Source organism: Epinephelus fuscoguttatus, linkage group LG18 (assembly GCF_011397635.1).
Source record: "Epinephelus fuscoguttatus linkage group LG18, E.fuscoguttatus.final_Chr_v1".
NCBI classification, from domain to species: Eukaryota; Metazoa; Chordata; class Actinopteri; order Perciformes; family Serranidae; genus Epinephelus; species Epinephelus fuscoguttatus.
In genome coordinates this window covers 34,272,360-34,416,538 of record NC_064769.1, presented here as the reverse complement: position 1 = coordinate 34,416,538, position 144,179 = coordinate 34,272,360, and the positions used below count along the sequence as shown (strand labels likewise).

The following is a 144,179-nucleotide window of genomic DNA, read 5'->3' as shown; positions in this document are numbered from 1 at the left end:
GTTAAAAAGACAAAGATAGTTAGAAGCTAAAGCCGAACTATAGGCTACAGATCACAGTGTAAACGTGAACCACCACATCACTGCTGATCGCCACACAACACAATGAATGTAAAGGAGTTGCAGCTGTCTGATCGATTTCTAGGGAGACCTGTGAAGGCCCCATTACTGGAGTCAATTCTACTAAAGATAAATGTATGGACAAGTTTTTCCCGGCTCATTAAGTCTAAATTAGCCTATCAACCTTATTAATGTGTCTAAATGACCATTCATTAATGTTTTACCCATGATGAATATGTTTTACCACAAGGTGGCTACTCTGCAGTGGGCTCTTTATGAATATTAGCTTCTTTAACTTTGCTGTATCTGCAGTGAAAGCAAACAAATCTGTCAACACGCTATTAAATTCTCCTTTTTTGGAATCCATAGCTCATGTAGCTTTGGACACTCAAGACCAGCCACTGCTATTGAGGTTCAGCAACATTTAGAGGAAAAAGCACCAGGCCGCAGATGTATGAAGAACATTTTAGTTGACGAAATGTTAAAAAAAAAATTTAATTAGTATATAGGCTACACATATGATAAAATGCTCGACATATTATTCCTAAAATGTCTGAAAAATTATTAATAAAATGCCCAACTAATAATGATAAAATGTCCGACAAAATGTTGATAAAATGTCCGAAAAATGATTAATAAAATGTCAGAAAAATGATTAATAAAATGTCAGACTAATAATGATAAAATGTCCGAAAATGATTAATAAAATGTCAGAAAAAAATTAATAAAATGTCCAAAATATTATTAATAAAATGTCTGACAAAATGTTGATAAAATGTCTGAAAAATTATTGATAAAATGTCCGAAAAATGATTAATAAAATGTCCGACTAATAATGATAAAATGTCAGAAAAAATATTAATAAAATGTCCAAAATATTATTAATAAAATGTCCGACAAAATGTTGATAAAATGTCTAAAAAATTATTGATAAAATGTCTGAAATAATATTAATAAAATGTCCAACTAATAATGATAAGATGTCCGAAAAATGATTAATAAAATGTCTGACTAAAAATGATAAAATGTCAGAAAAATATTAATAAAATGTCCGACTAATAATGATAAAATGTCCAAAAAAAGATTAATAAAATGTCCGAAATATTATTAATAAAAGTTCTGACAAATATAAATACAATGTCCGAAAAAATATGGAAATGTCCGAAAAATTATTCATAAAATGTCTGAAAATTATTCATAAAATGTCCAACTAATAATGATAAAATGTCCGACAAAATGTTGATAAATTGTCCAAAAAGTGATTAATAAAAACTCTGAAATATTATTAATAAAATGTCCGACTAATAATGATAAAAATGTCCAAAAAATGATTAATAAAATGTCCGAAATATTATTAATAAAAGTTCTGACAAATATAAATACAATGTCCGAAAAAATATGGAAACGTCAGAAATATTATTAATAAAATATCCAAAAAATGTTAATAAAATGTCCGACAAATATTTAGAAAATGTCCAAAAAATCATGATGAATGACGTTATGTCCTCAACGTGCAGTTATGTAATTAATGTAAAGTTATGGAGGTTAGGTTTAGACAAGTAAAGTTACTAAAGCCAAGTGATGAAGTTTTGGTTTCAGCAAGTCAAGTTACGAAGGTTGGATTTAGAAAAGAAACATGGTTGGGAGTCATCACATTATGTTCTACGGAAAGTTACATATTCAAGGGAACACTACGTACTTAACAGAAAGTTATGTAGATTAGGTTTAGGAGAGGAAACGTGGTTGGGAGTCATCACATTACGTACTCACACAGTTGCCATTTTTGCATCAGAATTTGGAGATAAAAGGTGTTTTTACTCACTCTATTAAATAATTTGAAACAGGAACGGCCAAAACCTTTTTTATTGACTTGTTGATCTTTGAAAATGCCTCAGCGACACTCCTCTTTATAGTCACTGTCTCAAAGGCCCCATATTCGATAAACAATTGTGATTTATCCCAAGTTGCTTGAAATCTTTCCAAGGCGGAGGGGATCAGATGCATCTGCCAGAGCAAATAAGACATGAGCTGGTAGATTTGTCTCGTTCCCAGGCACTGTCTCTTCTGGTTGATTTTCACACTGTGGTGAAATGAACAGAAACCAATGGCTGCCTGAGAGATACCAGGGAAATCAATGCTTTGGAAAAAGGATGGCAAATATGTAAATTACATAAACAAAACATGCAAACTCACCTGAACGTAACAGAATATCTCCCCACGTCTTCAGATACATGGCGATCATCCACCCCCTGCAGCAGAGGCTGACGTCTACAGAGACCCGCGTGGTGATCACTGTGATCTGGGTGCTGGCTCTGCTTCTGGCCTTCCCTCAGTACTACTTCTCATCCACCGCGCTGCTGCCTGGACGCACAGTCTGCTACATTGACTGGCCTGAGTACACCTCTGTGGACTTCAAGAAGATGTGAGTACCTGAGGGGGACAAAGCAGAACACAGAGCCTCTGTAAACCTGAACCGACAGCAGACGAAGGTGTTGTTTCCTCTCAAGCTTTAAACCAGTGGCTCCCAGCTGGTCAGCCACAGGGTCCAGATTTCTCCTTAGTCATCAGTTAGAGGTCCATACAGTTATATATATATTCAGTGTCATATTTGAGTTTGGTCATGTCGTCCAGCTAGCTTGCTGTCTGTCAAGTAGCTGTCTGTTAGTCACTTCAAAATAAAAGCTTTGTGCCAGAAATTCACTGTACTTCAAAATAAGTGTGTCCTTTACAAATTTGGCATGTTTGCAAGTCACTTGCGGTCCATTCAGAACGGACCCAAGACCCACCAGTTGGGAACCACTGCTTTAAAGGTGTAGTTCAACATTTTCAAGTTTCCTGCAAGAGTCAGAGGTTCATGTCATTATTTGATTTTTTAGGTCACTTTAGGGAGCAAAGCATAGTAAAATTCAAACGAACACAGTAGTGCATTGAACACTCTGTTGTGTAACGCAAGTGCACTGTCTGAAGCCCCTTTTACACTGCCAGATTTTCCGCGAACGTTGGGCCGTTTTGCCGGCAAGCTGCGAGCGTTTGGACACACAGAGCCGGATTGGCGAGTTGATCCGAGGTGCCCAATTTTCCGCCTCGTAGGGTAGACATATTGGCGGAACCATTTTGGTTTAAAAAGACCGAGGCAGCACCGAAAAAGGTGCATTCTGTATAAACAAAAGTAGGTAGGCGGCATTTTGCTGCACTCCCCGATTTTGTTTTTATACTGCCAATGCTGAAAAAAGACTGATTGGGCTTTCCTGCAAATTTGCACAATTCCTGTTTAAAAAGAGCTTTTGAGTACGGTGGGGTTAACAGGCCAGGAGCCAGTTCTAGCCGTCATGATGTTTTCTGCTACTTTTTTTATTATTATTTCCTGTTAGCCTGTACCTTGGGCCATCACAAGTTGATAATGAGTACCCCCAGCTTGAGGTCGTTTGGTCTCGGGGCCCAAAACCCCTTTTTTGGGACATGTTTCTGGGGAAATGATGTAAATGCAAATATTAGGGCACTACCATGTCACAAATAGTCATACAAGTATGAAATTTGGCAGAGTATCCTGATACAAATGGGAAAGTAGCAAAATAAGATTCAGGGGCTTGTTGCCGTTGTATTCCAAAATATCTTGCACATCATGCTATGTGTTTAATATCACTCCTTCCCTTGTAAATAGCAATTAAAAGGGGCTTTATCAGCCCGGAAAATGTGTTCACATTGCCAAAGCAAGCTTGAAATGTAAACAAAAAATGTAGATAAGTAAAGATCTACTGGACATTTATTTATATACAAGCCAGTGCTGATTAGGCAAGACCTCTGACTCACACACCAAAACAGAGAAAACAGACCTCGGAGCTTGTTTCACATCGTTTCAAAGAATGTCTTTCAAACTGTAAACCATAGTAAGGGTCCATTTTGAACCTGCTCCATCAGTATTCAGAATAATAACTCACACTAAAGTAAACAAACTATTCTGCTCTGAGGGTTCAGTTCTTCCTCTGTTTTTGCCGCTGTTCTGTCAAGTATTTGATGACATTATTCCATGCTTATTACATATATCCTGTGGCTGCAGCACACATTAATAAGGTTTGATCTCGTCATCTCACACTGGACAGGATACCTGCTGCTGCAGGGATGCTGCAGCCTGGATGAATCAGTGCAATAATCACTCTGTGAGGGATTAATTTAATATATGAAAAAATAGACCCTGCAGCTGAAATGACTCCTGTTCAGGTGATGAATCTGTCTGCGAGGATCGTCCTCAGTTTCTTCTGGAAATAATCTGTGGAGCTAAAACAGGAAAAGGGCCATTTGACGAATTTGCCTCCAAAATGAGTCTTATTATGAGCGCCTCCCCAACACACCTTCTCGACCTTTCTGCAAATTAAAGCATCTTTTATTTAGTGGTCTGGATTTCTTTAGCACGCCTCTTTGCAGAAAAGGAGATGAGAAATCACTTCCATGTTGGTGTGTGTATTCGAGTGTGTGTGTGTGTGTGTGTGTGTGTTAATGAATGTATGCATGAAGTCCATGATCTAAGATCTCAGTTTGCTGTGATTGTAAAGTGTCCACACAGTAGAACACACACAGACAACAGGTCTAAGATGACAGCGGGGCTTTGAGCTAAATGCTAATGTCAGCATGCGCTTACATGATGTTTACAATGTTCACCATCTTACTTTGGCATGTTAGCACGCTAACTTAGCTGATTGGCAGTAAACACAAAGTACAGTAGGAACTGCCCATTCTTGACGGTTCATTATTCCAAACCTATTTGTTTGAAAAATGGCCCATTAGACATCGTAAGCGCTATATCATAGGCAACTGGGCTTGCTTGAGTTTCTTGAAGACGTTTCGCCTTTCATCCAAGAGGTTTCTTCAGTTCTGCCTCTTGGAAGAGAGGCGGAACGTCTTCAAGAAACTCAAGTCCAGTTACCTACGATGTAGCACTTAAGATTACTGAGAACCTTCACCAACACGTCCCATTGGACATAAAGCCTATTTGTCCAACAACCCATGGTTCCAAACACAAGCGCCCATCACTGCAAAAATACACACTCTCCCACACAGATCATCGGATCTTCCTCGGAGCCAGTTTACCTGCCCTACCCTGCCTCGGATTGACTAGTACTAGTTGCCCTTGTTAGTTGGTTAATTAGGTTTAGGCAAGAGAGGTGAACTTGGTTTGGGTGATAAAATCAGGGTAAGCTAATCAGAGGCAGAGCAGGATGGCTTCACTATAGAGGGTAAAAAAGAAAAGATTGATTACAGCAGTCCAGAAGCAATTTTTCGTAGTGGCCAAACAATAGCTTTGCAATACCCGGGGTCTGTCACATAATTCCCTGTGGCCCAGAAATACTTTTTACCCATAGATTTACATTGTGAAAGGCATTTGTAAATCAGTGGATAATTTTTCCTGAGCGTCAAAACCCACCATCAACATTTGATCCATTCAGTCCAATGACATTTGGAAAGTCTCGGAGAGCCTCAAGATTCAATCATTGTATCATTCTATTCAAGTTAGCAGCATGCTAAACCAGAAGTTAGCGGTTCGGCCGGCGGAAGTGAGACACTCGCCCGCACTTGGTCGCACTCAGCCGCTGTAAATCTCTAGTGCGCCTGATCTATGGGCAACACAGTGCGGAAGTAGCACCGATCATCTGGGTAATTTTATACACGGTAGTTCATGCACAACTTTCATGGGGCTCAAATGCTGTATCTAGTTCTAGTGAAGGGCTTTCAGAGGAATGATTGTTTGTTTTTGGGATAAACGGGCTGTCGTAAAAGTGGCCTTTCAGTCCAGAGGGTCATTTTTCAGACAGCTATTGTTTGCAATAATCAGAGCCATCGGAATACAGCATAAAAAATATTTGTTCTGCAGGTGTTAGCGTTGTGACGTTTGTAAACGTTTCATTCAAAATAACATCTTTTGGGTAAACAAATGGAACTGAATCGTGTCCTAAAATGATCTGTTCATTTCTCAGTTCATTTCAGATGGGGGGTTTGGGGTCCTTCCTCAGGAAATTTTGGGCATCAAACACATGAAGGTTCAGTGTGTAAGATTTAGGGGGATTTAGTGGTGTTTAATAGTGAGAATTGCAGATTGCAACCAACTAGACTTGTAGAAAGACTCCCGCACACTTTCTTCTCACTTGAAACATTTATTTTGCCAACGTTTCGGCCACAGACCTTTGTCAAGGCACCTTGAGAAATGTTGGCAAAATAAATGTTTCAAGTGAGAAGAAAGTGTGCGGGAGTCTTTCTACAAGTCTGGTTGCTGTTCTCCTCCTCCAACGCACCTTTCTGAAAACCGGTGTGCAAAAGTTTTCCATTGGAGATTGCAACCAACTAAAAGTTTTCCAGAAGAATCCTTCAGTGTTGATTGCTCAGGAGGTTTTTACTTGGAGCTAAATTATCTGCAGAGGTCTCTTCCTCTCCAAAACAAACAGACATGGTGATTTAAACTGGTAAAAACACTTTACACGTTACAAATCTGTGTTTTACAGTGGCTGACAAGATAACACAAATGTCCCTATCTAGAGTAAGTGTTTGGTTTGTCTATTCTACACAAAAAATGTCATTTCACTTTACAAAAATGGAAAGAACAGTCCTGGTCTGGACCTCGAAGGAGACGTAACACAGTGTCCTCGATGGCATTATCAAGCCATGGTTATAATTATTACTATTAATACCACTGTCAGACAGAGTGAGCTCAAGCCTGTGATCAGTTTGCCGGTTTGTTAAATATTTAATCCCGCGCAGCCTGAAGACACATTCAGCTAAATAACATTACACACTGTGCAGCATGCATAATTACTGGCAGTACTTCGAGTGCAAGTCACAACACATTATTAATATCTTATTCCTCCGTCTCTCATTTCCCAGATACTACGTGTGTGTGACACTGCTGATCTACTTCTTGCCCCTCTGCATTATGGGATGTGCGTACACGATCGTGGGTGTCACCCTCTGGGCGAGTGAGATTCCCGGAGACTCTTCGGAGCACTACAAAGAGCAGCTGACTGCCAAACGCAAGGTGATGCAAACACACACACACACACACACACACACACACACACACACAAGTTGTGGCCATACTAAACACTATCATTTAATTTAATGGTTTTTTAATCCCCACGTGAAAAAAACAAAACACTGAGAGATTATTTTAAACCCAGCGTGCACTCTGTCTGTGTTTCCCTGTGGCAGGTGGTGAAGATGATGATCGTGGTTGTGTGTACGTTCGCTGTCTGCTGGCTGCCCTATCACATCTACTTCCTACTGCACCAGTTCTTCCCCGATTTATTCGAAGAGCGCTACATCCAGCAGGTGTACCTGGCCATCATGTGGCTGGCCATGAGCTCCACCATGTACAACCCGATCATCTACTACTGCCTCAACAGCAGGTAGGAGAGCCTGGTTGTAAAAATGACTAGTTGCCTGTCTGTGTGGATGTTGATCTGTTTCTCTGTCTGCTCGTGTGTAATCTGTGTTTGTGTCTGTAATCCTGCCTGTTTAATCCATCCTGTTACGACATATTTGTCTTCCGTCCGGCAGGTTCAGAGCAGGTTTCCAGCAGGTGTTTTGTTGCTGTGCTCCAACCGTCGGCAAGGAGGAGCTGGAGCTCAAGTCACCGCGTTACCTGCAAACACAGGTGAGTTCAAGAGAAACAGATCAAGAGGATGACGGGTCTGTTGATCAGTGGAATAGAATGAAAACAACAATGTGCATCATTTTACCCTCATGCCAGGCCATTCTTATTCCTGGGGTGTCGAATACCAACTTTTCGTCGAGCCTGGTCTCACTCTGAAGTCATCAAAGTATGGCACTTGGGCAGTGACTTGCAGTGTCAGAAACCTACAAAAAAAGGCGTCCTTTAACATCAGCATGATATGTGGCCAGTTGCTGTTATAGTTGATGGCACCCGGCAGCGTCAGGGAGAAACGCAGCGGAAAAAGGACAAAAGTTAAGGCAGCGAAAGTCCGAGAGGGGCTAGCATGACGGGTGGTGGATGGGTCCAACAAACACTGACTTTGATCCTAGAGAGCGGTGTTCGCGTAACATTATAAAACCAAACCCTCTCCTTTTTTCCTAAAGCATGTGGTTTTGTTGCCAAAACCTAACCATGTCCTTTTGTTGCCTAACCCTAACCACATGTTTTTGTTGCCTAAACCTAACCATGTCCTTTTGTTGCCTAACCCTAACCACATGTTTTTGTTGCCTAAACCTAACCATGTCCTTTTGTTGCCTAAACCTAACCACATGCTTTTGTTGCCTAAACCTAACCACATATTTTTGTTGCCTAAACCTAACCCCTTCCTTTTGTTGCCTAAACCTAAACATGTCCTTTTGTTGCCTAAACCTAACCCCTTCCTTTTGTTGCCTAAACCTAACCACATGCTATTGTTGCCTAAACCTAACCACATGTTTTTGTTGCCCAAACCTAACCACATGCTATTGTTGCCTAACCCTAACCACATGTTTTTGTTGCCTAAACCTAACCACATGCTTTTGTTGCCTAAACCTAACCCCTTCCTTTTGTTGCCTAAACCTAAACATGTCCTTTTGTTGCCTAAACCTAACCCCTTCCTTTTGTTGCCTAAACCTAACCACATGCTATTGTTGCCTAAACCTAACCACTTCCTTATGTTGCCTAACCCTAACCACATGCTTTTGTTGCCTAAACCTAACCCCTTCCTTTTGTTGCCTAAACCTAATCACATGTTTTTGTTGCCTAAACCTAGCCACTTCCTTTTGTTGCCTAAACCTAACCACGTCCTTTTTTTGCAGAAACCTAACCACATGTTTTTGTTGCCTAAACCTAACCACTTCCTTTTGTTGCCTAATCCTAACCATGTCCTTTTGTTGCCTAAGCCTAACCATGCGCTTTTGTTGCCGAAACCTAACCACACACTTTTGTTGCCTAAACCTAACCACGTGCTTTTGTCGCCTAAACCTAACCACATGTTTTTGTTGCCTAAACCTAACCACGTTTTTGTTGCCTAAACCTAACCATTTCCTTTTGTTGCCTAAACCTAACCACATGTTTTTGTTGCCTAAACCTAACCACGTCCTTTTGTTGCCAAAACCTAACCACATGTTTTTGTTGCCGAAACCTAACCACACACTTTTGTTGCTGAAACCTAACCACTTCCTTTTGTTGCCAAAACCTAACCACATGCTTTTGTTGCCTAAACCTAACCATGTCCTTTTGTTGCCAAAACCTAACCACATGTTTTTCTTGCCTAAACCTAACCACTTCCTTTTGTTGCCTAAACCTAACCATGTCCTTTTGTTGCCTAAACCTAACCATGTCCTTTTGTTGCCTAAACCTAATCACGTTTTTGTTGCCTAAACCTAACCACTTCCTTTTGTTGCCAAATCCTAATCACATGTTTTTGTTGCCTAAACCTAACCGTGTCCTTGTGTTGCAGAAACCTAACCACACGCTTTTGTTGCCGAAACCTAACCACGTGCTTTTTTTGCCTAAACCTAACCATGTCCTTTTGTGTTGTTGTTGTGGTTCATTTGAAAACGACAGTGTATTTTGAAAGAAGAGAACTTGACATGGTGTCTCAGAACATCAACAGCCAAAGCACCCAGGGTACCTTGCACATGATATGTGGACGTGGAAAGTCCAAGCAGAGAGCTGGTGAGTCAGTGGCGTCTGCTGGATGCACACAAACAGCAAACAGTTCAAATGTGTGCAACGGTACTGTGAGGGTGTAGGCAGAAGGCAATGTCTGACGAGCAGGGAGTCCTGAACCAAGAGTACGCACAGGAGAAGCCAACACACCTGAGCAGAGCCGACTGTAGGCAGTGAGGGTCTTGACAGCGGCGATGATGAGTGGAGTCCATGGTGCATACACAAAGGTGGAATGTGCAGCCACACTGCGAAGCAATCCACAGCACAGAGGTCTGTAGATAGTTGAACCAGTAAACTCACTTGGGAGTGTTGGGTGACAATCTCTCCAAACAGCCACAGGAAACAGGAAGCAGGAAGGCGGCAGCAGAGCTCTCGGGACAGAAAGCAGAGTGGCTTACCGGGGAGCAGACGAAACAGGGAAGTCAGAGACAGGCGAGGTCAGCTACAAGGAAGCAGTCCGCAATAAACATTGGAAAGTCTTACATGAGTATGACAAGGAACAATCTCTCTCGGGGTAAAGTCGGTGTTTGTTGCACCCATGCAGCATCCCTCCTTCCCCACTTGGACGTTTGCTGCCTTAACTTTCGTCCTTGTCCTGCAGCGTGTTCCTCTGACTCCACTGGGCGCCGTTAAACTATAAAGGCAACTGGCCGTGTGTCATGCCAACGTTAAAGAATGCCTTTTTTTGTTGGTTTCTGACGCCGCAAGTCACTGCCCAAGCGCTGGATTTCAACGACATCAGAGTGAGACCGTGCTCGGAAGTTGCTAGTGAGTCAACCGTGTAGTCAACCCTCTGTTGACATACCGTTGCATTAGTTACCTAGCTAACGCCAATGTCGGGATATGGGCTGTACCCAAATATTCGGATATTCGAATATTCGTTTCTATGGGTAGGTATTCATTATGAAAATTTGGTATTCGATATTCATTTTTTAATTTACTTTTTTTTAATATTTTTTTTATTTATTTATTTTTTTTTTTTTTTACATTTTTTTTTGGTGCTAAATGTAGTCTTTTTGTAGTTGGTAAATGTAGGTTATCAGTAAAAATCAAAACTTTTAAATTGCATTGTTAAAAATGTGAAAATATAGTATCGCCTACCAACTCAGCTTGTGCGCACGGCACGCTTGAGCGCATCCGTCTGAGGCTGTGGATCAATGCCAAGTTTTACCACTTTATCACTATTCCCTCTAACTTGTAGCTGTTTTTTCATTATCTTTTGAATTTAACATGAATTATGGAACCGTTTTTGTCAACGTTTGTTTCCCCCGTTTTGTACAATAAATTATTGTTTAAAGTTTCAACAAGTTTCTTTTGGAGTGCGTGACACAAGTGTGTTTTGAAAACGGCCGCGGACTGTCACCTGCTCAACGCATCAGGACCTTCGGATGCCATGACAGTAAGAGCCAATAATGTCAAAATATCATTTACAGACCGATTCAACAGACGATCACTGCTGCCCGACCCGCAGGTCCATTTGTGGGTCCAGCGGGTTACAGGTCGACCCGCGCATCACTACACAGCTCAGTCTATAAGGCTGTACACAACAGTAAGGCTATAGACATTATATTCTATTCAGGCCGGCAGAACCAGCAGCGCATCGGCTCTACAGTGCACGGCACTGCTGATTAACCATTTTATTGCAGCACAGAGTGTCTGCCAGCAACCAATTACTTGCAGAGGCTTCCTACAACTTGTTTCAACGGTTCCAATTTAATCAGAAGACAAATTAAACAGGATGACTAGCCAATGTGAAAATCAAAAGAAAGCATAGAATAAGTACTGAAGGAGACTGTTGTGCCATCACATTTTTTGTGGTTTGAGAGCAAAGATCCGGTCGCCGCTGTGCAAAACTCCGCAATACAATTAGGTCCGAAAAACCCCCAGAGGAGTGTTATAAATTTATAAGTTATAAATTCTGCCGAAGGTCCGAATGTTAACAAATGGTATTCGGGACAGCCCTAGTCGCGATATGTGTATTTTAAAAAACAAGCACTGGAAGTCGCTTTCCTATGAGGCGTATAGTGAAGATGATGACCTTACTTAAACTGTTGTTGTTATCCTTCAGCTAAATGATGGTGTTAATTCAGGCCACATTAAGTTTCGTGAGGAGAAGCAATTGTTCTCTGAGATTGTTGTCCGAATAACAGGAAATCAGTGCTTAAGGGACAGGAAACATCTCTTAATCTGTCAGCTGATACTGCTTGTTTGTCAGACAAAGAATGATGTACTAATTCTTTGGCTTTCTCTCGAGTAAACCCTCAAATGTGCAGCTCCATGTCTGAGCCTCTCTTAGTTTAAGTCTTGTAAATGCTACAACAGGTGCTCAGATAGGCGTCTTTTGTCAGCTCAAATCCTAATTATTGTTTCTAAACGCCAAATTCACTTGAAATCAAATGGTTCTAAGGATTTAAGGGGATATTTAGGCAGAAATCAAATATAATATGTTTTCTTTAATGTATAATCACCTGAAAATAAGAATTGTTGTGTTTTTGTTACCTTAGAATGAGATATCTACATAGGGAGCAGATCCTCGTCATGTTTCTACAGTAGCCCAGAATGGACAAACCAAACACTGGCTCCAGATGACAGTAGTTAGAGGCCACTCTCTGATGAGCAGATGAGGGGCACTGATTTTTTGTCAAACTTTCAAACTGCTTTGTTCAGTGTTTTTACCAGCTTAAATCACCTGGGGTCTCATTTATAAAACAGTGTGTAGGATTCATACAAAAATGTATGTACAGACAAAAGTCAAATATTTCTACAATCAAGCTTCCACCTCACCATCTGTATCACCAATTTCCCGTCTCCAAAATATTTGTAAGCATGGGTCAAAGTTTCTCCCATCAAATCTGTTTTTATAGATCACAGCTTTCCCCGTGGAAGATGGCGTACGCCTCTGTCAGGCCTTGTTTTGTGTGTAAGCGATCTTTATAAATGAGACCCGTGGTCCGTTTGTTAGAGGGAGGAAGAGACCTTTGCAGATAATTCAGCTCCCAGCAAAAACCTGAACAATGAACCCTGAAGGAATTCTAACCAGAGGAAGTTTCAGCTGGCTGCAGTCTGCAATCCTCCCTGCTAGACGCCACTAAATCTCCTTAAATCTTACACACAGGACCTTCACAGAAAACATCAGAACAAATCAGGAATGAGTAGGTAGTAACTATGATTCTGTTTATCCATGAATGAATTTATCTATAACTCAACCATCTGTATTTTCAGGTGAGCATATATCGAGCCAGTCGCAATGAGACGGTTGTGTCCACCACCGTCAACCCTGCAGCAACGGAGCAAAAGACAGCAGAGCTGCCGTCCGGCCCCCCTCACAGCCCGCCTCACGCAGAGGTCACATCTAACGGCTCGGGCTCAGAGACATTTACCAAGAGCCCCAACAGCCCCTCCCAGTAGAGGAAACACCATCAGATGGTGTGGGAACAAAGTGTGGATGTGTTCAGCTGTCACTGTTCTGAGGAGGCAGTCGAGTTCGGACACCGCCGTACTAGTCAGGTGCATTATTTAGCTCTGGTGTTTTGTTCTAACCAGTGAGACAAGTGCATTAATACCACACAGAGGCCTACAGCTGATCATCAGTGGGTGGGAACTCATCAGAGTGAAAACAAGTGTTAGTGTGTCATAAAATACAATACAAAAAAGAAACCAGTGTCAACTTGGGGCTCAATGTCACATGTCAGTGGAGGTCAAATTATACAATATTTCACACACAAAAACAGTCCAAACAAGTTACACATATTTTGTCACCAGAGAGGTGTCTTCACATTCCTCTACTAAAGGGAGAGATGTCTGTGCACTTCCCTAAAATCGGCGTACGCCAGGCAGCTAAATTAGATATGTCACTAATGCAAAAGCCAATCGCTGTCTAATCCAGGGCACACACATCGACAGGGGAACAGACTTCGACCAAACACTTTCAAAGAAACCCGAAACCTTCAGCACGAAGCAGATTGTCACTACAGAGAGCAGTTAACATTAGCACAGTGAGTGTATGGAGGTAAATGGACCGATGTGAACACACTGTCACACTGTAGCAGACATTATGGTGTGTTTCACAGCCACTAACATTGTGTCAGCCACTGCTAATTACAAGCTAACAAACAACATGAATAAAAGACGCTCACTACACCAACCATTCTGATACGTCTGCTAGTCTGGGTCTGACTGAGGCTCAGACATGTATGGCCGAATCTCTGTACAGTTTCCCCTAATGCTAACCATCTTAATGCGCACTGATTTGTCACTCTTTCATCGGTCAACGTAGCGTGAGTAACGCTGGAGAAACAGGAAAGCAAAACCCACCTCAAGCATTGGTGGTGGACAGGTGAGAGGCCAGATCTAGAATTTCTCAGAGAGAAAGGAAGGCTAGATCTGCTTCTAAACTCTTTTCAGAGGTTTTTTTACTGTTATGACGGAAAACAGTGTTAAACAAAGTGCTATACTTTAGAATATGTCTGGTGAGGGGCTATGAGTACACTTGCATCTATTTACATTGTACAGTTGCCAGCAGCTTATTCGCTTAGCCCCTCCTTGCCAAGAATTCGGTCGCTCCGTGAGACAAGAATTTGCTACCTAATATCAGCCACCCCGCTGTCCCTATGCCTTCCTCCCTACTGAGCTGCTTCCCTGGACAGAGAGTGACCACAAACTTCAAAGTCCCACCTTTGGTCGTTGGCTATAGCAGCTTGAATAGAGTGCCCCACTTAAGAGTCCTAAAACCTGGAAATGAGTTAGCACTCCCGGTTCCCTTGTCTCAAAGTCAAAAGGTTGGTTTACACAAGCTTAAGAGACTCACGTTTTGCTCTACAACATAAAATACATCAGTAAATACCCCACTCTTGAACTTTGAGGCTTCTACATGACTTACAAAAAAGCGGGTTCTAACGAATTGTTAAATGAGACTACAGAACGTCATCGCGCAGAAAACGGCTTCACAGTCTTGTTATGGCGGTGACGTTAATCATAAACATCTGTTTGCCACGGAGCTTATTTTCTGCAGCATTCCCAAAATCCGATGGGCTTTTTGACGAGGGAACCAGTGCGATGCTAACTTACGTGTCAGCACAGAAAAATGTCATCCCTGGGGCACGTCATTTGACCTGCACAAACCCTCCAACGCTGGGTGTCACAGCAGTGCTGGGTCTAACTTGTGTAACAGCAGCAACAGAAAGTTTGCTGATCCAGCGAACAGTCTGGACTGTCCAGTCCACCAGAGCTGGGGTTTGTGCTGGCTAGATTCCGGTTGCTTCGGCCACTAACTAGGGGTCTGTCTCCGGAGCTGCTGCCCACTCACCTCCCAGTGAGGTGGTCTGTAGTGGCGGGGGGTGAGGCGGAGGACACACTGTGATTCGAGGCGCTCGCTAACATTAGCTACATAAACGTTTATCTCCATCTCTGAAACACATTGCTGATATTCAGACTCTATTTTAGATTTTTATTTTGATGAGTCCGTCTTGCGTTTTTGGGTTGCTTTGCAGTGTAGACAGTTGTTGCCAACGCTGGAGTCGTAACTCTCTCAGTGGGATTCTCCACCATTGAGTCAGGCTGTCACTGACGGGACGTGCACACACATCTGCCTTTGTAGAACAGCCAATAGGAACACACTCTCTCTGAAATGACCTGTGATTGACTGAAGTCTCCCACCACAGGATAGATTTTCTAAAGCCTGAAAACAGAGCCAAGAGGAGGTGCAGAAGTCTAGTTTTCACTCAGGCCACTATAACTACAATATGCTCAAAGTTTATTTTGGGATATTTGTGCAGTAATGCCAAAATGAAACTTCCTACCCCGGCTTTAAGCAAAGGTTTTGAGTTCTTCTTCCACCACTGGTGACAACACACAGCTGTGCACAAACTGTTGGACACCACGGACATGATATACTGATAGCAACACATCAGTCTACTTCACACTGGTCCATTTCATCATTCAGCATGTGTCCTGCTCTGACACTTGACCCCCAGCATTCTCGGGCTGGTTTTGGAAAGCGTGACCCTCTGCTTCCCCTTGGCAACAGTGTCACGACAAGTTGGTGACGCAGTGTTTGTGTTGTGTGGAAACAGGGGGACAGATTCTCTTGTGTGTGAGTGTGTCTCTAGCACCTGTTGGGCAGGATTAGCCCCTTGTTTTGACAATGCGTTGAGCAGAGTTCAGTCTGCAGCAGCCAGGTCACAGGCCAGCCAAATATAGAAGATGGGACAGGGAGGCGCATGTACTGTAGAGGAGCCGATGAAGTCCTAGAGGAAAGAAAAGAAGGTTCACCACCCTCATGCATCTGTTTACAAGCTTCGGACTGGGTGAACTGGGACGTCACTGGTGAGGAATGATGCTATTTCAGCCTCGCAGACAACAGCTGCACAAATATAATGTACACATACTGCTCTGGTTTACCTGTGTAACCGCTCTGTTAACTGTGATGTGAGTGCTTGATGTTGAGCATACAGAATGCATTAGGACCAAATATTTTCATGTCTTGACATGCTGTCATTCACTGGTTCAGTATAATTACAGGAGGTGCCCTTGGTGTTACCGACCCACCTGCTGTATGTGCTGTATGTGCCCATGCTATGGCCTTTATGTATTTCAGCAACAAGAACAGGCTGTTATTTGGCTGAAATAACCCTCTGACAGTGTCTTTAATGGGTTAGTTCAGATATTTGAAGTGAGGTTGTCTGAGGTACTGATCCATAAACAGTTTAGTACCTACAGTAGATATCAGTTGACACGCCCCCACTTTGCAGAAGCAGGCTGGAATCCGACATGGAAGCTAAGCAATCTACTGCTAAATGTATTTTAACCACGAAAAAGAGAACAGTGTTTAAAGTGTAAGCTTCATTAAAATAATTTTATTGCTTTCTCTTAATGTCAGACAGTGATTTCCAACAGGAAAAGGAAGCTGTTACATCGCTTTCTTCAAAGCCAGACTCCACTGAGGAAATCAGTGATTTAAGATTGCTTAAAACAGGAGCTGCTGGTCTACTGCTGCCTTCTTTAGTTAGTTTGTTTGTGTGATTGTGTGATTTTGGCATTTAAAAGAGTTGGTTCAGATTCACCAAAGTCGCACAATGACACAAACTAACTAACTGATCGGGGCAGTGATAGATCAGCAGCTCCTGTGTTCAGCAATGTTAAAACACTGATTTTCTCAATGGAGTTTGGTGGCTTTGATTACTCAATCAATCAAACTTGATTTATAAAGCATTTTTCATAGAAACAGAATACACACACACACACACACACACACACACACACACACACACACACAAAGTAAAGACTAATGGTAAAGACTAAAATTATAACAGCACTCATAAAAAAATGGGAACTAAGGAAACACCTGAGGCAGGATAAAAACTCAAAATAGAAAACAATTTTAAATGAGTCAATAAATAAGTAACAAAACAGATGACTATACCAGCTATAAAAACAAATTAATAATAGATAAAATAAATAAAAAAGGCATAAAGTTCAAATACAAGCCAGGCTTTGCTGTTCATCAACACTCTATGCGGCCCTCAGGTCTTCAGACAGATGTGAACCATACTTATGAAATCACTGTGGGTTTTTGCTCTAACTTTGGGGATGATTCAAAGGCCACTGCCAGAAGGCTTGACGGCTCATACCATAAAAGCAAATCTGATGAATAGGTAGTACAAAGACCATTAAGAGCTTTATAAACCAATGAAAGGATCTTAAAATGATTAAAACGGGCGGCCTGACGGAAAGGTAAAGCAATAAAACACTCTCAATATAAGAACAACCTCCAGCTCACCTGGTAGAGTGTGCACCCCATATAGGCTGAGTCCTTTGCAGCGAGCCGGGCTTGATTTGATTGTTGATCTGTTTTGTACACACAACATCCACATTGCACGTCTGTAAAATTTAAATTGAAAATTGAAATCCAACTTATGGCCCTTTGCTGCATATCATCCTCCCTGTCTTTCCCCCTTCCTGTCACTCTGCAACTGCACTAATAAGTGCAATAAAAGCCCCCAAATTAATCTATAAAAGGAAATACTCTCAATATACACTGAAACTAGTGAAGGTTTTTGTAGATGGGACTTTTTTTAAGGTGGCTAATATATGTTTTGTTGCAGATTCCCATCTACAGCAGTACATTGCTTAGCTTCCATGTTGGACTCCAGCCTGCTTCTCTAAAGTGGGGGCATGCGGACTAACATGTACTGTATGTAATGCACTGTCTACGAATCAGTACCTCACACAGCTCCACTTCAAACAAATCCAAACTATCCCTTTGATAAAGTGTTTAAGAAGCACAAGAAGTCATAAAATATTCAATCATCCAATGTCCATGTATTTATGTACACAAACAAATGACTATATCAGTGTTGCTGTGTTGTTATGACTCTTTATATACTGTAACTTGAAGATGTATTCTGTGAGTGTGACATTACTGTGTGTAAATTAAAACTATGAGTGCTGAGTTTGTGATAAAAATCAGCATCAGCTGATGGTTAAGAACAGTGATATGTAGAGAGGAGAAACAGTGCCCTAATAACACTGAGAGAAACATAAATGACCATAAAGAAAGAAAGAAAATACACTCCTTCGTTTTAACTCACCAGTGGATAAAAGGTTGAATATTCAGTTTTCAACACAAGAAAGGAAATTTTGTTTTCTGTAAAAGTAAAGAAACCAGAGGGCTTACTGAATAAAACAACACAATGATGTAAATAAATGCCCCGAAAGAGTGTGATATTTTCTTAAATACCGGTATGCTCAGTTAATCAATTGCAATGTCCATCATATTGATTAATTATTACTGTTATTGTTTTTTACAAAAGCTGAATATTACCATGTAATACAGGGTGTTCTTTTGTCAGTATAATAAATGTAATGATATTCCATTGCAGTGGTGGCTGGCTATTATTTATTTCAGTGAAGCTTCTGCTTACACACGAACACATACTAGCTTTGACTCCAGCTACAGAAGACTGTCAGAGGCAAACACACTCCGACAGCTCAGCCTGGTTACTTACTTAATCTAAATGACTCACGATGAACACTTTCAAAAGACAAGTCTCAAAACTGATGCAGCAGAACAAGAGATATCTTCTTCCTCTGTGTCAAAAACCTGATGCCTACATTACCCACAATGCAACTCAACCTGCTGATAGTGGGTTGGCAGATTGGGGTGTGTTATGCTAGTGGCAACTGATGTATCCTGGAGCCTCTAGCCTGCAGCAGAGATGAGCAGGGGGCCACAGAAGTCTGATGAGCTCACTTGTTTCTAACTACACACCTTCAAATGTTTTTTCTTTCAGACTTGTAGTCTTCAACAGGTGCTGACTCAAGTGACATCACTCAAGGACATTATCAGACTTCACACAGCTCACAGTCTTGGTGCCACTGAACACAACAAAAGTGGCTCAGTGCTGCTGCACGACACGCATCTCCACAGCTCCATCTAGCTTTTCAACCCCAGATTGCAAACTGGTTATATGAACAATGAGCACACTGTCATACAGACAAGCATACAAATATCCCAAAGGTAAGAACTCCCTGACACAATCCTTCACTTATCTCCTCCATCTTTCTTCCAACTGATAAAAGATCTTTGAAAGCAACACTTGAAACAGTCCTACATTCCTTTTTCACATCAAACGACAAAAACAAGGTTTTTCTAAAGAATCCTAAACAACGCTCAAAGACACCTAAAGAGATGCTGAACATACAGATAGATCTGACAATACAATAAACGTGGGTGTTTTTTTAAGTCAGTGGTTCCCAACTGGTCCAGCGGGGTCCAGATTTCTCCTTCGTCATTAGTTCAAGGTCCACACAGTTTAATATATTCAGCATCATACTTGCATTTGGCCATGTCGTCAAGCTAGTTTGCTGTCTCTGTCATGCCACAGCACTTCAAAATAAAAGCACTGTGGCAAAAAATGAATTGTACTTAAAAATAAAGTGTGTTTTTTACAAACTTGACATGTTTGCAAGTCACTTGCAGAATGGACCTGAGACCCACCAGTTGGGAACCACTGCTTTAAGTGACCTGTCACTGCATTTCCAGCAGCTTTTATGCCACCAACAGTGTGTTTTTGGTTTTTTTTTTACTGACCCATTGCTACGTTTCCAGCGGCTTTTGTGCCACCAAATGTATTTGTCTTTTTTAGCAACCCAGTGCTGTGTTTCCAGCTGTGATTGTGCCACCAAATGTGGTGTAGAAAGTTGTAGAAAACTTTTCCTCACTTTAACCCATTTCCTTTTGTGCCGAAACATTTCGTCTATGCACCAGATCAGGAGGTTGTGTTCTCTTTACAGCAGGTGTTTGCTTTCACTCTGTTACATTTATTTGATTTATTTAACCTTTATTTAACCAGAAAAACCTCTAGAGATTAAAACTCTCTTTTTCAAGAGTGTCCTGGCCAAGACAGGCAGCAGTGTAAGTTAGAGACAACATTGAACAAAAATATAGAATAAAAACATAAAGCTCTAAGTTAATATATACTAGAGGTCAACCATAAAAATAAAAAAGGGGCAACTACACATGAAGACAAAAACCAGCTAAGACACACCGTGACATTGGCATATAGAAGAGTGTGTACATAATTCTTGCAGCAGTGCTTTGAAATAGCCGAGAGGAACCAAAGGGTGCAACTTTGGGTGCAAGTCCCTCTGCAGAATATTCCACATGTAAGGAGCTGCTTGCATAAATACTCGCTTACCATACAACAAACAATTATTTCCATTATTGATTTATCGATCGATTACTTGTGAAATGCATTAATTTATCTTTTGATTAATGGGTTGACAAACGCCAGTAAATATGGAGAAAATGCCTTCTTCAAATCTTCAAATTGCTTTTGTTCAGCCAACAATTCACATAATACTGCTTCACCTATGAACAGTTTCATGTGTAAGTTCCAACTTGAATTGTATGACTCTTTTTTAACTGGTAGTCAGTAAAGTTGTAGAAAAAAAAGTTGAGTCAAGATGAGTACAAGGAGGTAACTTCAACACAACCCTTGTTCACCTATTTCAGGCAGTCTGCAGTTTATTTTTAATGCACTGCAGTGTACTATTAAACCAGGAGGTGGCAGCACAGTCAAAGTGGCATTAAACTAATGCTCCTGCAAACATCTTCAGTGTTGATCTATCCAGCAACCCTAATGCTCCTCAAAAATTGAATCTTTTTGCAGATGTTGGTGAGGGCTTTCAGAGCCATGGCCTCCCCTGATAGATGTTTATCAGACATATGTACATCCTAAATAGTTCACTGTGTCCTCAGCTTCAATAACAGTCTCTTCTGCATCACTGGGGTCTTTCCTAGTTCAATTCTTGATACAAAAAAGGTGGGCTCTCTTGTCCCCAGATGATTGTTTTCAGACAGCCCAGTCCCCACAGCAAGCCCCCTTAAACATTTAATCAGTACGGCTGATGAGTCAAAACTGATATACAGATCATTTTCTTTAATTCAGATTAATTAATTGGATATCAGTAATACCCTTTTCACTTAGGACAATAACAGATATCTACAACCGAATTTCCACATGTTGAAAAAGGATTAAGACTAATGGAAATGTAATTTCCTGTTTTAGATAACAGCGATTGCATTTTAACAATGTTTGACCTATCAACAAACAGGTTGTTCTTCTGCACTGTTAGTACATATACAGAATTTGTGTGTAACCCACATAATCTGCAATTAGGTGACCAATGAGTTAAAAAGGAATTATAAATTGTGAAAGTATGCATAAAGGTGTGTTCACACAGAGCACGAAAAGTGCATTTCACGAGGCGAGATTATATACAAGGTCGATGCAAAGACCTGAAGAGACGCAAATTTGTGCCAGGTGGTGCTACTGATACGCAATTGCCGCAAAGATGCAAACAGTCATTTGTGCCAGTTGAAATTTTTTAACTTGAGCAAGAAACTTACATGACACTGTATCACAAAAGCCTATCAGCATTGAGTTTCTCCTGAACGTAACTGGCGCCAGCGACGTTGTTGAATCAAAGATGGAGGACAAGATTATTGTGGTGGTCTGTGGGCACCCGCAGCTCTATGATTTTATCTCAGTGCTGTACAGACACAGAAGCAGAAAAGAAGCTGGCTGGAGAAAAGTCAGCCAGGTAGCTTGGACTATCTGGTGAGTGCTTAAAATTTGTGAAAGGAAGTAATCTTTGAGTTATTTTAAGGTATGTCCTCACCATGTTTCTTTTCCTAAACTTGACCTACGTAACTACGTTAAGCACATAACTTAATGTTAAGTACATAATGTGACAAATCCCAAACATGTTTCTTTTCCTAAACCTGTTAAGTGTTTAAACGTCTAATCGCAAAAAGTGCTTCTGAGACGTTTGTCCAGCTCTCCAAGACCCTGTAACTCCTTCCAGAGGGCAGGAGATTGACGAGGCCATGGCCTGGGTGGGATGGTTCGGACAGGATCTTCCTGGCCCTGTTTAGCCCCTGAGGCCAGGAAGATCCTGTCCAACCCATCCCACAAAGCAAGTGAAGTTACGTAGGTTGGGTTTAGGCAAGGAATAACTGTGACAACGTTTTTTAAAATAACTCCAAGTTTACTTGGTTTCACACGGTATTCGAACACCACTCTTTCAACTTCAACTTTCAACTTTATTGTCCCCAAAGGGAAATTTGCTTTGCAGGTAGGTAAAAACAAACACATAAAAACATAGAAAGCACATTCACACAAGTTTTGACACAGCACTGAAGGGTAAGTACACAAATACCCTGGGGGGCGACTGAGAGTAGAGTTTAAAGTGCATCATAACTGTTCATTTTTTAAAATTTAAATTAAGTTGGGTAATGGCTTGTGTTATGAAGGAATTTTTCAATCTGTTTGATTTAGCCTTTGGCAATCTGAATCTCTTGCCAGAGGGTAGGAGTTCAAACTCGGCATGGAGAGGATGATCAGGACACTGTATGATGTCCTGAGCCTTAGATTTTACCCTCCTGCTAAATATTGTAGGCAGATCAGGTAATGCAACACCAATGATTTTGCTCTCCAAATGGAAAGTCGTGAGTTTGTTTACCTGCCTCATTACACAGATTTATACTACCTCCTTCTTTACTCCCGGTAGCACCTTCGTCACATGATCACACCCTTTCCATTTACATGGGTTCGACACAAATTGCTGGCTCATGATTACGTGGGTTATAAGTGAATTCCGGTGCATTACTTTTTGTAGGTATACATGAAAGCAGTGCATGAGAACAGCTGGAATATTTATGAGACACGAGACAAGCTGAATAATATGCAGAAAAAGGTCAGATGAACAAACATCCTTTAAAGCAACACTTAGCTTTCTGGAAATTTTACACTTTTCTTTGTTTAGGTGAAAATGCTATTCATAAGCTGATGGCACATTAAAATGTAAGTGAATTCCACCAAAGATGAAAACTCATAATTATACCATTCTCATATGGTTCCAAGAAAACTCCGACCAGAATGCAATGATTGGCCGAGCATCCTGTCTGTCTTCCCCACGTGGAGGCCTCCGATTGACGTAACCGCTCACTAGCCTCTGAAACATTAACGTTATCTTCCTTGTGCGTTTCCACTTACTAGTAACTTTAACGCTACTATCTAATGTTACCACTGTCACCTTATTCTAAACTCATCAGTCATCACTGACTCCAGGGTTGCATTTGACTGTCTTGGTTGTAATGTTACACTCGCTCTCTTCTTCCGTGTATCTAATGTTACCTTGCCAACACCTACGTCTATCATAGACGTAATGGAGGAGGGGGGAGTAGGCCTTTGGAGGGAGGTGGAGTTGCAGGAGGAGGGGGATGGGACTTTGGAGGGAAGCGGGAGTGCTGTGTGAAATGCAAGAAAGGTAAGAGTAGCTTTAAGTTAGTATTACATAACTAAAAACGAGTGGCCCCAGGACAGTCCCTTAAGGGACCCCACATAACGTATAGCTTAAGCTCTGTTAAAAAAAACTGACTTTCACTATCTGTGTCTTCCAGTGAGGTAAGAATTCAGCCACTGACAGGTCAGCATACCCAACCCCATGGCTTTCAGCTTTAACAGCGTGACACCATGATCTATAGTCTCAAGTGCCTTTTGAAGGTCAAACACAACCATTCCACAGAATTTGCCCGCATCCACCTCCTTCCTGATGCGGTCGGTTTCAGTGGAGTGGGATTTCTTCAGCGTTGTGGGGTTTGGGTCTGAGTAATTTATAGTGAGGAATGAAGACCCCATGGATTTCCATATAGATTTTTTTTTCAGAGCAGCAATTAAGTTGTAAATTACCCACCAACATAAGGTTTGGGGCATGATGGCCAACACAGATGGGATGGGAACCTAAAACCAGAGCTGTTTTTCTTTCAGCAAAGAAAGTGCAGTGTGTTTATGGTAAATAAAGAAGTTAAACTTCTAAAAAAAGAAAAAGTGTGCATCCTTCAGCGTTTAAAACTGAGGTTTTGCTTTTGTCAAGTCACAGAGTTCCAAGTATAACGTCCTGTGTGTCTGCAGGAGCTACATCAAGCCTGTAAAAAGGACCCTGATCATGTCCTTAGAGGTTTTCACTCAATTTGGTTTTGGGGACCTGTGAAAAGTGGTGGTCACACTACAGTTTATATTTGTATTTGGAGAATGTGTACAAATATCAGCTACAATATTCAACAAGCTTATGTTTAGTAACAAGCCAACCGGAAAGATTTTTGCCAGACTTTGACTTACAACCCTGCCGCGTGTTTCTGAGAAGACAGAAGATAAAGGCTTTAGTGCAGATAAAGAGGTCAAATTCCTCTGCATTCAAATCAGAGGATTACCTCAATCTGTGTGCTCGTACACAACACCTCCAACACATGAGGCAGACAGGTGAGACGTGAAAAAAAAGGGGAGCTCTGTGTGGTCGACATATGGTAACCTTTAACACTATAAGAACATACTTGATCTGGAAATCGGAGGGAATAAAGACAGTTTTGATGCGTCTTTTTCAAACCACCAGCATTTTAAAGAGCTCGCGGTGACATTGGGTTTCAGTCTAAAATGCAGAGCTCGAAGAATTTTATCGTCCCTCCCAAAGCTCCCACTCTTTAATGCAATCTGTACAATGAGCTCAGTGTGAAAGCAGACCTTATATACATTGATGTAATCAGACGTGTACGGCCAGCGGGAGGGCGAACACATGGAATGAGTTAATCTGTCATAATGTGGACCGAGTGTGGTAACATCCACAATGTATGACTTCACAGTATAGCTGCAGAATCTCCGTGACAACTCAAAGTGCTGATACCACACAGTAAAAAATACTCAGGTAAACTAGCACAGTCCTGCATTCAAAACCCTACTTTAGTAAAAGTGTGTAAGCATTACCCGCAAAATACACTACGAAGAAAAGGAAAAGTATTGATTGAGCAGTTAAATGTTTCCTGTCAGTGTTGTACCATTACATAAGAGTTTTTAGAGAGAGACCTAGACGAGATGCCTGCCAAGCCACAGACCACTGTTCAAGACGAACACACAAAACTGGTTGTGTTTCAGCGATTCATCTCTGTTTCCAGCAGAGAAACTGCCACAAAAAGCAGTTATTTCTTAACCAAGACATCACCACATTTTTAACTGGGATAGTACATGAAGAGCAGCTGTTCTTTTACCCAGTCATCACTGTGTTTCCTGCTGGGATACTGGCATGGAAAGTGATGGTTTTTACAAAGACATTGCTGCATATCCTGCCAGGACAGTTTCATGACAAGCAATTGTTTTTTTACCGACACGTTCCTGTTTTTCCTGCAAAACTATTGCCATGAAAAATGGTTGTTTTTACCAAGATATCGCTACGTTATCTGCCAGGATAGTGTCATGAAAAGCGATTGTTTTATAGTGAGAAATTGCAGAGGTTCCTGCCGGGACGGGGTCACGCTTTTTTCATTTGGTTTTTTTTTTGTTTTTGTTTTTTTTAAAACCACAAAATTGCTGAATTGCTTGCAGGGATAGTGCCACAAAAAGGTTTTTTTCCTGTTTTCCTGCCAGAATAGTGCCATGACAAATGGTTGTGGTGGTTTACCAAGATATTGCTATGTTATCTGCAAGGATAGTGTCACAAAAAGCGGATGTCTTTTACAGAGACAAGCCTTGCTGGAATGTAGAGAAACGTAAAGTTTCAACAAATCTGCTACATAACAATAAGGCACCAGTGTATGGAGATTGGGTTGTGCATTTTATTGCTGTAGATGTAAAAGGTTGTGCTGAGTTTTACTCCTTTATATACTGTTGGTCAGTTTAATCTGCAGCGATGCATCATATTCTATAAGATCAACATATGTTTGTAGCATGGCTGTCCTGTGAGAACGGCGAATCTCTTAAGTCAACTTTTCACGGTATCAGAAAAACAGCCCTGTTTTCAGCTTTGTGACGATGCATTTTCCAGCTGATACAAGAGAGTTTTTAAAGAGATTCTTTAGCTTAAGAAGGAGGAGACCTTTCTCGACACATAAAACTCTCAAATTTATACTTCAGACAGTACTTGAGTAAATGTACTTGGACCCCTGATTGTATATTGCTTGCATATTTCTCATTTACCAAGAGCAGAGCAGGAGGAAAAACCATGTGCTGCTGTATCCGATCATCTTCACTCCTCGCCTGCATTATATAAGTCTTCAGACCATTGGAACAATATAAACACAACCCTGTAATGCAAACCATCAGGAGCCCCTGCAAGTGGTTTTCACTGGGCCCCTTTGTGCCAGGGGACCACGCAAGACTGAATTAGACTAAAGGCCACTCCACATAGGAGCTGTTTCTTTAAGCATTACCCCCAGACGCCCCCTCACCTTCCTCTGGAAACTTTAGTGGAGCATAATCTCCAGAGACAGCTGGTTATGTCACGCAGACTTCCCAGTGAACTTGATCGAGGCTCTCTGTGTCACTGTGAGCTTTAAGGTTTCATTGTTTTTTTCCTGTATAATCTGAGTAAGAGTCAACAGCCATATTAGCAGTTCTGCTAGCATCAGCATGCTAACATGCTCATGACAAAATGAAATGTTCCACTTTATTAATAAGCTTGTTTCCTGAAAACAGCTGCTGACACCCTTGATGAGAACACTGAGACTAAACCAAAACAACACAGGTGTGGCTTGTAAAGTCAAAACATTGAGCTGAAAGAGGCTAAGACGGTTACTAGAACTGTAAAGCTGATAATAAATCTCTAGGTTTGTCACTACGAGTGACCACTGTTCACATTACACAGTGATTTGATCTATTGTTAATATAACAATGAAACATCAGAGCAGAAGAACAGCAGAATTTGAAAATACACCCTCCTCCTGCAGCTCTCCCCTCTCTGTCCTAAGGTTCAGGTTCAGGTTACTTTATTTATACCCGTAGGTAGATTTGTTTTGCAGCAAGATGGTGACATCCACTCAACAGACAAATGACAAAACAAAAGAAAACAAAAGCCCCTCCCACCAGACAACCACGGGTATATGCACAAGCTTCATACAGTAACCCAGTTTTAAGTAGATTGATTTATTTCATCTAATTTCATTGCTGGGTGTCACAGCACACTGGGGCCAGTGGCAGCAAAGGGTCTAACCTGCGTAACAACAGCAACATAAAGTTTGCTGATCCGGCTGTGAATTTGGGCTGTGAGTCCCTCGGAGCTGGGATTCGGATTGTTGCAGCCACTGGCTAGGAGTCCGTCTCAAGAGCTGCTGCCCGCTTTCCTCCCGGCGAGGTGGTCTGTAGCAGCGGGGAGTGAGGCGGACGACACACTGTGATTCGAGCCTTTAGAGAGGGTTAAATGTGAACTTGAAACCGCAACTGTGAGCCTTTAGCTTTCGTTAGCAGAAGGCTAAACTATTAGCAACATTTTTCTCTCCGTCTCTGAAACACTTCTGATACTGACACGTTTTATTTAATACACTGTCAAACTTTATTTTAGACTCTGTTCTTGATCAGTCCGTCTTCCTGATTCAGGTTGCTTTGCAGTGTAGGCAACTGAAACCACTGAATCAGGCTTTCACCACCTGAAGAGACGTACATGCACATCTGCATTTGTACAACAGCCAATGGGAACGCCTTCTCTCTGAAATGTCCCATCATACTGTAGTATTATTTTCTATTTTAGTGCCACGAAATCTTAAAAATAAAAAACAAAACTTGCACGTTTTGATTTTAAATACCTCGCTTTAATCTTCAGGAACACCGTGACTAACAGTGTAATAACTATAATAGATGCCTGCTGGTGGTTTCCCTACCTGTGGGCCCACATGAGTCGGCTGGCAATGTTTTCTTATTATCATTACTATTATTATTAATTAATCATTTCTTGACACCTGTGGGCAGATGGCACTTTGAAATACTCTCATTAATTTCATACTGTACCTGGAGTGACTACTTTCTAATCTTTCACCACTCCAACCATCTCGATTTGTGCCATTTTTATATGTCAAAACCACTTTTTTAATTTTATTTGCAGATGGAACAGTTGAGACACTCACAGGAAAGAGAAATCACACGTTCATAAACAGTATTTTAAACAATGGAACATTTATTACCTCCAAGTTAATCTTCATTCATTCACTTATTTATAATAAAGGAGGCATTTGACACCAAACTGCATCAAAAAATACATTCACACCTTTACAGAAGACAGTAGTATATAAACAGGAATGCGTCCGCTCTGCTCGACTCACTATATGACAGAGGAGTGTTTGATTCTCCAGTTTCAACTCCTACAGTGCACATGAAATACAAGGACCCAGAGGTAAGTTGGATAAAGAGGTTTCCCCCTTGAGGAAGACACATTGGTAGTAAAATACAGTACACCTTACAGTCAGCTTTTCTGCCCATTAAGTTCCCTTGTTGTTGATGCAGAAACATTTCTTTAAAATCACAGTAAAAAAAAAAAAAAACAAAACAAAAAGCCACCACAGTAACTGTCTACTGCCCTTTATGAAGTGATAAAACTATAAAATGTTTCAGATCAACGCTGATGATCAACGAACACTGAGCAGAGCAAAATTAACACGCTGGAAATGTCTTTTTTTTGGTAGAAAAAGAAGTGTTTTAAATGACAGAGCATCTTCACATGTCCCGCCTTAAAGAGACAAAACAGTCTCAACCCAAACAGCCTCAATGCAAACAAACTTAAAGAAGTGGGAGAGAGTCTTTGAGTCTGAGAGTGTCATCAACTTTACAGAATACTAAAATATGGCATCACTTCACTTGTGTGCAAGTCTCTTTGAAATATACCGAGCAGAGCACCATGTGTCAGTGTTCCAGTTCAAGATAGTGGAAAAAAGTTGGCAAATCAGTGAGTGCACAATGCCAGCTCTGTGTGTGTTTGTGTGTGCGTGTGTGTGTGTGTGTGCGTTTGACAGTCCATGTCATGTCATAGTAGAGGTTCTCTCTCTTCGGTTGAAGTGCTCTTGTTTCCATCTGTTGAGGTGCCACCTTCACATTTACCTCTCTGTGTCAGGACCAGAACAAAGAAGGAGAGCGTTAGGAAGTGTTCAGACGATAAGAGGCACTTTCTGGTAAAGATCATTCAAAACAAAGCAGCTGAACACTCGTGGGCAAATTCACAACAAATGGATTGTTGCCACTGATAGCAACGTGAATTGCGACTCACTTACAACCACTATCTGCCTCGTCTCAAGGTCCATTTCACAAAAGACATGCACCGATCTCTATCACCTGAAATCTGCATATGTGTGCAGAATGTGTTGCCGATAGGACAAAATTTTGGTATCAGTTCTCATTTTTGTTTGTAGTCCAAGTAATACTGACCAAAATATTGGCTCTCGCCCCCGGAGGCTGTATCGTCCTCAGATGACAGTCACTGGAGTCCGAGGCTGATAATGCACCATTGATAGTACAGTGCAAACACACCTGATAGAAGTTTTGCAAGTGCAATTTACCATTATGTCGGTGAAGATTCTCAGTCATCCAGGTCATGGTAATCATAAGTGCTATGTCATAGGCAACTGGACTTGCTCGAGTTTCTTGAAGAAAAAGTTCTAACGAACTGTAAACAACCACTCCACAAGTGCATGGCACAGCACAGGAGAGCCAGGTCCTCAGGTCAAGACTCGGCTCTTCATTTACATCTAAAGAAAAAGGGATATTCTTTCGAGGACAGCAATGTTCACATCTTGACCAGGGAAGACAGATGGTTTGCAAGACGCGTGAAAGAAGCCATCTATATCAAACCGGAATGACCATTGTTAAACAGAGGAAATGGCCTACAACACCACTTATCACCCATCTAGAATGCCGTCTTGGGATCCCTCCGTCCAACACCCATTCACAGCTGGACCATCTAACCCTTACGAAACACATAACGGCTGGGTGGGTCAACGACTCACATGTGACCCCAATGACTCTGTAAGGGTTCACACTAACAGAGTTTAAAGCCTGCGACTCTACCCTGGAAATCCAGAGTTCTCACGAGAGCACACTTTGAATTTGCTCAGCGAGTCACTCTGGCAATCAGTAACGATGCTCATAACCCATGCCGTTGGAGCCGAGCTGCACCAATCACGTTGGTGTATCTGATATAGGCGGCCAGAGGCGAGCTAAACAGATGACGACGGGACTGCGACGACGAAGTCTGGAATCAGTCGGTAAACATTGCAAGATGGCTACGGATGAACACCAGTTGTTTGAAACGGCTTTGGCCGCTACAATGAACGAGTTAGACTTGGCTTTTTCTCTAAAAGAGGAACAGAAGACGGCGCTCGAGTCTTTCCTTTGCAAGAAGGATGTTTTTGCTGTTTTACCGACCGGATACCGCAAGAGTCTAATCTACCAGTTAGCTCCCCTGGTAGCTAAGCTCTGGATACGTCACCCCGTGTATTGTTCTGATTGGTCGTAGTGTTATCCAATTGCGCGCAGTGATATTTTCAAATGCATGCTTGGTGCCGCCCCTCGAGTTGGGCCATTTGCATAACTCATAGCCAGACCCTAAATCTTTCTAGATTTGGGTCTGGATTTCCAGGCTACTGCGACTCAGCACCAGTCCGTTAAAACTGGGAAAGACTCTTGGATGAGACGTGGCACATCTTCAAGAAACTCAAGCAAGTCCAGTTGCCTACGACATAGCACTTAAAATTTCCTGTTTTGCGTCAGATTGAGTATAAATGCACCAAAAACGCAGAACAATGGCAGAGAGAGAAAAAGAAAATGAAAAATTTCAGACCACAAGCTACGGGTCCTGATTGACGAGGTGCAGAGGCATTCCTGAAAATGGAAAGGAATTTAAAGGCCCTAACACACTAAGCCGAGAGTTGGCCATTGGTCAGTGTCAGGCTGTTCATGAGCATCTGTCACCATACTTTTTGCATTATGCCCCCCAACGTTGGGGGACCTGTCAGCTTTTTCTGGCAGGATCAGCATGCTGAATCAGAGTCGGGAATGACGGAGCCTGTTAGTGAGAGAAATTACTCTGTTTGGAGGTTCAACTCATAGGACAAGAAGAGAAATCGAAGTGAGGAAAGCAAACAAACAACTAAAATCAAGAGGGCGTGAGATCGACACAAATTTGTTGTATTAGGTAAGATTATTTTTCCGGCCCTTGAGCTCTTAAACAGAAACAATTCGTTCCTGTTTGTGTTATTGTTCACTGGTGCACAGTAAATATCCTTTGTTCTTTCAACATCAGGTTGAGTTGTTTATGTACTAACTGGCTAATTAGCGCCTTGAATCCATCCTGTCTGTCTTTCTGTATCCGTTTTTCAATGATGAACACAGACTACCATGCCATGCTAGTATGGAGAGTTATATTTTCTCACACATGTGCCCAACATAAATGCCAGATGACTGTTGGCTGTAGTCTTTGTAGTGTGTTCAGGGCTACTTCTTGGCGGACACACAGGAAATGTGAGACAATGCCACAGTCGTCCTTGGTTGCCACTAGTTCTCTGATGTTGGTTTGGTGTGTCCTGGCCTTAGATGTGACAGAGAGAAACCGTGGCTGTTTTCTTAGAAGTTCCACTTCCCCTCATGCACTTACCCTCTGCCTCTGGTGTTACACAGCGGCATATGTGGCACAGAGAAAGCGGGCAGAAGAGGCTTGACATGGAATGTACCTGCCCTTTTGTACACTTTCAGCCTACACTATCATGAATCGACGGCCAGTTCTAGGCTTTTTACAAATCATCAGAAACAGCTGCAGAGTCATTCCAGTGAGGTGACAGTGTCTTCTGCAGATGACTGCAACATATTACATTTAACTGATTGAACTCCATGAGATGATGAACCTCTTACACACCATCCACTTACACTGAATGTCAGTCAATAATCCCCTTCTCACACTCTCACTGATCTCTGGTCTGAGCTTGATGGACTTGTATTAGTCTATCTAGCACTAGCACTTTTGCTGCTGATGTATAGTTTTATCTATGTTTAATTCAGAGTCAATGTTGTGTGGATTTGAATGACAATTAAGTCTATCTATCCATCTATCCACCCATCTATCTACCTATCTAACCATCTATTCAACTACCTAACCATCTCTATCTCTCTATGTATCTACCTAACTACCTAACCATCTCTCTCTATCTCTCTATCAACCTGTCTATCGACCTACCTAACCTATCAACCTTTCTACCTATCAACCTTTCTACCTACATTTCTACCTTTCCACCTATCAACCTTTCTACCCATCTACTTATCAACCTTTCTACCTATCTACATTTCTACCTTTCTAGCTATCTACCTTTCTACATTTCTACCTTTCTACCTTTCCACCTATCAACCTTTGTACGTTTCTACCTACCAACCTTTCTACCTTTCTACCTATCTACCTTTCTACCCATCTATCTATCAACCTTTCTACCTATCAACCTTTCTACCTATCAACTATCTACCTATCTACCTACCTTTCTACCTATCTACCTTTCTACCCATCTACCTTTCTACCCATCTACCTATCAACCTATCTACCCATCTACCTTTCTACCTATCTACATTTCTACCTTTCTAGCTATCTACCTTTCTACCTATCTACCCATCTACCTTTCTACCTATCTACATTTCTACCTTTCTACCTATCTACCCATCTACATTTCTACCTATCTACCTATCTACCTACCTTTCTACCTATCTACCTTTCTACCATCTACCTATCAACCTTTCTACCCATCTACCTTTCTACCTATCTACATTTCTACCTATCTACCTATCAACCTTTCTACCCATCTACCTATCTACCTACCTTTCTACCTATCTACCTATCTATCAACCTTTCTACCTATCTACCTTTCTACCCATCTACCTATCTACCTTTCTACCCATCTACCTATCAACCTTTCTACCATCTACCTTTCTACCTATGTACATTTCTACCTATCTACCTATCTACCTACCTTTCTACCTATCTACCTGTCTACCTTTCTACCCATCTACCTTTCTACCTATCTACCTTTCTACCCATCTACCCATCTACCTATCAACCTTTCTACCCATCTACCTTTCTACCTATCTACCTATCTACCTTTCTACCCATCTACCTATCAACCTTTCTACCCATCTACCTTTCTACCTATCAACCTTTCTACCTATCAACTATCTACCTATCTACCTTTCTACCTATCAACCTTTCTACCGTCTACATTTCTACCTATCTGCCTTTCTACCTATCAACTATCTACCTACCTTTCTACCTTCCTACCTATCAACCTTTCTTCCTTTCTACCTATCTATCTTTCCAACTACCTCTCTCTCTGCCCCTCTCTCTCCATCTACCTACCTTTCTACCTACCTATCTAGCCATCTCTATCTACCTACCTACCTACCTACCTACCTACGCAGCCCAGATTTAACATTTAATAACCTAATCTGTTAGTACACTTCAGTTACCACCAACTTTTTAAAGACACTAATTATTGCAGTGTAACTGCATGTGGCTGTTAGCGCTGATCTTTGTGAAGTGGACTTTTTTTTTTTTTTTGCAAAGAGGCTCATTTGCATAGAAAGGGGCTGATTTTGCACCGTATGTATACACACTACCTATTTGCTTGGCAGCACAGTTAGGCTTGCATTTCTTTCTTTGCAGGTACATTTGAGAGTTACATGGTTCCTTTTTGTCTCATTTGTGCAGTTTCAGCGGACATAAAAGCAGCTCAATCCTGTTGTGAATTTGCTCATAAGACTTTCAACCTTTTTCAATCAAACATCAGGCAGGAGGCTGTTTGTACCCTGACATAAAACATTTCTGTCATATTCTTACCTGTGTTTTCATTTCCCATCGCTGCAATGACTGTCCTATTGACACTGTTCTCTTCCATACATATCCAGACAATTAATCAGATCTATCTGAGACTGCTGTGAGTGAACCCTGTTACTCATCATGACACAGGGTCTGTTTGGAGAAAACACAACTTGGTGTTTTTCCGGTTTTAGCATCACTCTGTGGGTGGACTGATATATTCTCACACATTTTCCCTGCAAATAATCCCATGGTGAGTCAAGAGGCAGAAGCCAGGTGGGGTGCGTGCGTAACAGCAGGTTGCAAACCTGATATTATGCCTGTGAGAACACGGTAAATTCAATTAAATATGGAGCACACCGCAGCTTTATTGGTTTGTGACCTAACTGCAATTATACAAATGTCTTTTAAAGTCTTACTGTCAAAAGATCTGGACATAATTATTCATTCAATAAACATCAGTGCACAAAACACTGTTAAGTTTTTGGTATGATACACATGAGTCATGTGAGGTCACAAACAGTAATTAAATTAATGTGAGTAAGTGAAAACTGAGGTGTGAATGTGAAACCACAAACATGAAAGCTGCTAATGATGCAACATCCACATTTTCATGCCTCGACCTGTAGGCCATGAAAGTGTGGACATAATCAAACAGTTTCAACAGCTTGCAATGTCTTATCAGTGTGTTTGGGGCTGCTAAACATACAAGCTCATGCTGTTAAAGAGAAAATCAATTTTCCTGTTTTCAGCTCTGCAGCTTAAACACAACTACACAAAATACATGAATACATTTACATACATGTGTTTGCCTTTGTGTGTGCACCCACCTGAGTTATTTGATACATTTCTCCTTTGTTTCATGGTAATGTGCGCCTTTTACTCGTTCTTTAGCAGAGGCCTAAAAGACGACCAAATTGTCTCACACATCAGCCAATCAGAAAATACAGCTGATCACACATAGCTGGCGGCTTGATTGAAGCAGGTGCGCAGGTTAAAATAAGCAGCACCAGGTTTTATTTTAGATTGTGGATGTGCAGAGACATTAGAGTTCATGCAAGGAGCCATTTCTGGTGGAAACTGATTCGGCCATGCGGTTTATTGAGACAACGTGCGATTGGTTAGTTCACTGTCTTTTTTCACATAATCATACACAATTAAATGTGAAGGCATTCAGTTTGTTTGCCTCCGCAGCTTTTTAAGCGACTCATCATCATGCAACGGAAATTAATAAGATGTAGAAGGATAAGAGAAGCTGAAATTTAAAATCTTTAGTACAGAAAAAAGTGCCTGAAATGACAGACTTATGATATGGATCAACAAATGCTACATCATGAAGGTAAATTCTCCTTTCTATTCCACAAAACACAGGGCTAGACCACCTTTAATCAGCCATTATAATACAGAGGAGTATTAAGGCCAGGCATAAGGGGAAAATGAGATGAAATGACCTTTGACCACCAAAGTGGGTGCCAAATTTGAAGAAATTCACTCGAGGTGTCCTTGAGATATCACGTCCATGAGAATGGGGCGGATAATCTAAAACCGTTTCTAAAAACGCTTCTTTTTTATGCTGTGGCCAAAATCAGGAAGTAAAAATGAACGGTAACTCCTTCAATTTACAAAAATGAAATGATCTTAATGCACTGATTAGACTTGAAGAAAAAAAAAATCCAAAATCAAAATTTTTGAACCACAGTTCAAAAAAAAAAAATCAAATCAAAATTTGGAGTACTTTGCATTCGGATGATTGAAACCAGATTGTGTAGGTAAGGAGGATGCAATAATAGGTATCAATAAATAAATGAATAAATACATAAATAAATAGAGGAATAAATATATAAACATTAAAACTGATAAATAAAGGAATAAATAAATGCTGAAATAAATATGGAAATAAGTAATAAATGCATAAATAAAGAGATTAAGACATCATCAATTTATAGACACATAAAAAATAAATAAATAAATAAATGTACTTGCGCAAAAATGTAGATTAATTAATTAATTTAAAATTTATTAATGCATGTCCTGTTTGATAATCAACTTTTACTTATTTATTCATGTATTTATCTATTTTCTATATTTCCATATGTATTTAAACATTCATTTCTTCTTGCATTTATTTATTCATGTGTGTATTTCAGCATTAATTAATCTTTTATTTATTCATTTATCCCTGTATGCTTTCATACATTTATTCATTTCAGAATTTATTTACTGATACTTAAGTCATTTTTCATCCTCCATACACAGGAGCTTTAAAAAGCTTTACAAACCCCAGGGTTCTCCACTCCTGTGGAAATCATTTCCACATTTGTACGAGACCTCTGCAAACATAAAACATTGAAACCCACTTTTACTCATGATGTTAAAAATCTGCCACTGTTTATATCTAGACAACTTCCATTGAATTCTAAACGTCTTACCAAACAGTTAACCTAACTGCCGCAGATATATCATACCCACCATATAAACAGCAGTGTTGTGATAGTGAGATGTCAACACTGGCTGAAAATACACATGCAGGCTACTCATTAACTCAAGTTATTGGCTGGTTTATGGACTTATACAACATCAAGTGTAATGTGTTTCATAACACATCACATAACACAAATTAACTTATGATGTTGACTTGACGGACATGCCAGTACTTGACGTTCATTCCAAGTAATAGTTTGACATTCTGAGAAATATGCTTATTAGGTCTCTTGACAAAAGTTAGATGAGAGGATTGATAACACTGTGTCTGTAAGCTCAATGTGAAGCTAGAAGCACAGGGTAGCCTGGCCTTGCTTATAAAGACTGGAAACAGGGGAAGCAGCATGCTGGCTCTGTCCAAAGGTAACAAAACTCACCTAACAGCATTTCTAAAGCTCACTAACTAACACTTTACATTTGTTTAATAAGTACAAGGGTTAAAGCTCTGCTAGCCTTGCATCAAGCCTTAATGCTTAGCTAAGCTAACTGGCTGCACCTTTATATTTAGCACACAGACACAAGAGTGGTATCTGTCTTATCATCCAACTCTCAGAAATGACCGATTGATACCACTCTCATGTCTGTGCGCTACATATGAAGGTTTAGCCAGGAAGCATTTAGCTTAGCTTAGCATAAAGACTGGAAACAGGAGGAAACAGCTGGCCTGGCTCCATCCATCAATTTTCATGTGATTATCCATGGCCGGGTCAGGGGGGCAGCAGGCTGAGCTAAAGTCCTCCAGACGTCCCTCTCTTTAGAGACGCTTTCCAGCTCCTCCTAGAAGACCTTGAGGTGTTCCCAGACCAGATGAGATGTATAATAAAGGGCCTCCTACCAGTTGAAAATACAGAAAACCCAGAAAACCTCCAACATGAGACACCCAGGAGGATCCTGATCAGACGCCCGCACCACCTCAATTGGGCCCTTTCAATGTGAAGGAGCAGCAGCTCTACTACAAGCTCCTTACCCTATCTCTAAGGCTGACATCAGCCACCCTACACAAGAAACTCATTTCAGCCACTTGCGTCCATGATCTCATTCTTTAGGTCACTACCCAGAGCTCATGACCACAGGTGAGGATTGGCCAAACTGCCTATCCATCTCACACTGCATTTTACCCTCACTTGTGAACAAGACCCAGAGATACTTGAACTCGGCTGGGGGCAGCAACGTTCCTCCTAACCAGAGGGACAATCCACCATCTTGCAGCAGAGAACCATTGTCTCATAATTGGTGGTACTGCATCCTGACTGCTTCCCACTTGGCTGCAAACTGCCCCAGTGCATGCTGGGGGTCATGGTGTGATGAAGCCAACAGAACCACATCTGCAAAAAGCAAACATCTAACTTTGAGGTCCCCAAACCGTACCCCTTCCTCCCACCGGCTGGACCTTGAGATCCTGTCCATGAGTAACATAAACAAAGGACAAAGGGCAACGCTGGTGGAGGCCAACACCCACTGCATACGTGTTTGACTTTGTGCCAAATAGCCTATATGGACACCGCTCTCACTTTGGCTATTTAAGGACCGGATGGCTTGTAGCAACAACCCCAGTACCCCCTATTCCTGCAGTACCCCCAACAAGACTCCCTGTGGGACGTGGTCGTAAGTGTTTCCCACATCCACAAAACATATGTTGACTGCATGGACAAACTCCTACAACCCCTACAGCAGCCCTGCAATGGTGAAGAGCTGGTCCGCTGGTCCGCTGTACAGGCTTTATGCTAAGATAAGCTAACCATCTCCTGGCAGTAGGTTCATATTTAGCACATGAACATGAGTGGTATCGTTTAATTCTTGCTGAGAGCTCGATACCACTCTCACATCTGAGCACTAAACATGAAGCTAGAACAAGAAGGCAGTTAGCTTAGCTTAGCATAAAGACTTTATCTAATGGAAAACAGTTAGCCTAGCTCTAACCCTTACCTTTGCACTAATTAAGCAAACAGGGTTTAATGTATCAAGTTTCAGAGGCAGAATTTTGCATATTCAAAAAGAGCTAGGATAGCTGTTTCCCTGTTTTCAGTCTTTACGCTAAGCTAAGCTAACAATCTCCTGGCTGTAGCTTCATATTTAGCATACAAACATGAGAGAGAAAAGAAGCTCGTGACCACTCTCATGTCTGAACGCTAAATATCAAGCTAGACCAGGAAGGCAGTTAGCTTATCTTAGCATTTAGACTTGATGTAATGGAAAACAGTTAGCCTAGCTCTAACCCTAACCCTTGTACTGATTAAGCAAACAAGGTTTGATGTATCTATTAAACGAGCTAGGCTAGCTTTTCCCTCCATTTCCAGTCTTTTTGCTAAGCTAACCTTCTCCTGGATGTAGCTTCATCTTCAGCATACAGACATGAGATTGGTGTTGATCTTTTCATTTTACTCTCAGCAAAATGTGCACTTCCCAAAATGTCAAACTATTCCTTTAAAATACTTTTGACGTCAGATGACATGTTTTATGAAAATATTAAATTCTTTCCTATTTACCAAAGAGACATTAAGATGTCATCTTATCTTTGAAGTGTGTTAAAGAGCGTTCTCAGAGTTTGTTTGTATGCATTTGACAGCACAATAAAAACATACTCTAAAGGCTGAATCTGTACCTAAGAGTCATGATGTTGACTTATTAACAAACTTTTCCTGCCTTACATAAAACAACCATAACGTCCCTAAACCAGTGCAAATATGTACTTCATGATGACACAACACTAGACCTGTTACCTTAGCCTTATTACTGTGTATTGTGCTACGGCCAAATATGCCATGGCTGATAATATTTCAGTGTGAAGGTAAACGGGAGGGAAGATCTCCAAGGAGCAGCTGGAGGAGCTACACCTGACAGATAATAACTTTTACTCTCTGTATCCAGTCAGTCAGCAGCAGGTGAGAGTTTAGAGAGATAAAGTTTGTTGTTGGAGTGCTATATAAATAAAATGTCAGCAGAGGAGCAGGAGTGACTGTGTGAAGGTGCTCAAGGTTTTAAAACCACAAATAATCTACAAGTTGTTTGACTGTGAATCTTAAAGGATATCCCCTAACACGTAGCTTATTGTGCGTGTATCAGAGCCTGATAGATTTTCTTCCTCTGAGCCATAGAGCTCAGTTGTTGTAAGTGCATTAAAGTATGTTTACATGACATCAGAGAAAATTGATTTATTGTGTTAGTCCGATTAAAACCAGACTTTTAAGATACATGTAAACATGTTAGTCGGACTGAAATCAGACTAAATTGGACTAACACACCCAGATAATGTGACTGGGAGTCGAAAGACTCCTGGATGGCCATGGCATTCAGCGCATGCTCCACAGTGTCAACCCTGAGCCTTGACCCGGAAGTTGAAAGCATTAAATGCGTAACAGAAGAAGAAGCCGGTCTCAACATGGCGGAATCTACAACCGGAGTGGTACATTTTTGGATGGACAAAATGTACAGAGCTGTTAAGTTGTCCACCACGGTACCAGTTTGCTACTACCTAACTGTAGCTAACCAGTTGGTCAGTCGTTTGGTCTGTGATGCAATGGGTCCAATACTAACAAGCTAAAAGGGGCACAACCAACCATCATAGCACAGTCAGACATACTTTGGTCAGTTAATCGATTCCCCTCCCGTGCTTGTATACCGGGACAAGGACAGAAGTCCAATCAAATGGCCTGGTCGAGCTGTAACCGTAGCTCAACTTCACTGTGCATGTAGACGTTATGAATGAGCCATGCTGTTGCACTGGGTGTTCATCCAGCAGAGCCTGATTTTAAAAAAATGAAACTATATGTGTTAGAGATTTATGTCTTCAGTAGGACCCAACAGGCTTGGGGCTGAGAGTCAGACAGTATTAAGAGATGGACTAGCGATAATGATTATAAAAATCTAGACTGTCTTCCCACCACTACATGTCACATTCAACCATTAGCACACTGGTGGCTCAGGCTACCATATAAGGTGCCACCTGCTACTCAGTAAGCATCCGCACGCTCTAACACACAAATGGACCAGACATCAAGAGCAATTTGGGGTTCAGTATCTTGCCCGAGGATACTTCAACACACAGACTGGAGAAGCCGAGGATCAAACTGCTGATCTTCCTATTAGTGGACGACCTGCTCTACCTCTGAGCCACAGCTGCCCGCATTTGACCTCAGGTATGCTCAGAGCACGTGTAGGTAGAGGTGTTTAAATCCGAATGTTTAGTGAAAATGCATGTGTTTGGGAAGTTGTCTGAGAGTTTGTTAACGGATACTGTGATGAAGTTTTACGGTTGTTAAATGTTGTTAAATGTTTTTATATTTTGATTCTTTTAATTTTTCTGTTTTTTATATTTTTTAATTTTTATTTATTTAATTCTTTATTTTTTAATCTTATCTTTTATTAAAGAATATTCACCTTCTGGGGGGATTTTTTGTTCACTGTGGACCCATGTGAGAACATTTTTTTTCACAAATCCAATGTAACATGTTTTTGTTGTTACACCTCTCTGTATCTGAGTGCTTAAATGACACTAAGAGATGATGCACAAATATACTGCCTGATCTTAACAAGGTGTTTGATTCTAAAACTAAAAATAATTAAATCAGTCGATAATGAAAAATAATTTGCTCATCCCGCTGCATGTGACGCCCAGCACACTCATAATGACTGCAGGGCTGGAGTCGGGTTGTCTGATCTGGTTGTTTTTCTGCTTTTAATGCCAGTCTGTGAGAGGACTGACTAATATATTCTCACCTTTTCTTCCTGCAAACAGTCTCAGGAGTAGTCAAAAGAAAGAAGCCAGATGCTGTGCCTTCATAATAGCAGGTTGCCAACCTCTTATGCCTGTGTGAGCATGATACATTAAATGTAATCTGGAGCGTACTGCAACTTGTTGCACTGTGTGACATGATCCTTCATCACCATGAACACACACACAGTAGTTTGTTTTGGCTCACTCCTACATACACCGTCCTGCTGCCACAAACACTCACTGGAGCTGTAAATGTGTATTAATCCGCCGCTGAAAATGTTTGAGCACCAGCTATTAAAATGAGGTACGGAAATTAATTTAATACTGAACCAAGGTAAACATTAACCAATAATTATCAGAGCACCCTCTGCAAAGTCTCTCCTGCTCCTTTCCCCACATGTCTGTGGGAGAACATGCGTAGCAACATGCTACATGCAGTTAAAAAAGCGTAACACAGAGCACGCGCCTGCATGCTGTGTGTCAGCTTTACCTTCAGTCTGTGATGCATCAGGGCGGCGATTACTATCGTGGCCAGGCCGAGGGCGATGAAGCCGTACTGCATGTACTCCATCACAGCAGGTAGGACTACCAGGTTTGTGTGGAACGTGGTGAGGATGGGGCCGTCTATGTAGCCGCTCTGAGGAGGAAGTAAAGGCAAACAATAAGACTGCAGTGTGGTTTGAAACAGGATTATGAACAGAAGGCAACACTTGGTTTTTCCAGTTCTGAAGAAAAGTCAGTTCCTGTGCACACTTATCGCCTCTGAGTTATTTATAAATAGCTGCTGTTTCAGTCACAAGGACCTTTGTCTTGTCTATATCTATGCCGTGTGGCCAATTTTTAAAAGAAATAAATCAATGCAGAGATTATAAAGTGAGCGTGGGAATTGACTTCTTGTTTTGGTGTTACAGGATTACAGTATCTTTGCTTCAGTTTTCACAACATAGGTCATGGAAAGAGACAAATATATGTGTTTATCTTGTTATCTTTAAACCACAAGATGCTGACCTTGTAGTAACAGTACATGTTTCAAGGCTTTCTACCAAACAAACAGCATTTCTCTTTGTTTTACTTACATCACCAGGTGAGCAGCATTAGAACATACCTTTAGCTACTGCTACATGTCTCAGAGATGACAGCAGCAGAATCTCCATTTTAAACAGCATGTACACATTATATATCAGTGTTTCCAGTGTATATTATACTACTACAGCCTTCACTACTAAAACAACTGTTGATACTTTTAGGATTCTGAATGTTGAATACATATTGTAACATACTATAAAAACATAAAATATTATACACACATACTGCTCAGTACCTGTGGTATGCAGCACTTGTAGTACATACAGTAAATGTAACCATGTACTAATACATTTAATACAACTACGTCTCCCGTACATCTTGTCAATGTCAAAACATTCAGCTCTTTCAGGACATTCATACGTTACTTTAATCACTTTTTATGCTTTTTAAAGTATGAACTACTCCAACTGCTACTTCTCCTGTACATTTTTTGATTACTTACTACTTCTACGTACCTTCAGCTACAGATACCATTCAAATATCAAAACAATTACAATTTTTGTCTGGTCATTTTATCAGTTTTTATTGTATATTACGTAATTGATTGATTCTATGATTGATGGATACATTGCTGCTTGTTTTTTCTTTTTACCTCTGTCTTGTTTTTATTTATTTATTTATTTATTCATTTAACCCAAATTTAGTCCTGTTGAGATCAACAATCTCTTTTACAAGGGAGACATGGCCAAGACAGCAACATTAGGTATCCTTGAGTGCTTTGAAAGGTGCCTATAAATAAAATGCATAATTATTATTAATATTATTATTATTATCCGAGTACCACCACTAATTACCTTTTCGCCGGCGTTGGTCTGTTTGTCTGCAAAATAACTCAAAAAGTTCTGAATGTATTTTGATTAAATTTTCAGGAAAGGTCGATAATGGGACAAGAACAGATGAAAACATTTTGGTGGTGAGTGGTTGAAGCGAAGTGGATAAAATAATAAAATGGCGGGAAATCCGAGCAGCTTGGCGGAGGTCTGCGCTCTCCGAGTGCTCTAGTTTTATTTATTAGATCTTATTTTTTCCAGATCCTCTTATTTTTATTTTTTATGATTTAACTCAATCAATAGTTTGTGTTATACAGATGTAGATTTACTGTGAAGTCTGACTCGACACATCATTATCTTTATTTAAATTTAAGTCTTCCAAAGTCAATTTATTCTACGTTGTTTCAAATGCTGAATTATGAATGTAAATAACTTTTTTTCCTGGTTGCTGTTTGTAGAATATCGAGAAAACAACCAGTTTAAAGAGAAATAGTTACGTTTCACAGTATTGTTTAATATCAACCTTCTTACTTTAAATATAACAATGATTTAAGTTGAATAATTAACATGTTGTGATGCTCTAACTTGCTGTGTGATGTACGGCATAAGATGATTTGAACAGATGTTTTCATTTTCTGTCTGTCTGAGACTTTGAGGCCAAAATTTAAACATTCTGTGTTTTACAAACTCTGGAAACGCTTGTGAAAACTGAATCAAAGCAAGTGTGAATTACAGTGACACAGAAAAGGCACAATATGATCTGAACAACAACTACACACAAAGAAGAAAACCAGTTATGAAACACTGGAAACTCTGGGAAAGCAGACGTGGGAACTCTTTCCTGTTTCAAGGGCACCTACAGAGTTATATTTGATTAGCAGACCACTTACCTCCTCAAACCAGATCATTGGCATCACCACCTCAGAAATCTTGCCAGTTTCTCTGCAAGGAAAAAACACTGAGCTTCAAACACCAAGGCTACATGGTGAGCGTAAGAAAAGCAGGAAGTGTCCTTAAACCTGTCACGTAAATACGAGCACAATGCACAACAAATGTTGTTGGCATGATTATACGTCAGGGAATAGCTTCCTTACGTAATCGCTGACACTTTCTTCATGTAGAGGTTGAGCTGCAGGCGGATGGACACGTTTAGAGGGACGCCCGTGAGCTGGGGGGAGACAGAAACACACATTCAGACCCGATAGGTCCAGGGGGATAAACAAGCCTTAAACGACCCCTCATTAAGGATTAAACTGGGACATTTACATTTCCTTCCGGCTGTCAAAAAGATTTCCCACGTAAGCATACCCAGTTAACAAAAGAAGGATATCCTCATATGTGACGTATTCTTTCAGGGACTGTCTCTTGATAATTTTAGAGGACTACAACCTGGTTTAAACTTCCACTAGTTCACTCAAGGACTCCAACATGTGAGATGTAACAGTCGAACTGTTGCACTCTTTTGTCCTCAGGTAACAGCTGCCAATGAATCCTGTACAGAGCACCACTAGAAGAAGCAGCAGGAGAAGAAGAAGTAGAAGTAGAGGTAGAAGAAGAGGAAGCAGCAGAACAAGAAGAAGAAGCAGAAGAAGAAGCAGAAGAAGAAGGAGAAGAAAGAGTAGGAGAAGAAGAGGCAGTAGGAGAAGAAGTAGTAGAAGCAGTAGGAGAAGAAGTAGAAGCAGAAGAAGAAGCAGAAGAAGAAGGAGAAGAAACAGTAGGAGAAGAAGAGGCAGTAGGAGAAGAAGCAGTAGGAGAAGTAGAAGGAGAAGAAGAGGCAGTAGAAGAAGTAGAAGCAGAAGGAGAAGCAGAGGTAGTAGGAGAAGAAGCAGTAGGAGAAGTAGAAGGAGAAGAAGAGGCAGTAGAAGAAGAAGAAGAAGAAGAAACAGCAACAGAAGAAGAAGCAGAAGGAGAATAAGAGGCAGAAGGAGAAGAGGCAGTAGGAGAAGAAGTAGAAGCAGAAGGAGAAGAAGAGGCAGTAGAAGAAGAAGAAGAAGCAGAAGGAGAAGAAGAGGCAGTAGAAGAAGAAGAAGAAGAAGAAGAAGAAGAAGAAGAAGAAGAAGAAGAAGAAGAAGAAGAAGAAGAACAAGAAGAAGAAGAAACAGCAACAGAAGAAGAAGCAGAAGGAGAAGAAGAGGCAGAAGCAGCAGTAGAGGAAGAACCAGCAGCAGTAGAGGAAGAAACAGAAGAAGAAGAAAGAAGTCTTTTATTGTTATTATTAAAAGCTACAACAGTACAAAGTGCAAGTTAAAAACCCTGAAAAATACTTCAAATCATATCATCAATAAATAAAAACAAAATACAATAACATAAAATAAGAGTCTGCAGTGAAGTGAAGCTGGATCAGAACAGTGGTGCTTTGAGCTGAATGCAAACATCAGCAATGGACAAATAAAACATAAACTTTACGATGGTGCGAGATGAAGAGTCAGAGGATCAGTAAAGTTATTACAATTCATCCTGAGGGGAACATGAAAGTCTGAACCACATTTCATGGCAGTCCTTCCAGCAGCTGTCAAGACATGCCCAGACCTCACAGGAGATCATTTAAGTTGGGTTGAGCAAATGTTTCTACTTCCATACTGTGGTTAGCACAGATCCCTGTCAGCGATCCGCTTATGACTTGATTTATTGAAGAGGGTGAAGATTTTATTTGAAATATTTAAACATAAAAAGCTATTTCAGAGCAACAGGCTTCATTCACTGACATCTTAGATTTTTTCTTAAGGAAGGTCTATGTCAGGTGGTTCTTTACTGCAGAACTGTTCACACCTTTGCTCTCATAATGATGAATCCCATTGTCCCCCATATGTTGAAAGTGCACGCTTGTAAATCCTAAACAGCTGGCTTGAGACTTCAGGGCCATGTGCACAAACAGGAACTGAAGCATAAGAAGTAGAAAGGTTGATAGAAGTGGGGCACCCACATCTGGTGGAGTGGGCGTCCCATGTGCAGGGGTTGCGACAGGCCCCAGTGCACGCTAGTTACTAGTTATATAAGGTACACAGCTTTGCTACTCTTATCCTTTCTACCACTTGTGTGCCACCCCTCTCTCTCTCCCTTTAACACTATAGCTGTCCTGTCAAATAAAGGCAAAAAGCACCGAAAAATATCTAGAAAGCTTGAGAGAATTAAGTCAAAAATGCCCAAACTAAAGTCTGAAACAAGTGGAATAGCTTCAGGGGATTTAAAATAACACCAAAAGATGCATGCATGTTAAAAAACACGCATTAATCAACCACTGAAACTTGCAAACTGCCGACATCATGTATTATAGCAGCACAACTGTCAGGACAAAGACGAGCGCTGTGGTGCGTGCGATGAGACAGAGCAGCATTTCCTGCTTCACTGGAGCCCTTATGAAGACATCACAACAAAGTTCTTCACAAAAATTAGATGTCAACTAAAATGACTAAAAGGCTAAAGACTAAATGCAACATCTGCTCGGATAGAAAACAGTGTCAGCGCCATAGATGCAGCAAAACATGTCACCTGCCTGCAGCCCGTGAGCACTCGCTATATTAAATAATAGGGCACTCAGACAGCGTCAAACAACGTCAAAATACGTCCACTAAAAGTGCATTTTTTCCACACAGATAGGCTCGGATTGTTAGTATAATTATCCGACAACATAACGGAAAGGAGAAATGAACGTCTGTGTTTACCTTTAGCTGGAATCGGACATGTTCCTCTGCCTGTTGCTGCTCCCTCTCTCTCCTCGTCCGCTCTTCAGTTTCAATGAGCTCTGCATCCGTGTACGTCCGTGTACTCCGTGTTGAAATAAATATGGGCGCTCATCAAATTCAAATGGCTCATCCAGATCCAGTTGGTCAAAGATAATTATAGATAATCAGATCAGATAATTATACTAACAGTCCGAGCCTATCTGTGTGAAAAAAAAATGCACTTTTAGTGGACGTATTCTGACGTTGTTTGAGTGCCCTATTATTTAATATAGCACACGCTCACGGGCTGCAGGCAGGTCAGCCCTAGCTTCGTACTGGAGAAATGTCAAATACTGAACATCCTATCACTCATTTAGACAAAAGTAGATCGAAAGATAGGGCCCAGGTTGAAAAAACGTTAGCAAGGAGAAATCTGGACCCCGTGGCTGGACCAGAGCTTGAGAAAGCTGTTTATCCAAAGATCTGTGAAGGACGTGTGGCAGCAGGACAAATCTGTGACAAGACAGAGGAACGGGGTGCACATTATCCTGTCATGACTCAGCTCATATTCAGCAGGTCAGATAGTTGTATTCAAGTGGATGACGATGAAGAGGAGGAGGATGTGGACTGCACACAGACAGAGAGGAGAGACAGAGACGGAGGACAGCTCTGCCCCTTCATGCAGCTGCAGTGCCAAACGGAGGACACAGGGAGAGAGAGTGGTGACAGATAAATAACTCCAGAATTTTCGCAATGCTTAAAACAAAAAAAACAAACGAAAAAATTGTAATTGTGCTTTGGCAACACATATGAAATGTTACGCCAGTAAACTTTATTGAATTAAAATGAACTGAACCTGAAACTGTTGGACAGGGTTGAGGTCAGGGCTCTGTGCAAACCATAGACTGAAAATAATGGTCGTAGCCACCGTGCCGTCGCCCACTGGTTTGTGGACTACCGTTCTGAAGCCTTGATTCGGCATTTTGACCGTCGCCATCTTGGATTTCTGGAGCCAGACATGCAAATATTTGGACGAGAGGGCGGAGCTGTGGAGGAGCCCAAGGACACTATACATGCCCACCTACACTGGCGACCTGACTGAACTGAGTGTTTTTCTGGCAGAACAAATTGTGATGAAACCCAATCCAGACCCTCAGCTCAGTCCAGGCAGCAGCATGAGGTCACTGACTGTACTGTACGATCTGTAGCTGGCAGTGGCACCACCACATGCCTCTGAGGATGCCAGAGGACAACTGGGGAATAGGCAGTCATTATCCATTTCACTTGACACCTCTTATCGTATGTTCGTTGCAACACATTAACCCAATACGAAAAACACAGACTCTATCCTAGCTGCTCTCTTGCAGCCCTTTCATGCCACAGTGCTTCCTCAGACATCTTCACACACACATACAACACAAATACAGGACGTTCATGTTTGGCAACATCTGGCAAGTGTGAGGCGGAAATCAAACGTTCACTACTTGAACCTGCAGGAAATGAAATGTCCTTGAGTCCCAGACAACACTTTATACAGTAAAAAAAAACAGGGTCACATTACTACCGTGAGAGGGACATTCTACTAAACAGACGTATCGTGGCAAAAACAATGAACACTGATGTTATTTTTGATCCGCCAAGTTGGCAAGCATTCATCTGAGATGGACATAACCTGTGTGTATTGTTAGAAGTAAGTAACCATTTAAATGCGGCACAATGCAGGCTGTGCTTTGCGACTTTCTCACGAGATCTGGCAGCTTTTCAGAGCCCTCCAGTGAATGTCTGGATGCCTCTTCCCTTTCCTTAACGTCCCCATAATTGTTGTACATCTTAATCTTGGGACAAACCTGAAGAATAGCTGAAACCTACAAAGACAGGACACATAAAGATTGTTTCCACAAACTTGCACAGATTTTTTTTTTTTCTGTTTTCGACAGTCAGGAAGGAGCTTAAACCTGATGACGGAGTCCATACACTAGACAACACACCGAAGCACTGGGCTGTAAACACTGGAGCTCTGGAGACAGACGAGCCCAGTCGCCAGAGGAAAATGTTAGCATTGTACGTTTCTGCAAACCACGAATGTTACTTTTGTACTTCTAAGACGTATCATATCAGTGTTTCGTATAATGAAGTATATAGTCTGACTTTGTCACTGGGAGGTGGAGGGGACAGTGGATGGTGAAATGCCTGACAAGCTACAGACCACTGTTTGAGACCAACAAACAGCCAAAACTTTGTGATTAACGAGTCATTTTTCCAGTGGCTTTTTGGCCACCAAACGTAAGTGTGATAGCGGCACCAACGGTGGCCATTTTCAGTGTGTAAGTTGATAGATTGGAGGCTGTGGTTGTTGTTTCCCATAGTGAAGGGGAATTGGAAACTTTAACATGCATAAAGAAGGGAGAATGCCAGCCGAAATTAACCGCTCACAGCTAGGTTCATAGCCACAGTCTACATCCAGTGAGTCAGACTAGATGTGATGTAGCGGTCATTGCTGTGTTTCCAGCAGCTTCTAAGCCACCAAATGTGGGTGTTTTGTAGCAACCTGTCTCTGTTTTCTACAGTGGGGACAGTGCCACAAAACACGGTTGCATTTACTAAGACATCCCTGCTTTTGTGTTCCCAAAACCAGGTGTTTTAAGCCCAAACTGTATCTTTGTGTTGTTTAAACCTAACCACACGTTAACATTTCAACAACACTGTGGTTAAGTTTCAATGTATCTGTTACATGATAACATGCAAATGTAATGTCTAATCTGTGGTTTGCAGACACGTACAATGCCAACATTTATTCTATTGACTGGGTTGGAGAGACGACAATCCAACAAGAACACCAATTGTCACATATACCAAAACAAACATGGATGCCAACCAGCAGCTTGCTCGGTTTATATGCAGCAACATTTGTGCTCAACAGGCAACAAAAAGGTGGAAAAATGTGTCTGGTAAGCTACTGCAACTGAAGAGCTACAGAGCCCTCTGGGGTCTGGAGCTGAGCCAGCTTTGTAAAACAATGCTAACCTCAGCTAAAGCGATTTATTTAAACTGCTCAAGTATGCCGACGATGTGGCCTTAGTTGGTGTTCTACAAAAAAAAAAATAGACCCATTAGGGGAAGCTGTCTATCTGGCCCACACAAAGGCCCTTCAAACAAGGTGTCGCATCAGCAAGTTGGATATTAATGTGGCCAAGACTAAAGCCCAGTTCAGACCAATGATTTGCAACAAGACAAAACCGTTTTTAGAACTTTGCAGAGGAAAGTTGCAGCTGTGTGAACTGGCTGTCTGAGCTCGACTCAGGTGTCACCTCCAACTCAGCTGGTCAAATCGCTGGGGCTGGTTTTAGAACATAAAGCACATCACCTGTTTCAACAGCCAATCAGCTTGTAGTGAAGTCAGCTGGTCAAGTCAAAATGATCATAGACGGTGTGTTCAATTGCTGAGGCAGGTGCTCTGTCCCTGCCGAGCCCCTCCGCCATTGCTGCTGCTTGCTGTATAAGCTTATACCCCCGGCACACACACATATTCTCATTGACTGATTAATTAGCACTGGTTATTTATATTATTGTGGCGTATTTGTCATGAATACAATCCATCTGATGCTCGTTTTATTTGTTTTTCGCCATTTCATCACTACTACAAACACAACTGTAGCCAGTATCTCACTGTCACTATCCTCATTCATATTTTAAGAAGCTACAAATTATATTCAGCCACAAAATAAGCCTGAAAAGCTGAAAATCAGAACAGAAGTACAGAGAGTTGTTGCATAGGGATGATACACCGTCTCATCTAGTTGCATTGGTGTGAAACAGCAGGTTTTTAGGACATTACAGAACTGTTTCAACTCGTTTTGTCGCCATTCTTTGCTCTGAACTGGGCATAAAGAGTAAAATTTTTGCATAGGACAAGATCTGAAGACAGAGCCAGTTTTAGTTAATGGCCAACACGTTAAAACTATAGAAAACTTTAAATACCTCGGTATGTTTGTGGACTCCCAGGTGAGCTTGAGTATGTTTTCAAGTGATGCTCACAGCGACCCCATCTTCTTGGGAAACTTAGTGACCTCGGTGTTAGTTGGCAGATTTCGGAACTCGTGTACAAACAATAATTTTCACCTTCCTGCCTGGTACGGTTGCCTGAACTGAATATCGAAGAACAAAGTTTCTAGGATTGTGCCAATGGCTGGCAAAAAAGTTGGCAAACCACAAAATCCCTTGACCAAACATAAAGGACGAGGAAGAAAGCAAAGAGGCACTATAGGGTCCCTCGCAACTACAAATGTATTCAAGAAGTCCTTCATCCCAAATGCCATCAATATTCGTAACTGAACAAAGTGACTGATGAGTTTCAAACCACAGACACTGACATGAACTGATTTAATGTCATTAATTCATGTCACTGCTTCAAGCTTTCCTCCTTCTTATCAATGTCCAGACAGCCACAGCTGCCAAACACGTATGTTCCCTCATGAAACACCTGACCTTTGTGTTTATGTAACTCATTCCAGGTAACAGTTTATGTTTTAACAAGAAAAATCTGACACTGTCCCTGTCCCAAGCTGAGAAGACATTGGTCTCTACTTTACAGATTTCACACGACTAAGGGGTCGCTGTAACACTGGCACACTGGTTTCACATTTACATTTCTGAAGTACAAAGTACAAAGTGTAGAACATTTGGATCTTGAAATCATCACTCGGCGCAGAAATTTGTAATGCAAATACACATACGATTATCATCTTGCGCACACTTTATTTTCTTTGAAGGCATTCTGCTCAACGAGAAAGATGTTAGAATTCCGGTTTTAACATATGGCTCTGATAAAATGTACATATGAGCTGAAGTTAGCGGGATGAAGACAAAGAGCAGACCATAGGAATGCAGCTTGTGGCAAAAAATGAAGCTCTGAAATAACAGAGCTGATTGGTTCTTTACGGTACAACTTGTTCTGTTCTATGGTCTTAATCCTCTGGTCTCCTCTGAGGTACACACAATACCCCCCAGAAGTGAACAAATCTTGAGGATTACGTAACTTTAGCCGAACAGCTCGCCAGTGACAGTTGAGGTGCTCTCAGGCAGCGAGTGGTTGTGTTTACTGTGATTAGAGGGCGGACACAGCTTGTTGCTGCTGCATTCACAGTTTATGACTAATGTTTTTAGCTTGCCACCATGGCTCACTGTGTGTCAGCGACAACCACAGAAACTGCAGAGAGGGAAACCATACAGGATGTTCCAGCAGAGAACAGATCGATGAAGAGAAACAGTGTGGGAGCAACATCAGCTTCAAAGTTTGATAATTCAGTCTGAGATATTAGTTGGAATAACTTGCTTTGTTATTCATATCATAGTGTCAGGAACAATCCATGTGCAATAAGCATCCCCTGTACCTGCACTGTACAGTTTGTTCACCATGTAAGTGCATTCACAATAAAATAGAAATCTATGCACACAGTGTATACTGTCATATCTACCTGCCTCATGTATATAAAGCAATCTGTGACTTTTATTTTTCCATATTTACTCCAGCATCCTTTGCACTCTGCACCATTGCAGAGTGATTAAAGGGAAATTTCGGTTTATTTCAACCTGTCTCCTATCGTCCTAAATTTGTTTCAAGTGACTAGTGACATAAAAATAATAGTTAGCATGTTAGCCAGCCATTATTCTATAAATCTTTCATAAAATAAATGAATGAACTTTTCAGGCTACTGTCCGGTTCTGCCTTCCAGCTGTTGCTGCTTATTCTCGCGATATTTCGGCCGCGCTTTGGAAAGCAGAGCTAAATGGTAAACAAACATGGCAGCACAGCGGTAAGGTAAGACAACACATTTACATGTCGTTTTCTATATGTTCTCTGACATTTATCCTAACGATATGAGGCGGTCTTTGTGGGAAAAAAAGCTTGTTTAGTGGACTAACTTTGCACTTGAAGGTTGCCTGTTCACTAACGTTTTAACAGGTCTGACGCTACTATGCGCCCCGGCTGTATCTAGGCTAATGGCTGACATGCTAACTGTTATTTTTATGTCACTAGTCACTTGAAACAAATTATGTTTAGGCACAAAAACCACTTGGTTATAGTTAGAGAAAGATCATGTTTTGGCTTAAAATGCCTGGTTTTGGGGGCAGAAACCCTGTTAGAAAAACAGCAACAGGTTGCCAAAAAACATTCATGTGTGGTGCCAAAAAAGCTGCGTGAAATTCAGCAATGAAAATACAACTGGTTTTGTTGTTTGTTGGTCTTGAACTCTATTAGAAGTTGCGCCTTGTCAAAATAAATCAAAACTGAAATTTCAAAGGACAGACACAGGGAGTGGCCACACTCAGCAGTCAGACAGGAGTCATGTTACAAACCAATCACAGCCAACATATATCTTTCCCTTCTTCTGTAAATATTCGGTCTGATAAATACAGAAAGATTGATCATGTTAGTGCAGGGCTACCCAGGTGCTTGTTAAGGTTGCTTGCTCGACCTCGCTTTTTCCAAGTGGTTAAAGACGCAGCATGTGTACGGCCCCTAATCTCCAGGGCTGGTACCTGCGGTTATTCCACAGGCTAGTTAATAACATGTCGGGCAGGAAATCCAAAGTGTGGGATCATTTTGAGAAGGTGAAGGACGAACCCAAGGTGATATGTAAACTCATCTTCATTGGTCGACTACAAACATGACGTATCATCTGAAACATGGAAGTAGCTACATGCCCATTAGCCCACAGCGTCATTAACAGGCGGCTCGCTCAGTGTGTGACGTGCACTTGGAGATAAAATATAGGCCTATATTAATGAAGGTTCATTAGTACGGTTTTGTATTTCTCTGTAATGTAGCACAGTGTTAACAATGTTACTGATACTATTCTTTCTCACACCTTCAACTCAAACCACCAAAATATATCATTTAATCATTACATTCATATCAGAAACATGTGGGCGACTGATCGACTAATGGCCCTAAATGACAACTATTGGTCGACTAGGAAAACTCTTAGTTGGGCAGCTCTAGACAGAGCGAGCTATAGAGCTGCCGGTCGCAGCTACAGGTTCAATGCTTCATTTATTTGACAAAGAATTAACTTTATAAATCGCTGACATAATCTCAGCTGCAGCATAAAGATGTCATACCCAACATCTCTCTGAGTTTTTCCTCGAATTAGACCACGCCAAGTGATCTCCCTTAAATATTAACTCATTATCTAATTACATTTCCTGGATTCGTCCCTTTGTCCAGTTGAGGTCATCTTACACAAGCTTTTATCTGCATGGCGACAATCTTGAGTCTTTTATTGGAGCCATAGAAAGATTGCTAATAACCCTTAATTCTCAAACAACTGCAATTATCAGGAAATAGTCCAATTTCCAATTACCTTATCACAGTGCAGGCTGCAGCCAACTACACCGTGGAGGTGAGGTTTACACAAGCTGAGTTGTGTAAGGCGTGTAGTGTGAGACACTTATCAGTCCTCCAATTTTATTGTTATTGCACAGCAATTAAGTCAGATATCGCTGAGGTCATTTAGGTACTTCTCAGAGACTCAGGGACAGTTTACCCATGTAACCAGCAGTAGGTCAACAACATCAAATATATGATGATAATGATTACCAGCTTCACTTAGTGATAACTGCACGATTACATGATGATAAACAGCTGTGTGCAAAGAGTCTGACTGTAGCTGAGTGACTTCCTTTAAACCATTCTCAACAATCTATCCATCAGTCAGAGAGAAGTGGAATTTCCTTTTTATAAACCACAAAGCAGCATCAGTTAAGGGACGCAGTATTGAGGCACGTTCCAAAGACCTCATACACGTATCTAAAAACATGAATAATGCATTAACACAGCTGTATCAGTTGGAGGTAAACTCAGCCACCTTTCACCCACCTCCAGTGGGAGATTCTTCGGTCTGTGTTTTAAAATAGATAAAAGTGTGCACTCGATAAGAACACGTCCGTGATACGTAATCAGTCCACCTCTGCTCGAAATAAGCACATCGGAACTCAAGGACACTGACAACAGCCCTGTGCAAACAATCCACTGTCACCTGTGGTATTTTTAGTTTGGTTGTTTGCAGTATTATTTCACTACTTTCACTTTCAATACTGCATTACATTTAATATAATAACATCACTTTTGATACTTAGGTACAGTAAACATCAGATACTTTAAGACTTCTACTAAAGTAATACTCCACTAGGTGACTTTAACGTCTACCAGAGTCATTTTCTGGTGAGAAATCTATACTTTAACCCAAGTTTGGCTTTCAGGTACTTCATCCACCACTGATTATTTCACACAAGTGAAACAAGTTATGTCTTGTTGCCTAAACACCAAGAAATTGTTTTCATTGTTATGATTAGAGGCTGATCGATTTATCAACTGATGAACCGGCACAAATAGGATGTTTTACAAACTAGCGTTAGCGGCAGCACTTGGATAGTGGGCGATGGCTGTGCAGCCTCTCGTGTTCATGTTCTAAGGAGTTAAACTGATTGTTTTTTGTAGGTGGCTGAAATACAATTTGCTGCTCCTCTCCACAGCAGTACGTTGCTTAGCTTGTGGTGTTACTCCAGCCTGCATCTCCAAAATAGGGGCGTGCCGACTGTCATCTACTGTATGTAATAAACTGACTATGGATAAGCACCTCACACAACCCTACTTAAAAAAACTATTCTTAACAGAAATCATGACCATGCATCCACAGCTTAAATTAAGAGGGAAGTTGAAAGACGAACTGGTTGGTTTCATTATGAAAAACAAACATCTGACTTGGCATCACCAAAAATATTTTAGTTAAGTTTGTTTTTAAATCCCAGATGGAACCACTGAGGTGTGCAGGGAGTCAACTGTGTGTGTGTGTGTGTGTGTGTGTGTGTGTGTGTGTGTGCACTCACTGGGTGGATGTCTATAAAGAGGCCGTGCTCTTCCTCTGAAGGATGGAGGCCCTGCACGAAGTCCAGCAGCACCGGATCAGCGTTAAAGAAGTGAGGATGAGAGATGAAGACTGGAGAGTCTGCAAAGTGAAAAAGACGTGTTGCAATTATTCAGCTCGACCACAATTCTCTCCACAGTGAAAGAGTTCAAATGAAGCACCAAGTGTTCGTCAATATAGTATGGAAGAATTATCTCTGCCAAGGCGAATCTCACAAACTACTGGACCAATCAGCCTAATACTTTGTGCGCACATTTATGACTGTATGCTCAAGGACCTCTCGCGGTTGCGGTGATTCAGGACTGTTGACAAACCTGTTTTGACTGTTTTATTCTGTCAATGACTGCTGACTCGTGACCTTCATTGTGGCTTCAAAACTGACAACAAAAAAGTTTGGTCTCATATTGAACCAGTGAATCTGCAGATCAATTCCATACTCGATATGTTATGATCCACTAAAGTCAGACACAATACGGGATGGGTTAGTCCCATGAATGAATTAAGAGAGGAGATACAGCTTTGAACCCAGGACCCTGTTCATTCCTATGAGAGTTGCTCGGTAGCGCATGAAGCCAAAATTACCTGGGTGATCTGGGGAAGATCAGCACTACTTCCACACTGTGTTGCCCATAGAGCAGGCCCACTAGAGACTCACAGCAGCCGAGCGTTACAGAGTGAGGCCTAGCGTCCTGATAACTTCCAGTTTAGCACTCTGCTATCTTGAATGAGGATAAAATATTTAATAGCGCTGCTCTTCTAGACTTTCGAAATGTAATCGGACCATTAATGGATCAAATCCTGAGAGTGAAACGAGTTACTGACACTCAAAAAAATGTTATCCACTGAATTATAGACGTTTGTTTTGCCATGTAAGTCAATGGAAAAAGTCTTTTTGGGCCACAGGGCATGACATGATGGATCCCGCAAATAGTACCACTGTTTGGCTACTACGAAAATTGGCTTCAAAGACGAGTGTTTCACCTGTGGGATTTTGTAGACTTGCATTTTTTGTTGATTTGGTTATTTTACCTTGATATTTGTGCTATTATCAGTAAATAAGCACAAATATCAAGGTAATTACTAAGGTTATAATAATCCCATTAAAAGTCCAGCTACGAACGACATGGATCAAAGATCTGTGGCTGTGTTATAGTTATTAAAAATACATTAATCCTCATAACTACTTTGGATTTATATTTTCCTTCAGTTCCTGTTAGTAGGAAAACTTAATCTGCTCTATGCAACATACTCTCTGGAGGAGATCTGCATTCTACTTTGTGCACTTTTCTAGTTCACTACATTTCTTGTTGTACTTTTTGCACATTTCTCAAAATCTTTGGGTCTAAATCAGAGGGTGTAAATATATTTCTGCGACATTAAATTATGTTTTTTAGGCTTTTACTTTATCCTTGGCTGTGAATTATTCAACTTCTTCATGTCTCTGAAAAGTAAATAGCAATCAAGTAAAAGAAAAAATAAACAGGTTTCAAACCATAAGCTGACAAAAATCATACAAAGTGAATATTTATGTCACCTTCAGTGACGCCATTTTCATTTTTGGGTTTCGTTTAGTCAACGCAGAGTCTGCCTGACATCACATCATCCGCTACAAAGTGTGACCTTGAGAATTAATACAGACGTGTTCATGTTCACTCACTGTGTCTGCAGCTGCTGACGTTGAGCAGACCGGACTGTCTACAGGGGCAGAAGCCTTCATTAGGTTGGTAATCTGTCCCGTTGGCGAACAAGGTCTTGGGTGCAACGTATCGATACAGAGGGATACCCTTCATCACTCCATCACGCTGGTAAACAAGCTCCATAGATCTGAAAAAAAACAAAACATGTGAGTCATAAGTATGCAAAAAGAATTGTTGGAAAATAAACTGAGAAAGAGTGATAAGACTTTTACCTGCAGGCGTCGGGGCTGTAGAAGGGTAAAGTGCTCTCTCTGGTCATGAAGGGAGGCCACATCTGTCCAGCTGTTCCATTGATCATGTTACACTGAGGAGTCCTCCAGTAGGGCAGCTATCAACAGAGAGGACAGTCAGGTGGGTGCGAAAGACACATAAAAACTGAAGGTGTCATGCTGACGTCTCACCTCCGTCAGGCCATTCCAGGAGTCGACTTTGTGGACTTTCCTGATGTCGTCTTGTCCAGTGTGGATGGTGAACAGGCCGGTGTTGGAGTTGTTGAACTAAAACAGAGATAAATCTGTTATCAGCGTGAGCTTGTTAATGCTTTGTCTGACAAAGAGTCCGAATCCCAAAGATAGTCAATTTACAATCAAGTAAACAGGAATAAAGCAACAAATCATCACATTTCAGAGAGCTGAATAAGCGAACACTTCAGCAATGTTGCTTTGGAAATCACTCACTGATTAATTAAATCACGTTTTCAGCAATACTGCTCAGAGTGAGCTGCAAAGTGCTTCGGGAAAAAAGTTGAACCTGGCTCAACTTCTGCTGCAACTCATTCAGGACTGGAGATCCAGCCTGCAGCCAGATGTTAGTAATATATACAGTTGGCTGCTACATTTGCTTTACTCAGCAGCCAAGAAACAAAAAACAGTGGTATTCTATAGGGTGGCTGGTAGCTTTTGGAATCCTTGCTGCACAAAAAATAATTAATTTCCTAATGTTATCTGGCAATATTATATCAGATCCATGTAAGCGCACATTTCTGCTTGATTACAACATAACGTTAACACAGAGTTCAGAGTTTTATTTTTTTATGGGCAGAGTATGTTTGCACAATGCACGTAAAAAGGAATAGACATTAACTTCACACGTCGTTGCTGTGAGGAGAAGTACTTTGTCTGCAACGGAGTGTAGGTGTGGGGAACGTGTCGGGTGGCATCCACATGAAAGCCAGGACCCAAGGTTTCCCAGCAGAACATTGCCTTGTAATGAAATCATCAAAATGACTCACTTAACCTGTCAGTGGTTTCATTGTTTTTGCTGATCAATGTTTGTTTCCACACACTTAAAACGTGAGAAAGACCTCAAGGCTTCAACCTGGCCTCCAAATTCTCAAGATCCCAATCAGATTTAACGTCCGTGGGACATGCCGGAACAACGCCTCAGCACTCAACACCACAGGACACACTCAGAGGTCCTGTGTCCATGCTTAGACAGGTCAGAGCCGAGTTCGATTCAAGGAGGCCCCACCATGTGTACAAGCAGATCCCGTGAATGCTCTATCGGATTGGAATCTGGGAAATTTGATGGCCAGGATGAGCTCTTTTCCACATTCCTCAGCCCATTCCTGAGCAGTTGTTGGCGTGTGGCATGGCTCATTGTCCTGCTGGGGGGGCGTGGGTGGTGATCAATGTTCACTTCGCCTGTCAGTGGTTTAAAATTAATCACACACCTGTTGAAACGTGAGAAAGAACTCAAGGCATTGACGCAGCCTCCAAATTCCCTATATCCTCATCAAAGCGGACATCCAAAGGACATGCCAGAACAGATTTTTTTTGGTTTTGTTTTTCAATTTAGTTAGAGTGCCATGCAGGCTACATCTGGGGACGTTTTGGTCCTCAGATTTAACTGGAGAGTGAGCGCTCCTCACTTATGTGCTGCTCTTCAGTACAGGTAGCTGGGAACAAAGAGGCAGCTACCCAGAGAAGTAGTGAATTTACTTAATACCATATAGTCTCTGGCTTTTGTTTGATATCTATCTAGCTGTCGCTGCACATTTCCGTTCCGTCGTTACCACAGTTAGCTCGTTTACGATATTACATGAATGTCAGTGTGACACTGAACATCCCGCTGAAACCCCTTCAAACTTTCAAAGTCTATATGGAAAAAGAAACAAGCGATCAAATATTCGTATTGAGCAACCAAATCTAATTGGACTGGCATAATTTAGACAATCTAGCCCTACGTTTTGTTCCTCTTTGGCAGATTTGGCAGCGTCTTTCCCAGTGCATTGTGTTGATTAGACGCAGTGCCGTTACATCGGTATAATGCAGGAAGTACAGCACAAAAAAAAGGTTCTTCCATTAAGACACCCGTAAGATTTGTCTAGAGCTGGAGGCGGGACAAAATTTGACGGAAGCAACTGCCTGCAGGTCAGGGAGTATAGTTGGATGTTTGATGTCTGAGTCGGAGCAGGTGAGAGGTATGAAAGTGGCATTATCAAACCTGCAGTAAAACACCTTTAGGTCATCCTTGGACATGTCTCCACAGATCGAGGGACTGTTCCCTGTAGCTGCTGATGTCCTGCAGGTTTGTCAACACTGATATCAGGTCGCTGGGTGAGAACCTTTAGCTTTTCAGAAAAGCCCGTCTGTGTTACCCTGATCTTCTGTGTGTTTCTGGCCTGGTTGGTTGTACAGGAGTCTGGAGTCTGGAGGTTTGCTCTGCCAAAGTCCCTAAAAACAATGAGCAGGGAGTCTGGATATTTTTTCCTCCAAGATAGTAATCTGGTGTTTGAAACGCCTCTGCCTGGGGGAGAATGTAAATAAACAAGGAAAACTTCTGCGGTGAACGCAACGCTTACAGTCAATTAAAAGAGACTCCGTGTTGGGACTGCATGATCTCTCCAACTCTCTGACATCTGTACACTCATTTTTCTTGATAGCTCTGTTGCACGGTTGGCTCAGAGGGGGAGCAGATGGAGTGAAGCATCTGTATCCAGGTGTCAGTGAAGCACAGTGCAGCAGACATGCAAAAGTCAATGTTGGCTCTGATGAGAAGCAACAGAGAGCCAGAGAGCAGATATTCCCTCAATGTATGGAAGGGAGTGCATTAAAATCCCTGCTGTCAGAGTTCAACAAGCACTCTGGCTCGTTTTCTGCTCCAGCTTCTCCTGCTAATATTCCCAGGCCCATATAGAGCTGCTTCTTCCTCGACTCAAAGCTCGCCAGTTCATGAAAGTCGGTGAAAAAGTTTGACAAGCGTGTCGAAGGGTGGTGAATGTCACCAAAGACAGAGAGCAGAAAACTAGACAAATAAAAGAAGAGAAAGTGTGACAGAGCACAGCACTGAGGCTGCCATCCAGGGTGCCATCTTTCAAAGTCAAAAAAGTGACTAAAGGTAAATGTGTGTGCCGATAAACTCTGTTGCTGACTATAGATTGTATAAAAGGAGTGGATATGGCACTGTGACGTCACCCTATGGTTTGTGGATTCCCGTTATAAAGCCTTGAGTTTGAAATCTTGGCTTTTTGGGGCAAGAAGTGACCATATTTGGACACGGGGGTGGAGCTGTGGAGGAATGATGGGTGGATGTGACTGAGAACCCGAGAACACCGCTGTGGTAGTGACTTGTACATCGCAAGGGAGCCACGCTCTAAAGCATCCCCTGCTTCATGTCTATTTACCTCTAAATAGGACTGTAATTTAAAGAATGAACATCATGCTGTGTTGAAGAAGACTTGAAACTAGTGATTGAGACCATTAACTCATTAGGAAAGTGTTAACTGAGGTAATAAATCAAGTGAGAAGTAGGCTCATTTTCTTATAGACTTCTATTGAATCTGACTTTCACCAATAGCCTCGCCCCCTGCTGGCCATTAGAAAGACTGCAGGTTTAAGGCTTCACTTCTTGGAGCTAAAGGCTCCATCCTAGTCTGGGACCGTTTAGTGGCCGTTTTGGTAAGCAACCGGAACCAGGGCGAGAGAGACAGGATCCAGAATTCGATGGATGCGCCTTTCCATCAAAATAAAAGCACCAAGCTGATAAAAATGAGGTGAAACTTTTTAATTTAAAGAATATAATTTACAAGAAAAGCCCCAAGCCATTAAGTTAACCTTTTTCTTTTATTGTATTTAATTGTATTACACGTTATTGTCTATTTCAGTTTTTTATTTAATAGGCACTTGATCCTAGTTTTGTTCATTATACCTGTAGTTTGTAAATGCATTTTTTCGATAGAGTTTGGGGCGGTGGGAGCGGAAGAGAGAGGAAAACTGTGTGATGCTCGCCATGCAGCATGCTCTATCAACCAAGTTTCTTGAAGAACCTCTTCTAAAACAGACTGTTGTACATCCATGTTTAAATGATTAAAATGTACCGATCGTGGCGACAGTCTTCACTCTTCTTTCTTTTCCAATTCAACTTTCCAACATGGAGAAACCGGAGACAGAAAGCGATGGTGCGCCAGAATTTAAAGTTTTACTTTGGTGAACACTTTTACTTTGGTGAGTTTGGTGAATTCTGGATCCGCTCTCTAGACCGGAACCAGAATCCAGACAAAATTCAGAGTGAATGGAAACCAGGCTCTTCGCCGTACGTGAAGAGCCTGGTGATGCGAGGCTACTCCATCCACTTCTTTCATTCAGTCTGTGGTGCTGAGAGGATGTCCCAAACTGTATGTACTGTATGTACTACAGGACAGGACACTAGGGCTGTTTATAGGTTAAAATATTATGATACCAGTACCCTTAAAGTGATACTGATACTAAAATTTTTGTGGCATTGCAGAACAAGAGCTGCCAACTCCATCAAATACATCACACCACAGACTGTACGGGTTCTAGCTGCTGCGATAATGGGCCAATCACAAGTTGCATTAAGTAGAAAAATGCTTGCTGTGATTGGCTGCAGGCAACAGCATTCAAATTGTCTTTTCTTTTCTCGTTCTGGGAACAAAAAGAATCAATTGCAGGTACCGTTTGACTGGAGAAGTTTCCATACTACTTGCGAGCGTTAGGTAATTAATCAAACTTTACTTTTCATTAACAATTTTGGCTTCCAATGATTGTAATTCATTTATTATACTGTAATTATTCACACATTTTTTTTAAATTTGTTTTTCAGTTGAATTAAAGTTCAAGAAAACCCACTGTTTAAGACAACTTTTTTAGTTTAATAAATGCATGATGTTTCCAACGTCAGTGGGTAGTTTTGTCCAACAATCGTGATCTCAATGTCAACCAAAATAATCATGATTATGATTTTTGCTATTATCGAGCAGCCCTACTACTATGTACTATGTTATTTCAGTCGATATCTTGATGGTATCAAGTGCCAACGAACAGCCCTGCAGGACACTGACGCTGCATCTTGATTGATGCCTGATGACATAGATTGTGTACAGTGTGACTTATTTTAAAATATCACAAATAAAATGAACATTCACTCAAAACTAGGTGATTCTAGCATGCACGTTCACATTTTAAATACTTTAATTTGTTGTATTTTTTTCAGTGTGAGTACACTACATCCTTCAAACACTGCTGTTCTCATTGGTCTTCACATATTTTTTTTTAGTCTCTTAGACACTGGGGCCATAAAGCTGGAGTTTACAAACCATTTGAAACACTCACCTCAGCAAAGAGGCCAAACTTCCCCGATGAGGGCAGCATGCCGGGCAGGTATTTATTGAGGAAATCAACCAGACCACTGTCGTAACCCCACATCAGCTCCCCTACTGTCTTGGTCAGGAAGGGCCCCTCTTTGAAAGTCTTGAATGTTGCACTGATCATTAAACGCACTGCAAAGGGCATGTTTTCCATCATCACTGCTGCACCCTGAAAACACGGATTGGAGCAAAGAAAATATAGTGAGTGAATTAACCGGAGAATGTGTGCATGTGTGTGTGTTGAGATGCAGGTAAAATAATGTCTTACCAGCACCAGCATGTTTGGAATCGTGACGACATCGGACTCGTTCCCTGAAGACATGGTCGGCTCGAAGAAGTATCTTCTGTACTCCCTGTAGGACACTGTGCCGTTGGAATGAAACGTGATGTTGTCTTTCTGAATGCGTTTTCTGTAAAAAGGAATAGAAAATATTCAAAATTAAATCTTCGTTCCCCTCAATCTCTTCAGTTTCAGGTGGCTAGATTTTCATACTAAAGGGTCTCTGATCATTGTCTTCTTGCTGTCCAGCCACTGACGTCCAGATAAAAGAAGATCTGAGTCAATAAAAATATTGATAAACTCATCTGAGCGGCCCTCAGTATAACCTTCGATCACAAAACAATAACGAAAGAGGGAGCAATGGCGTCACTGCATCAGGTTCTCCTGGTTAGGATTCAGTGTTCATTGTTCAGGAGATTTTTGACTAGGAGCTGAATTGTCCACAGAGGCCTCCTCCTCGCCAAAACAATCAGACCAGGTGATTAAAACCAATAAAAACACTAAATAAAGCACTGTCACGTTAACAATTAGTGTTTTTCCAAAGCTGTTCAGCTCATCACGGAGGGGCTGCTAGCCCAGCTCCTGTTAATATGTCCTCATCTTTTTTCTCTGATAACTTAAGATTCAGATATTCAGAAGGTTTTTACTGGGAGCTGAATTATCTACAGTGGTCTCGTTATTTCCAAAACAAACACACAAGGTGATTTAAACCAGTAAAAACACTGAATAAAACACTTTAACTTTAAAAATCAGTGTTTTTCCAATGCTGTTCAGCACAGCAGGAGCTGGAGCCCAGTTACTGCTCACGTTTGCTTAGCTTTTTTGTCTGATAACTTAAGATCCAGTGGCTGGTTGCACAAAACACCTTAAGTTAAGAATTTCCTTAAAGTCCTAATTAAAGTTTCCTCAAAAATAAAACTGGTTGCACAAAACACCCTTAAGTCTTCTCCTTAAGGTGTCCTTAAAATCTTTACTTGAGTATTTATGTTTTTTTCCTTGTCCTTATGTTACACTTAAGGATTCCCAGGACTGTTGCACAAAAGACCTTAGCACCCAAAGCAAGGTAAAAACAAAACTTAAGGTACCTCTGACTCTTAACTGCAACATGACCAAGTTTAAGGTGATAAATGAAAAACGCTAACACATCCCAAGTTTAATGTTCTGTGTCCAGGAAAATCCTGATGGATACACTTTTGATTTTACACTTAAGATTTGACTGAATTCATTTTCATTCATTACAATCATTCTGGTATTCGGGGATCAAATTTACTTTAGTAGTTTGTGCTTTCTATGACTGTATTCCTCCAGAAGTATAATCTTTTCCTCCTCTGACCAGTATGGTTTTCTTGTCTTCTTTGCTTCTGCCATTTTTTCCACCTTCTAACTATAAGCCAACTTTGTGAGACAATAACAGGCGTCACAAGAGTGAGTCCAAGCACACAAACAATCTCCAAGGAAACTTTTATCACTGTAAAATCTCTTTCAAGGCAGTAAGCGAGTTAATGTTTTGCCTTAACTAAAGAAACCTTTTAAGGGATTCTGTGCAACTGAGTAGGTAGTTTAGCTAAGCAGAAGTTAAGCCTTAAGTGTCATACTTAAGGGGAAAACTTAAGGTCCCATGTCCAATTACTTAAAATCCTTCATCAGATTAAAATACAAAGATAAAAACAATAAAGATCTAAGAAGTGTATCGCAGAAATATAGCTTAAAACTGGATAAAATGTCAATTTATGACAGCTTCTGATAAACAACCACAACCCTGATACATGCGCAAAGAGGATATGACGCCACTGAAAGGTTTGAACATTGTGTTGAAATGTTTGGGATAATGTAGATACACAAGTCAACAAAATATATAAAATTGGTTCAGCTGTTTTAACATGAATCCAATCTGACTCTATCTTAATTGATTTTCTTTTCTTTTTATTGCTTACTGATTTTAAAAGTCTTTCCATTGATTTCTGTTGTTTGTGTAAAGCACTTTGAATTGCTCATGTGTTTGAAATGTGGCTTAAAAATAGAACTGCCTTGCCAAATAGTTTATTGAAAAGACGCTAGAAACTGAACACCAGTCAAACATAAGATGCCGGCTATAAAGCTCCGAACCTGTGAAATAAGTAAATGTGTGTAAAGGAAACTAAGGATGATCTTGGGGGACGGGTTATTACCAATACAATGTTTATGAAACATTGCTCTTTACTGTTTTACCATTTCATTTTTTGTATTTATAACTTCATTATGGAACGCATTATTAGGGTCCTGGCAGCTTCTTCTTTCTTCTTCCGAGGAAATCATACTTCCCATAGATGAAAACTCACCAAACTTTGCACAAAGGTCCAGTCTCATGCCAGATATCCTCAGCTGTAAACTCAAGCCAATAGTCCTGATGGTGGCGCTACAGCAAGCATCTAAAGTTCAAAACTTTGAAAGTTCATAACAAATCAACGGTGCTGTAGCATTGTTCCGACCTCTCATTGTTCGGACCTCTCATTAGTCCGACGTCCTGTTGTTCTGATATGTGATTACACTAGGCTATACTGTATTTGTGTACCATAGAGGATCAGCAACGCAACAAAAGTAGGCTACTGGTCGAGATACAAGTGCCATAGAGAGGAGAGAGTGAAACACCATAACCTCCTGTTATTAACTCTGGGGTCTGGGTTGTGTGGGGAGCTCTCCACGGTGCTGAGCGGCTCCCGGAGGGCGTATTTCTGCCTTGATGGTGCGCCGCGACCGGCTCTGGGTCAGCTGGGAAAGGCTTGAGGCGAAGCAGGCTCACAGCTTGTGTGTTTGTCACTTTCTTTTTCATTTTAACCCACACCATGATCTTTTCCTGACCCTAACCAAGTGGTTTTTGTGCCTAAACCTAACCAGACCTTAACCACAGGGCATCATGATGATTTCAGAACAACGGGACTTCAGAACAATGGGTTTAATATGGTCAAATCAATGGGATGTCGGATGACCCCCAAATCAACCATACGTGCTACAACTTCACAACTTTCATCAAACTGTAGCCCCAATACTGAAGAAACTTTTGTACATTTAAACCTATTAAAATTATGAAGTTCATCACTCTGTTTTTTTCAAAAACTGTAAAACTTCTTAAACCTATCTCCTCCCACAATTTTTGCTCAAGTGACACCAAACTTGCTACAGAGCATCTTCAGACTGTCCTCCACAAACTACGTTTCTCAGATTTTTGATTTATAAAAAATTGAGCCTACAGTGCATCAAAATGTTTGCCTGTAAACTTTACTGTAAACATACACATGCAAATTCTTGCTAAATAAATCTTCAATGTTCATGAAAAAAAGACAAAATTCTAGAGTCATGTGGTAAATTTCAGAATTTTATCTCAGAAACTGAATTTTTGACAGCGTTTTGAATTTTGCTCTAATGTGAACAATTGGAGTCAATGTAAAAATGGCAATTTTAAACATTAGTTTTTCACTTATGGAGCAAATCAATCATTGTTACAAACAAATTACCAACATCTCCATGCTGTCTAGATGCAATATGTGTATTTTCAGATTTTTGTTTTGATAACTGAATTTTTGACAGTGGTTTGAAATCTGCCTTTCCATGCACGGACGGCTGCTAAACCTGCACGTCTGGCTTAGTCAGTTTGTGAAGCTACACATGAATTGTCACTGACTAATTAGCTCAGTGAGATAGAACTTGATTCTTAGTCTCAGAGGTTGTGAGTTCAAGCTTCAGCTGATGCAAAAGGCAGATTGTGTTGCTAAATTCCTAAATGTCTTCCAATTCTTCTGCTTGTTGCTCAGAATTGCCTAAAAAATGCCCGGACCCGACCCATCGCTGCACAGCAGCTATAATTGTTTGTTAGTTTTTTGACTTCACTGTGTCCCCACACTTCTGAAACCAAGCCAATGCCCTTTGGCCCAAGGTACACTTTGTACACAGAATACTACTAATGTGATAAAATGATAAAGAGGATGAAGAGAGATAAGATCGATAAAAGGAGAAGGAATAAAACATCCCACACACACGGTGAATGCTAAATTCTTAGAAGAGCTGTGCATCAGAACTTCAGAACTTCTTCAGCACTGATCAAAATGTGTCCGTAGAAGTTCCCGTACTTGTTTAATCAATTCTTTGATCAAACTATTCTTGATTCCCGTCAGACAAGTGAAGCTGTTGTTAATTGTTGTGAAGATCTGCAACACACCTCAACAAAGCCCAGACTCCGTCTCACAGGACTCTCAAGCCCCTGATGCTGATCCATTTCCTGACCCAGCCGATCAGAGTTGACTTGCCACATCTTTTTACCCTGGCAGCAGCATGCAGCAGTGACACTGTCTACCCTAATGTAAGGATCTGTTACACTTCACACGAGCATCTGTGATATCGTTGCAATAGTGTCCTGCTGGAGGCACGTACAGCCAGTAAATCATCTGTGGTGTCACCTCAATGGCACCAATTATCAAACCATCGGCAGGAAGGCGATCCAGACGCTCCGAAAAATATAGAAAACGAGGAAGGAAATATTAAAAAGCCTTTACTGTGGTGGCTAAATCATTAAATCATTGTGAGGATTTAGCCACCACAGTAAAGGCTTTTTAATATCATTTTTTAATATTTCCTTCCTCCTCTTATATTTCCTTAAAATGATTTTACGATTTAGCCACTACAATAGAGGCTTTTTAATATTTCCTTCCTTGTTTTCTATATTTTTGGAGCACCTGCATCGCCTTCATGTTGATCTTGTTGTTTCCCGTTCTCCACAAGCAACCGACACAAGATTTTGATCTACGATGGTATAAACAGAGCGACCAGTCGTGTCTGTTTTAGGAAATAAAAATAAAATATAAAAGATAGAACAGAAACCTTAAGGACAAACAAAGGCCTTAGACAACATGTGGGTCTTCAGCCTTGACGTGTCTACAGAGGGGGAGCACTTAATTGAAAGGGTAAGCTGTTCCAAAGCTTTGGGGCGACTCCTCCTCCCCCGAATGCACGATCACCCTTCTCCCTTAGTCTGGATCGCGGGACTGCCAAGAGCAACTGGTTTGACGATCTGAGAGATCTAGTGTTGGAGAGGGTGCAGAGGAGCTCAGTGATGTATTTGGGTGCCATACCATGTAAGGCTTTAAAAACTTGACCAGCAACATATGACTGTTAATGTTTTTTGGGGCATTTTCTTTAACGGGGCCATTTTAATGACAGTGTTCACTTCCCCACGTGCAAAGGTTCCACTGAAACCTGTTAACCCTGGACACTATTATGCAAAAGTATCGTCGCTGAATCCTGGGCTTTGTGCCTCCCAAGACGACTGTGATTGGTTTAAAAAACAAAAACAAACCACAGTGTTTTTCAGCAGAAAGATAACTAGCTGCTCAAAGTAGGGATAGCAAGTCAGACATGGAGTAGTCGCAGGTTCAACTTGCTCCATATCATTTGGTATATTAGGGCGTGTCATGGCAAGTAGGACACAGAAGAAGTCAGCTGAAGTTGTGAAGCAAAGTTTAATGAGCCCTGCATTCAAGCAGACGCTAATGGCTAATGCTAGCGCTAGCCTCCACCACCCGGACGCGGACCCTCCATCACCTACAGAGCAAACAGAGGACACAATCTTCTTCAGCTAATTAAGGCAGAGATGGCCACCTCTCATCAACTACTGGGCAACGCAAACAAACAAGAGATGGCTACTTTCCATGCTGAAATCAAACATGAACTGGAGGCTCTCCGCCAGGACACCAAGGCTGACATCGCTGCTCTAAGAACGGAGTTTACAGCCGAGGTGGCGTCTTTCCGCTCAACGCAGACTGAAACGTCTACCACTATACGGGAGATGGAGGGTGCACTCAATCACGATGTTTCCAACATCAGTGAGATGCAGAGCGCCGTTTCAGACATCAAGCAGGCAGTCGATAAACTGAAAGACCGAAATGACGACTCAGAGAACAGAAGCCGCCGTCAGAATTTGAGGATTATCAGGATCCCTGAGGGCGAGGAAAATGGCAAACCTATTGCAACGATGGCTTCATTCTTTAACGAAGCGCTAGGCGATGAAATAACTAATCCCCTGGTGCTAGACCGTTCTCATAGGTCTTTGGTTCCAAAGTAGAGATAACAGGTTATTGCAAACAGGGAGATTTCGATATAGCACTGGGGGAAACACTCCTTTCATTGCACCTCATTGCATTGATCTGAGAATCAGGATACACATGCAGCTTTACCACCCTTTATTTCATTACTTTTGACTCTGACCTCACGTAATCTTGGTACTCGGTCACAGAATAGGTTGTTGCTTCATACTCCCTTTATCAGAACTGAGCTAGGGAGATTGTCATTCTCTTACAGTGCTCCTTATACATGGAATATTCAAGACAAAGGAGCTGGTGGTGGATCTGAGGAGGGTAAAGGCACCAGTGACCCCTGTTTCCATCCATGGGGTCAATGTGGTCATTGTGGAGGACTACAAGTACCTGGGAGTACATACAGACAATAAACAAGAGCCCCCTCCATTTTCTCAGGAGGCTGAGGTCCTTTAACATCTGCCGGACAATGCTGAGGATTTTTTACGAGTCTGCGGTGGCCAGTGCTATCCTGTTTGCTGTTGTGTGCTGGGGCGGCAGGTTGAGGGGTAGCAGACGCCAACAGACTCTATGAACTGATTCGCAAGGTCAGTAACGTCATGGGGGGTGGAGCTGGACTCTCTGGTGGCAGTGTCAGAGGAGGATGCTGTCTAAGATACGCGTCACCTTGGATAATGTCTCCCACCTACTCTACAATGTGCTAGTTGGACAAAAGAGCACATTCAGTGATAGACTCATTCCCCAAGATGCACCACACAGCGCCACAGGAAGTCATTCCTGCCTGTGGCCATCAATCTGCACAACTCCTTCCTCAGTGTGTCAGCCGCTCTGAGTCAGTAGACTGGCATTTGGACTTTTATACTATACACCGATCATCCAAAACATGAAAACCACCGACAGGTGAAGTGACAAACATTGATCATCTTGTTACATTGCAACGTTCTGTTGGGAAACCTTGGGTCCTGGAATTCATGTGGATTCCACCTGACACGCTCCACCCACTTAAACACCAGTGCAGACCAGGTACTACCCCCCCCCCAACAGAACAATACACCATACCACACCACAAAAACGGCTCAGGAATGGTCTGAGGAACGAGACAAAAAGCTCAAGGCGTCAACCTGGCCTCCAAATTCCTTGGATCCCAATCTGATCAAACATCTGTAAGATGTGCTGGTACCCCACCTCACAACCCACGGGACTCAAAAGATCTGAAAGTAACACCCTGCAGCCAGACACCAAGGGATACCCTCCAGAGGTCCTGTGTCCATGCCATGACTACTCAGAGCCAAGTCCGGTCCAAGAAGGACCCACCATGGATCAAGGGTACCTGTGGGGTACCAGCACATCCCTCACATGTTCAATCAGATTGGGATCTGGGGTATTTGGAGGCCAAGCCAACACCTTGAGCTCTTTGTCCCATTCCTGGAGTCATTCCTGAGCAGTTCTTGTGGTGTGGCATGGTGCATTGTCCTGCTGGGGGGGCCACTGCTATCGACCTGTCCCATTGCCATGAGGGGGTTTGCTTGGTCTGCAACTGTGTTGGGTTGCGTGGTGCACGTCAAGTACTATCCACATGAATGCCAGGACCCAAGGTTACCCAACAGAACATTGCATTCTAAGATGATCAATGTTATTCACTTCACCCACCAGTGGTTTTAAGCCTCAGCACAGTGACGATATAGATTTTATTTGGTTTTTATTTAAATTTTTATATATCGTAAGATCTTATGATGGTTGTTTGTTTGCTTACTGATTGTTTAAAATGTCTTTGTTCAAACTCCGCATCATTGAAAATGAGGGTCTCCCTTAATTAATTTCCTGAGTCTTAAATAAAGGTTTGAATGAAAAACAATAAGCTTCAAAAAGAGTCTTCATCACATAAACATGACGGACATCTCTGACCTTATTGAGAGGCTATTACAGCACACATTACGAAAGACACCACTGACCTTAAAAGATTAGATAAGTGTTCTGAACACAAAATGTGAGGACATTTATTTGACCTCTGAACTCTTAACATTTTTTCTGATTTACCAATTTTCTAAAAGATAAGATATTCTACTTATCTGTAATTGTCAATTAGACGGCAAAAACAACTGAATGTAACCACTAACAAGTGCTTTGTGTGTGTATTGTCTTCCTCTGCGCCATAGAGCACCACTGTTGTCCAAAAACTGTACTTGATTTTGACTTAATCCCAGAAAAAATGTGGATTAGTACGCTGCTGAAAATAGACCCCAACAACTGCACTATTTCCTGCTGTTGTGAGGTGTTTTTAAAGGTTTACATCTCCAGCATGAACCACTAGACTCAGAGCTGAGAGCCACAGACAGGAGCCATAAACAACACACTTATTTGCGGCTTTGTTCCTTTGATCACAGGAAATAATCTCACCTCTAAGTTACTCAGAGGTGAGCGTCGGTGCAGAAAGTGACAAGTAAGCAAGAATCACTGGTATTATGAAATCGCTGTGCCCCTGCTAGGACTTATTTACATCACTCTGTTATTACACCAAAAACTAGGTCAATGCATGCATGCTGGCATGTCCTTTTTAGGTTCAACCCCCTGCACTCCCCCTGAAGTTATACACATGGAATAGTTACATAACAGTGTTTGGACTGCATCCCTCCATTTTGCTGGAAAAGTTCAATTACACACACTTGCAGAATGACCTACATCTTGTATGTAGTGTACATAGTGTTCCCAAAAGTGAGCCAGTTGGACGCAAAGACACAGCTGCACGTTACTAAATCAGTAGTGTCAGTCTGTCTGGCAGCAATTTTATATTATGCAACAAAAACTGGAGACAGATAGCCTCAGATTCCATCAAGATAATTTAAAAATTGAAGACAATTAGTCCTATTCGACAAATTATGTCACCAAAGCAGAGACAGTGACCTGGGACTGAATCTTGCAACATGGTGCAGGTCAAGGTGTCCTGATGGACAAATGCAAGCCAGCAGACATGTATGCATGGATTATGGGTCAGCATGTGCTCTCAGGGGGGAATAACATGTTGATTTAGAGTGTGTACCTGTACACGTAGGGTCCTTTCTGTTCCACCATGGGCTTCTCTCCCTTCAGTATCTCTTTAGGGTTGAGGACGTTGAAGAAATAGACAGACATGTAGAACGGCACAGGGACGTCCTTCCACATGGTGTAGGACATCTCGTTCTTCGGGTCGATCACTGTGTTCTGACATGAGACAGAGAGGGGAAAAGGAAATATATTATTTTCATTATCGGTTGATGTGGCATTTGTTGTTTTATGGGTACGTTTTCTCACAAAATGCCAGAAGATATAGAAAAATTTAAATCTTCGTCTTCAAATTGATTGTTCTGTCCCAACAACTCAAGATGTTCCGATACCATTTATCCCTTCCCAATACCTGAACTTGCATTTCAGCTGACACTGAGTACCAATCCAATACCACTGCATTGAATATTTCTTAACAACTCTCTCCTACCAACCCTGTATGGATGTTAAATGATAGCACTATATGTTGTATGGCATGGTTCAGGTCAGTGGCGTAAGGTAGTTACAACGGGCCCCCAGTGCACGCTATCATGCCCATATCGCCTCGTCACATGGTCAGAGACCAGACATTGGATAACATCAATATACTTATTACACTGCAATCAGCATTGCATATCTGTATATAACAAAAAATACCAAAGAAAATATGAAATTAACAAATTATCGAAACTAAAGCCTTGCATACTGTATGTGTTGACTTTTTACTGGTGGGACTTTCCCGTGCAGATATTTCCATTGATGAGGTTTTTTTGTATGCCGTTGCAGAAGTTAGCATCACACTGGTTTCCTCGGCAACAAGCCTATGGGATTTTTCCACTGGATTTTGGATTACTGCCGAAAATAAGCTCTGTGGCAAACAAACCTTTATGATACTTACACGTTTTGTCCAGCAAGATAATCTTCACAAATGAACACAACTTTTATGACTATTGAGACCTCAATGCAATCGCCAGAAGTAAAAAGCTAACGCTAGGCTATAAACAAACTACACCACGGTCGCCTGACTTCAACATCACCTCCATAACAAGACTGTAAAGCTGTGTTTGGCATGATGATGCTCTGTAGTCTTATTTAGCAACTTCTTGGCAACTGCCTTTTGTAAGACACATAAAAAGCTTCAAAGTTCACAAGTGGGGTATTTACTGGGTGTATTTTATGTCATAAAACAAAACGTGAAAGTCTCATGAGCATGTTAATCTTAGACCTTATTTCAGGGATCTAATCAAAAACCCATCGACTTTGAGATAAGGGAACCAGGAGTGGTAAAATGCTAGCTCATTTTCAGGTTTTAGGACTCATTCCTAATGAGTCCTAAAAAGGTGGATAATTCGAATGACTTATCCACCTGAGCAGACTGACATTAACATGACTTTTTAAACATCATTTCAAGTGTTTCCCCACTTAGAGACCTCCAGTGACTCCGCCTGGTGTTACCTATTGTGTAGATCACGTATTGTGTACACTGTTTGTCCCAGTTGGGAAACCAGTTTCCCCTTTGGGGATTAATCAAGTTTATCTGATCCTGTCCCAAACAATGTCACATATATTGTGTACTGTAGTTAACATGCACACCTGGATTACATGATCATGCCAGACAAGTCCTTGAGATTTATTACAAACACTGTGTCCATGACCTTTGATTTAATATTCGAGTTAATCTCCCTTCACGTGGTTTAATTCAAACTGGTCTCAATCCCAACTCGTCAAATTGAGACGCTTTGTCAGCAGCCTGTCAGCGTCAGATACTGACGCATCAAGGCACCCCTTAGCAGGGGTGTGACACGCATCTGGAGTTGGCATTTTTTTGACGTTCAGAGCATCTTCCATAGTATAAACAGCTAGAGGGTTCACATAGGATGGGCAGGAGGGGAGGTGGATCAACCAAACTTAGGACTTTCACTCAGGAGACCGCTGTTTGTGTCTCATGTGAAACCTAAAGTCAGTCGAGTTTTTTTAGTATGTAACATATGTGTAGCACACTACGCTAATGATGTATGTCACGTGATGTTACATGATGTTAGTAACAAGTATTGGGGACCTACTCACTAGTAGTACCCTATGAACACTGAAGGCAGCTGCGCCAAAAAACGGAGACTAGCGCTGCTCCAGTGACAGAGCGGCGGCGTGTGTCAAACATAAGGCGGCAGAGGAAGAAATTACTTAAGCTAACCAACCAAAAACACTGGGGATAAGCATATGTACATGGTATGATCAACGTCAATTTTTACACCCCAGTTTCACAGTACACCGCTACATCCCTTCACAGGGATACATTGGCTTTTCACTGCGGTAAGATAAGATGAATACCATTACCGTCCTACATGCAGCTCCACTTTTATTGTCTAACCAACAGTCTAAAACTTGAAAATATCAAATGTTAAATTATATAAAATAGAGAAAAGCAGCAAATCTATATAACTATAGATAGCAGGCTGACTTAGTTACTCAAGTACTTGAGTACAAAAGTAGCTCTTTTTTACAAGCTAGTCACAAATTGCCTCTGTAAGAGGTGTTAATGTGACATGATAGCAAACATTTCAATATGAATACACGCCATTAAAGTAATCCTTTTTCAATTGAGTGATGCTACTCAAGATTTTAATGTATGAAAATGCTGTTGGGCCATAACAGCAGTGTTATTTCTGCCCTTTTAAAGAGTCTAAAAACTACTTAAAAGCTACAACGTAACTAAAATATTTTAAGCCGAGTGAAAGCAGGAATATCTGACGTTAGGATATACAACAAGTATATGACACGCCCCACATATACTGCATACATGCATATCAGAGGTGGAAGAAGTACTGAGATTCTCTACTTAACTTAAAATAGAAGATAAGATAAGATAAGATAAGATAATCCTTAATTGGTTCCACAGTGGGGAAATGTGCAACATTACAGCAGCAGAGGGACAGAGTGCAAACAAGAAGCTTTAGTAGAAAAAAAATACAACGCAATATTTTAGTACATAAAATAAGTTACCTATACAAAAACAAAGAGCCATATAACAAGCAAACAGTATAAAGACACAAAGCAATATAGTAAGGAAGCGGAATATAATAAAGAGACAGACTGGATGTCTGATTTCACATTACTGACAGATAGAAGTACAGATATTGTACAGTATACCATGGTCTAAAGTCCTGAATTTAAAATGTTACTTGAGAAAAAGTACAAAATTATTTTCAGTTAAAATGTACTTGAAATAAAAGCAAAGGCACTCATTATGAAAATAAAATAAAATCATATTTTTTTCTGTTTTAAAGAGAAAAAATGTATTAAAAAACATATTGCATTATACATTTATTGTATATTTTCTATATTTATTTGTTTTTATATATTTATAATTTTCATTTTGTATTATTATATTTCATTGTTTTATTTATTATGTTATTTATTTTTTTATCTAATTTTTTTTATTGTTTTTCTTTTTTTCTCTGTTTTTAGGAGCATTTTAATGATGAAGTTAGTCAATTTGGAGCCAATTTTTATATACTTTGTAGCCTATACTACTGGGTTGGTTATAGTAGACATATTTTAAACAGGAAGCTTTAGTAAAAAAAAATACAAAGCAGTGTATAAGTACATAAAATAAGTAAACTGTACAAAGACACAAAGTGATACCATGGTCTAAAAAATCCTGAATTCAAAATGTTACTTTAGAAAAACTACATAAGAAAAAAATGTATTAAAATCATGTATATATTGCATTATAACATTTTATAAAGATTCCTTATATACATTTATTTTATTATTATTACTATTACTATTATTATTATTATTTTCATAATTATTCTTAGTTTATTTATTATTTTTTCTGTTTTTAAGATTATTCTAATGTCAGTTTGGAGCCAATTTTAGACACTTTGCAGCCTATTCTAATGAGTATAGTTCTGCATCATATTAAAGAAGCATATCAAACATTTTATATATATATATATATATAAACAATAAGTACAAGTGTCAAATAAATGCATTGGAGTAAAAAGGAACATTTTTCTCTGGGATAAAGTGAAGTATTAGTGTGCATAAAATGGAAGTACTCAAAGTACAAGTGGGGCAAAGCAGTATTTGGGTAACTGTAATTATATTCCAGCTCTGATACATACACACATATTCATGCTTTACTTCAGCACAGCCTTATGGGAGCATGCATCACTACATTTCACTGCACATACTGCTCTGTGAATGCAACAAACCCCTTTTGATTCTACATTTTTAATTGACAGCAACAGAAGTCCATTGACATTTTTGCTTATTATAGGTTTGTTTGCGTGCACGCGCCTATTATCATGTCGTGTTGTCCTCACGTGGCAGTGTGAAGCCCTTTGAGACTTTCGGCTGTGATTAAAATAAACTTGACTCAGCAGATTAAAACACAAGACAAACATCTGTGACAGCTCGCTGCTTACCTTCACTATCTGATCATCGATGATTATGGGTCCCACAAAAGTCAGCAGCGTCCCAAAGAACACCGTGAGGACCCCCGCCACTATGAACCCGATAGCCACTTTGGATTTATCGATAGCCATGGCTGGTTATTGATAGTTGACAGCCCAGTGTTTGGAGCTTGTTTACGTTGTTGACGAGCCAAACTGCCAAACGGCTACACAGAGTAAGCAAACTGTGAATGAGTACAGCAGCGTGTGAACACTAAACACTCAGCTGTGTCGTTTATAAACGTCAGCCTCCGCTCCAGCCGGCTTTTTAATCTCTCTGATCGATGTAGTTGACCTGCTTCTATTGTCGCTGTATTTATAGTCTGTTGGCCACGCCCCCGGCCGCGAGCCGAGCATTCTGGGAGGTGTAGTTCCAGGTCATTGCACACTTTAACACACAGACTTTACCCCATTATATCACAGAGGTGAAAGAAGGCTGTTTATATAAGTGAAAGCAGCGACACAATCCTGAAAAATAAAACGTTACAAATTACAAGTTACAAAAAACATGCGTTAAATCCTACTGAAACACAAGTGAAGTAAATATGAACATAATATACTGTCTCCTGTGACTGATATCTGATTCTGTTACACCCTAAATATACTACAGTTTTTACCCGTGTGCCATCAAATATATCAAATATAAAATAATCTTGCTCTTCAAGTGCAATCCACTACTAATTGGTGCAGTGGTTCCCAACTGGTGGGTCATGGTCCAAAAGTTAGCCTTGCGTCACCTGGTGTCTATTCACTTTGAATTTTGTCTAGATTCTGGTTCCGGTCTAGGGAGCGGATGCGGTATTCACCAAATTCACCAAACTAAAAGTGTTCACCATAGTAAAACTTTAAATTCTGGCGCACCATCGATTTGGGGTGATGAGGGGTGTAAGAAAATCGATTAACTTAATGGCTTGGGGCTTTTCTTGTAAATTATATTCTTTAAATTAAAAGTTTCACCGCATTTTTATTAGCTTGGTGCTTTTATTTTTACAGAAAGGCGCATCCATCGAATTCCGGATCCTGTCTCACTCGCCCTGGTTCCGTTTCCTTACCAAAACGGCCACTAACGGCCCCAGACTATCCAAAAGTAGGTGGCACAGTTCTAGCACAGAGCTTTTATTTTGAAGTGGCGTTCTCTGCTGTAGACTGAGTGACTAACTGATAGCTAACCAGCAATCCAGCTCAACGACACGACCAAATGCAAGTATGACACTGAATGTGAAACTGTGGGACCAAGAACTAATGACGAAGCAGAAATCTGGACCTTGTGGCTGCACCATTTGGGAACCACTGCTCTATTGCAACCTGCTATTCATCTTGATACAGCCTTTTTTATACACTGTTTACTTCCTGTTTTATGAACGATTATGTTGTCTGTTTTTCTTAGCCTACTTGTTTGTTTTAAAGGGATAGTGCATCCAAAAATGAAAATTCAGCCATTATCTACACACCCATATGCCGAGGGAGGCTCAGGTGAAGTTTTAGAGTCCTCACAACACTTGCAGAGATCCAAGGGGAGAGGAGGTAGCAACACAACTCCACCTAATGGAGGCTGATGGTGCCCCAGATTCAAACGTCCAAAAACACATAATTGAAACCACAAAATATCTCCATACTGCTCATCTGTATTGATCCAAGTGTCCTGAAGCCCCGACGTAAAAAGTTGTTTGGAAAAACAGAGACCAGCGAAAGCATGTGAACACATGTCAGCGCAGTGCTCAGAGAGGCAGTCAGAGCTACAGGCTACAATGAGGCTAAAAACAGAGTTCAAATGACGTTTTTCCAAACAACTTTTTACGTCGGGGCTTCAGGACACCTGGATCACTACGGATGAGCAGTATGGAGATATTTTGTGGTTTAAATTATGTATTTTTGGATGTTTGAATCTGGGGCGCCATCAGCCTCCATTAGGTGGAGTTGTGTTGCTACCTCCTCTCCCCTTGGATCTCCGCAAGTGATGTGAGGACTCTAAAACTTCACCTGAGCCTCCCTCGGCATATGGGTGAGTAGATAATGGCTGAATTTTCATTTTTGGGTGCACTATCCCTTTAATGACTATGCACTTGATCAGGTGTTGCACTCCTGATCTCGTTGTATAGTCTTTGTACAGTGTCAGTAAAGGCTTTCTATTCTATTCTGTTTTAATCTAAAGCATCAGTGTTAGTGCAGCATGTTGCTGTTGTAGCTGCTCCAGGTGGAGCTAGTGTGCACTACTTTATATACAGTGTTGGAGAGTAACTAGTTACATGTAATGGAGTTGTGTAAATAAAATTACAAAATAAATGTAATTGTAATCAGTTAGAGTTACTGACAAACAAATGTAATCAAATAACAGTAAGTAATCAACATGTTGATGATTACCAAAGGGTTACATCTGAATATATTCATTTCAGTAGAAAGCTTATATGTGGGCTATGACATAATGTATAGAGTCCAAAGACATGCAGGTTAGGTTACCTGGTGACTCTAAATTACCTGTAGATGTGACTGCATACTTGATTTGATTACTTAGTTTGACTGCAGTTCACAAGCAATGATTGAATGATTGAATTGCTTTTGTTCAGCCACAGACTTATTCTAGCAAATATCATTAAAAGGACAAACGAAACGTCTCTCTAGACATCTGAAACAGGGCAAAGGACCCAAACCAGACACTGTTGTGATGTAACGGATCACAGGCCAATGGGGCGTGAATCACTGGTTTAATATTTAACACTGTGTTTTATTCCACAAGCACGTGTTTTTAATATAAGATCCTTATCTGCCAATACACTTTAGCTGTCAAAGAAATATAGTGGAGTAAGAAATAATAATATTTCCCTCAAAAATGTAATAGAGTGGAGGGTTTTTTGGACATAAAACAGCCTGTGAATGGTTCCAATTTGAAGTCTTTCAGCACAAGACTGCAAATTATTACAGTTATTGCAGGAAAATACTCACAGCATTGAGTCTGAAGTCACAGTAGCCTTATTTTGTTTAAAATTTCAAAATGGATGACTATAAATCTGAATAAATTGCCTTTGTTTTTCAGTGTTGCCAAGTTTTACTCCTTTTGATTGCGCTGATGAACAGAAGGATATCCTCTGAAGAAAGGAGGTGCATGATGGGAGGGGCAAGGACAGCATATAGGTTACATATGATCTGCACACTGATGGAGCTGAATACTGACAGTTACGGAAGCGTATTGCATTCACTTGACAAATAAAAAAAGCCCTGTTTTTCGGAGAATTTTTTTCTGTAATTCATTTATCTTTCTGTTTTTTGGTGTAATTCTTTCCCTGTTTTTCGAGGTAATTATTTCCTGAATGAGGAGACGAGATACTAGATATGAGATATCTCGCGAGAAGCTCCCACCTGGCACCTGCAAGTGACCGGTGCCTGCGTAAAGTCGACAAACTAATGATAACACCATCTATATGACTTAAAGACAAGAGTATCTCCCAGTGTCTCAAACCCAAAACAAAGCAAAACTGGATAAAACTAAACATGCGGGTCACGTTTGCTTCCATCATATCGAGCTCTCAAGAAAGGAATGAAAGCGTCTGTTGTTCTATTGCTCTCTTAACTCAGAAAAAAATACTCAAGAAAACAGAAAAATTACCCCGAAAAAAAAAGAAAAACCACGAAAAACAGAAAAATAAAAAAAAAAACCTCCAAAAACAGAACAATAAAAAAATACTCAGAAAAACAGAAAAATAAAAAATGACTCTGAAAAACAGAAAAAAATACTCAATAAAACAGATTTTTTTTGTGTGTCAAGTGAATGCAATACGCTTCCGTAGACAGTAGGTTTTCATACTGAAAATAAAATTTGGCATTGAAATGAATGATTGGCAGTGAAAAACAGTTACACTGAAAAATAAAACACAGGCATAAAAATGATTTTACTTTGTTTGGATTTTTTTTTTTAGTTTTTTTCTTATTATTTATTTTCTCAGAGTACATTTTTCCACACTTTATTTAATTTATTTTAATTTTTTTTATTTTTTTTATATTTGACATACTGTCACCGTTTTTGCAGGGATAGGAGGCGCCTAAGGGGAGGAGCAAGGACAGTTTAATTTACATATAATCTGCATACAGAGAGAATACATCTCCTCGAGACCTCCAGTTAGTTCGTCAGGGGTGACATGTATTTTTTGTTGTTTTTAAATCGGACTATAGGCCTTATTGAAAAAAAAATCAGAATGCAAAAGAAACATTAAAAATTAATTTAAAAAAATAAACACCTGTATTTTATTTCAGTGCACCTTCTTTCAGCGCCAGTCTTTCCTTCAAAGCCAAATTTTATTTCCAATGCTAAAACTTACCGTCACTGTTCCAGCTTCATAAACTAGATCAAAGTTTGCAGCGAACTCCGAACTGCATTTGGTCTGTGCCTGAAACCCACCAGCTGTGCCACCTGCACAGATTTTATACACTGTGTGTGTAAATCAGAGGCACAGTCTGACATTAAAGGCCCCAAAATATCTGTCAAAGGTGCAGCAGCAGTCAGCGCCATGTCTGCAGGCAATACATGACTCTGGGAGACAAGCAAACTGCAGCATGCACAAACGTTTATTCAAATTATGAGATGTGCGCAGACTGATAAACAGGCAAATATGAGTCTGTTTGAATGATCATGGAAACTGTTGAGTGTAAAATCATTTCTTTTTGCGCAACAAAAACCGAACTTTAACACCGCCTTATCGATCAAACATAAAGAAACTCTTTGAATCACGTGGTTTCTTACCTTTGTGATTTGGTCGTTCATGATGGCGGGTCCCACACACAGCAGGATAACTCCAGACAGCACCGTCACAGCCCCTGCCACTATACATCCAATAGCCACTTTGGCTTTATTGATAGCCATGGCTGCTAGTAATGATCACTATTAATAATAATAATAAACAAGTGTAATGTTTCCTCTGCAGAGCCTTCACATGTGTAGGTGTGTGTTCAGGTCCGGGGATGGACAGTGATGGATGCAGAGGAGTCAGACGCGCTCTCTGTGTTTATACTCTGCAGACCCCGCCCCTCCTCACACTGACGGGTGTGTGTGTGTGCGCGCTTCCTGAGCACACTGATCCCAATTTCATGTAAATTCACGCAGTCACATTTTAGTCAGATGACTCTACTGTCACTTTGTCTAATTTAAGTGCAGTGCAGTGAAGCACCCAGCAGGAATCATGTTCTCATGCTGCGCTGTTGATGTCTCAGTCTAATGAATGTGGAGTTTAAACATGATGTTAGTCACATCAGCATGGCTTGCCATTTGGTTTTCTCTGTTTTATCATTTAGGTTGTTGTTGTTTTGGCACAGAAACTTACTCTGTTCAAAATCAGTAGGAAAAGTCTCAGACTTCAGTTTCTTAAAAGTCCAGTGTGTAAGATTTCAGGGGATTTAGTGGTGAGGACTGCAGATTGCAACCAGCTGAAACTTCGGAGGCCTGTACTATGAAGCAGTTAGCGAGGTAACTTCAGGGTGAGAGTACTAAGAAGCTGGTTCTCTTTTTACCAGGATAAATCACCATGGTAACTGATGCTGAACAGCTAACCTGCAACGGAGCTAGGGTTGTCACAATTTCAAACTCGATATTGATACCCAGGAAAATATTCAATACTCGATACAGCAGCAAAAAATGAAGAGGCATGTCATTTTTTAAATAAACATCAGAACAGTAACGTCAGTGATGACAACAAAAAATCCCCCCAAAGTAAATAACAACCAGAAACAAGATCTGTCCATACAAATGTATTTATCTACAGCCCTGTTTATTTTCTGTGCTTGTGGTGAATTGGCACCATATTTTAGTTGCTGATCAAATAGAGTTGGTAGTTTAGGCTCAGGCTGCTCCTGTTTCTACCTCACTATGTGATCAGAGAACCAGGGGTTACGGGAGAAACCAAACGTTTTTTCAGCTTCAATCTGTGACTTTACAGTTAACATAACTTTTCAGACACACATAATTGTGTTGTCCTGTTAAACTAACATTGTCTGTTAATGTTACAGACAGGCATGACTGATAAAGTTTTCTGCTTAGCTCCCACATTAACGTTAGAAGTTAGATATTTAGTTTGATGCTGGAGACACCAGCTGCTCAGCTGCTAGTGAGGGGAGGGGCTGTACCTGCCGTCTGCAGCGTGCTGTGCTCACTTCACTAAATATTTCCAAAGAGCGCTTTTTCCTTTATCATTTTTGACCAAAACTGGCTGCTCTGATCCTCCTGCAGTATCCTCCTGTATCCGGATACAGCGTTTGAGTATTGATACTTTTCAGAGTATCGATACTTTTGACCCTACCCGGAGTAGTGCCTGTCAGCACCCTGACCTCTGACCAATCAGATCACTGAAGAACAAAGCATCCATGAAAGGAAGTCCGGAGTCTCAGGTAAAAAAGAGGAGTTTATATGCTGTTATAAGTCAGAAGAATCATTTCACTGTTTCCACTGGTTTTAAAACAGCTTCTAACAAACACAGAGATCGTTTACACTCTGATCCCATCACTGCAGCTCAACATAAGATGAGACACCTGTGTGATGAGAACTAGGATAAAACAGATAATATGTTTTTTAGTAAAATAATCCACACACTGTTAATTGGCTCCTCTTATTATAAATGCAACATTTCGGTCAGATAGACCTCATTAGTCATTAACTACTTTTCCACTCTTTGCTTCAGCAGCACAAACAGTCTGGTGTTACTTTAAAGTGTTTATGTGACATATTCAGAGGAGTTTTATCAACTAAACAGCAAAAAATATTCTCTACTAACGTCACATGTAGCTCAGTGATACCTACAGGTAATGTAAGTCTTGGGAGACAGTGAATTTGTGGATAGTGTTTTCAGTGTTTCTAGATTTTCTGTTAAGATTATCATTGTGTGTCGTTTAAATCCATGCCACTGTCATTTTACTGTCTCTCAGTCTCAGACACTTTGGCCACTGTTTCATCTCATAAAATATGAAGCAGCCCACTTCATTCATGGTTCTGATGATGTCGCTTGTCATTAACAGCCCCTCCTCTTTCACATGAACCCGCTCGTGGCTGGATAGGAAAACCCAGAGTTAACTGAACTAGTTGATAACCAGCTTTGTAGTACCAGTTATCCAGATGTCCAGTGTTAGGGTTAGTCAAACCAGATAAAAAAAGATATCCTGGGTAAGTTGAACTGGCGTCGTGGTGCAGGCCTCTGGTTAGAATTTCTTCAGTGTTCATTGCTCAGGAGGTTTTTACGCAACACATTCTCACTCCGACCTCGTTACATATCAGTGTTTGGTCATGGACTTTCCACATCCAGATACAACGTGCAAGGTACCCTGGGTGCGTTGGTTGTTGATGTTCTGGGACGCCGTGTCAAGTTCTGCCTGTTACATGCATTGTCTTCTTTCAAGACACGCTTCAGTTTTCACAGGAAATTTAACGTCTACATACAGTCACTTTCAAAATAAACACACTACGTAGGTACAACACTGGTTTAGGCAACAAAAGCACGTGGTTAGGTTTAGGAAAAAAGAACAGGGTTTGGCTTTAGAATCTTATGGGATGCGAGCAACAATCTCCTGGGTGAAAGTCGATGTTTGTTGGACCCATTCACCACCCTAGTCGGTATTATAGTACTGAGCATAAACACTCACTTAAAATATATCATGATGGTTTCTGTATTGTGACATCTACAAAGCGAATGTGGACAATGATGGACATAACCTGTGCTTATAAATCATAATTTAAAGGCTGCACAACTTTCTCACGAGATTTAGTCCTTCAGTGACTTTGTTCAAAAGTTTTGTAGTATAATTGTTTAATGTTTGGATGCCTTTTCCGTTTCCTTAATGCCCTGCAGTTGTCATACATCTTACGCTCGGAACAAAGCTGAAGAATAGCTGAAACCTACAAAGACAGGACAAAGCACACAAAAGATTGTTCCCACCTACTCGTACATATATTTTTGTCTTCAACAGTCAGGAAGGAGCATAAACCTGATGACTGAGTAAGTGCACTAAACCAGTTTAATCCACTCAGCATCATACTTGTGTTTGGCCGTGTGGTCCAGCTATTTTTCTGTCTCTGTTAAGCAGCTGTCCCTTCGTCACTCTACAGCAGGACACTGCACTTCAAAATTAAAGCTCTGTGCCTGAACTGTATTTCAAAATGAAGTGTATTTTTTACAAGCTTGACATGTTTGCTGAATGTAGACGTTAAATTTCCTGTGAAAACTGAAGTGTATTTTGAAAGAAGACAATGCATGTAACAGGCAGAACTTGACACGGCGTCCCAGAACATCAACAACCAACGCACCCAGGGTACCTTTCACATCGTATTTGGACGTGGAAAGTCTACGACCAAATGTTGATATGTGACAAGGTGGAAGTGAGAATGTGTTGGGATTGTACATTTCGTATGTATCACATAAACATTTTAAAAGTGACATAGTATATGACCTGACTTTGTCAGCTCCAGGCAGAGGGGATGGTGGAGGCGGTGACACCTAGACGAGACACCTGCAGACCACTGTTCGATGCCAACAAACAACAAAACCGGTTGTGATTTAGCGAGTCATTGCTGTGTTTCCAGCTGCTTTTAAGGCACCAGACACAGGTGTTTTACAAACCTGTCAGTGTTTCCAGTGGGAATACTGGCAATTTTTTTTACTGACTGATTATAGTTCGGAAAAGATCACGTTTTGGTGGCACAATCCTGGCTGGAAATGCAGCTATGTCTCAGCAAAAAACAACCACTTTTTGTGGCACTATCTAACACATTCTCACTCCAACCTTGTGTCGACCTTATTGACGTTTGGTCATGGACTTTCCACGTCCTGAATCGATGTGCAAGGTACCCTGGGTGCGTTGGATGTTGAGGTATGGGATGCTGTGTGAAGTTCTGCCTGTTAAATGCATTGTCTTCTTTCAAAATACACTTCTGTTTTTAACGGATAATTTAACGTTTACATACAGTCTCTTTCAAAATAAAAGCACTACGTCAGTAGAACGCTGTGAATTGATGTTTTTTTTTCTTCAACAACTAACGCACATTATTGGGTTTAGGAAAAAAGAACAGGGTTTGGCTTTAGAATCTTACGGGATGCCAATACTGCTCTCCCAGGTGAAAATTGAAATTACTGCTGGTAAAAAAGCAAGAAGTCGCTCAAAAACACCCACATTTAGTGGCTACAAAGCTGCTTGAAAAACAGTAATGACTCACAAAAAACCCCAACTGATTTTGTTGTTTGTTATCTTGAACAGTGGTCTGCAGCTTGGCAGTCGTCTCACCTGGCTATCACACCACCCACCATCCCCTCCACCTCCTGATGCTAAACTGAGCTCATGTACTACGTCACTTTAGAAATGTTGATATGATACATATGAAATGTACAAAAGGAACATATGGGTGCAGAAATGTACAATGCCAACATTTTCCTCTGGCGACTGGGCTCATCTCCCTCCAGAGTTTACTGACGAGTGCTATACTGTATTGTCTGGTGTATTCACTCAGTCGTCAGGTTTATGCTGCCTCCTGAAAGTCACAGACAAAAAAAAATAAGTTGGTGGAAACAATCTTTATGTGTTCTTTGCCTGGTCTTTGTAGCTATTCTTCAGCTTTGTAGGTTTACGTCAATTTCAAAACATTAAGGAAAAGGAAATGTCTGTCACTTGGCACTTCTTTTGAACAAGGTCACTTTAGGGCTCTAAAGAGCTGCCAATCTCGTGAGAAAGTCTGTCCATCATTGTCCACATTCACTTTGAAGATGTCATTGGGCCCTGTGGGGAGAATCCACAAGGTGCAAAAATCAGCATTAGAAGCTCAATCTGTTAATGTTAGAGTGGACTTACACCTTTGTGGTTCAGAGCAGTGTATTTTATTAACCCTCAGATTCTTATTCTTCTCATTTTGGGTTTGCTGCCCCTTATACTTTATACTGAGAAACTGTTGTCCTCATTCGTCGACACTATGAACAATTCTAGTGTAGTAAAAGCACAGTACACTCAGCCATGCAAAAACAAGACGGCAGCCATCTCTGCCAAGTCAGTTTACAGCCGATCCCGACACAAAAGTGGACAAGGTACAAAACCTGATCAAATTTTATGGTTGAAACTTGTTAGATAATATTTGCATACAAATTTGACCAATTCAAGCAATAGTAAAAAGAAGGCCGCTATTAAAACAGCAAGGGGTCCTTTAAAAAACACTTTGGTTTGGTGGTGAAAAGGCCGGCGTGAAAACAGCAAGGGTTTCTTAGAAAACACCTAGGTTTGGTGGCTCGACAGTTGCTGGAAACGCAGGAACATCTCAACGAAAAAAAAAATCACTTTTAGTGGCATTATCTATGGTGACCGCTGGAAAAACAGCAAGGGGTCCTTAAAAAACACTTTGGTTTGGTGGTTAGAATGCCGCAGGAAATGTAGCAATGTCTCAGTGAAAAACAACCACTTTTCATGGCACTATTCCCACTGGAAAAGCAGCAACATGCTGCTAAAACCCCCATGTTTGGTGGCTAAAAGGCTCCTGTAAAAACAGCAAGCGTTTCTTAGAAAACACTCACTTTTGGTGGCTAAAAAAATCCTTGGAAAAACAGCAAGGGTTCCTTAAAAAAACACCTAAGTTTGGTGGCTAGAAAGTTGCTGGAAATCCAGGAACATCTCAGCGATAAACAATCGCTTATAGTCGCAATATCTACAGTGGAAAAACAGCAGCAGTTTGCTAGTAAAACCAAGTGTTTGGTGGTTAAATGGCTGCTGGAAAAAAAGCACGGGATCCTTAAAAACACTTTGGTTTTGTTGCAAAAATCCGTTAGAAATGCAGCGATGTCTCAGTGAAAAACATCTGCTTTTCGTGGCATTATTCCAAGTGGAAAAGCAGGGGCAGGAGACTAAAAAACAGTGTTTGGTGGCTAAAAAGTCACTGTAATATCAGCAAGGGGTCCTTAAAAAACAATTAGGTTTGGTGACTAAAAAGCTGCTGGAAATGTAGCCACGTCTTGGCAAAAAAGAAACACTTTTTGTGGCACTTTCCCTGGTGGCAGAACAGCAATAGCTCACTAAAAAACATTGACATTTTGTGGATAAAAAGCTGCTGGAAACACAGCAATGACTCCCTGAAAACCAACCGGTTTTGTTGTTTGTTGGTCTCGAACAGTGGTCTGCAGCTTCGCAGTTTCACAACCCGATGACAAATACAGCTCATATACTATGTCACTTTACAAACATTTACATGATACACATGAAACATACAAATGTAATGGTTTGCAGAAACTGACAATGCTAACATTTTCTTCTGGTGACTGGGCTGCCAAATACGGTCACTTCTGGCTCCAAAAAACCGAGATGCCAAACTCAAGGCTTCAAAACCGTAATCCACAAACCAACTGGTGACCTCACAGCTACGTCCACTTCTTTTATACAGTCTATGGGCTTACATAACTGATCACAGGTGTCTTTATTCGAAAAGACAATTGTGTTTACATTGCTTTCTGCTACAATCTTAGACCTCATTGATGAGAGGGTCAGCTGCCAGGACATTATTTTTATTATGTTCACTTCAGTCTTTGTATTTTAATTTCAAGGGTCTGTAGGCCTAAAATCCAAAACATTTCCACTTATTGTCTCATCCTTGATAACCCTCCAGACCAGAGATTAAACACTGTCATCAATGAGAATTCCTATTGGCTGGAACAAAGTGGTTTCCACCATCAAGTGTTTTTCCCTCAAACACTACTTCCGTTCTTTCCAAAAACATTTAAGATAGCCTCTGATTCCATTAATCCTTTTCAGAAGGTGAAGTTACACTGGAGTTTATAATTTTTTTTCTTCTCAAGATTAGTTTTTGGGTGTTTTTTTTCCTGTTATGATAGCACAGCTGAAGACTGACAGGAACGATGGGAGATAGAGGGAGAATGACACGCAGCATGGGCCAGATGTTGGAAGCAAACCCGAATTACTGCAAAGGACTCCGTCTATATGGGGCGCACACTCTACCAGGTGAGCTGGGTTTATAAATATTATAATTATTTTTTGGTTTTTTGCCTTTAATGACTGACAGGAAATGTAGAGGAGAGAAGGAGAATGACACACAGCAAAGGGCCAGAGGCTGGAATCCAACAATAAAAATCAATAAAAGTGTTTGACGTTCATGTTGTGATTTAAAACTCAGAACTACATTTTGATAAAAAAGGAACCACCTCAAAAATGAGATTGTACGTGTGAGAGGATCTTTTCCAAAAACTACATTTGAATCACATGTAATGATATAATAAAAACTAACTAAATAAAAAATGATGATCGTTTTGTTTGTATAGCAGCTTTCATGCAGGGATGCAGCCAGAAGTACTGCAACAAAAACTTATGACATAATTTAATTATTAAAATGTGATAACAAAAACCCTAAAATATTAATAACAATAAAAAATATAGGCTATAAGATCCAGGAACTGTGGAACACATAACTGCCCGAAAAAGATCAAACTGTCTTTTCTGGGGGGTTTTTTGTCATGTCTCTATGGTAAATATGAAGCTAAAGCCAAAGGATGTTAGCTTAGCGTTAAGATAGGAAATAGAGAAACAGCTATTCTGGCTGTAAGCCTAATCACAACTGAACAAACAAGATATAACATGTTAATCTGAGAGATTTAAATGTGCTGATTAAGGCACATGTTACCGTTGGACAGAGCCACGCTATCTGTTTCCAGCTAAGCTAAGCTAATGCTAACTGGCTGCCGGCTAAAGAAAGGGGTCCTTGAAAATACCTACATTTGGTGGCTAAAAAGCTGCTGTAAAAACAGCAAGGGGTCCCTTAGAAATACTTCGATTTGGTTGCTGAAAAGCTGCTAGAAAACGCAACAACATCTCGCCGAAAAAACAGCGGCAGGTCGCTAATAACACCCAGTATTTGGATGTTAAAATGCCACTGTAAAAAAAGCAAGGGGCCCCTGAAAACACTCACATTTGGTGGCTATAAAGTTGCTGGAAACGCAGCTATGTCTCCATGAAACACAATCACTTTAGGTGACACTGTCACCGGTGGAAAAACAGCAACAGGTTGCTAAAAGCCCCATGTTTGGTGGCTAAAACGTTGCTGTAAAAACAACAAGAGGCCCCTTATAAACACTTCGATGTCACGGTGAAAAACCACTTTTTGTGGCACTATTCCCACTAGAAAAGCAGCGGCAGATCACTAAAAAAGCAGTGTTTGGTGGTTAAAAAGTCACTTGTCTTTTCTACTTTTTTATGTACAGTAAATATGAAGCTAGAGCCAAGGGACGTTAGCTTAGCTTAGCTTAGCATAAAGACAGGAAATGGGGGAAACAGCTAGCCTGGCTGTAACCTTAACCCTGATAAGGAATAAGAACAAACAATATAATGTGTTATTTAGTAAGATTTAAAGGTGCTGATTGTTACCTTTGGACAGAGCCACGCTAGCTGTTTCCAGTCTTTACGCTAAGATAAGATAAGATAAGATAACTGGCTGTTGGCCATAGCTTCAAATTCATCAAACAGATAGGTTAAGTTTGGTATCATTCTTCTTATCTAACCCTCGCCAAGAAAGCAAACAAGCTTATTTCCCAAAATGTTTTGAGAGGAATCAGACTGTTGTAAATTCATCCTGTCATTATCAGGTTCATTACAGTGATGTGGTGTCTTGTGACCAAGTAAAAGCAGCACCTTATTAATAAATTATACACAAAAGGTTTCTTTGAATGTTGTCAAGTGTGAACACACAGGAACAAAAGACTGAAGGGTAAGAGGAAGAGGATGCAGCAGACTTCACTGAGAGCGTAGAGGACAAGAGGGTGTGGATGAGTTTGAGGTCAGCTCAGGACAGGAGATGTTTAATTGTGGAGATGGATCTTGCTGAAGGCTAAGTGGAGGAAACAGGTTTGGGCTGTGTGTGGGCTTTGATTTCCGATGGAGGGATTCAGGTCACAAGTGACTTCAAGGTTGTTGACAGTTTGTATGATGTATGACAGGAGAAAGGAAAACATATTTTTAACACGTGAAGATTATTTACACTTTTCAAGGAGGGGTGTGATCCAGCCTGTGAAAACTGTAATGTTTTCTGTGGTGGCCCTGGATGACCTTAAAAGTTCGGAGTCCCTAGCCCCTTTTACACTGCCAGATTTTCCGCGAATGTTGGGCTGTTTTGCCGGCAAGCTGAGAGCGTTTAGACACACAGAGCCGGATTGGCGAGTGGATCCAAGGTGCCCAATTTTCCGCCTCGTAGGGTAGACATATTGACAGAACCCTTTTTGGTTTAAAAAGACCGAGGTGGCCTTCCACAACGGGAGAGGCTGTTGATGACTTGTGGGAGGAGCTGTTGATGCACGTGCGACCCACTGGCAGTGGATAAACAGGAAACAGCTGATAGCAGGAATTAGCGAGCAGCTAGTAGCAAGAGGGAAACACAAACCTGACAGACAGTAGCTATGTTTCCATCTAAAAGTGATTTGAATTATTAGAAACGCACATTAAAAGAAATATGAATCCTGTGTGTTTCTATTAAATGTATGGACTTTGGTGAAAACTACAAACTCGTGTGAGTTTTCCACAGAACCGAAAACAAAACAAGTCTCGCATTCTTCTTCTTCTTCTACGTTTTCTGGCGGTTGGCAACCAGCTTGTAAATGCATTACCGCCTTCCCGACCCGGAGTGTGGATATCACCATGGAGAGAGGTGCGCTATGTCAGACTTAATTTGAACATAACTGTTTCCATCCCCCGTTTTGCAAATCAACATTTTTTCGAATCAACCAAAACCCTGCTAAAGCGAGCGCATTTTAATTTGTGCAAATCAGATTTTAATTCGAATTTTGGCGTTTCCATCATAATTTTCCGATGTGATACTTCTAGATGCGCATCTAAACAGGCTGATGGAAACATGGCTACTGTAAAGATGAGCAACTGGGGAGACAAGGAATTGTGCGCCCTCCTTGCCCTCGCAAACGAAGAGGCCATTAACCGTCAAATGACGGGGACGGTGAAGGACGGGCCGACTTATGAGAGAATCTCCGAAGGACTGACCAGCCGCGCTGCCCTCCCACGTCACTGTTTACGTCACACACTGACCTATACGTGTTGCTACTTGCTCACGCCCCCCATTGCCCCGAAAAAGGCGCATTCTGTAAAAACAAAAGTAGGCAGGCGGCATTTTGCTTTTATACTGCCAATGACCCAAGTTGAAACAGAGACTCAGCGAGGCTGTGTCTTGCTGCTACATCATCTTAAATCGGTCATGTGATTTGGATGCACCAGTGCGTCCATGGACTCCAGAGGGTTAAGGAAAGGTCTTCTTTCACCACTGTCACTGAAGTGAATCTGAGTGGAAAATAAAGTAAAACATTTCATGGAGATCCGTCCAACTCCATCCAGTGACGGACCAACCGACAGACTGAAAATCAAAGCTGCACGTGAAGTCTTTGCGTCTATATTCAGATCACGTTGCACTGTAGCGAGGTGTTGTGATCGTTGATAATCAGATGCTGTCTTATAAAAACCTCTGCACGTCATTTACAGTCATTTTCCTGTTGGTTAAAGTATCCAAAGACATCTCTGTGACTCCAGGAAACAAAATACTAAAACCCCTAACCACTGATGATATTTAATGCCTCACTCCTCTTTATTCATGGATTTGGTGAATTTGGGCAATGAAGAGGTCCTCTCTCACCGAGCGTACTCATGATCGCTTCATACGTATTAGAGACACATAAGGCCACAGAGCAGCAGCCCACCACAGACCCTCATCTGACTGCTGTGTGAAATCTCTCGATCCTCAGATATGTCCAGGATTGAAAAGCGAGAATTGTGCCCATGTGTTATCACAGAGTGAACTGAGACTTTCCTCACATGCCTGACTTCCTAAATGCTGATGGTGGTATTTAATAGAATAAGGAAGTCTTAACCAAAACGCCTTGAGCTTCCCCTTCACTCTGAACATCATGAGTTTCCGATCCGATGTATGCGTTTTTAGATTGAAGGCTGATGTCGAAATAGTGAGTCACTAATCATCCAGGTGATGATGATTTCTCATACACATTCACTTTTAAAAGCACATATTTTGTCAAATCTCTGAACACAAGAGGCTGATTTACCCTCTGACCACATTTACAACATACATTTTTTCCCCAAAAATGTCCAGAGTTACAAAATGCATGTTTGAACACACACACTCAGGTAGTGTGTTTGACATGTAACAAACTGTTGATGAGTTATAAACACAAGTTGAAACTAAAAGATTATTAAAGCAGTGAAAATATGCCAAAAGTTTGATGTTTTTAGTTCAGTGATTCACAACTTTCATCGTCATGTGAGCCCTCAAAATGAGGCAATATCAGCTCGTGACTCCTCATCACAGGTTGGCATGTGAGTTTATAGCAGTTCAACCCCTAAAATAACTTTTCATCTTGGGTTGTTATTCAAAAAGTTTTAGAGGTGAAAGAGAATCACTTCTTCTATTAAGGCTTTTCAGTGCCCTGTCGTTGCTTTTCCAGCAGGGATTGTGCCACCAAAACTGGGTATTTTAAGCCAAAACATAATCTTTTCCTGACCATAACCAAGTATTTTTTGTACCTAAACATAACCAAACGTCATCACAAAGTTGCTGATACATAAAAAACGTGCAAATGTTACGTATCTGTGGCTTGCAGAAACTTACAATGCTAATATCTCCTCTGGGGATTCAGCTGAAATTTACCCTGACGCATGTGGCCTACGCCTTTGTGAGCATTTATAATTGTGCGGTGCAGTTACACCTTCAAAACACTAGTCAGCAGCAAAGGTTTCCGTTACGTGCTGTAACGTTTAATTGATTCAAAACCCACATTAAACACACATTAAACATGGCTTAATGGAGACAATTTCAAACACAAGTACACAAATCAGCTTCACTATAACTCGCAGCATTCACAGACAAACACTTGTCTTTATCTGGACACATTTTCCCCACAAATACAACATGCTAATGTTATTAGCACAAGCCTATGGCATTTTACATTGTATAAATTAGCCTAGTAGCTACTCATATGAAGCCAGGGACAACAGCAACATGTAACAAAGGTAACGTTACAAAATTCGTCTCCATTACAACTCACAAGGTTCACTGATAAAACAACTGTCTTATACTAAACACGTTTTCCAAACAAATATAACATGCTAACGTTATTAGCACAAGCCTATGGCATTTTACATTGTATAAATTAGCCAAGCGACGAACAGAGATTTCCTCTGCTCATATGAAGCCAGGATTCATAGACAGACTTAAAATGCTATTTTTGTGGAGGCTTTATTGTCTTCACAATTTATTGTTTCTTATCTGTGAAATAAAGGTAAATAAAAGCTTTGTTTCCACTAGGCCGGCGTCGATTGAGCGCATAAGTATAAATTCAGCATTAAGGGGAAACCTGCAGGTGAATAGGGTGAAATTTTTAACTGACAGATATCACAGTGAAACTTCATCAGTTGATTAATTATAGCAAGACAGTTATTTTTTATATTAGAAGCTTCCTGAAATTTAATGTTTAAATATGAAAATGGGGCATTGTCTAATTAAATATGCACTGATTTACATTTCCAGAACCAAAATCTGAACATTAGATAAAGCCAGGTTCAAAATTCTTGTTTCGTTTCGGTGTGATTTTTGGATGACACTTTTTATCACTTGATGAATTAGAAAATACTGTCACCTTGCTTTCGCCACATTTCACATGAAAACGCTGTGATTTACAGAAATCCTGTTCAACCTTGAACCTCTTGACACTTTCCATCAGATATCAGCTGATAAACTATCTGTGCAGTGACTGTGGTGAAATAACTGATGTAAACATGTAGGAGTTGTTTGTGAGAAGGACGTACTCACATAGTTTACTCTGCTGGACCACTCAGGGTGTCACTGAGCGTGGAGCGGTCGGCCTGGTCGTAGTAGAAAAAAAACTAATTTTGAAACAACAGCCTTTAACGATACGTATTGTAAACCTTCACACATTTTAAACCAAAAATGACACTAGAGTAAACAATTTAAATTAACAGGTATCACAGAAAAACTTCCCCAGCTGATTACTTACATGAAGACAGTTATTTTTTGTTTTACAAGTTTCCTGACATTTTATGTTCTCATATGCAAACATGCATTATATACTTAAATTTGTGCTTTTTGCATGAATCTTAAGAACAGAAATCTGAACTAAATTTAACACCTAAATGTGTATTTTGATGTTTTCTTTCCATTAGTCTGAAAGAAGACATGTTATGGAGGCAAAATGTGTGAACATGAGCTGTTGACCAATTGAAAACCACTAAAAATAATGTATAATGGAGACCGCTTTGCTTCATCCAAATTTATAACATAAACTGATCATCCAAAGACATTCAGCATGAGAACTGGAGCGTGTGACACAAGTATGTTTGCTTCAGTGTGATGAAGAGGAACTCCTCTGACTTTAAACACAAGTCTTTTTTCATTGTATACAGCCTACTGTGTCTCAAAAAAAAAAGCAAAAATAAAATAAATAGAAAATAGGAATTAAAAATAGAGGATAAAGAAAAAATTGAAAAAAAGACTAAATAAAATAAATAGAAATTAAAAATAGAGAGATAAAGAAGAAAGAAGAAAGAAAATAAATAAAAATAAATAGAAATAAAAGTAGAGGATAAAGAAAAAATAAAAAAGAGGAAAAAATAAAATAAATAGAAAATAGAAATAAAATAGAGGATAAAGAAATAAATTGAAAAAGAGGAAAAGTGAAATAAATAGAAATAAATAGAAAATATAAATAAAAAAATAGAGGATAAAGAAAAAAATTGGGGAAAAGAAAAAAGAAAATGTAATTTTTAATTAATTAAAAATGAAGGAAAAATATATTTTTTTAAATAAAAATAAATGAAAATAAACAGTGCATGTCTCGTCTTAATCTGTAATTATGTTATAAAAACATAATAATTAATTTGTTGATTATAATTCATTGACTGGTAACCGGTGACTGAGGATATTTAGTAAATGTAGTGGAGTAAAAAGTACAAAATTTATCTCTAAGATGTAGTAAAGTCAAAGTCTAAAGTAGCAGAAAGTTGAAATACTTAAGTAAAGTATAAGAACCTCAATTTCAGTAGAGTAATTACTTTATTACTTTGCACTATTGTTTGGTGAACCCTCAACTTTTCATCTAGTGCTACCAACAGGTACTTAATTTACTTTTATTATTCTGTCATTTATTGTTGCTTCTTATTGTGATTAGATTTACATTAGATAATTTAATCTTAAAGTGGCTTTTTGGTTAAATAAAGGGCAAAAACCCTTCGAAATATGCTCTCTAGCTGTTTATTTGAGGTCATGCTCTTCAGACAGAAGCAGAAGTTCCAGTGAAATAATTCCCTCTCTAAAAGATGACTTGGCCTCTGTATGAACAGAGCTCTGGGCAGGCAGACAGGGAGCACATTGTTTTACAGCGCTGCGAGGAAACTGAAAGCGTTACAGTGACCCATCATCAGTTTGACACGGATCCCAAATATGACGGAGAACTGGTTTTAGACACAGAACACCAGGTTCTTCTGTGGCATCGTTCAGAGGCAGAAATAACCAGCTGGCATTCAGATTCTCCCACATGAAGCTGCGTCACTGAGACTTTCCATCATCCCACAGTTTGGGTTTGAAATGCAAATCACAGGAAGTGAGCTGGTTTTAACTAGTTCCTCAAAAACATTTTAAAAATATGTTAAAAAATGTGAGATCTACTCCAGTCATGTGATCCAGTGTCATGTTATCTTGTTTTTGTCACATTTCACTAACAATTCCTGTTTAACCTTGAACCTCTTTACCTCTTCACCACTGTCCATCAGATATCAGCTGATAAACACTCTGTGCAGTGACTGTGGTGTAATAACTGATGTAAACATGTAGGAGTTGTTTGTGAGCAGGACGAACTCACACAGTTATATCTGCTGGACCACTCAGGGTGTCGCTGGGCGTGGAGCAGTCGGCCTGGTCGTAGTATCTGCTGGTGTTTGTGGGCACTGGTGTGGATGACAGAGAACACATGATGCATGAGGAGACAGAACATTCAACTGTTTGATCAAATATTCTGCTTTTAAACCAAAGCAGCATCCAGACAGCTGTGACCTCAAACTTTACATCTCTTAACAAGTCAAGTCAGTTTTAATTCAACTTTATTTATACAAAAGTGCAGCCCAAAGTGCATCACATGGCAAAATTGGAATGACACAGACACAAGACAATAAAATATTAAAAAAGCAAACCGACCAAAACAGAAAAAAAAACTAACAAACTACTTTACTTAAGTATTTCAAATTTCTGCTACTTTATACTTTGACTGAACTACATCTGGAAAGGCTAAATTTGTAGATTTTTTTACTCCACTACATTTACTAAATAGCATCAGTCACTAGTTACCGTGCAGAATCAGTCAATAAAATATAATTAACAAATAAATTATTGTTGTTGTTTTTTTTTTACATAATTACAGATTAAGAGTGAAGACACAGTTTTTCATGTGCTGTTTATTTTTATTATTATTTTTTTAATTTTCAAAATATTTTTCTTTATCTTCTATTTTCTTTTTCTTTCTTCTTTTTTGATTTGTACTTCATCCTATTTTTTATTTCTATTTACTTCTATTAATTTTATTTTTTTGTTTTTTCTTTGTCCTCTATTTTGTATTTCTATTTATCTTGTTTTTTCTTTTCTTCCCCTTTTTTGATTTTTTTTTTTAAGTTTATCCTCTATTTTTATCTCTATTTCCTTTTTTTTTATCTCACAAAAAAAGATGATTAAAACTCCATAGAATATAAAGAGAGTAAATAAATAAATCTGAAAGATAGAGGGAGCCAGTGTAGTGACCTCAGCAGCCTTTTAGTTATATAGCCCAGTATTACATTGCTCAGGAGGCTTTACAATCTGTAAAGGTTAAACCCTTGATTTAGATAAGGAAAAACTCCCTCAGAAAAAAACTTAAATGGGGAATAATGTTAGAAAGGTCAGGCAGAGCAGCTGAGGAGGCGTCCCTCTCTCTGGACAGACAGACAGTAGATGTCATGTGTAAAAAAAAATAAATAAACATAAATGAAGACAGTGGATCTGGGATGATGTCAAGCAGCTTCGAGGTATCAAAACAAACTCTGCTGCACTAAATTATGTCTTGTAAAATACCATTTCTTCTAGCCTGTAGTTCCTCTCCTGACCAGCAGATGGTGCCAAATCTCTTCTAAACACTCGACTACTATGGCACCCAACCTGGAGGTTTCGACCCCTGCTATGGGTCATCAGAGCCTTTGATTTAAAGTGGTGCAGCAAACTTATTTTTGTTTTAAAGAAATTTTTTGGGCTATTTATTTGGGGCTTTATTTGATAGGACAGATTTAGCATGAAAGGAGGAGACAGGGTGGGGATGGCATGCATCCCGTGGGTTGGAATTGCACTTGCATTGCATTTTTGCCAAGAAAACTAAATTAAATTGGTAATTTTAATGTTTAGATTTTTTTTTTTTAAATATAAACTTTTTATAAAATGTCACAGGTCAGGGGCACAGTGAAGACCTCAACACGAACTATATCCACAGAGCCTTCACTCTGTTAAAAAGTCTCATCCTGCTTCAGAAAAATATGCAGTTAAAACAGCCACAGAGCAGCTTAACAATGACCAAGCTTCTCACAATGCATGGAGGGTTTACACCAATGCGTCAGGCAGCATATACTCGGGAATGCAGAAGAGGAGGACGAAACATAATGGAAGGACAAGCCCCTCCACTTAAGTCCTCTACTCTGCATTGTTTGTGCAGCTGCCTATGCTTTTTTTGTTTTGCCTCTGTTTTATTCTGTATTGTAATGTGTTTTTGTTGCATAACAGGAACCTGCTCAAAACCAGTTTTTAACTGAGTCAGGCCAGTTTCAACTGTAACACACGATGTTACTGCTAATTCCTTCCCTGTATAAATACAATTATAAGACGTGTTAAGATGTGAAGATTTAAAGTTAGAGGACTTTTTCTAAGCTTGAAGCTGTGAGTATAGACATATTTTAAAGGCATGTTAAGATTAGCACAATAATACAAGACATAGGTCAAAATTAACTATCTATGTTGGTAAATTAAACCTCATTGATTATAATGACATCCATGCAAACAGTTTGGTAGAAAAACAGACACCTAAAATCAAACTACAGCTGTTAAAAATCAAACAGAAGATTATAGCTGCTGCACAGCGATGGGTCGGATCCGGGCATTTTTAGGCAATTCTGAGCAACCTCTGGAACCCAAGACGGTCATCTACTGCTCTGAGCTAATTGGCAACTAGTAACTCAACAGTGGCTTCACAAATTGAGTAAGCCATTCACTGTTGTGTAGGAAAGCAGCCATCCATGCATGGAAAGGCAGATTTCAAACCACTGTAAAAAAAAATTCAGTTATTAAGACAAAAATCTGAAAATACACATATTGCATCTAGACAGCATGGAGATGTTGGTAATTTGTTTGTAACAATGATTGATTTGCTCCATAAGTGAAAAACTGATGTTTAAAATTGCCATTTTTACATTGACTCCAATTGTTCACATTAGAGCAAAATTCAAAATGCTGTCAAAAATTCAGTTTTTGAGATAAAATTCTGAAATTTGCCACACATCATCTACCATGACTCTAGAATTTTGTCATTTTTTTCATGAACATTGAAGATTTATTTAGCAAGAATTTGCATGTATATGTTTACAGTACTGTTTACAGTCAAACATTTTGATGCACTGTAGGCTCAGTTTTTGATAAATCTGAGAAATGTAGTTTGTGTAGGACAGTCTGAAGATGCTCTGTAGCAAGTTTGGTGTCAGTTGAGCAAAAATTGTGGGAGGAGATAGGTTTAAGAAGTTTTACAGTTTTTGAAAAAAACAGAGTGATGAACTTCATAATTTTTAATAGGTTTAAATGTACAAAAGTTTCTTCAGTATTGGGGCTACAGTTTGATGAAAGTTGTGAAGTTGTAGCACGTATGGTTGATATGTTATGAACTTTCAAAGTTTTGAACTTTAGACGCTTGCTGTAGCGCCACCATCAGGACTATTGGCTTGAGTTTACAGCTGAGGATATCTGGCATGAGACTGGACCTTTGTGCAAAGTTTGGTGAGTTTTCACCCATGGGAAGTATGATTTCCTCGGAAGAAGAAAGAAGAAGAAGAAGAAGACGAAGAATACCTAGCTTAGCTGCCCGGACCCTAATGATTGTGATTTGATTTTAAATCTTCACAAACTCACACAGAGCAGGTGATTAGCGGAGCTGCAATAGTGTCATCTGTCCACTAGGTGTCAGGATTTCTCCTCCCCATAATATCTGCAGAGTAAATTCACATCTGGACAGTAGAAGAAGAACTACAGAATAAGTACAAATACCACATTAAAAGCAAAATTACTTCTGCAAATTAAATATATTTTACACTATTTTATTAGTTATACTGATGAATCAGTCGATCAACCAAGCAGTGTAGTACTTGTAAGTGTTCCATACACAGTTAGCTAGTTTAGTCCAGTGGTTCTCAGCCCAGGGATTGGATGTCACCACTGTAAACTCTGACTTATCCATCTGACTGTTAAGAAGCAGTAACATAACTTGTTTCTTCATGTGCAACATGTTAGTCTGGAGGTTTAAACTGGTGTCCTCTCACAGAGTTGGTGATTCAAACTAAACTTTCATCTCTGTCAGAGAAAACTGATCTGAGTTCAGAGTGTTTACTTACAGCGCAGCTGCACTCACAGATAACTGAGCCTCCGACCTGCCTGTCAAACACCATCAACCCACAAACCTTCCAGTCCGGACTGAGTGGAGTCCTCGGGGGATCAGCTGTGAAGTCTCGCGGACGGTGGCTGTTTGCTCTGCTGCCATTCAGCAGCTAACGAGCGGAGCTAGCTGCTAACAGCCACCGCCGCAACTGACAAACTCCACAAATCCATTCAGCAGCTCCACCATCCACAGTCAGACACACACAGCTGATTATCTACTGCTGAATTACAGCTGACAACTCGCACCAACGGCTGACGCTGCTCCAGTGTGAGTGTTTTTGCTGGCTAACAAAATCTGCTGGAGTTCACCAGCCTGTCACTCATGCGTCATTTGAAGATAATTACAAGAACGGCCGTTCTCTGCTTTCAATGTCTGATAGTTGACCACAAACATTTTCGTCATGTCTCATCTCGCCAACGAAAATGTAGCATAGATTTGTCTTAGTTTTCATTATCAAGATCTATTTTTAGCACGTCATCGTCTCGTTTTCGTCATGGAAAAAAAGGTCAGTGGTGGAATTTTTTTTGGTCATCAACAAAATTAACTCTGAGATGATTAATGGGAGAGAAAAAGAAGAAACTGAGTTCTGATACACAAATTTATTTTTCAGTACAAAATAAAAGTAATTTGCAACATGATCCCATCCCCACTCGTCGTATTTTTTCACTTGTGCAGAAGCCGTGGCGTTACTAAAATGACATCGGGGCAGCCTTTTGTGTTGTATCTTGATGCAGAAGAGGTTGAGCAGTAATTAGGCGTCAGCAGCCAGGTTAAGGCAACAGAACTACTGTGTTATGGTTGGGAAAAAGATCACAGATGTTACTAAAAAACACCTGGCTCTGAGTGGCTCAAAAGCTGCTGTAAGATGTAGGAATGACTTCATAGATCACATCCAGTTTTGTTGTTTGTTGGTCTTGAACAGTGGCCTGGCCGCCAGCTACCATCACACATCACAGACTTTTAAATCCAACATCAAAATGTTGCTGAATCCTGTGTATTAACCAGAAATAACACCTTTCCAATATCTCTGTCTAACAGAGTTTAATAATGCGTTAAGTCCACAGACGACTTTTGATACTATAAAACAGAATTGCTACCCTCACCAGAAAAGGTTAGTGACTTTCCGATGTTTTAACACAGCAGATAAGCGCAGGTGAATAAAGCAAACATTTTGATGTCACCTTTCTGTTTCTGTGACTTTCAATGGACCTGGGGTCTCATTTCTAAGCACTGCGTACGCACAAAACCAGGCCTGACAGAGGCGTACGCCACTTCCTGTGGAAAAGTGGTGAACTACAAAAAGAGACTTGATGGGAGACACTTTGAGCCGTGCTTATGAACATTTTGGAGACAGGATGTTTGCAATGCAGATGGCGAGGTTGAAGCCTGATTGTACAAACTATTGAATATTTTTTGGGGCACATCAGTCTTGGCTTTTAGTATGGATCCTACACACTTACCTTTTTTTAACTTCTGCTACTTTAATTAGACATAAATGCTCATATTTTTGTACTGTAGAGAAAAGTTTTAAATGCAGGACTTTCACTTGTAACAGCTGTGTTAGTAAAAATATGTGAGTAAAAGCTCTGAGTGTATCTTCCACCACTGATTTTCTGTGTTTCTGGTAAAAATCTACTCACATTCTGCTCACATCAGTTCAGTACAGTTCAAGTGACTTATGCTTCCTATTATGTAAGGGCCTGAATGCAAATGATGACTCTGTTTTGTGTCCTCACTCTGAGTCTACACGTTCCTCAGGTGATGATCAGTGTTTGTCCCGCCTCTGTGATGACAAGGGAGTGTCCTGTGGTTGGAAGACGCTGTCTGTCGTACAAAAAGTGCCTTCACCTCCATTCATTCGTGAGTCACAGGGACTGCAGGTTAGACAGCAGCCAAGCGGCACACCTCATCACTCCAGCTCAACCGACTGGACCATTACTATTTGTTTATTGTGGCTGGTGATGACTTCTTAATTTATTACAGTCAGTGCATGAACACTGGATCGTACCGCAGCGTTTGGACAAACACACCGGGGCAACTTTTGGAACAAACACGCAGTCCTACATGGAGATTGAAAGCATGGTGGCGAATAGTGCTCTTATTAAAGCCAGAGAAGGTAGGAGTCCTTTTTCATCTGTATAATTTCTGTGTCCAAAATGTTTGTATTTCCTCACTTCTTGAAAGTAGGTACTGTGGCAAGAATCATGTAACTGGACGTCAGATGTTTGGTATTTCTCATTAATATATTTAGACCAAATAAAAGACAAATTTAAAGACATGCTGCATTTGTTTTTGGGAAGTTTTTAAAGTTAAATTTGCTTTTTTTTCCTCCCTTCATTCTTTGTGACATAATCCGTCAGGGTCACAGGAATGTCTTGTTGTGTTTTGGTTGGGTGAACTGAGGACGGTGACTTCCCCAAACAACATGGTGATGACAGATGAGAAGTGATGAAACTGATCACAGATCACTGATATGACTTTTAGGCCTTTTTTTTTTTTTAGATTAATCCTCACTGATCTGGCTTCATTTGTCCTCAACAATTTCACATCTTTGAAGAAGAAGAAGAAATCTTTGAAGAAAACTGAGCAGAAAGCTTCACTCAAACACCAGAAACAGATCATTTCTCAGTAAAATAAAGGATTAAATTCTCCCTTAATGTAATGTAAACATGCACTGTTAACTAACTGAGCCTGAAGATGAAACGTTCCAGTGACAGCATGGCCATTTAAGTCCGAAAGTTAAGTTGCAGAGTAATGTGGTCCCACAGGCTTTGCTTACCTGTTCCCTGAGCTATTAATAGTTCATTCACTGTAGTGGAGAGAACTATTGTCTGAAACCTGACGGGCTAGGCTGCGCGTTTATGACACACCGCTGAGAGATGTGTCACTCTTGAGTTCTAACTTCAGTCCTGCGTTTACACAACATCACAGTGTTTTTGTTTTGTCTCCGCTGTGTGCAGGTGGAGGAAATAAAGGCAGGAGCTGGAAATGGAAAGAAATGCTTCGCTTTCCTCACATCAGTCAGTGTATGGACCTGGCCATGAACATAGGTGTGTGTGTGTGTGTGTGTGTGTGTGTGTTTCATAAGTCAACACCTGGTTAAGGAGGGTTTGTTGCGTGGATTCACATCATGTGTAATTTCTCCCGTCAGAGCGAGACTACTGCAGTATGTGTGTGAAGCAGCCCATTGGCAAGAAGCTGTTCCAGCTGTTCTGTCGGAGTCGACCTGACCTGCAGAACTACATCTCCCTCCAGGACGCTCTGGTACACTTTAAACTGTGGAACCTATTCATAAAGATTTCCACTGGAGGAAACATACATAGATCACATGTTAGACAGATGCATGCAGGTTGTGGTGCAGTGTACAGTCAGAACAAACAATAAAAATACTGAATTATATCAACTAAAAACATCAAATGTAGGAGACAAAAGTCCAGAATTGTCCATCACAAGTCATCACTGCAGTCACAGCTCAGGTCATACTGTGTCCTGAGAGCACCTGATGGAATCTGTAATACTATACGAGCATGCAAATGCAATCATGCACCATCTAATACTTTTATGGAAATACTAAAAAGGAAGGAAAAATACTGTATGCAACATAAAGACTGCTGGCGTAAAAGTAAGTCAGTAAAAAGAGTTAAATTATAAAACTCGAAATGAGACACATTTCAAGTGCCATGACTCCATCATCTGTGTATTTCACAACATTTACTCAAGTTTAGTTGAGCAACGTTTGGATGGAGAAAGAACTTTTTTTGTTCAGTGCACGGAAACGACGATTAATACATTTATGGTAAAAAAAAAAAAAAAACATTAAATGCAACATAAAGATGGCTGCCATGTACCATAAATGATCACTGGAAATAGAGCTTCATGAGTACCACAGTGTTCAGCTGTAAAATGTGGTTTACAAAACTCTGTATTTGCAACCAAATAGCCAGAGTAATTTTTGGCTGTGTACGTTTCTGCAAACTATGAATAAGTTACACAGGGTGTCTACCAGTATCAGACAGTTAAATTTAATGCTTTTAAGAGGCATTCAAGACACCTTTTAACCAAGTTTAGGACAGAACATGTTTTACTTATGTAAGCACTGCAGGGAAGTAGTAGCCTATACATGTGGTCTTGTGCAGAGATCGGTGTTATGTAGAAACACGGTTATTAGAGTGAGTTAAGTCAGCCTACATTTTGCCAACAGGTGAGTGTAAGACTGAAGTAAAGTGGCAGGATTATAATTTTTTTTAAAGATGTGTAACGTTAGAAATGTGGACTTCTACACAGAAAGGCTTCACCCATTTTCACTAAGAGAAATTAAAAATTGTCTGCAGTAGTTAAGACCTCACAAATTCAAATTTAAAACTATTTAATGACTTTTAAGGCCTTATTGTTGTAACATTGAATTTAAGACATTTTAAGATTTTTAAGGAGCTGTAGACACCCTGTTACATCTGATTATTATGTAACGGACATGTTGAAACTTAACATTTCTTTACATTCCAACAATTTGTCAGTTAATATGTGGTTAGGTTTGGACACAAAACCACTTGGTTATGGTTGGGAAAAGATAAGGTTTTGACTTAAAATACCCAGTTTTGGTACCACAATCACTGCGGGAAATGCAGCAATGTCTCTGTTAAAAATAAACGCTTTTTACGACACTATTCCAGCTGGAAATGCATCAATGTTACAGTAAAAACCTGCTTTTTGTGGCACTATGCCAGCTGGAAATGCAGTGATGTCTTGACATCTCCTCCACCTCCTGATGACAGTCAGCTTATTTACAATGTCACTTCAGAAACCTTGATATGGTACATTCAAATGTAATGTATCTGTGGTTTGCAGAAACGTACAATGCCAACGTTTTCTTATGGCAACTGGGCTGACATTTGACACTACATTTTTACTGTCATGATTAAATTAAAAAATATATTCAGGAGCATATCTTAAATAAGGACAGAAAAAGTCTTCACTCTAATTCATGACTATATAGAAACTATGAAAAGTGGACAGCTGACCAACGTTTGGATTGAGGGAGAATAACAACACAGAAAAAGCTGATCTTTTCAATATGCACACTGAAATGGGCGCTGTGTGTTTGGCACTGTAATACATTTTTGGTGTTGGATGTCCCTGACATATAGTTTTTAGAGTCTGATGTTCTGATCAGTGGTGGAAGAAATATTGAAATAATTTACTCAGTTAAAAGTAGCTGTTCCACAAGTTACAGTCCTGTATTCAAAATGTCTCTTAAATTTAAGTATAAAATTATCAGCAACAAAATGTACTTAAAGTATCAAGTAAAAACACTCATGATGCAGAATGGCTGCTGTCAGAGTTATTCTATTTTATTATTGAATCACTGTTGTTGATGTCGTAATATGTAAGCAGTACTTTAAAGTTGCCCGTGGTGGAGCTAAGTCAACTATATCTATTTTTAGTAGTAGTAGTTAGTTAAAAAGTACATAAAGTGGAAATACTCAAGTAAAATGCAAGTACCTTAAATTACACTTATAGTTTGGATATTTTGAAGAGGGGTTGTATAAGGTATGTATCTATAGTCAGTGTATTACCTTCAGTAGATGGCGTTCAGTACATCCTCAGTTTGGAGAAGCAGACAGAAGTACTGCCACGGAAGCAAAGCAATGTACTGCTGTGGATGGGGGCAGCAGCAAAACATATTTTAGACACCTAAAAACAATATCATTTTAAGTGTGTGCTACATTTAGAATATTTTAACAGCTTTACGTTTCCATCTGACAGCCAACATCGATGGGGAAGCTATTAACAGCTTCATCTATGCTCTCGTCAAAGCCACCAGACTCCACTGACAAAACCAGTAATTTTACCTCACTGAACATGAGAGCTGCTGGTCTACTGCTGCTTCAATAAGTTAGTTAGTTTGTCTTACTGTGGGACTTTGGGTAATCCAACTAAAACTTTAAAAAACCAAAGTCACACAAATAAACTAACTGATCAAGGCATCAGTACACCAGCAGCTCCTGTGTTATGCAATGTTAAATCACTGTTTTTCTCAATGGAGTCTGGTTTTTAGGAGAGTAATACAGCTGCTTCAGATCCCCATCGAAAATTGCTGTTTGACATATATATGACTATTTGACATAAATATGTTTTGCCGCTGCCCCCCTCCACAGCAGTACATTGCTTAGCTTCTGTGGCGGTACTCCTGCCTGCTTCTTCAAACTGGGGGCGTGTCAACTGACATCTACTGTAGGTAATACACCAACTATGGATAAGTACCTCATACAACCCCACTCTAAAAACTCTGAACTATCCTTTTAAGTATAGTACTTAAGTAAATGTACTCTGTTACTTTCCACCACAGAGTCAGTACACTGGATGTGATCACTTGGAGCTGTGTTTTTTGCCTCTTAATAACCTGAAACATTCACACGCTGCTCCTGTACACATGCTTCCATCTCTCATTCCTTTAGGACGTCTTTGAGACAAAGTGCGATGAGGAGAGGAGAGATTTCGGCTACAGCATCATTCAGAGATTCCTCTGGAGTCAGGTCCGACAGCTGCACAGAAAACACATCTTTACTTCTACACCAACTACTTCAGTTTGCTGATATCTTTACAAAAACCCTACTTACTGTTTTAACCTCTTCATCCTTGTGTCTTCAGTCCAATCAGTGTGTGTCCATCGTGCTGAAGCATCAACAGACCTGCAGACAGAATCTGGAGCTCGACCCCTGCATGAACGTCTTCCAAGACTGCAGGGAGTAAGTCCATAAATGCTCCTTCTGGCTATACGTTTGCGTATGTTTTCACAAGCTAACCTCTTTGTTTCATGTATTAGAGACCTACATAAATACCTGAGCGGCGAGCCCTTCCTCCAGTACCAGGAGAGCATGTTTTTTGACCGTTTCCTACAGTGGAAGATGTTGGAGAGGTCAGTGTGTGGGTGTTTCTGGAATAAGGAAATAAGACACCTATAAACTATGTGTGATGTGGTTTGTTGGGTAGCTGGTTTATCAGCTTGTACTTGTAAGCTCCGCTGCACACACTGTTGACTCTGTGCCACATTAAACTGCATCAAGTTTCCATTACAACTTCCTTTTTTTCAAAGAAACAAATCCATTCAGAGTGAAAACAACAACCTGTCTTTCTCTTCAAGGCAGCCCATCACCAAGCAGACATTTAGACAGTACAGACTTCTGGGAAAAGGAGGGTTCGGAGAGGTAAGACCGCAGTTGCATCACCTTAATGACAAAATATTTCTGTCTTATGGACATTACTGAAAGAGTTCTTTCATCCAAATTAAACAAATGTATATATAATTTGGTGGTTGTATTTGTCCAGGTTTTGAGATATCTGTCTCTAGGATTGGAAAGGTTGGGCGTTTCATTTGCAGAGGTGTGAACTCGAAATTTGGACTTGGGTCACAAATTTGATGGCTTTAGACTCGACTTGACAAAATCAAAAACCTGCAACTTGACTTGAACTTTAACACAGATGACTCGTCACTTCACTATGGCTTGAGCCTTCTGACTTTAAAAAACGTGATCGCTTACCCACAAGCCAAGAGATTGAGAAGCATTCATAAAATGTGCTACGAATAAATTTATCTCCATTTCCATTTGTCAAACAGTTAAGTAACAATTGTTGTTTTGTCAAGTCAAGGCCAAAAGCCGGTATTACAAACTGGTGAAGTGGAGTTTGAGAGTCGAGGGCATTTACCAATCAGTGAGATGCTGTTTAGGATTCAATGTTTTGAGAGCTTGACCCAAACCAGGAAGTATTATGCAGAATATCTCACTTGATTTTATTCTGTCTCCAGCTTTATGGAAGTGCAACACTCACTGGGACACTATCTCTTTCAAACACCACTATAATCTTTCATTTGTCCTTTGACCATATTTTTGTCTTGCAGGTGTGGGCTTGTCAGGTGCGAGCCACAGGAATGATGTACGCCTGCAAAAAGCTGGAGAAGACTCATGTGAAGAAGAGGAGAGGAGAAAGCATGGCTCTCAACGAGAAAGAGATCCTGGAAGGGCTGGACAGTCGATTTGTGGTGAGATTACTACAATTACGCCCTTTCATATCTTGCAACCCATCAACTATCATCTGACAATGATAGAGTGAATATCCGGGTCAAGACTTCCTCTTATGTATGCCACTAATTGTTAACACTCTGATTAGCAGCTTGAGACAGATCCAGAGAACCTAATGACTAATCTCTAAAGACATCTGGGTATGAATGCAGATTCATGGATTCCTCGGATGCATTTCAGCCGGTGCCTTCTGCCTCTTTCGCTTTCCACAGAACTGTTTATCTGCCGCCCAAACGTGATTGGTCAATACTACTCGTACTACAAACAGAAACCAGAATGATTCCAGTAGCAGAATATCCTCTCCTTGCCTACAGATTCTGCAGACATATTCTGCCTGCTTTCCATTGCTTTTAAAAGCTTTCAAACCCCAGAAAAATTAAGGATAAGTCTACTGATTTTCTAGCATTTTTCTAAATTAAATCAAAGGAGTCTCTCAGATGCTCAGGCAGTATGTGCCATATAGACTTGGGCCACAGTTGCTAAACGCTGATTCCTCATGGAAATGTTTTGTTGAAATCCTTGGGACAACCAAGAGGCCAGCAGCAGAGGAGCTAAGGGACCTGCTGGGTATATATCTAGGAAGCATGTCTGAGAGATAAACTGGTGCCAGGCCATTCAGTGATTTAGGGTGCTTTCAGACCTAGACTTGTCTTGATCTGAATCAGGGACTAATTTTGTACCAAAGCATAATTGCCTAGAGCTGGTTTGTGTTCTCACGGCAGCATTTACAAGAGGACCAGATCAAATGCCTTGTGTGAGAAAGCTGCTCTTGATTGGTCAGAATTTCCATGTGGGAAAAATCCAGGAAGTAAAGCAAACGTTGAAGAAGAGTACACTTGCAAGATAAATGTGACACTTTCTAATGTCACAATGGAGGGACAACTACGCAGGTTGATTTTAGCGCTGCTCATCGTGGACTATATTGCTGTCATTGTTCATTTTAGTCAAAGCATACAGTTTGAAAACGAGGCGCGGCTCCAACTAGAAAACAATGTTTTGATGCATTGGATGTGCTGAATGTGCATATTAAGGCAGTACAGGAGGAGGTGCACATTAATAATCCTCCAGGACTGTAACATGCTCATGTTTAACCCAAACAATGTGTCATGTGACTGCAGTTGCTTCACATCCAGGTCGCAACACGTTCTTCAGACCACCTCTTCAAGAAGGTCTTGGTCCGGTTGTCTTGTTGCGCACCTGAGTGTGATTGCTGTGTTCACACCTGCCCAAACCAACTGTACTTAGGGGGCAAACAAACTTGAGCTCAATTGAACCGAACCCAACAGGGCAGGTGTGAAAGCACCCTTGCAAACTAATAAGAGAATCTTAAATCGATTCTAAAACTGATAGACAGCCAATGCAATGCCTTTAAAATAGGACTCACATGTGCTCTTTGTCTGGTCTTCGTCAGTGTTCTGGCTGCTGCATTCTACTGTCAACAAATCACAAACCAAACCTTTCTGTAGTATTGTCTTTGTGGCCATCGATAACACATCAGTGAGCCACACTGTTGCAGTTGATGACTCAACCCCACATACACCGTCCTGCTGCCACAAATTCCCACAACAGCACCAAATGCGGATTAATCCGCCACTGAAAATAGTCCCTAACAAACACACTGTTTCCTGCTGCTATTTTTTTTTTTTTGATAAAAACTACCATGATATTTGTGAGGTGTTTTGTGTTGAAAGAGCTAATGTCGTCACAATACCAGAATTTTAAGCTTTGATACAATATTTGTATAAACAAATGATACTCAACAATTCATTCTATACCACGGTTAAAAGAAAAAAGTAAACATTTAGCATTTGTTATAATGTTAATACTAATTAAAATTATCATTGCTCTTCTTAAATGTTTTCCCTACCTTGTAGGCCTACACACTCTTTGCTGTTATTATTGCTTTTAGTATATTTCTTTTCTTATTTATGTTGCTTCACTTTGTAGACACAGCACAGCAGTCTCCATGGAAACAAGAACACCTGTTGTTTAATCTGTGCAGCCTTGGGTTGAAAGAGGTTCTATCATTTTAAACATGTGGTATTAAAAATGTATTGAAGTATCGGTAGCTGTGACAACTTTATGGGACTGAAAGCTACAGACAGGAAGTCAGTAAGAACTGATGGACAGACCTTACAGAGGATCCACTCATAACAACACCAATATAAAATACTGCCAGCCTCAAACTCAAACTCACACTTTAAGTGATCTACACTTCAACATGCACGCCTTCATTCTCTATTCCAGGTGAACCTGGCATACGCTTACGAGACCAAGCACGCCCTCTGTATGGTTCTGACCATGATGAGTGGCGGGGACTTGAGGTTTCATATTTACAACATGGGAGAGCCCGGCCTGGACAAAGACAGAGTGTGCTTCTACGCTGCAGAGGTTTGCTGTGGTTTAATGCACCTCCACCAGAAGTCAATATTATACAGGTCAGTGTGTGTCCGCCTCAGCAACAGTGGTGGAGGGAGTGGACACCCAAGAGTAAAGGTGGACACCCAAGATTAGTGTCATCAGTTTGGTGTTTGACTAAATGTCAATGTTCAGTTATAACACTGAGTAATGGCCAGAAGAGTGTTTTCGTTGTTATAATGTCACAGTGAAACTGACCTTTGACTATGACTATAAAATGTCATCACTTCATTATTTCATCATATTGGACATTTGTGTAAAAAGTTGAGTGTACTCAGTGTACGAACTCTTGAGGTATGGCCAACACATGTTGTGTGAGGTCACAGTGACCTCGACCTTTGACCACAAAAATCTAATCAGTTCATTCAATCATTCAAGTGGACGTCTGTGCCTAAGTTATGGAATTCCATAAGGCCTTTTTTAAATAGTGTGTTTGCAAGAATGAAACGGACGCAAAGTCACAGTGACCTTGACCTCTAACCGCCAAAATCTGATCAAATCATTGTTAAGTCCAAGTGGACATTTGTGCCAAATTTGAGGACATTCCCTCAAGGCCCTCTTGAGATATTGAATTCACGAGAATGAGACAGAGGAAGTCACAGTGACCTTTATCTTTGACAACCAAATTCTAATCGGTTCATTCTTGAGTCCAAGTGGACATTTGTGCCAAATTTGAGGAAATTCCCTCAAGGCCCTCATATTCACAAGAATGTCATGGATGCAAGGTCACAATGACCTTGACCTTTGACCACAAATATCAAATGAATTCATTCCAGTGTCCAAGTGGACCTTTGTGCAAAATCTGATTAATTCCCTCAAGGTCTTCTTGAGTTATTGCAGTCACGAGAATGAGACAGACAAAGTCACAGAGACCTTTATATTTGATGACCAAATTCTATTAAGGTTATCCTTAAGTCTAAGTGGACGTTTGTGCCAAATTTGAAAAAAAAAAAAAATCCCTGTAAGGTGTTCACGAGAGTGAGACGAACACAAGGTTGCAGTGACCTTGATCTCTGACCACCATAATCTATTCAATTCATATTTAAGTCCAAGAGGATGTTTTGCCAAATTTGGAGAAATTCCCTCAAGGCATTCCTGAGATATTGTGGGAATGGGACAGACGTACATTGAATTTATAACAAATCGTGATATTTTATAAAAATTTATTTTAAAAGCTCTTTGTATGTTTTGTGTGCAAAAATCTTAATTTGTAAAGTAACTACAGCTGTCAGATAAATGTCGCGGAGTTGAAGCAGAGACTGGCATTAAAGGCAAAGATCAAATACCTCCAAATTGTACTTAAGTACACTACTTCAGTAAATGTACTGTCCTGCACTTACTAAATCTATTGTTTTGTTTTAACCTCCAGGGATATGAAACCAGAAAACATTCTGTTGGATGACAACGGTATGTACAGCCAAAGTAAACACCTCCTGTTTTTTTCAAGTATGCAATAAATAGATCATACACAACAGCTAACATTCACTAATGACCTACAGGAAGATCAGATTCCAAACTACGTAAGCAGAATATGATGAAATGTTCAACAGCCACCTTCTTGACTATTTTTAGCTCTTAAATTAGTCTGAATGATCAAAATGATAACAGTTCAAGTTAAGCCAGACAATCATGTTGATGGTATTTTGACAAGGGTTCAAACAAAGGCAGATTGAGGAAGTGAAAGGCCTGTGGGAATCAGGTGTGGTGTCTATTTTAAGAAACCTCTGCACCTGTTCCTGCATTCTTGGCAGCACGTTTGGAGATCTGGCACTACCTTTTGCTTTTACGTGTTTCCCTAATTACAAATTACTGGTTAGAGTGCCTACAGTGTCACATGGTTATTGTATTATTTCCAAGAACCAGTGATAGATTCTGCTGCGTGCCTCAGCAGAGCCAAGAGGGAGGGAAGTAAAGGAATTCATTGAGCAGAAGGGAAACTCCGTCATAAAAACAAAAAAATCTAAACCAGTTCAGTGAATTTTTTGGTATTTGCTCCCTCAAGGACATATCCGCATCTCTGACCTGGGCTTGGCTGTGAGGATGTCTGAAGGGAAACTGGTGCGAGGAAGAGTGGGCACACTGGGATACATGGGTATGTATGTACCTCACAGTATTGATTTCCAGCCAAAGTCTACAAAGGACCAAGAGTCTGTCGGCTTTTGTTACAGCAGAATGCCCCAGAGGCTAATTTCTGCAAGCAGCTCTGTGAAGCTGTAAAGAAAACCAGACTCCCCAAGAGATAAAAGTTGACGTCCAAACTGTTCTCAGTCTTCAGCAGTCAGGGTTTAGGCTGTTTGCACAATCAGCTTATTACGACACCTATTTATGTTTATCTTTAGGCTACGTTGGAACAAAGGAAGAAGTCAGGTTGTGCAGCATAGAAATTGACAAAGTCCATGTAGCGAGGAGGTTGGAGTGGATAGACAGATCAAACACAGGTTTTTGACCCAGGAGACTGCTGTTTGTGTCCTGTGTCAAACCAAAAGTTAACTTAGGTAGTGTACTTCACGTACACTAAGTACATTAAGTTAACTTGCATACGTAACTCAATTTACATAGCAGACGTACTTATTGTAACTAAAACCATGATCTTTTCGGGGCCCAGTAACTCTGTAAGTAGAGTGGGCATCCCATGTACAAAGGCAATGCCCTTGCTGCAATGGCCGACGGTTTGATTCCAGCTTAATTAAAGGTAAAAAGCCCCCAAAAATAACTGTTAGAAAAAACAAAAAAAAACCCACGATCTTTTCCTAAACCAAACCGAACTGCAACTGTTTTACAACATTACATAGTATTTACTTTGTAAGTTAGTACTTAGTTGCAGGACTTTCACCCAGGAGACCGCTGTTTGTGTCCCATGTGAAACCAAGTCAACGTTGGCTTATTTTAACTTCCATACATACGTTTACATACGTCACGTACATAACGTATGTAATCTTACCTGCATAAGTTACGGAACAAACATACTTACTATAATCCAAAATATGATATATTCCTGTTTTACAACAGCAAATAGTTGTTACTTTGTCAATTAGTTCGTAGTTACAGGACTTGGACCTAGCAAAATGCTTGTTCATGTCCTGTATGAAAACAAAAGTCGTAACAGACTTATTTTAATTAACGTAGGTAATGCACTAATGCACATAACTGATAACACGTACATTACAGATGTTATCTTACCTACATAAGTTACATAACAAACATACTTACTGTAATCCAAAATATATTTTCTTGTTTCACAACATTAAATAGTAGTTACCTTGTTAGATAGTACTTAGTTACAGGACTTTGACCCAGGAGACTTCTGTTCGTGTCCCATGTGAAACCAAAAGTCAACGCTGGTTTATTTCAACTAACGTACGTAAATTAACTCATGTCACCTACCCAACTTACATCTCATAGGTAACGTTAAGTTAACTTGCGTAAGTAAATTGAGTTATATAACATACTTATTTTAGCCCACATGATTATCTTTTCCTAAATGTAACCAAGTACTTTTGGTTGGTAAACCTAACCAAACTGCGACCGTTATTACAATGACAATATTACATAATATTTACTTTGTTAAATGGTACTTAGTTACAAAACTTTGACCCAGGAGACTGCTGTTCGTGTCCTGTGTGAAATCAAAACTCAGCACTGAATTATTTCGAATCCCTTACGAAAGTTTACTAATGTAATGGACATAGCTGATATCATGTATGTAAGTTATGAAACAAACATCTTTTCCTATCCTAACCAAGTAGTTTTGGTGGGTAAACCTAACCAAACAAAGTGTTTCCCAACATTAAACAGTAGCACTTAGTTAGTACTTAGTTACCCGACAAACTGCTGTTTGTGTCCTGTATGAAAATACAACATTGTCTTATTTTAACCATCATGCACAAGTTAATTTATGTAACATACTTCACTTAGGTATTTTTAAGTCTTTTACAAACCTAACCAAGTAGTTTTGATGCATAAAACTAAACAAACTGCGACCTTTTCATAACGTTAACTACGTGTTTACAACTGCGACTGTTACACAATGTTAAATAGTAGATATTGGATGTAACTCCAGATCTATGGGTACATGCATATGCCAGTCTTTGGCATATGGCCTATTTTGTCTTCAAGGTATGCGGATGTGTTGGTTATCTAGATGTTCTTTCCTGATTGTTTCGTGTCCCACATGCACCTCTGCTGCACATGTAAAAATAACATAACCAGTCTTTTCCTTGATATATTTTTTTCTTCATTTCCTTTGACATCATTAAACCTGATATGTAGAAAAGTATTGATGTGGTTTACTTTGGCCCAAACTAGGCTGGTACATTTAATGAGGAAAACACTTAATGTCGTTTCTATTATTGATGAATTAATCTGTGGTGTTTGGATGGGATTAAAACCTCCATAAACCACATAAAACTTCTACAGTAACACCCGTATTAATCCATCTACATTACAAGCTGCTGCAGACAGGAGTTAATTGATCTGCATCCTCCTTTTAGCTCCTGAGGTTATCAGCCAAAAGCATTACGGGATGAGCGTTGACTGGTGGGGCCTCGGCTGTCTGATTTATGAGATGACTGCTGGGCAGCCCCCACTCCGAGCACGAGGAGAACATCCTAAACCCTCCGAGATGGAGAGAAGGATTCAGACAGAGGAGTTGGAATTTAGTGAGAAGTTCAGCAAGGAGGTGAAAGACCTCTGCTCCTCGGTAAGTCCAGAAACTGCTTGATCAAATCCAAAGTCCATCTTTCAAGGAATCAACAGGTTCTATTTCCTGTGTCGTAGCTCCTGAACAAGGACCCAAAACAGAGGCTGGGCTGCTGGGGCTCAGGGGGGAAAGAAGTACAGTCGCATCCTTTCTTCCGAAAAATCAACTTCAGGATGCTGGAGGCCGGACTCGTCGAGCCTTCGTTCAAACCTGATGCAAGTATTCTGATGATTTATCCAACTTAAAGTGATTTAGACACAAAGACTGCCTCTGCACATATGTGTATCGGCTTTATCCCATAGCATCTGACGTGGACAGTGTATACTCTACGACAAGAAAAGGTACTGGTCCTTGCTGCAGCAGCCGTAGGCTCGATTCCAGCCTGATGCCCTTGGCTGCTTTTTGTCTCCTCTCTCCCTCCCCTGTCCTATCCATTAAAGGCAAAATCCCAAAAAATAATCTTTAAAAAAAAAAAGTGTTAATTTCAGTAGTCTTTATGTTGTCCTACAAAAATACCACTATCTATTGACTATATTTTGTATTATACTGTATTAAATAAATACATATAATGGAGCAAATAGCACAATATTTCCCTCTGCGGTGTTGTAAAACAGAAGTATTAAGTTGCAGAAAACGAATATACTCAAGTAAAGCAACTCAAATTGTACTTAAATATAGTATTTGAGTAAATGTACTTAGTTACCTTCGACCACTGGGGGTGATATCTCATCTCACTGTATGTCGTGATGTGTTTTCCCTCCTGTAGCCCAGACTGGTGTACTGCAGCGACGTGCAGGACATTGATGAATTTTCTACAGTGAAGGGAGTCGTTCTAGACGAGAGAGACGACTTCTTCTACTCCAAGTTCAACACAGGCAGCGTCCCTATAACCTGGCAAAATGAGGTACGTCCATAACATCACAATATCTGTCCAGACAGAATCTATAAAACCTTATAACAATCAGCTTACCCTTAAAGCCTAGTTATAGGTTAAATTCAAAACCTACAGTGATGACTTTAACTTGATTAAAGGGAAATGGGCAAAAATGCCCTTAATTCCCTTCTGACATCAGCTAAGGAAAGTACTAAAAGGAAACTTAAATAATGCTTAAACAATATTTATTTAAATATTATCCCCCTCCCCAAATGTAAATACAGGAAAAAATTACAAAGGCAATTGGAGGAGTGTCCATTTTAACAGTACAGGTAACACACAAACACACTGTTTCACAGTCATGTGCATTGAAATTTTTAGATCTGGCCAAATTTAAAACTGTTTAAAGCAAGAACTAATTCACTTCCTATGAAGTTATAATTTCACAGATAAGAAGGAGACAGTAAAGCCTCCACAAAAATAACATTTTAAGTCTTGTGTGTGATTTATCCTGGCTTCATATGAGCAGAGGAAATCTCTGCTAGCTGCTAGGCTAATTTATACAATGTAAAATGCCATAGGCACGTGCTAATAACGTTAGCATGTTGTAGTTGTTTAGGAAATGCATTTAGTATAAGACAGTTGTTTTGTCAGTGAACCTTGTGAGCCATAATGGAGTAAAATTTTATAACGTTACCTTTGTTAAATGTTGCTGTTGTCCCTGGCTTCATTTGAGTAGAGGAAATGTTTGCTAGCTGCTAGGCTAATTTATACAATGTAAAATGCCATAGGCTGGCGCTAATAACGTTAGCATGTTATATTTGTTTGGAAAACGTGTTTAGTATAAGACAGTTATTTTGTCAGTGAACCTTGTGAGTTGTAATGGAGCCAAATTTTGTAACGTTACCTTTGTTACATGTTGCTGTTGTCCCTGGAAGAGAAAAAGTTCGCTAGCTGCTAGGCTACTTTTACAATGTAAAATGCCATAGGCTTGTGCTAATAACGTTAGCATGTTGTATTTGTGGGGAAAATGTGTCCAGATAAAGACAAGTGTTTGTCTGTGAATGCTGCGAGTTATAGTGAAGCTGATTTGTGTACTTGAGTTTGAAATTGTCTCTATTAAGCCATGTTTAATGTGTGTTTAATGTGTGTGTGTGAATTTATTTCGTAACACTGGGTGGTATTTGGACTGTAAATAAACTGGGTTAAATTCTTATTTATTTAGTTGGTTGGTAAATAGATTGGGGATAGTAGTATATTAGTTGTAAATAAATTTGGGATTTTTTTTAAAAATAATATAGGAGTTAGAAGAAGAAATGTAAGAAAGGGGTATCGGACATAAACGTTTTACGTTTCTCCTTTTCAGACACTGTTATCTTTGTATTTTTTTTTTTTTTTTTTTAATTTTTGGTTCCAAAAAAGTCATTCATTCATTCAATAACTATCCTCTCAGTCTAGCTTAAAACACTTTTCCTTAATGAAAGTAATTGAAGTGAGGAAAGAAAGTGTCAATGTTAACCCTTCAAAATGCAAAAATAGAAACCAGGAAAAAGCAATATATTGCAAAAAAGAAATGTATCCCAAAAAAAGGGGGAATCAAACTCACTGGGTTAGAATCAGGAAAGGAAACAACCCGGTCTTATCTTGTCAGTTTGCTCCACACACCCTGGTTATACCTCTGCCCTCAGCCGGTTGAGGAAACACCATAAACAAGAGTTTTTTCCCATGGCAGTGTGTCCAGCTTCCGCATCTGTCCTCAGCTTCCTCCTCCGCAAACAAAATGAAAACAAACCCTCCCCAAACAACTCCCGCCTCCTTCGTTACCAAAGGCAGCAGCACACCTGAACAGAGTAAACCAGCAGGTGGCAATGAGTTAGAGCAGGGCTGAGAGAGAGATGCTGTGAGTTATTTTGAAGACTATCCTATTCTAGAACCATGTTTCACCCCTCAGCTCTGTGGTGGTGTCACAACCTCACTATCTTTCTTTTCTTGTAGGTGATAGAGACGGGATGTTTCAGGGAGCTGAACGTTTTTGGCCCTGAGGGGTCTCGATCTGCTGATCTGGACTGGACTCAGATCCCTGAGAGACCCAAACCCAGCCTGCTGGACAGAATCTTCCGCAGACACGTAAGAAAGAATATTTTTACTACAGCGTTGGACGAAGATTTCAGATTGTTTATTTGAGTAAAAGTCCAAACACCACACTGTGAAAATACTCCACTAGGTGCTAAACATGAATGCTAATAACAAACAAACAGAAGTGCAAGAAGAGCAAACTAGCTCCAACAAATTTAGGATTTGAGATTTACAAGTATTAGACTCAGCGTTTCTGTTACACAGGTAAGAAGCAGTGCTAAATGACTATCTCCTGAGGCACTCTCCTCCCAGCGAAACCTGATAATAACCTTTACGTTAGCCGTGTGATGCTAACAGTTAGCCTTGTCACTGTAGCCATTTTCACACATGCACTGCAAACCTGAAATTATCTAGACATCACTCTCGGGAGCTGTGCGTGAGAATGCAAATGTCCAAATCAGTTGGATCGGACATCAAACGGACTTTACTCTGCCAGCTCCCAAGAACAAAGTTTGTAATGTCAAATTGAGCCCGTGTGTGAACTGTCCAGAAAGTTCACAGCAAGGCCGAGTGTGTCTGACTGCTGAGCGTGGCCTCTTCCTGTGTCCGTCCTTTCAAATTAAATGCCCACATGGTCCAGTCAACCTTTGGTCAACCATTAGGTAGGCCCTAGTATAGAGTACAACATTTACCTCTGAGATGTAGTGGACGAGAAGAACAGAGTAACCGAGGATTTCTACTTCCACCACTGCTCTACTGTTTCTCAAGGTATCTGAGTATTTCTGTAAAGGCTGAATATTTCTCTCCTCCAACAGCATCATTCAGATCCATCAGATGAAAGCAAGCAGAGCTTGGTGTCCAATGAAAGCTTCATGAAGTCAGGACTGGTCAGCACGACCCTCTGAGGACGCTCACGGCACAGACACTGCTTTAAAGACTCTAAGGCACAAGCATCCACTGGAAAAGACAATGAAGGCAGTTGTGTTCTCCCCTGTAAATAACGGTTTAGCAAAGGTTTCTTTGCATTTGTACAGTTCTCCTCTCACTTACACGAGCACTTTGTTTCTTCTCAGGGAAAAACAAGATGTATAATTTTGCTGTTCTGTCATTTACTCAAATGCAACGACACATAAAATCAGATTAGTGGCATTTTGTCAAGTACTTGAATTTTTATACAACTCGCACAACATACAGTTTGTAGCTACTTGATGACAACAAACTGTAAAAGGAGCGGACGCAGCCACCGCGATGTCACCCACTGGTTCGTGGACTACCGTTTTGAGGCCTTGAGTTCGGCATCTCGACATCAACATCTCGTTTTTGTGGAGCCAGAAGTGACCATATTTTGACAAGAGGGTGGAGCTGTGGAGAATACTCATTACCCCTCCATCCTGATTGACAGGTTGCTATGGTAGCGACTTGTCAATCACAAGGTGCCCAGGCTCTGCACAGATGCGTGGACGTGCACCTCTCCAGAAATGTAACTACACATCACAGCATCGCAGACTTCCTGTTTATTTTTGTAAACTGAAAACCATTTCCCTCAGTGGAAACAAAGCTTTTATTTACTTTTATTTTGCAGATATGAAACAATAAATTGTGAAGACAATAAAGCATTTGAGATGTGTGTGATTTATCCTGGCTTCATTCAAGTGGAGAAAAATTCAGCTAGCTGCTAATTTATGCAGTGTAAAATGTCTTATGTAAAAGACTTATGCTAATGACGTTAGCATGTTGTATATGTAGGTTATGTGGTTCAGTGCTGCCTCCTTTTTTTGGTTGTAAAATGTTACAGCCAAAAAAAAACTAAAGCTGACGTTACATTTCTTTTCATTTAATTTTATTGGGTTTTTTTTTTAACCAGGCAATGTTTCAGTTTAATTTTTGTTTTTCTTAAAGGATATGGTTTTCCTTATAGTGTTCCCACACATTTTCATGGACAAAATTTCAAAACTTTTCCATGACTTTTCAAGGACCCTTAACATTTTTTTCTTTTTTCTTCAGACTCAAACTCTATTCAAACATAGTTTCAGCTAGTAGGCGTACCTGAAGGAAGAGACAGAACATTGTCACTCATCGACACATATTAGAGCTACGTTACATTGACAGCTACAGAAAATAATTTGCTGGTATGTTACATTATGTTGAAGGTTATCCTGGGAAAATTACTGTAATAATTTCAATGCACAAATTCCATGACTTTGATGATATTTTTAGCTTTCCAGACCTTGAAAATATAACTGTGAAATTCCATGACTTTTCGAGGTTTTACATGACTGTGGGAGCCCTGTATTTAGCTTCAGTTTTTTCACTGCTTATTTTGGTTTTAGTTTACAATAATAAACGTGTTCCGCATTGGCTTTACTTTTCAGATTTCCATCCACAGGCTACATCCACATCTTTTATACAGTTTATGTTCATGTTTAAAAATTATTTAATCAGTTGCACTGTTTTAGCTGAAATGGCTGATACATACATACAATACGCCAGATTTTTTTAATGCAATTGTTCCTGGCCACAGTTTTATTCAGATTAAAAGGAGAAATAAGCAAGGCATATAAGCATTGTTTTTTCTTTCTCTTGAGGCCCCAAAAAAACTACATGTCTACAGTGAACAAAGGCTATAACTTCTGAGGGTTCATATGTGGGCCTTGTTCATTATCATGCTTAAATGATAAAGTGATAAGCTGTTAGATATAAAATTTATCCTGAACAAAAATGACCAAAACACACTGGTTTCACATTCCCTTCTGGTTCCAAGTATGAATATTTGCCGATTTTATGAAGTCTTATATGACAATAAATTAAATATCTTTGGGTTTTGGATGGTTGGTCAGATGAGACAAGACATTCAAAGACGACACCTCGAATTTGTTTAAACATTTTTCAGTATTTCCTGACATTTTATAGAACAAATGAGTAATTGTGTAAATAATTAACAGATAAATTACTAATGGAAATAATCTGTAGCTGCAGCCCCACTTAATTTTAAAGGCTCACAAGACAAAAAGGTCGGGAACCACTAGTTCAGTTTTAAAGTGGGTTTTTATGAAGTACGTAGCTATAGTCAGTATATGTATTACCTGCAGCAGACAGTGGTCATCATTATCCTGCGTTTGGAGAAGCAGGCAGGAGTATCACCACAGAAACCAAGCAATGAACAGCTTTGGACATTTTAAAGCACAAATGATTAATAAATAACTAAAAATAATTGTTAGTTTCACCCATACTTCATTTTAAAGGCTCATGAGCCACACTGATTTGATGTCAAATGCACAAATCTTTGTCTGAAATCCAAATTTAATGAATGAGTTCAACTTCGTCCATGTAGCATTTTTTTTATTTAACCCAGAGTATAAAACAGTAAATAACTGACACACATTGTAAAACAAATAAAATTAGCAAAAAACACTGAATACACGAAAGAGTGCAGAATTAACAGTTGTCTACAGATGATGTGTGAGGTGTTAGAGTGGGTCTGTTTGGCCGCAACAATACGCAGAGCGTCAGAGGTTCGACTTGATACCCAGAGAGATCTCTCTACAGCAAAACAATAACTTCAAAATATACATATTTGAGAGCGGAGCACCAAAAATACGTTGATTCAGTTGTCAGATGTTCAGAGCGGAATGTCTGCCGATGGCACGTTAACAAACAAAGATACGCAGCCATTCAATATTAGCTTGGTGTAGCCTTTTTTAGAGCATATTTATTATTCACTTCATGTCTTGTGAAACGAATATCGCAAGAGCAGAGAAAAACTTCTCTGAGCTACAGTTTGCTGCAGCATGTGGTGCTTTTATTTTACGGTCAGAGGTCGGAACAATTGTTTGACTGGGGCGTGTGTGCGTACTGAGTATCAAGCCATGCTCATCCTTCCCACGGAGGGCTGCGCCGTCCGTCCACATCCGTCTCCACATGGTACAGCATGTCAGCCAGAGTGTGTTCGATCACAGCGCCCCAGCCCATGTCACTCATCTGAGACGGAGAGAGGAAAACAACCACAGAGGATTAATCATACAGCTCAGTGTGAGGTGTGTTACCTGGGCGAGGACGTGATTCTTTACAGACGCTCTCACCGGCTGGTACTTGAGGTCCTTTGGAGGGTATTTGAAATGTGGCCCAAAGTTGACTGACACCTGAAAAGAGACAAAGAGGGTTAAGTTAAGCAAACAAAAAAGAATCAAGAAAGCATAAAAACCACAAACACAACATGCGTACTGACCGTGCAGCTCTTGTAGAGTGAGATGGCGGGAAAGTACATGCCTTCAAACAGGTTCTCAAAGGCTAGTCCTTGGCTCACTCCGTTTTTATAGAATATCATCTGGAAAACAGGATCCACGCGTCAACAGCAGCAAACGGCACCATGTTTTCACACTGGTTTTACTTTTAGAGAGGTTTCCTCACCCTGCTGGGGCTCATTGACTTCAGGCTTTTCTCTGCTTTGTCCACGTAGTCCTTCTCCTCAAAGTACAGGTAGCTCTTGAACTTAATAAGCGCCTGAAAACAGAACAGATTTGAGATGTGAGAGTGATGATGTGTGCTGAGTCAGACTACGTTCTCACACTAATACATTTTCATTTTAAAACAACGCTTTTAAACAAAACCAATCTCTGTCCACATAGCATTTTAGCATGGTTACAGACCAGTGCTAGTCAGTTTCTTCTGGAAAAGAGTCACATGATAGAGGTGTGACGAATCAGAGAAGGAGACATGACCGATGACATTCATCAGGAAGCGAACATGTGTGTCTGCGTCATCTTTCTCAAAAGTTTCCTTTTCTTCCCATCAAGACTGAAACACATTCCAGGGTCAGCAGCGTTTTCCAGAGTCTCCATTTTAGGGTTTTGAAAGCGCCAAGTAGTGTGGACACTGGCAAAATGTACGCGTTTCAAAATGAAAACACATTAGTGTGGATGAAACCTCAGCGTAGTTCTCATTGTGTTACCTTGTCCTTGTATGTGTCAGGCAGAGCTTTGGCGGTCTCTGTGGCGTCGGGCAGCTCTATGAAGAAGCCCAGCGTGTCTCCCTGACCGTAGCTCGAGGAGTAATGCTTTCCTATCGACTGGTGGAAGCGTGTGCCCTTCTTGCTGCGCCACGAGTAGCTGAACTTGTCATAACCCAGAGGTGCCTGCAGGTTGCCTACAATAAATAACAACATTTCAAGAATTAGAATAAATACCTGCCTCGTTTTCGGGTAGCATCTGTGTTTTAACTAGACTGCAAACATTATTTAAAAACTCGGCAAATGAAAACTGATTTCTCTCTCCTCTAACTCAAATTTGCATATTCTTCCTAACTGTACAGAGGTTCTGTGTAAGAGAGAAGCGCCACTGACCGAGTGGTTGAGACCAACCGAGCCTGGCCGCTGTCTCTGCAGGCATGTCATCAACTGTGACCTCAAAGTACCAGGCGCCCTTTCGGACACCGTGGGAGGCTCGCACCATAGAATAGCCCTTCTCCCCAGTCACAGTCAGACGGTCGTCAGAGATCTTCAGCTGAGGCGCTGCAACACAAACATACATTTAGTTGTGTACACGACAAACTAACACGGCTTGAGCTGACTAGAAATGTGTTCCGACTTTGGGGTACCTCTGTCATGTAAGGCCAGCAGCACTCTCTCATACAGACAGGCTCTGTACAGATCACCAGGTATGGGTTTGCCAGCCCAGCAGTCCAGTTCGAGCTTCTCAGGATCTGGAGCGTGAGGATCTGGTTCTGCCAGGATGTAACGGTACCCGTCTTTATTAAACGGGTGCTCCAGTGGGTAGCCATGAGGAGGCAGGCGCTGGGCCGAGAACAGAGGGTCGCTGCGATGAGGGAAGGAGTAGAAATTTGTTATACATCTTCATTTTTAAGCGATACTACCAGTCTGTACTTAGTTCATCAAATAATCCCACGAAAAGACCAGAACGAGGTAGAATAAACTCCTCGTGGTCGTATGCCTCCACAAACAAGTCAAGTTGCTGTTAAAGTTTATATCTATGTCTGTAAAAACATGGATGCCAGTATCAGCATCAGTACTCTTAAAGGGATACCAATTAATAAAGTACTTCATTAGATATCTTTTTCTCTACTTTCTTCTTCTAGGTTATTTTAGTCGATACCTTAAAGGTTTCGAGTACCAATACCCAGCTCTAGTTAACATGGAGTGTGTGTGTGTGTGTGTGTGTGTGTGTGTGTGTGTGTATGCACGGACAGTTCTTATACCTTCTGGTTCTCTTAGTGGCTCCTGCAGCTGTGCCTTCCTGTTGCTGCTGCTGTTTACGTTTGGCCCCTCTTCCTTTTCCCGGACCAGGAGCCAAAGCACCTTCAAAACAACACCAGACAGATTACACTCCTGAACATTAAGAAACACACACCACACACACACACACACACACACCCATACAGACACAGGCAGTCAGTGGCAAAGGCAACATCAATGCAGTTTAATACAGCAGCCCTGCATTAAATCCAACCTCACCTTCATGGTCATTCACTTGTGATGCTGTTGAATTATACTGCCTTACAGTAAGAGGTGTTTCTGATATTTTGTCCAGCCCATTTATACCAGTGAGTTCAGATGTTTAAAACACCTTTCTCCTCTGACTCCTACCTTCATGACGGACTGCTATATTAGACTGCAGCAGTTTAGCTTGGTGTACTTAATAACAGGATCATAAGACTAGTAGTGCTCCAGACACAAGTCTCCAGAGTACAGCCTACATTTGGAGAGAGGACAGAGGACTACTGAAAACACTCTGTATACAGATGTCAGTCCTCCCCACAAAGACACACCATTTTAGACGATGTGGCCACTATCAATTCAGAAAATCTCTACTGTCATAGAGAAGTCTTTTCATAACCTTTCCACACCATCAATGCCACTGAGCACGCACACACACACACACACACACATATATACAAAAAGTGGAAGCAGTTTATTAGGCGTTTGGTGTACACAGGGAAACAGCAGGCACAAAAAGGCAGGAATTAGTTGGCGTGGCATTTTCCAAACACTATCAGCCTCTTTAATGTAAACCACATCGTTCTCTCATTAAGAAACACTAATCTTTAGGGAGACAGATGATGGGATCAGATTCTCTACTTACTTCCTCCCAGGAATAATATCAGTTAGATGGAAAATACAAATAACGTAATTAGGCTCTAAGAAAAATTATTATTCCTTCGTATTCATAAAAAATGATTTATCCATTGGCACCTGGTTACCAACAAAGCAAAGCCATAAAAAAGGATAGTTGTAGTTCAAGTTTTTTTTTTCTGTTTCTCTATTTAATATGTAAAACCATGTAAGGTCAGCTTGTTAAGATATTAGCACATGAACATATATAACAAAACATAAACAAAAAGAAAATAGTTCCTAAACATCTGAGAAAGGTAAATGGTTATTGAACTTAAGGTTGAGCCACTCATACGGCACATAATAATAACATATAGTTATTTTTCAAGGGCGGGTCCACCTGCGTTCTTGTCTGGGTTTTACAAACGGAAACGTCTGCTCAGCCGTTAACAAAAAGCAGTGACTTAGGCCACCGTTCTCCTTCTTAGTTAGCTGCTAACTGCTACGATCTGCTTTTTAAATCTCCCCACGGTGGGTTGCACACATAACATGTTGTCAAAACGTCACACATGTCCCATATATGGTCTAGACTTGCCAGCTGTACCTTTTAAACAGACATCGTTTTGGTGACCGCCAATGCTTAAGGGGCTGTACACATGCCACGTTTTTTGCGCCCTAAAATTCATCGTTTTCAAGGTAGACACGCAGCAGGCACACTCAAATGCCAGAGTGATGCCGTCACGGCACGCATACGTTCCTGAGCACATATATTTCAGGTCGCAACGGCTGCGCCCCGAGATAAACCCAGTTCAGCTTTTTGAACGCAGCAGCACACACCACATGTCATGAGACGAGGAACAACCAATCGTAGCCCACAGATAATTTTTCCTTCATCCGTAAATATCAGTCTGTGGTAAAAATGGAAATGATCATTTTGGTGCAGAGCTGCCAGAGCAAGTCCAACACACATAAACAGTGCCTTGGAGAAGATCAGCTCTGCACTCAGGATTTCACGTAAATAGGCTATAATATGCTGTTTGGTAAGGTCGTTTAGCAACCTCAGATGCAACCTGCTGCCAGGCTCATGAAAGCTGGCACAGAAAAGACGCAAAAGTAGAGCCCAGCGCCCGACCTTGCGTTTTCCAGGCGGTTAAAAATGAATGAATGAATTTTCTGATTTGAAATCATAAGGAACACTATTTGGAGCTACTACACAGATCAACGGTCCACTTTGCAGGAACAGACCGTGAAGTGTCGTAACTGACCAGATCAGAATCGAGTCATCAACAAAGCCCTGTAATAACAACAACTAAAAGCTAAAAATGGACCCGCCATTTAAACCTGTCATCATCTTAAAAAAAAACACCCTCATGTTTAGCCAACGACTACACAGTAAAGTCTCAGGACTAGTTCTGCACTTTTAAACATCTACTATAATTCATTTGGCAGAATGAAAGACTATGTGGCTTAAAGTCTGACAACAAAAATTCCAAATGGAGAAGGAAGAGAGAGGATGAGGCTAATTAGCATTGGATGAAGGCCAATGGCAAATTAAAAAATGGCACTCTGCTCTCACATATGATGTCGTATGGAGAGCAGAGGGTCATTTCAGTGAGGAGGTTTTAGGGATTTCAGAGCCCATTAGCAGCAAGCCAGAGACAAGGAAGCTATGTTCACCGATCAAAGGGGGGCAAAGCTTTCGGGAGGGGGGACCAAACAGATGCAGAGCGCAGACAAGGGGGGGGGGGGGGTTACAACTGGAAGTGGATGAAGTTGCCCACAAGATGCTTATTAAGGAGCCTCAGGGCCAACTTCTATCCAGAGGGTTACAAGACACAAAAACACACTGATCAGCTCCAGATGCCAAAATACCACATATTCACCTGAGAAAGCAGATCCACCTGGAACACAATGCACAAAATGGCCATGGTCATCACATTTAACAGGCTCTCACTCGCAGCTTTGGGGAGTTTATATACTGACCAGAGATGTGAAAAATTCCCCCCTTGTCCTTTGTTGATACAGAATGGTGCAACATACTTTTTTATCTGTTTTACAAGTAAAATATTTATATTTTTCTTGAGTTTAGATTTTGTTTTCAATCCTTACCATTCAGCCCACCAGCAGTGGGAGCAGCAGTGGTCTGTTTCTGTGTGTCATATGAGGGTCCAATGTTTCCCAGGTCCTACAGAAGAGTAAGAACAACTGAAATCAGACTTCAGAAATAAACAAGCATTTTCTGTTTCTGCAGCACAAACCTCTTTCCTACATCCTGTACTACAACTGAGTGATGAATACCTGGTCCAACAGGCCAAATTTGGGGTACTCCTCCTCTGGGTCTTTACTGCCGGGGTCAGGGTGTTCCTTCACGAGGAAGACATCTCGCTCTTTACTCTGGAAAATGAACAAAAGCACATTACAAACACAGACAGTTCATATACAAGATGTATATAACGCAGACAAAGTGTCTCTTCGCTCCCTCAGCCTGTCTGTTGATGCAATATGCATAAATAAGATTAATAGCCTAAATAATATCTAAAACATTTTCTAGCACTAGATTCATTTGGAAGGCCAGGGAAAACTACTTTAACTCTCCTTTCAAACCTACTTGATCCTTTTATAGTCATGTTATAGTTTAGTGTTCTCTGTTGCAAACCTTTAAACCTCTGTAGCTCCAGTGGTGTGTGCAAAAAGCTAACGTACGGCTCTGCCATTTATTTTATATCATTTTTCATTTACATGTTGTGCAGCTGTATAATTTCTTACAGGTAAAAAAAATCCCTGTCTTTAAATTTTATTTTATCACAGCCTGTTTTTTTTTTATAAAACTGCTTATGATGTCTCAAATGTGGCTTTGACTTGAAACTGAAGCCCGTTTAGTAGAAAATACCGAGATATATATCATGTATCGACATTCAGACTGTGAATACCGAGACACAATTTTTGTCCATATCACCCAGCCCTATGTGACAGCACGTTTCTTTCCACAAAAGGGGGCGTGGCCTTGGAAATGACACCAAAATTCCAAAATACTCTCAGTAACGGTGCATATCACATTGATCCATTTGTAGATTTCCTCCATAAAGTGATCAAAAGTTTGGGGCTGCAACAAATCAGCAGGTAGTGGAGATTCAACATTACCATTGTCTTCACTATGTTGTTGGGCCAGGTGAGCTTCCCCGGTCTCTGACGAGTTGTCATGCACTCCCAGTACTTGTCAATGAATGGTATAATATCCTGCAGAAAGCCAGACACACATTTCCATGATTAATTTGGTATTCATAACCACATTAAGGGATTGTTAACATGATTTTTTCAGAAGTCAACATTTACATAATTCCATTTGTTGTGTATCGAGCAGCACTACATAATAAAACAGTGAAAAATGCAAGAATCTCCTTTTCATGGTAAATTAATCTTCATTCGTGCACAGAGTCAACACTTCTGGTCACTTTCACTTTCTATGTGTATAAATCTAGCCTCAGCTATCAAGTCCAGTTGATTTGAAAAACCCAATATCAACTACACTTCAGTAAAAGGGCTTCAGAGATCCACATCAGCACCAACAAAAGTTTATGACAACACGTTCCTCTCACCTTGTCTTTGGAGAACATTGTCTTTGGGTGCTCGTCTTGTGTCCTGGACCGCCATGTCAGGTTTGCCAGCGCTGTGAGGCACATCTCCTTCAGGTCTAAAACACAGACAGTAACACTAGCTATTAAAAGACTGAGAGTGCTGATTGCAAATTCAACAAACCTAAATCCCCTGCTTTGTTAACTTGAGGTAGTCTGTAACACAGAGAACACCTACTTGCTTGTTTCCTGAGGAAGTACGTGTTGCCGCTGTGATGGCACACATTGCAGTGGAACACATAATTAGTCATGAAGGGAAGACAGGTCCTGTAGAGAAGAAAGAGAAGATATGATCATGAAAGATATCAGTATTGTATACTCACATAACTGCTGGTAATTAAATGAAAAATAAATATACATACGCGGTGTCGATGCCAAACGTGTCTGCTGTGAACCACTTCATACACAATGCACACTGCAGCTCCACCTCTCCCAGCTGCCTCCCACTCTCCTCATCTCCAGATCCAGTCAGAGCATCAGCAGCCTCCGAGCCTTCGCCAACTGTTTCCTGTGAGACAGAGACAGAAAGTCTGCTTATTAAAAACAGCATGTTCACAACAAAGTCACTGAAGAAAACACAAAGTAAAAACAAAGTCAAAATAACATTATTGGGTTGCAACAGTATGACATTTTCACGGTATTACACAACTGCTATTATTATCAGTCAGAATGACCCTGAAAGGGATGAAAACAGCGGAGTTCTTTTTGGTTATACAAACATTTTATTACTAAAACTGTAATAAAATCTGAAGCTGTCTTTTTAGTATGTGTAAAAAGTCTCCCCTTTGAAAATAATGAAAATAAAGGTGAGAGTCGCCCTCCAGTTGCATTTTATTTTCAATATCATAAATAAACAAACGTACACAGCATGATAACCGTCAACTTTCATATCACAGCATACCTTGAAACCAGTATACTGCTGCAACCCAATGACATTATCAAACCATTTTACCATTCCCTCTTTGCCGTTTGATGATTCAGTATCCATGCTGGTGGGTAGTTCCCCAAATGTAGCATCCCTGAAAGTCAAAAGAAAGATTCATCACATATTTACCCAGATATGTAACGGTGGTAAGTTCACATCACCTTGTTAAAAGCAGAATAAAATCTTCCTTAAATGTTGAAACACCTCTGGAATATCACACTACACCGGTCTTAATTAACACATGAAAGTCACTAACCAATGACCCACCAGTTACTTGTACAAAGTATTCGTATTTATTTCCAAACAAAGAGTTTCTGCTTTGTTTGCATCCCTTCTCAACCAATTACACTTTTTCAGTTAATGTGCTCATGTTCAACTGTACAATTATGTATTATGTATGTATGTATTATATTTTTGTAAAAATGTGAAATGCTTCAACATAAAGAGACAAATGTCCCATGTCAACTCTTACGTGTTCACCTGCCTTTCACTTACTATTGGATCTATCTAGTGGTGAAATGTAACTAAGTACATTTACTCAAGTACAGCACAATTTTGAAGTACTTGTACTTCAGTGTTTCCATTTTCTGCCACTTCCTAACTTCTACTTGGCCACATAAATACCTAACTGTGAATAGGGTTAAGGAGGTGTCCTTCAAAATATTCATAAATATTACTCTGCCAATCACTACATGCAGATTTATCATGGACCATATCTCTTAAGACTTATTATTGGAAAATGTGGTGTTTGGTTTCATTAAGTACCCAAGAAAAGAAGGCAAACCTTTTTTTTCCTAATTCATTTGGTAATTATTCAGTCTTTTATTCATAATTTTAAGTGTAGCAATAATAAACCTCATATTGGTGATTTCTGTGATTATTGAACACTGCATGAACCTGCTCTTTGATTTTAAGACACTTGACATCTGTAGGTCTGATAATATCTTTGTATGGTGTGGTATCCCCCTGTATCTTTGTATACTTTCAGCTGTATGCTGAATTGTTTTTACACTCTGTTGTTTAAATGAATAATGGTTAAAAAAAGTCCAATAATCAGAAGTACACTGTGTTCGCTAAAACTGTCAATAATCAAACGGAGTCTGGTGCACGGGGATTATTCATATATATGATTATTAGAGGGACATCTCAATGGTTATAAAGTATTAAATTAGCCTCAGTAGACTTTTCAAAGTCTGCCGGCAGACAGGCTAACATTAACCTGTCAGATATTTTAATGCTGGCTCTTTACAAAGAGCAGCTGAGCTGTAACGGTTTCTCTGTCGAGCGCTAATGCTAGCTAGCTAGCTAGTTTGCTAACAGCGTTTATGGCTAAACAAGACCGGAAATGTCGTTTAAATCTTCACATATTATCAGACTCAAGGCCTACACGTTCTTAACAATGGAAAATATCTTGCATGAAGGCGACATACCCTTCTCCCGTCTCCGGTTCGGTGGTAGCAGCACTGCCCGCCTCTCCTTCAGACGCCATGTTTCAAATCAATGAAAACAAAAAAAGGAGTTCTGGGAAACAACTTCCGGGTCGATGACGTGTTTCCGCTCAGCAGCGACACCGCAGGTTCACACAGCAAACACCATCACAAAATATCTCATTATATTTCCAGCTTCTGTCTTTACAGATATTATAACAACTGGCTGTAAAATTAAATGACATTATATTACTAATCTAAATTATTATGACAAGTGGGATTTTAAATAATAATAATAATAATGATAAAAATAAATAAATAAATAAATAAATAAATAAATAAATAATAATAATAATAATAGATACATTTAAAAAATAAAAACAGATTTGGTATGATCTTGAATTTTTTTTTTTTTTTAAATTATGAACTCTGTTGTAATGTAATCACATTTCTGGCAACATTTTTCATACATTAGAAAATAATCCTGAAATCTTCCCCAAACTTCATTTCAGTCTTAAACAAATTTGAACTATAAACATAAAATATTTAATACTGCTAATAAAAGAAAAAAAAGCACAAAAGTTATACAATATTCAAATTCATTTTCCCACTGTATCAGATAACTGAGATACATTTATATTTCCCCTTGTAAAGTTATGTATTTGACTTTATTTTATTTTTATTTTATTACCACCTCTCCCTTTGTTGTTTAATATTATATTTCCATTTTAAAATATACAGTTAAAAGCACTTTACATTTGTTTCAACAGTTAAACCCTGCGTTAATGGCCAAGTATGTAAAGGTCTACAAGGAATTTGACTCCAGTTATAAGTTGCTCTCAGTGTGTGTTGTGCAATTATCTATTTTTCTATAAAGTATGTATATAGAATAACAACACGGTGAGATTTATAGACAATAAGACAGTGGTGCGCAGGGGTAAAGGGTGGGGGAATAAATGGGCCTATGGAACATTAAAACTCTGCTTAAATATGCACATTCAAATGAACTAGTGTTAAGTGTGGATTCCTACAGCAGTTTTCTCCTGTCGCCATATCTCAGTGAGAGAACATGATTAATGAGTCTGAGGTGGATTCTCAGTCTTTGGACTCTCCTACATCGTCAGGTTTCAGCCAAAATCACTGGCTGCTCCCTCTGGCATCTTCTCCTGACCACAAATCTATCATCCAGCGAGGAAACTACGAGTGGATTTCACTACAAATCCACAGCAGCCAGCCTCCACGCAGCTTCCACCATTACACGTAAACATTATAATCTTCTCTGACCAAAGCACCATCTTCACCTCCAGACAGTTTATCTTCATTCAACTGGGGGGAAAAAAAAGAAACATCCACAGCATGCAAAGTTTCCACAAGTGAAAGCATACACCAAAATCAAACCACAAATAGTAAACCGTCAGCTTGTATTAAATTAGAGTAAATGTTCTTCACTAAACTGGTAACATTACTCTGCCATTATAAAGTCATATTCACACAGCTATTCTAAGAGCTACGTTTAAAATAACTCACATCTAGCTTACTCAAAGGACGTTTACACAGCCTCCAATATTTCCAGTCTGCTCTCTGCACATCCATTACTGTGAGGCTTGGATCACCCATCAAACAGGACAGGAACAGGCTACAACAAAAAGTCAGGACTGCAGGAAAATCATCGGTGCCATTGCAGCAGAAGTGGGCATCTGTGAGCAGCAGTATGGTTTCATGCCAAGAAAAAGTACTACAGATGTAGTTTTTGCTTTGAGGATGCTGATGGAGAAGTACGGGAAACTGCACTGTGTCTTTGTAGATCTAGAGAAAGTATGTGACAGGGTGCAGAGAGATGAGCTGTGTATTGTATGTGCTGTAGGTGTGACAGAGGAGTTTAAGGTGGAAGTGGGAGTGCATCAAGGATCCCTTCTTGTTTGCTATGGTGATGGACAGGTTGACAGATGAGGTTAGACAGGAATCTCCATGGTCTATGATGTCTGCAGATGACATTGTGACCTGTAGTGAGAGCAGGGAGCAAGTGGAGGAAATGTAGAGAGGTGGAGGAATGCCCTGGAAAGGAAAGGAATGAAGGTTTATCGTAGCAGGACAGAATACATGTGTGTGAATGAGAAGAAGGACTCAAGTGGAACGGTGAGGTTACAGGGAGTAGAAATAAAGAAGGGGGAGGATTTGAAGTATTTAGGGTCAACAGTTCAGAGCAATGGAGAGTGTGGAAAAGAGGTGAAGAAACGTGTGCAAGCAGGTTGAAACGGGTGGAGAAAAGTGTCAGGTGTGATGTGTGATGGAAGAGTTCCAGCAAGATTAAAAGGAACAAGACGGCGGTGAGACCAGAGATGTCGCCTGGTTTAGAGACAGTGACACTGAGGAGAAGACAGGAGACATCAGAGGGACAGCTCATGTTAGATGTTTTGGAGATAAAGTCAGAGAGGCCAGACGGAGATGGTTTGGACATGTTCAGAGGAGGGGTAGTGAATGTATTGGTAGAAGGATGCTGAGGTTGGAACTGCCAGGCAAGAGGCCTAGAGGGTCTGTGTATCATTTGTTTATTCCATTTTCAATTTGAAATCAAAAATCAAAAAAAATGAAAAAACAGTTCGTTTTTTCATTATTTGTTTAATAATCAAATTTTTTTTAAAAACAGTTTATTTTTCTTATTTTTGATTTTATGCTCACATCAACAATAGCAAATCAAAAAATGGGCCACGATTGAAATTTGATTTTGATTTTTCATTTGATCTAGCTTGCGCGACCTGGAACTATTTTCTACAGAAGCACATTGCACACATTGAAGAAAAAAGAATTCAGAAATTTCGAGAATAAAGTCGAAATGTTATGAGATCAAAGTCGTAATATTTCGAGAATAAAGTCATAACTGAGAAAAAGTCATAATATTACGAGAATAAAGTCGAAATGTTATGAGATTAAAGTTGTAATTTAATGAGATTAAAGTCATAATATTACGAGAACAAAGTTGAAATATCACGAGATTAAAGTCGTAATTTAATGAGATTAAAGTCATAATATTACGAGAACAAAGTTGAAATGTTATGAGATTAAAGTCGTAATTTAATGAGATTAAAGTCATAATATTACGAGAACAAAGTTGAAATGTTATAAGATTAAAGTCGTAATTTAATGAGATTAAAGTCATAATATTACGAGAATGAAGTCAAAATATTATGAGATTAAAGTCGTAATATTTCGAGAATAAAGTCATAACTGAGAAAAAGTTGAATATTATAAGATTAAAGTCGGATTAAAGTCATAATATTACGAATGAAGTCAAAATATTATGAGATTAAAGTCGTAATATTTCGAGAATAAAGTCATAACTGAGAAAAAGTCATAATATTACAAGAATAAAGTCATTATATTATCAGATTAAAGTCGTAATTTAATGAGATTAAAGTCGTAATTTAATGAGATTAAAGTCATAATATTACGAGAACAAAGTTGAAATGTTACGAGAATAAAGTCATAATTTAATGAGATTAAAGTCATAATATTACGAGAATGAAGTCAAAATATTATGAGATTAAAGTCGTAATATTTCGAGAATAAAGTCATAACTGAGAAAAAGTCATAATATTACAAGAATAAAGTCATTATATTATCAGATTAAAGTCGTAATTTAATGAGATTAAAGTCATAATATTACGAGAATAAATTCGTAGATTGTCAGATTGTCTTTCATGCCATTGTAAGTAACCTACTTAATTACGTTTGGGAGATCACAAGATCCTTATCTCATTTAATTTATTTTTTTTATCCAGTGAATGCAATGCGCTTCTGTAGAAAATAGTTCCAGGTCACACAAGTTGGATCAAATGAAAAATCAAAATCAAATTTCAATCGTGGCCCATTTTTCGATTTGCTACTTTTGATGTGAGCATAAAAGCAAAAGTAAGAAAAACAAACCGTTTTTTTTTTATTTTTGAATTTGATTATGAAACGAATAATGAAAAAACAAACCATTTTTTCATTTTTTGATTTTAAATTGAAAATGGAAAGAACGAATTATACATCCTAGAGGAAGACCAAAGAGGAGATTTATGGATGTAGTAAAAGAGGACATGAAGTCAGTTGTGTGAGAGAAGAGGATGCAGAGGATAGGGTTAGATGGAGGCAGATGATTGGCTGTGGTGACCCCTAAAGGGAACAGCCAGAAGAAGAAGAAGAAGAAGAAGAAGAAGAAGAAGAAGAAGAAGAATCATTGTTGAAGACTCAAAGAAATTGTTACATCCTCCTAATGTGAGAATGTGGAGCCTATAAACTGAAAAAAGGTCCAACGTTTCGTCAACAAAAATGTGTGGCATACAGTATGTCTACGGCCTAGGGCCTTTTACTCCAACTGAATTCTGTCCAACCTCAAGAGCAGTAGCTAGTCCTGATTCTCCCAAGCTAGACTGACTATGGATTTCAAATCCATAAAAGTAAAAAATCTCATAGTAAAGTAAAGAATTGTATAGTGCCAGGACAGATTTGTTTGCTTCCACTGCCAACTCTGCAAAGGTAAAGTACTAAACAATGATAAACAGCGCCCTGCAGAGTAGCCACCCTGCGGTAAAACGTACAGCCATCAGTAATGTTGATTGGGCTCAGGTACATTTTGCATCTCTAGACAATTTTAAAAATATATATTTTTGGTCAAAAATGGCTCTTTTGATAGCAAAGGTTGTTGACCCCTGGCCTGTACTATACTGTCTTCTTACCTTGTGTATTTAAAGCAACCTGTTACATTAATCAGACCCAGACTCAGAATAATCTTCATTGTCATTATACTCAGAATAAAGTTAGACATGTCTTTTCTCAGTGTAGTTAAAGAACAAATACATAAGAGCAGAAGTCTACCAGAGGACAGCAGCAATAGCAGGGCATGTTTAACACCAAATCTGTTTGAAAATGTGGACACACCTACAGGACGTGCATGGCTCCAGTGAGCAGATCTATCTACAGTCTGGTCCTGACGTCTACACCCAGCAGCTGATCAGGTGTTTGGATGTGCAAATGTCTTCTTCACTGTTAAACATTTCCATTTACTGTTCACAAAGTAAAGAGCGCTAAATAAAAAGCTTTGTGGTGGCGTGAGACCACCCCACTTACGTTCTGAAAGTCAAACATTATTTAGAAGTTTTGTGGGGCCGTTCAGGCACCAGTGAAGAGACGCCGAGCACAAAGGCAAAGTGTGCCAGCAGACGTCTCACAAAAGAGCACGGGAATGCTAAGAGCACCCCTGGGTGCTGCAATAAATGCCTTTAAGCCATTGTTAGGGAGATAATAGTTGTGTTTTCTCCTCCCCTTTCCTCTTGAAATGGAGACACATCTGTGGCGTTGGGATGAAGTGAGGAAGTTATGAATAGGTCACTGTCTCTGACCTCACGTAACTTTATTTGTTTCACTTTAAGGTTTAAGATTTTTACAGTTTAAATGTAAAACTTGAGCTGCTTCTTGTCAAATCTGACTCTTTGTCTTTGTTTTTTTATCCTGTTTCAATTTGTATTCTGTGGACTTACTTGTTTATCTCATGTCAAAATTGTATTTCTTAAAAAATCAATCATTAATGTCATCAATGTCCCAACAACTTGGTCACAACAACTTTTTCTATCACACTCTAAAAGAACAATGCACTGGTTCAACTTAAACACATTAATGTAACAATTTAAGTACTTGCATTTCTGCCTTTACTTAGTCAGTCCTCTTTTATAATATGACAAACTCAATTAGTTTAGTACAACCAACATGATTTGCTTTGCCTTCGATAAGCTTAAGTTGAACCAACTTAATAGTGATCCAAAAGTTGTGTTGATATTTAGTGATCAAACTATTTTATGTAAAATATTTCAACTTATCTAATTTTATGCCATTCTACTTTTAAAAATGTCAAAAATGTCACAGACTGTTTCTGTCCTTATTTGCTCCGGAATATATATTTTTTGAATTAATCATGACAGTTAAAATGTAATGAAAATATTGGCATTGCTCCTTTCTGTACATTATGGGTACATTACATTTGCTTAAAACATAGCACTCTTAAATACTTGATTCTGATTGGTCAATCAACAAAATTCTGCGGTCTTTATTTCTTGAGGTATCACCGCTGCGCTGCTGCTCCGTTGCTCGGGACGCCATAGCAACGGGCTTAGACTGAGGAGCATCAAAATCAGTTAACGTTAGTCCACACAGGCCAAATAGGATCGGAGTGGCAAAATGCAGCATTTTCAGGGCATCACTTTTTCTGGAGAGGACAAAACGCTTGATGTTTGACATTTCTTTTTGCGAATTTTGAATCAATAAAACGTGCTTTAATCATTATTTTGTGTCACATCACTGAATGTTTTAGTAGTAAGCCATGTTCTAAGCGGAATAATGTATAGTGAGCTGGTGACAGTTGAAAAATAACTCCCGACAGGGGAATGGAACACAATATTTCATAAGTATCACATCAATGTTGCTTAAATGACGTAGTACATGAGGTGACTTTGTCAGGAGGTGGAGGGGATGGTGGGTTACGTGACACCTAGACACCATGCCTGCCAAGCTACAGATCACTGTTCGAAACCAACAAACACAAACAAGTCATCACTGTGTTTCCAGCAGCTTCTTAGCTTCTAAATGTGGGTGTTTTTCTTAGCAACCTGTTGCTGTGTCTCCAGCTGGGATAGTGCCACTAATAGTGATGTTTTTACTGACACATTGGGCTTCTTTGCCACCAAAAAGTGTTTTTTTAAGCAACCTGTTGCTGTGTTTCTACTGGGTACAGCGCCAGGAAGAGCAGTTGTTTTAATAAGACATTGCAGCAACTTTTTAGCCACCATACATGGGTGTTTTTAGCGACCTTTTGCTGCATTTCCAGCAGGGATTGTGCCCCCCAAATTGGGCATTTAAACCCAAAACATGATGACAAGTGGTTTTTGTGCCTAACATAACCACACCTTCACCACAGCATTGTTAAGTTTCAACAACACGTTCTCATCCCAAGTCATCACATATTGCCGCTTTGTCAGTGGCCTTTCACGTCCACATATTATGTGCTAGGTATCCGTCTGCGTCTGCTGTTGATGTTACAGGATGTCTACCAAGCTGGGATGTCAAGAAAAGCACGTGGCTGGGTTTAGAAGAAGAAAAACTTGGTTTGGCTTTCAGGAACAAACACTACACTCCCTGGTGAAAGTCCTGGGGTTGTTGGACCCATCCACCACCAATCCCACCCACCTATAAGGACTGTCCAGCTGCTTATATTATGTCGTTACCGGTAGTGTTTCAACCTCATGCTGTCCAGCGGGGTATCACAGCAGCAACTGGCGCTGTCCAGCCACTGGCGGCATCTCATTACAGGCGGAAAGTTACATCCAGCCACGTTACACACTGATGCAAAAGGTAGCTTTCGGCAAAAGGTGTCTGACAAAGTGGCAGCATTCGATGACTTCAGAAGAGGTTTCAACATATTCACTAAATAATAATATGCAAGTGTAACGTATGTTTTCAGAAACCAATGCGAACCTTTTTTTTTTTGGCAACTGGGTTGGTTATACTGTTCTTATCAAGAGACCAGTATCTTTAGCTGCACAGTGAAGAGCTGCTTCTAACTGTTGCAGTTGGCAGACTGAAAATATTCAGGAGGGAAACTGATTATGTAACCTCTGAGATTTGGGAGAAATGGAACAGGAGAGCCTTTTCTTCTGGCAAAAACAGCACAGAAGACACGCACATCCCAACGTCCAATGTGCGGGTGCTGGACCAAAGGAACAGCAAGCAGCTCCAGCTTAGAAGAACTTTGATGCACAGTGACGTTTCAAGCCTATCACTCTTCCTCAGACTTCTAATAAATGACAGGAAGTTGCCATCTTAAATTCCAATGTGACATGCCACACCTGTTGCCCATATATGAGAACAAACAAAGAAAATATATACATGTAGATGTGTACCCCAATATCATACCAGGACTACTACAAAGTTACCTCTCATCCCGTCCATTCTCTGTCTCATTTCTTCATCACCTCATCCTGCCCCCCCGACTGTCCTGCAGAAACAAAGCTCAGGGTCAGAGAGGGTCAAGCCTACTGGTGACATCTGCTAATTGTCCTGGTGGGCCGGCCTCTCTTGTCCTTTCAATACCAGCAGCTCTGTAGGTGTCTGTAGCTGGGAGCACACTGGCAGCTGCCACCTTCAAGAGCTCCCTCCACAGGATCACTTACCCCTCCTCGACTCTGAACCCCCCACGCACCCTCCTTTACTCTAAGAGGAACGGCCTCTCTGGGTATTAGGAAGCTGTGAGCAATAATGTGGATTTAAAGACGGGACTGTTACCTGAATTGTAAAGTTAATGAAGCAGTTGGAGGAAGATCAAACTGTGGATGCAGCCAATTAAACATAAACACATGTAAAGTGGCAGTGATGGAACGTAACTAAACACATTTACTCAAACATGTACAATTTAGGATACTTGACATTTGCTTGAGGATTTCCATTCAATGCTACTTTATAATCCTACTGCACAACATTTATTTAACACCTGTTGCTACTTTACAGATTTAAAGTGAGAAAAACATTCTTACTCCACTCTGCCTGACAGTATCATACATATTCTGTGTCAGCTTGTTCCAGCTCTTCATTGAAGCCACATGGTTTTAAACCTGCACTGTTTCACCTAATGGAAATATTCTTCTGCATCATTCTTTAAACAAAATGCAGCCTGGCATATTTTATGTCTTTGAAAACTTAAAGATCTGCTCTGTAATATAAAATAAAGTTTTGTGTGTTGGAGCAAAGTTTGGCTGCACAGCAGGAGTTTCTGACGGGACAATGGGAGTGAAGAGGTGCAGCAACATTTATGTGTTTAAAGAAAGTTGAAATAAAATGTAATGTATATTGTTCTCTTCAGCTCTGTATCTTTTTCACCTGCCTGAATAGAATAACTCCACAGTCATGTAAAGACATTAACTCACTCTGAGCTTTGATATCAGCAACATAATTTAATATTTTGTGTAGCACTTAAAGATTATTCTTATTGTATAACAATAGCATAATAATAATTATATGAATTAATTTTTCTGTATTTTTGTTTATGATCCTCCTATTGTATTTATTGTACTTTTTTATCGTTTATTAATTTAATTTAATTTAATTTAGTTTAATTTAGGGTTTTTTTGTTAATTTTTATTCTTCATTTTTGTGTTTTTTTTTCTTCCTGTAAGGCACTTTGTATTTACCATTTGTTATTATTATTATTATTATTATTATAACAAATAATTGAAAAAGTGCTTTACAGAAAAAACAGCACATAAAAAAACAAAAACAACAAAAATAACAAAAATAAAATGTAATTAAATTTAATAAAATCTAATAAAACAAAATTAAATCAATAAAATAAAGTACAATAAACAGAGGGATCATAAACAAAAAAACTAAAATATTCTAATTATCATTATTTTGTCAATAATATCTTTGATTAATAAATTGTTGTCCACACTGTCTCCATGCAGTCCCAAGCTCATGATAGTCATTTTTTAAATTATCTAACACAAAAAATAGCAGAAAATCCTCTCATGTGAGAAACAGAAAATATTTTGCATTTTTGCTGAATGAATGAGAAATAATTAACAAAATTAGTCGATAAATTTTCTTTTAACTCATACATTAATTGAAGTTTTTCACACTTCTAGGCTGTCTGATTCTCCTGACATGTCTCATCTGCAGCAGCAGGCCTGAGGTGGCTGCAGTGATCAGATGTCCTGCAGCAGCTCTGATAAAGTTGTTCGCTGGCTTCTAATTAAACCGAGTGGTGCTTTGTGGGAATGTTACTGTCACCAGGACAAACGGGCTCTATGGAAACTGAGACACAAGAGAGAAAAGGCTCAAACTCTCCCTTTGATGAGTCCATCAATTAGCATCACAAGCAGCCTTCACGTGTCCTACCAGCGTAAAATCCCACATTTGCAAATACTGACAAGCCACACCACAATGGCGAACACGGAGGGAAAGAAAGGGGGCACATTTTAACCAGATGCCCGGCAATAAATAACAGGCTCAGTGCCCCTCCAGCTGAGAGCGCGCATTTACATTTTCAAGTGCCCGCACGGGGGTCCCACGGGGCCGGAGCGTGTCTGCGTTACGCACAGGAAAGACAAGGGCTGCGATTGTTCCTGCAATAAGCATGGCTTCATTTGGGTAACTTTTTGAATGAAATGTAAATGTGGAAGAGCTCCGGCGGCGTGTGCATAGGGTGTATGCCTATATAAACCCCGGAGGAGCTCAGGCACACACACACACTGCGTCCTGATCGCTCCACAGAGAGCAGAAATGCAGCCGGTTGCAGCCAAATTGCCGCTCACCCACAGGACACCTTTTTCTGTGGAGGATATTTTGGATCCCACAAAGTTTACAAGGAGAATAATCTGTGCTGAGGATGCAGCAACAGCAGGTGAGACACTCTTTGAGGCCTAAGAAACTTTCACAGCTTTATTCTTTACGAGCCAGAAAATGTAATCATGACTTTCTGTTCCCAGATGAACCCAGAGAGCAGCAGCATCCCCCGGCAGGTGAAAGCACCCCAGAGAAGAAGGCAGCTCAGAGCTCCAAGACGAAAAGCCGTCGGATCCGCACCGCCTTCACCCTGGAGCAGCTGCAGATCCTGGAGCGCAGCTTCCAGAGGTGCCACTACCTGTCGGTGCTGGAGCGGCACACCATCGCCTCGGCCCTGCGCCTCTCCGAGACCCAGGTCAAGATCTGGTTCCAGAACAGACGCACCAAGTGGAAGAAGGAGCAGCTGCAGGGGAAGGACGCAGAGAGGGAGCACGGCTTCTCTTCATCACCCTCCTTCTCCTCACATCCGGCTGTCTGCTCATCTCTGACCTACAGCCCGCTGTACTGCCAGCCGCGCGCTCCGCTGCAGCTGTTTGCGCCACTGCCGTTGCTGCCTTATCATCATTACTACACATCATGAGTGACTGAGCACATCATGGACCCACATGTCAACATCTCCAGGGAAGAGGTTCTGCAAAATATGGCACTATTATCACTATTCAGGAGAGCTGTTTCAGTGCCAGACTGGACTGAGTTTAAAATATTTTCTAATGTAATTACGCTATAACTTATTTTCATAAATATTTTTGTTAAATTGTTCATGTTTGTCAGCTGTTTATTAAAATATATTGACTCACTGACCTTCACGCGGTGCCATGAAAGAGTCAAAGATTTTTAAAATCAACTTGCTGGAACAAATTTTAAGTAGTATTTTTTTACTGTAATTATTTCCATTATATATTTATATTTCGTGTTTATGCACCAAATGTCTTGTAAACCTACCTGGCAATAAACCAGATCCTGATACATTTGCATACATCCCTTAAGAAATATAATCAATTAAAGCTATTTATTTTTTTATATAAACACCTCCTGAACTGTGTTTTTTCATTTGTTGCTTCAAGATAACGTGCAAGTGTGACGCTAATGGTCTAGAGGGGCAAAAGGACCCTGATGGTCTGTGAGTCTGTACTAAAGGGGATTGAAAAGAGGAGAAATCAGGGTGTCAAACCGCATCATGTCATTGGGGTCATTGCATGAGAACAGCCTGTTAGGGTACAACACATATGCACAATAAAATCTGGTCTGCACTTGTTGAAAGGCTGACAGTATAGCTGGCACATGATCATACAACATGCGGATGATTGGTTTCATATAAGTGTCCACAGCAGGCCTTGGGTCTTAACATAGGTTATTTAATATGGAAAAAATATCTTAGTTTAGCATGTTAGCATGCTAGCTAATAGGCTAAACATTAAAGGTCCAGTGAGTAGGATGTAGTGCCATCTTGTGGTGAGGTTGCAGATTGCAACCAACTACAATTTCTGTGTGCAAAGCATGTTGAAGAACTATGGTGGCCAAAGAAACGCAAATGGCCCTATTTAGAGTCAGTAGCCTCTTTTACACTGCCAGATTTTCCGCGAATGTTGGGCCGATTTGCCGGCCAGCTGCGAGCGTTTATACACACAGAGCCGGACTGGCGAGCTGATCTGAGGCACCCAATTTTCCGCCTTGTAAGGTAGTCATACTGGCGGAACCCTTTAAGTTTAAACAGATCAAGGCGGCCTTCCGCAATGGGAGGGGATGACGCTGCATGTGCGACCCACTGGCGGTGGATAAACAGGAAACAGCTGATAGCAGGAATTAGTGAGCAGCTAGTAGCAAGAGGGAAACACAAACCTGACAGACACTGTAAAGATGAGCAACTGGGGAGACAAGGAATTGCGCGCCCTCCTTGTCCTCGCAAACGATGAGGCCATTAACTGTCACATGAAGAACGGGCCGATTTACGAGAGAATCGCTGATTCGCTCAATCGCTGATTTTGTTTTTATACTGCCAATGCTGAAAAAAGACTGATTGGGCTTTCCTGCAAATTTGCACAACTCCTGTTTAAAAAGGGCTACTGTTTGATTTGTTCATTCTAGACTATTGCAGAAACAACATGGCGGACTGCGTGCAAAGAGACTCACTTGGTATGTTGATATAAACAGCTCATTTTAAGGTAATAAAAACACAATGATTCTTATTTTCAGGTGATTATAAAGAAACATACCTACTGTATTTTATTCCATTTCTGCCAATATGTCCCTCTAAATTCCTAAATCCTAAACGCTG

The 144,179-nt window shown here is 40.2% G+C and overlaps 5 protein-coding genes across 9 annotated transcripts in view; 3 read left to right on the top strand and 2 right to left on the bottom strand.

Annotated features, from left to right (window-relative positions):
• tacr1b (tachykinin receptor 1b) overlaps positions 1–18,555 on the top strand; it is a 25,278-nt gene extending 6,723 nt beyond the window's left edge. Inside the window, exons 3-7 of the mRNA XM_049604931.1 lie at positions 2,285–2,479; positions 6,928–7,078; positions 7,252–7,448; positions 7,600–7,696; positions 12,911–18,555. Coding sequence (XP_049460888.1) covers positions 2,285–2,479; positions 6,928–7,078; positions 7,252–7,448; positions 7,600–7,696; positions 12,911–13,096 — 826 coding nt within the window. The 3' untranslated portion in view covers positions 13,097–18,555. The remainder of the gene's footprint in view (positions 1–2,284; positions 2,480–6,927; positions 7,079–7,251; positions 7,449–7,599; positions 7,697–12,910) is intronic.
• A 9,613-nt stretch (positions 18,556–28,168) lies between these two features.
• Positions 28,169–81,562, bottom strand: scarb1 (scavenger receptor class B, member 1). 4 transcript variants are annotated; one of them, XM_049603743.1, is made up of 13 exons: positions 76,583–76,935; positions 72,172–72,332; positions 63,061–63,202; positions 62,758–62,961; positions 57,586–57,681; positions 57,397–57,512; positions 57,145–57,311; positions 55,450–55,568; positions 43,993–44,066; positions 43,789–43,840; positions 41,533–41,679; positions 34,678–34,748; positions 28,169–29,107 (listed from the first exon to the last, which is right to left on the bottom strand). In XM_049603743.1, exons 1-12 carry the CDS (start codon positions 76,700–76,702, stop codon positions 34,683–34,685), a joined length of 1,464 nt encoding a protein of 487 aa, XP_049459700.1. In that variant the 5' UTR covers positions 76,703–76,935; the 3' UTR covers positions 28,169–29,107; positions 34,678–34,682. The 4 variants fall into 4 exon arrangements, with proteins under 4 accessions (XP_049459700.1, XP_049459698.1, XP_049459697.1 ...); XM_049603741.1 differs by lacking the exons at positions 34,678–34,748; positions 76,583–76,935 and adding an exon at positions 81,342–81,562; XM_049603740.1 differs by lacking the exon at positions 34,678–34,748 and having other exon boundaries at positions 76,583–76,936.
• A 20,588-nt stretch (positions 81,563–102,150) lies between these two features.
• On the top strand, positions 102,151–120,105 carry grk5 (G protein-coupled receptor kinase 5). The gene is made up of 16 exons (XM_049603739.1): positions 102,151–102,460; positions 103,305–103,394; positions 103,496–103,608; positions 106,800–106,877; positions 106,993–107,090; positions 107,168–107,260; positions 107,486–107,549; positions 108,242–108,382; positions 110,670–110,860; positions 112,210–112,247; positions 112,843–112,932; positions 115,331–115,539; positions 115,617–115,754; positions 116,306–116,443; positions 118,409–118,540; positions 119,305–120,105. Exons 1-16 carry the CDS (start codon positions 102,409–102,411, stop codon positions 119,392–119,394), a joined length of 1,755 nt encoding a protein of 584 aa, XP_049459696.1. The 5' UTR covers positions 102,151–102,408; the 3' UTR covers positions 119,395–120,105.
• A 1,704-nt stretch (positions 120,106–121,809) lies between these two features.
• Positions 121,810–131,646, bottom strand: ash2l (ash2 like, histone lysine methyltransferase complex subunit). 2 transcript variants are annotated; one of them, XM_049604603.1, is made up of 17 exons: positions 131,540–131,645; positions 130,137–130,203; positions 129,547–129,692; positions 129,363–129,451; positions 129,149–129,243; positions 128,694–128,789; positions 127,851–127,946; positions 127,662–127,737; positions 127,436–127,453; positions 124,700–124,799; positions 124,082–124,299; positions 123,828–123,995; positions 123,438–123,631; positions 122,897–122,989; positions 122,715–122,813; positions 122,569–122,628; positions 121,810–122,467 (listed from the first exon to the last, which is right to left on the bottom strand). In XM_049604603.1, exons 1-17 carry the CDS (start codon positions 131,596–131,598, stop codon positions 122,360–122,362), a joined length of 1,782 nt encoding a protein of 593 aa, XP_049460560.1. In that variant the 5' UTR covers positions 131,599–131,645; the 3' UTR covers positions 121,810–122,359. The 2 variants fall into 2 exon arrangements, with proteins under 2 accessions (XP_049460560.1, XP_049460561.1); XM_049604604.1 differs by lacking the exon at positions 127,436–127,453 and having other exon boundaries at positions 131,540–131,646.
• A 10,195-nt stretch (positions 131,647–141,841) lies between these two features.
• Positions 141,842–142,484, top strand: pnx (posterior neuron-specific homeobox). The gene is made up of 2 exons (XM_049559831.1): positions 141,842–141,962; positions 142,048–142,484. The coding sequence occupies exons 1-2, from the start codon at positions 141,842–141,844 to the stop codon at positions 142,482–142,484; spliced, it is 558 nt and encodes a 185-aa protein (XP_049415788.1).
• The last annotated feature ends 1,695 nt before the right edge of the window (positions 142,485–144,179 follow it).

What these genes read in the sequence shown, in the direction of transcription:
- scarb1 (XM_049603741.1), bottom strand. Translation starts at nt 81,461, where the DNA reads ATGGCTATCAATAAAGCCAAAGTGGCTATTGGATGTATAGTGGCAGGG. An exon ending in CGTCAGCAGCTGCAGACACA is followed by an intron (nt 55,569 to 57,144) that starts GTGAGTGAACAT and finishes TTCACTTTGCAG; the next exon opens with ACTCTCCAGTCTTCATCTCT. An exon ending in TGATGCATCACAGACTGAAG is followed by an intron (nt 29,108 to 41,532) that starts GTAAAGCTGACA and finishes GTCCTGACACAG; the next exon opens with AGAGGTAAATGTGAAGGTGG.
- grk5 (XM_049603739.1), top strand. Translation starts at nt 102,409, where the DNA reads ATGGAGATTGAAAGCATGGTGGCGAATAGTGCTCTTATTAAAGCCAGA. An exon ending in GTCTTCCAAGACTGCAGGGA is followed by an intron (nt 107,091 to 107,167) that starts GTAAGTCCATAA and finishes TTCATGTATTAG; the next exon opens with AGACCTACATAAATACCTGA. An exon ending in AGCCTTCGTTCAAACCTGAT is followed by an intron (nt 115,755 to 116,305) that starts GCAAGTATTCTG and finishes TCCCTCCTGTAG; the next exon opens with CCCAGACTGGTGTACTGCAG.
- ash2l (XM_049604603.1), bottom strand. Translation starts at nt 131,598, where the DNA reads ATGGCGTCTGAAGGAGAGGCGGGCAGTGCTGCTACCACCGAACCGGAG. An exon ending in GAACCGGAGACGGGAGAAGG is followed by an intron (nt 130,204 to 131,539) that starts GTATGTCGCCTT and finishes TTTGACTTTCAG; the next exon opens with GGATGCTACATTTGGGGAAC. An exon ending in AGGACCTCAAGTACCAGCCG is followed by an intron (nt 122,468 to 122,568) that starts GTGAGAGCGTCT and finishes TCTCCGTCTCAG; the next exon opens with ATGAGTGACATGGGCTGGGG.
- pnx (XM_049559831.1), top strand. Translation starts at nt 141,842, where the DNA reads ATGCAGCCGGTTGCAGCCAAATTGCCGCTCACCCACAGGACACCTTTT. An exon ending in TGAGGATGCAGCAACAGCAG is followed by an intron (nt 141,963 to 142,047) that starts GTGAGACACTCT and finishes TTCTGTTCCCAG; the next exon opens with ATGAACCCAGAGAGCAGCAG.